Source organism: Uloborus diversus, chromosome 3, assembly GCF_026930045.1.
Source record: "Uloborus diversus isolate 005 chromosome 3, Udiv.v.3.1, whole genome shotgun sequence".
In the NCBI taxonomy this organism is placed as follows: domain Eukaryota; kingdom Metazoa; phylum Arthropoda; class Arachnida; order Araneae; family Uloboridae; genus Uloborus; species Uloborus diversus.
The window spans coordinates 186,133,165-186,277,343 of NC_072733.1; the positions used below are offsets into that span (position 1 = coordinate 186,133,165).

General features: G+C 31.9%; 2 protein-coding genes across 2 annotated transcripts; one reads left to right on the top strand and one right to left on the bottom strand.

Moving 5' to 3' along the window:
* Nucleotides 1–13,274: 13,274 nt before the first annotated feature.
* Nucleotides 13,275–73,593, bottom strand: LOC129219333 (uncharacterized). Its single transcript, XM_054853693.1, has 8 exons — nucleotides 73,388–73,593; nucleotides 39,120–39,276; nucleotides 31,430–31,497; nucleotides 30,661–30,833; nucleotides 28,360–28,531; nucleotides 25,038–25,129; nucleotides 17,738–17,992; nucleotides 13,275–14,635 (listed from the first exon to the last, which is right to left on the bottom strand). The coding sequence occupies exons 1-8, from the start codon at nucleotides 73,404–73,406 to the stop codon at nucleotides 14,144–14,146; spliced, it is 1,428 nt and encodes a 475-aa protein (XP_054709668.1). The 5' UTR covers nucleotides 73,407–73,593; the 3' UTR covers nucleotides 13,275–14,143.
* Nucleotides 73,594–96,793: 23,200 nt separating this feature from the next.
* Nucleotides 96,794–129,676, top strand: LOC129219086 (phosphatidylserine synthase 2-like). The gene is made up of 11 exons (XM_054853405.1): nucleotides 96,794–96,889; nucleotides 97,939–98,051; nucleotides 98,444–98,545; nucleotides 106,365–106,447; nucleotides 110,329–110,396; nucleotides 113,072–113,206; nucleotides 119,664–119,714; nucleotides 119,860–119,973; nucleotides 124,590–124,823; nucleotides 125,498–125,643; nucleotides 129,346–129,676. Exons 1-11 carry the CDS (start codon nucleotides 96,794–96,796, stop codon nucleotides 129,674–129,676), a joined length of 1,473 nt encoding a protein of 490 aa, XP_054709380.1.
* Nucleotides 129,677–144,179: the final 14,503 nt, after the last annotated feature.

The following is a 144,179-nucleotide window of genomic DNA, read 5'->3' on the forward strand; positions in this document are numbered from 1 at the left end:
TGCAGGAAAAATGATAGAGGGTGTGATATAATAGTTCCATTTGTCTTATATAGAAGCAAATGCGTCTTAAAAAGTTCTTATATTTGCCTGGAGACATCTTCTGACCCAAAGTTCAAAGAATTGTGCTTTGGTGAAGGATGCCTTGTTAAATGATGAGTACATAAAACAAAAATATTTTAAATTAAAGTCAGACAGAAAGTAAGCAGAAAAAATTTTCAAAAGTAAAGCAGCTAGAAGCAAAGGAGTGTAAGTGCCAAAACTATTTTTGTTTAAATGGTGGGGGAGAGACTCTCATCTGTTTTGGGATAAAATATGGTAATAGTAGGCCTGGAAGGTGCAAACTTTTCAATGAAAGCTTACCTTGAGTTTGAACTTTGCGCACGTTCAACTCAAAACTTAAAAAAGTTCACTTTTATCGTTTTGCTTCTATCTGCCTCAAATGTTATTCATCTTTTCGTTTCTTCTGTTAAAGTTATTCTGAACGAGAAATTTCTATTTCAGATGTGTCTAAATGTCAATAATGAACGTGGTGAAGAAGCGAAATCACATTATTTTTCTCTCAATTATACGAAATTGTATGTTTTAGTGGCACGATCCTTGAAACGTGCAGAATAAGCGAACTTTAAAATTAACCTCTTTGTCTTTTTCTAGATCTTTCTTCGATCAATTTGGTTTAAATTCCTTTTCGCTGTTGTTTGTCTTGAAAATACTATTTATATATGCTTTTTCTCAAAACACAACTTTTCTATCATTCCCTTGCACATTTTCATCATTTTGACAGTTAAAAATATTACCAATGTTTTGTAAAATCTTCTTCAAATCTAATATTTCGAAAGCACTGCTGCGCGTTTATTGATATCTCTCAGCTTCTGCAGTTTGCTATCTTCATGAAATGTGTACTTGGAAATACTGAATTTATTAAGCCGTCCTACTTTTTGCGTGGAGAGTGGCTTTTGCCTGAACACCTGTGATACACAACACATACATAATTTAGCGCTTAAAAGTTTTTCGCCAAAACAAAGAGAAGCGATTTCCTTGAAAAGAATTTTGGTTATTTATTTAATAAGAGTCTTGTATTTTCCACAACAATTTCAATAATTGTAAATTAGAAAAGTAATTTTGAATACCTTAATGGAATAATTGAGTTTTCGTAGATTAATAGTAACTTATAAAAGAAAACCAAACTTTTTCTATTAAAATACTTTTACATTAATTTGAATGTTCCAGTTACTTTAGTGCGGCCGTTAAAACTAGTTTTTTGAGTTCAATGCTTCCGTTTTTAATTAAAATACCATGCACGCGTTGAATGAAACTATTGACCGTTTACCTACTTACTTAAATTATTAAGTTTATCTTTTTGGTAAATGAGAAGAACAAATGAGGCAGTGAGAAGCAAAGGGATGTAAGTGGTAAAATTAAAAATTTGGAGATAACCCGTACAAATGGTAGATGAACTTCTCCTCTGTCTTGAGGCAAGAGATTGTAAAAGTAGCCCTGGTAGGTGCTGTTTTACTGCCACAAATGTTTCTTACATCTTTGAAAAGGGTCATTCCATGTCAAGTGTGTGATCCAAAATTAGAGAAATTTTTTTTCCTCACCGTTTTGTATTTATTTGAAATTTGGCTCATCGATTGTACCCCTCGAGGTAATCAAAATTGATAATTTTTAGATTTTTATCTTTATTTTTTTACTTATGAGACTTTGATTTTTAGAAAAACCCTCTATTTTCATTTATGCTTGAACATGAAATAGATGATAACTCAGTACAAAATTTAGATAGAAAAATTTGGTAAAAAGCATTTTAAAGTACATTACTTGCTGTTTAATATGATATGCAACATGACTAATTTCAGAAAAGTTTTCCTTTTCAAAAAATAAAATTTAAATTTAAAATTTAAATTTCTCAGAAAACGTATCATGATTTAAAAAAAAAAAAAAATTTGTGTGTGTTATATTTTTGTTTGTGCCAAACTTCAAATTGGGATCTCAATGGGATCATACTTTTATGAATTTTTGAATAAAATTTGACTTAAGAAATGATGACATTTTTCAGATTCTAATTAGTTAAATATGGGGTTCTCTTAATAGGGATGGTCTAGTGAGTTGTAAGTGGAACATGGTTATGCTTTAAATGAGCTAGCGCAAACTTGTAGATTGGTAAGCCTCCCCCCCCCCCCCCGCGTCACCACTTTTAATCTTTTTTTTTTCAAAACTGTTTTCAAAATGTAGAAAAACAAATAAATGAATAAAATAAAACAAAATGAATAGAAAACGTATTAAAAGTTCGTAAATGTTTTTCTTTAAAGCAAGACGAAGTAAATTATCCTTACCCCACCCAAACATACGATTAACACTATACTAGTATTACGCCTCACCTGATGCTTTTTTTTTTTCAAACCAAGTGTTTTCTTTTCAATCCGAACTTCACAAAGAGTACTTGATTAATTCAATATCTGATAAGGAAAGTTATGATTCATTTCATCCCCTACCCCCCTGCACCAACATTCAATTTTGGAGGGAGGAAAGAAATCGTTTGCCCCAAGATCATAGCAAAATAGTAGTGTTTCCCCCCGTGTTGTTTCAGTGTTTTTCCATTCTTTTCACATTAAACTAAAAATTATTCTAAGCATCAGATCATATGTCTGTCCACATAAAACTGTCTTTCTAAAACATCTGGAGTGCCTCTGTTTTTTTTCTTTTCTTTATTGCTAGTTATCTTTTTAATTTCAGTTGTAAAGGAAAGTATAATGCAACGAGATCCATTTGTACATATATTAAAAGCAGTTATAGATCAAACACATTTTGCTAATTTGAGCATAACCTTCCATGCTATTAAACTTCATTCCATATTGCCCCCCCCCCCTCCTCAACCTACCGTCCCACTTTCCGAAAGAAAAAAAAAAGCTGCAAATGAGTGTGGTTCAATTTGTCCGTTAAAAATTTTCTGACTTTTAGTTCCTATGACCCCCCCCCCCCATTTATAAGCCGAAGTCACTAATGATGTTTAGCAGCCTCGTAGTTTGTTATGATTATTACTCTTACGTGCCAGCTTTTTTTTTAAATACAGTTTTGAAAAAAAAAATACTTCCTAGACTATCCCTATTAAGAGAACCCCATATATAACTACTTAAATCTGAAAAATGTCATTATTTCAAAAGTCAAATTTTATTCAAAAATTCATAAAAATACGATCCCATTGAGTTCCCAACTTCAAACTTTGCCCAAACAAAGATAAGATACACACAAATTTTTGAGATATAAAAAAAAGTCATCATACGTTTTCTGAGAATTTTAAATTTAAATTTTATTGTTTAAAAATGAAAACTTTTCTGAAATTAGTCCTGTTGCATATCATATTAAACAGCAACTAATGTACGTTAAAATGCTTTTTACCAAATCTTTCTATCTATATTTGGTGCTGAGTTATCGTTCATTTTATGTTCAGCATCCGTGAAAAAAAAGAGGGTTTTCGAAAAATCAGTCTCATAAATAAAAAAATAAAAGAGATAAAAATCTAAAAATTTGGACTTTTTATTAACTTTAAAGGTACAACTGATGATCCAAATTTCAAAGAAATACAAATAGGTGAGGGAAAAAATGAGGGAAACCCAAAAGAGAAATTTCTGTGTTCTTTATGCGATGTGTTCTGTATCTTTTTGCGATGACAGTCTATATTAATGCACAATTGGGTTTTTCCACAAAAGTACGACTAGCCTTTTTTTGCAAGGAAAACGAATAATGGTAAACGATTAGAGGCATGGCTCGTAAAAGAAAAAAATATATATATTTCATTGAGTAAAAATTAATTAGATTTCTAATGGGAATAATTTTTAACGTTTGAAACTATTAATGGACAATGAATAGATATTGGTCAGACTGTTTTTAATCCTTATTTACATTCTATGTTTTTATGATTACCAAATTAAAAAATTTCGAAAAGTATCATCTTCTAAATAAAAATGACAATTTTTTTGCCTTCAAAAATCTCTGTATTTGCTAAAAAGCACATACTCAAATAGGCCGATTTCTACGATATGATCAATTGAGAAAAACTTTTAGTTGGCCTCGTTTCGGCCCTCATTTAAAAGGTTTTTACTCCTAAAGAAATTACTTAGTTTTTATGATCACCAAACCTTAGAGCTATAGAAGAGTATCATTTTTTAATTAAAAATATTTCTCTTCTTGCATTCGAGAGTCTCTCTATATGTTTAAAAGCACACATTCAAATGGGTCAATCTCCACTATACGATCAATTGAGCCCAATTTTAAATTGACCAGATTTTACCCTCGTTTTGGCCCTTATTTACAACGATTATACTCCTTACTAAATTTCTTTGCTTTTATGATCACCAAACTTCAAACATTTCGAAAAGTATCTTCTAAACAAAAACGTTTCTTTCCTTGCATTCAAGACTCTCTCTATTTGCTTAAAAGAGCACATTCAAATAGGCCAATCTCTACGATATGATCAATCGAGGCCGATTTTTAATTAAATCACGTCCATAAACATCGTGGAATCACGTGAGAGGTAAGTAAAGCTCTAGTGAAAGATGGCAAATACTGCTGTTTCTACACTATCGGAGTGATTGTCATTCTTCTCCTAGAAAATGTGTCCGCTTCTTATCTTAGTAGACACTTCTCAGCTTGTATTTAAACCAATGTTTGGTCTCAAGCGATAGGCAAAAATAATTTTATCGTAGTGTTGCAAAATCAAAACATGGAATTGTAGTTTGATTTATTATCACAGCTGTTTAATTGAATATTCTTTGAATAGAGAATAATAGCGAAAAAAATGTTATAAAGAGAGTGAGAGAGTGGTGAAGTTGGTTACTCTAATTCATCTTCCAAATTATTATTTACGCTCTTTAAATATTTTTTGTATTGTTGCCTTAATCTATTTTCAAATGCTTTAGTGTAAATAATTAGCGCATGTTGTGAAGCGCCCAATGATACTTCAATTCCTTTCCAGGATTCACTGAACTTCAGAAGAAAAACAAATCAAGGCCAAAATACTGATTTATTTGATTTGAAACTTTAAAAAATATAAAAATAGATAAAAATGAAGAAACAGCTGCTGTTGTTTAATTTCACAAGCTGAATTTGATTTAAATAATTAAACCCGTTGCTGCCCAATTTATAATTCCCTGTAGAAAAAATATTTATCCGCACAAGATGTAAAAAAATAAGGTATTTAACACACAGAAGAGTGGGGGGGGGGGGGTTAGAAAAAGTTTTATGTTTTCAAAACAGGTTTGTGACTCTGTAACTGAAATATTGCCTTGTTGTCAGAATCAATTATCTAAATGTAAAGCAGTCACACAGTGACCACTCAAGTCACACAGGTCAACAAAGAAATAACGCTCCTATAGGGATATATAATGATGGAATTTGATGTGATTTGTGACCTCGGAGTGACGGTGGGCCGTAGAAGGTTAATACAAGTATATTAACTCCATTTATGCATTAATACAGAAGATACGTAAAATCAATAAGTCCTCCAAAAATCTTTATGTATAAAATATTTTTGGAGATATAGTGATGGAATTTGATGTGACCTCGGTGTCACGGTGGGCAGTAGAGGGTTAATATATTAACTTGAATTATGCATTAATATAGAAGCCACGTTAAATGAACAAGTCCTCTGAAAAGCTTTTAATATATTTTTTCTTCGAATTTTAATGCATTAAAAATTGGTTTTTTAAAGGTATTTTTTGTATTCCTATATTTTATCAAATGTGCTTAAGTAAAAATGTTGTTCATGTATACATTTATTGTTTTGATACTTTTATATTTATTTATTCATTAAATATTTTTTTGAGGTCATTTCGTGTCATAAAGCCATACAAAACTTTTGTTTTTAATTTAATCTTACATCCACTTCCTTGCTGTTAAAAGCTTTTTTTTTTTACATGTTTCGAAAATATTTTACAAAATAACTATGTAGTTAATTTTTGTTAAATATCATACTGTGTATTTCATGCCAAAAAATCAGCCTTTAGAAAAACGCTCCGCTAGACTATGTCCAATTTTGATAAAATTTTGAGATGTTGTAGATATATTCTTGAAACTATGTTTGAAAAAAAATTTATCTTGAACAAACTAATAGTCTTTGAGCTTAGAAGACTCTGTGTCAAGACATTTAGGTGCAGTAGGAATGGTAATAGTTTAGTCAATATTCAATGCCCCTTCCAGATGTATTCGTAGCTTCTTAATATTTTAGAGTCTTGAAAACTCGGCACTCGATAACCTGGTCGATTTCTGAACTTGGTTACACACTTTCGCAGGGTGAAAAGAATCCCGCGAGCAATCCCGATAACCCATTCACAAACTCGGTCACTTTTCGGTCCCCAGTAGGCGAAGTTTTCGGCACTGTACTGCATTTTATGAGCCACAGTAGCTTAAAACATTGATATGCGAAAAAAGCTGTAATTTTAGTCAGCAGCAGTTTGTATTATATTCAATCCATATTTTAATCATTTGTTAATTCTACCATAAGATCTTTATTTCTCAACCCTTTTTACTTCCTTTTACAATAAAGGAAGTATTGTATTCGCGAAAAAAAATTCACTCAAAAATCGGCCTTAATTTCCATTTTGCTCACCCCCGAATGAATGTTGTGTTTATCTTTCGACCCGACCACACGTGGATATATGCCTAGAAACGTACAAACGCGTGAAATATCCATTTTGACGATCCCCGAGTTAATTACAACGAGTTTTCTCGTGACGTCTGTATGTACGTATGTATGTGCGTATGTGTGTATGTATGTCGCATAACTCAAGAACGGAATGTCCTAGAAAGTTGAAATTTGGTACTTAGACTCCTAGTGGGGTCTAGTTGTGCACCTCCCTTTTTGTTTGCATTCGAATGCTCCAAAGGGCGTCTTTTGCCCCTTTTTGGGGGGAAATCATTTTTTATTTCAGTGCTAACTCAAGTGGTGTTATAATTTGGCGGACACTTGGCGTTATATCGCCAGTCTTTTGGTCGCCAAGTTTTGTCGCCAACTTGACAAATTTGGCGATTTTTTTTTTAAATCTCATTTCAATTTGGCCACTGTTGTCCACCAAATTATAACACCACTTGAGTTTACATCGAAATTAACAATGATTCCCCCCCCCCAAAAGGGGCAAAAGACCCCTTTAAGAACATCCGAATGCAATCAAAAGAGAAGGTGCACAACTAGACCCTACTAGGAGTCCACGTACCAAATTTAAACTTTCTAGGACATACCGTTTTTGAGTTATGCGAGATACATACACACATACGCACATACAGACGTACATACAGACGTCACGAGAAAACTCGTTGTAATTAACTCGGGGATCGTCAAAATGGGTATTTTGGGTGTCTGTAGGTTCCTAGGCATATATCCACGTGTGGTCGAGTCGAAAAAAAAAACCCAACATTCATTCGGGGGTGAGCAAAATGGAAATTAAGGCTGACTTTTGAGTGAAAAATTTCGCGAATACAATACTTCCTTTTTTGCAAAAGGAAGTAAAAACGCTCGTTCACTCTTTGGGTGCATTTTACTTTCCGTGATGGAATCTTCAATGAACAATCTCATCACCAAACTGGTCATTCCCAACAGCCGTACCCTAAACAATCCACGGATAGGCTTCATTGTTCAAGATCTCAAACTTATCGTTGGCTTCTTTGTCAAAAATTCAAAGATTAGAGCCCACAGATAAATCAAACTTAAGAATGTGTCTGTGGTTCCCAAGCAATAAGCACATTCGAATACCAGTCGGATATTTGGAGCTTGATTAGTCATTCGTTGCCATGAATTTATCAAAACAAAGACCTCAATAAATTTGTATTGGTGTCTTGTGGATCTACGGTATGGCTCTGGTAAAATATGGTCTGATCTTGATTGTGATTATTTGTTCTTGGAGAGTTTACTGAAAAGGGGAAATCTAACTAGTACGAATTTCAAATGGATTACAGTCACAGTACTACAGTGGTCTGCGTGAAGTCAGTATTGACGCTCAACCCAATTCAACTCAGCGTCAATAACATTTTCCACTTTCAGTAAACTCGCTGAGAAGTAAACGTTTTACATGTATACAATAACACTTTTACGTGCACACAATTTTGTGTTTCTTTTATTACAACTAAGATACATTGTTTCGATTTTTCTAAGTAAAATGTGTCCCTTTAAAATTATCTCAAAAGCCCTTTAGTATTGCTAATGTAAAAATTAATTTCTTACTACAAAACAGTTAGTAGTGTTTTACGTGGTTTTTACCGAAAGGTTGAAATAAAATGCTTCGGACATAAACTAAAGGGAACCCGCGTTGTAATCAGCATTTTTACTTCCTTTTACAGAAAAGGAAGTATTGTATTCGCAAAAAAATTTTCACTCAAAATTCGGCCTTAATTTCCATTATGCTCACCCCCGAATTAATGTTGAGTTTTTTTTTTCAAACCGACCGCACGCGGATAAGTGCTTAAGAACGTATTAACACCCGAAATATCCATTTTGACATTCTCCGAGTTTATTACGACGACTTTTCTCGTGACGTCCGTATGTACGTATGTGCGTATGTATGTCACATAACTCAAGAACGGTATGTCCTAGAAAGTTGAAACTTGGTACGTAGACTCCTAGTGGGGTCTAGTTGTGCTCCTCTCCTTTTGGTTGCATTCAGGTGTTTCTAAAGGGATCTGTTGCCCCTTTTTGGGGGGAAATCATTGTTAATTTCGATGTATACTCAAGTGGTGTTATAATTTGGCGGACACTTGGCGATACATCGCTAGTCTTTTGGTCGCCAAGTTGGCGACAAATTTGGCGATTTTTTTAAATCTTTTTTCAGTTTGACCACTGGTGGTGATATTTAGAGAGTAAACTATTGAACCACATTGAAATTGCCAATAATGGGAAAATGACATTGAAATTGGAGTAAAAGGAAGTCATGTGATGCACACATCAGCTCGTTTATTCTGCTTTTAAAAACAAATTTTATATAAAAAAAATGTGTTTAAATATATCTTTAGAGCAGTTACGTTCAAAATCCATGTTCATATCGTTTTATTTATTGATTTATTTATTTATTGTACCGATGAATTAAATCTTCTACACTGCTTTGACTCCTGGGTTGCGAGTGGGATTTTTTTCAAAACCTGAGATTGGGCTTTAAAAAATTCCGAAATGCAGGTAAGAAAACCCCAAGATCATGTAACCTTATAATTCTTAAAATGTATTTCCTTTTTTGAAGTTCAACTATTTTATTTGGTCGATTAGTTGTGCTAAAAATGATAAAGGAAAAAAAATTGACAGTAACTTCTGAAATCTACGTTTGTATATTTATTTCTTACAAACAATTTCTTCAAAAATGTCACAAAAATAGTCTGCTGCAGCAAATAAGTAAATAAATAACACAAAATAAATCAATCTTAAAAAAAATAAAGTGAAATAAATATGTACTAGCTATCCCGTGCGAAACATTTGCGCTAGACAGAAAAAAAAATGCAAAAACCCGTTTTTTTTTTTTGTGTGTGTGTGTGTGTGTAAGCAATTTTATGAATAATAGCAAAAATGTGACTTGTGTGTTTGTTTAATTTTCGCTGATAGCAAAAATTTTTTTATCAGAATTCTGCTGAAGAAGTTAAGTGATTTAAACTATACTATTTGACCTCTTGGGTTTCGATCTCACAACTTTCATGTTAAAAGCACGACGCGCTAACCAACTGAGTCAATGAGTTTCCTATTGCGGACGCTAATCATTGAAGCAAAACGTAATGAAAAACAGAAAGAAGTTTTTTTTTCAACAAAACAACCACATGTTAATTAAGATAAATAAATACCTTTGTGCTGAACAGTAAAGTAAGACAAAACAACGTTAGAAGAAGCACAAATTTGTAAATTACAGCAGACACGTGTTTCGGCGTTACAGGGAACGCCTTTTTTAATGCAAAAAATAATGAGCTTATGGATGAAAAGACATCCGACAAAAGCGTTCCCTGTAACGCCGAAACACGTGTCTGCTGTAATTTACAAATTTGTGCTTCTTCTAACGTTGTTTTGTCTTACTTCACATGTTAATTGTCTCTTTATTTTGGGCTGACTACGATGTTTTTTTTTATGATGCCTTACTTTTGATGTTTGATAAAGTATTAAGCAGGATATGGTGTTGTCACAGAAAAACACCGTTGAGAAAATATATATAATGATAAAATGGAAATCGTACGAAACTACCCAATTCTCAACATAGAGAAATTACATCCAGAGGTAGAGCGGGGAAGATTTTTTTTTTTTGCAAAACGCTATCTTTATATAGTCACTGCATGTGCATAAAAGAAACCTCCATTCTAGATTGCTTAGCCCAAAAATATTTTAGTGAAAATATGTATCATCGTTAAAATATTTTTAATAACTGTATTTTTTCATCACCAAAACACAAAACACAATAAGTTTAAGCAAAGTCCCAAGAACTCTTGAGAAAAAACCCCAAGTTGTGGCAGCAATACCTTTTTACTATTGACTAGCCGTACCCGCACGGCGATGCCCGTGCTAAGAATTTAAAGGATTTCCTTTGAATGAATGAAAATACCCCCCCCCCCTTCGCACCATTAAAAAAAAAGTATAAGTTCTTTTTAAATTTAAACTATAGCTCCAAAGAAATAAAAAGCATACAATTACATTAACAGTTGCTTCAAAATGTCTAATTATCCACCATTGCAATTGCTTATTACCTATCTCGCCAAGTGACTAAGCTACCGAAACAGAGCCGGATGAGCGAGCGAAGCGAACTTTAATCAGTTAGCGATTCGATCTTCTTGACGAAAACGCAAAAACAAAAAACCTGCTATCTCCTCTTCCCTTCAATTATGAAGGTTACACTAATTTTAAACCTTCGTAGTACTTACCTACTACATAAACAAACGTTAAAAGAATCAAAACAATAGGGTAGACCGGGGCACGTTTACGCATGGGGTAAGTTTACGCAGTGCCCTTTTTTCAAAACGATATATAAATGGAGAGTCAACAGTCACACCAGATTCACTCTACTCCCTAGCAAATATTCTCACACGTTTTTAAGCATCAGTCGAGCTTCGGTTTAGCATGCGGTTAAAAAAATCTGTTTTCTACCGAGCCGAGTAAATTTTGTGTTGAATGTTTTGAAGCTTATTGTGAATAAATAATACTTTGTGAAAAACAAATAAATATATAAAAAATAGCAGAATTTTATCCTTTCTTTGAGAATTGTATATATTGACAGAAAAGTTATTACATTTTGTTGCAAGTTAAAAATAAATCTAAATCTGCCGACGGGGCACGTTTACGCATTTTTATCGGAGCACTTTTACGCACATTCTTGCCTGTGTCTTACTACTCTATCTTACATCTAAACGGGCTCCGAACGCTTTTTTCGCTTTGTACTGTCTCGAACCTTTAATATTTTCAGGTTATTTAGTTTTTAAAATCACCAATGATTTTTAGTTAAGTAACAGATTCGTATCTTATAGCTTAAAATCATATAGTGTTGTCTTCGTGCCTCTTCAGCAATATATATATATATATATATATATATATATATATATATATATATATATATATATATATATATATATATATATATATATATATATATATATATATATATATATATGTGTAAGAACCGCCGCTCGGTTCTTATTACGAATCTTGGTTTTCGCAAGTTGCAGTGTTGTGCCGTGATAATCCACCACGTAGGAAGAGGACAAGGCTACATTCACAAATCACATCTTTATTTTTATATAGAACATAACAGCAGGAACTTCTCTTAACTAACCAACTTGTTTAGTGGTGCCACGATTTTTATATGGGGAATATTATTAAAAGATTTCAGATAATTATCCCTCGATCATGTGATATCACGTGATCTACATAGGAGGAGCAGATTGCAATAACGAAATATTATTGGGCTTTGCACCGCAGACAGAGGCTGGCTTAAGTCTGGAGGGAAAAATAGTGTCTGCTAGGCACTTTAAGGGGAATCTCATCTGAGCCTAGAACCTAACCATATATGGTAAGAGAAGCATTTAAGTGTGTAATAAATAATGTCTGTGACTCATACGCGCTGACATATTAGCGAAGAGAACTTAATATGGAAAAGGCCTAGCAAAGGATTTTTCATATTATATATATATATATATATATATATATATATATATATATATATATATATATATATATATATATATATATATACCAGCATTTTTATTATGCGTAAACGTGCCCCACTTGATGCCTAAACTTGCCCCGTGTTCGGGGCAGGTTTAAGCTACCGACTTGGACTCAAAAAACATGTTTTTTATGGTTAAAGACACAAGCTGAGCAACCACTGAATATGCAAACTTTTACTTCATTAATTGCTTTATTAAATCACAAGGTCTAAAATTTCTTAGGTTGAAACATAAAAATTAGAAAATTCATTGAAAGAAATCCTCGTAAACGTGCCCCGGTCTACCCAATATAAAAATACTACGCAATTTAATTGTGTGTTTAGATAAGTACCTATGATAATAAAAACGTTATAACGCACAATCACAATAGAATAATACGAGAAATCAAGTTATTTACTTTAAATTCAACTATAAGAACAAAAACAAACGTTGAAGAAATAAGGAAAACAAAACCCAATAAAAAAAATCTTAAAAAATCAAATTATGTACCTGAATATCGAAAAACAACGAATTTATCCCGCCATACATTAGGAATTCATAGAACTAAAATTACCCCACCATCTATTGAGAATTCATAGAATTAAACAATTAATTAAACATTCAATTAGCAATTTCAAATATTTCGGTCAATCTGACTTTAAAAAAAAATAGCTATAGCCTCCCTCCGTAAATGGACAAAGACAACACAAAAAGAATTTTTCAATTCGAACCAGTAGTTCCTAAGATTAGCGCGTTCAAACAAATGAACTCTTCAGCTTTATATTATCAGTGAAGATGATAGATTTTTACGCACCTTAATTTGTCTTATTTCGGATACTTTGCTTAGGCAAAAGCTAGTTTAATATTTTCTGAAATTTTAAGACAGTGGTAAGGAATATTTACACACCCTAATCTGCCTTATTTGGGATACTTTGTTCTGGCGAAAGCTAGTTCAATACTTTCTGAAATTTTAAGACAATGACTGAGTTCTAAAGTGTAGTTTGACTTTATTTTAAATTTCTACAGTACAAGAGTCATTCGTGCAAGTAATGTAAGTAGTCCACCGCTAATCTATAAATAAATAACGAATCAACATTTAACAATGTTTATTAATAACTTACAAATGGTCACATAAAATTTAAAAAAAAAAAAATAATAAAAAAAAAGAAAGTCGGGTGTCTTTATCTGATACTCTTGAAAATAATAGCAAAAAATAATCATTAACATCACTGCTAATATTTTTTCCACAGTGATGCAAGCATTTCATACTTATTCATCAGAATAATCAAATTACTATATAAATAAATGGCACTAAGCTTTTGACGATGTTTCTACAAATAAACATGCAATGACATATGAGTTAATTAACATTAAAAAAAATATAGTAAGTTTGATCTAATAAAACTCTGAACTCTTTTCCTTTCTGTCAATTTACAGGATCTGATCTTCTGCCACTTTGCAGGTCTTTTTTCCAGCGAATTCCATGCTTCTCGAATAAACTTGCTTTCATTTGTATTTCATTAGAATGAATCCAGCACTATTTGTGATTGAAATATTGTAATGTACTAGTAATAATTCAATTTTTCAACTTGATCCGTTTCATTTAAATTAGTCCATAATTTTCAAAATAAAAATTAAAACTACGCTCAAATTTTGTGTTATTTTAGTATAAATTAAATACTATTTTACTTTTGATAAGTAAAACATTCTAGGTTTTTTTTAATATCTCAAATAGAGAGAAAAATTAGTTGATGACAGCATCAAGAACCTGAAACTATCATGATATATACAGTGAAAAATACTGGGACTGAAAAAATGCACTTAAAGTTCAAACCAATGAAATTGGAACGATGTAATGCAAATAAAGCAATTAAAAATGAAAGGTAATGTGATGATAATACGAAAAATGAGGTAAATAAAAAAAAATCAAACCAATAATAAGTTTGGGTTTTGAAAAACATAAACATTAAATAAAAACTTTGGGATGCTGCAAATGGCCTTATTTATCATCACTACTGCTTTTTTCGTTAGCTTCACTCCCTTCGTGATTGGATTGCGTAGTAGCTTCTTTCCCTACTCTTTCCTCTGCGTCTTTCACTACAACATCTATTTTTTCGATTGCAATTCTTTCGGCTTCTTTATCGGCATCAGACTTTATATCAACTTTATCTCCCTTCTTTTTTGATGACTCGGAGGATTCCATTGATGTTTTCTTTTCAGTCGTAGTGACTTGATCCTTCAAGTCCTTAGCCGCATCTTCATCATTCTTCAAGTCTTCAAGTAACTTACTCAGATTTGTATCAACTTCAACATTAGCGACATGCTTTTTGGTTCCATTTCCAAAATCAGTAGCAGCCTTCTTTTTTGGCTTTCCTCCATTTTTGACATCTTTGGGAGTAATTGTCATGGTTTCTACTCCATCAGACATTGTTTGGCACGTACTGTCACGTCTCAGGAATTTTCTTACTTCAGGTGCTGGTTTTCCATCAATCTGCGTAAAGAAATAACATATAAAAGTAATACACGACCATAATAAAATACGAAATTTTTCAATATTCAAAAAAGATTGTCAAACTTTCAAATAAAGTTAAAAGCTGAACCCGAAAGGAAAATTGAGATTTTGTGGAACATGTTCTCTTTTGATCAACAATAAAAAGAAGAACCGTGTTTTCTTTTTTTAGGCAACCCAAAATGATAAAAAGACGACAAATGAAAATAAAGGTGCTTTTTAATTACCAAAAAATAATTGTATGTGACCTTGTACAAGGCATACTCGTATTAAATCAAATTCATTTGGGGTGGGGGCATTGAAATCGATTTAATATCAATTTCTGTACACTTTAGGGTGAAAGCTCCAAATATGTGGCACTTTCTGTTTTGCCGCTTACATTTTCCATCATAAAGAATGAAATAATAATATTGAGCATAGAATGAAATTTTTGGTTCTTGGTTTAGGATAATGTGAGCTTAAACAGATATTTTTATTATAATTTTTTTCACAAAAAATCGGGAATAGGTTTGCTAATACAGGATAGCTCCTATTATGGGATGTTTGTATTTCTAAAATATTCGCATTTCTGAAATCAATTATTTGCACAGCAAACTAATATATATCCTATCTCTCTCTCTCTTTTTCTTTTTTTTTTTGGATTACCATCGCCCGAAGTCTGTGAGTATATTTGAGATATTTTTGACACCGAAGCCACTATTTACCCCCCCCCCCGCCCCCCTGATCATTTGAAAATGACCCTGTCCAATGCACGAGCTCAGTACTCCGTACTCCATATTCTGCGCCTCGCCAACTTAATTTTCATTCGTATACGGATGCTGCAAGTTAATGACCGTAGCACCGTAAAATTACCCAGAACAAGAAAAGAAGCAAACACTTAAAAACTGTGCAACTACAGCACAGATCACTGCGTCCTGTCAAAACATAAAGCATGACATCGTACATAATTAGTTCCAACATTCTCTGGTAAATCCGGATGCGTTCATAGAAAAACCGTTACCCCACATTAAGAAGTGTACTGTTAGTAAGAGACTTTATACACTACTGGTCAATTAAAAATAAATCATAAGCAAATTCGATAAATTGAATTTTAGTATATAGTATGTACACGTTCATTAATCACTTTTGCTTTTCATTGAGTCGGTACCCCCATTGTGTTGTGGAAAGTTTGCACTACTGCTCATTTAGGATTTGAAACGTGGATCATCTTCTGATCAGAAATTTCTGTTTTCACTTTTGCCATAACGAGAGAGAGAGAAAAGTCCGGAGTTGCACATTTTACGTACCTCAAAACCTCCAAAATGCTGTATTCCTTGTCTCACTTATCAGATGCAAATCGTAGTGTATAAATAATGTGACCAACACACCAAATCCAATCCCCGCCCCTCCCCCCCCCCCCCCAAAAAACTTCATTCATTCATCGTAAACGTCATCATTGCCGGGGGTATACTTTCCTCCTCTGTTGTCTTTAAAGCAAAGATAAAAAGTCGTCAGCAGAACTTTACGTTATATTCTCATCATAGTCATTCAATTTCACATGCTATGTCCCTGAACCTTTGCATGGACTAGAAAAACTGAACCCTCCAATGACATCCACTATAATATTAAAATCTGTTCGCGTCCGTCTGTCTGTCTGTCTGTGTGTCTGAAGATCGATCTCCTCGAGAACCGCTGTGAATCGAGAGTCGAACGAGATACCGATCAATTCGAAATTTTCCAAAGAAAACAATAGAACAAATCTCGTAATTATACGACTTTAATTAGCGGAGATATTAATTAAAACGTTAATTAACATAACGTTATTCAGGAATTTTTATTTCTTTCCTGTTGCCATTTTGCGTATGAGCAAATAAAATTCTAATAATTGTTTTAAAAGAGATTTTTTTGGCTGCTGTCCAAATCTTAAAACAACGTTTCCATCCAGAATTTCATTTCAAATTAGTTTAAAATTGGTTGCTCTATTCGGATATAGCCTTTATTTTATCGTCTGTCCTTTTTTTATTTTTTACATTCAACGTATAAAAGTCGTTTCTTTAGCTATGTTTATGGATTGTAGTGTAAGTTTATCATTCACCGGCCTCATATTTTGATACATTTAGGATGTGCGACTAATTATGTTTATTTTGTTGAACTTTTGCCCGTTACATGGGTGAGTTTTCGAATTGCAATAACTTTCTTTTTCTTTCCTGTTTTTATTTTTGAAATACAGTTTGTATCGTTAAAAGAACATGTTAAATTAAGATTGTTTGGATTTCTTTAAGTGAAACAGAGTTGAACAAAAAAATTGTTTTTAAGGATTTTAACTAAAGCTATCTTGGAATCTGATGACTTGGTATTTAATTAATGCTTATTGGTATTTATTTAGTCTTGGTGCTTTAGTTTCACATAATCAATCAAAATGTGTGTGTCATTTTATGTAAAAAGATGATCGTAATTGTACATAAATATTTCAGATATAGTCTATCAGATTTAATTCAGTTTAAAGTGACCAGAAATTATAGTTGATAATGCATATATTTTCATCTTTTGTGCTAATTGAAAATACTCATAACTTGTATCATTGATAACTATGATTAACGTTAAAGAGAATTTTGACAAAAATATGCTCTACTGGTGTTTTACAAACCTTGCATTACGCGTATTTATTTACTTCTTAGCGCTTTAGAAACTGATGTCAGAGTAATACAAAAACATCAATTGGACATCTCTTTCCTTTTTTAAGTAGCCCGTGCAACGCCGGGCACGCAGGCTAGTTATGATATATAAATCACCAGCTTTTTAAACATCTCGATATTGTTCTTAGCGAACTTCGTTACCTGGTGTTATAAATTTGGATTTTTAAGTACAAAGTAACAGCCAGAACATGATCTACAATAACTTATGCTGATGAAAGGTATTTAAAACAAATACATGTTAGACAAAGTGCACACAGACTAAACGTATTGATTTTGTCAGTCAGAATTTTGCAATTATGGCACTCATAAAAGAAATTAAATTAATAGTTTTAAAATATACGCCATAATTTGAGTATAAGCTTGTATATCACGTAAATATGTTTATGTGCTAAAAATCGTTACAACTTACCTGGCTCCCATTCTGAATCTGGGCCAAGGAAAGTTTTCTGATGTCTATTTTCGGTTCGTCAGCAAGTTCAGTCTCTTTTGTTGAGTGCGTCTCAATAATGATTTGCATGGAAAATTGCTCGGCTTCATGGTAAAAGGTGAAGAAGAAACAACAGAAAAAGAATACAAGTATCCATTCTGATAAAGCACTTTTTACATAAGTACCACTAGTGTCAATTGGCAACTTGAGACTAGCACCCATTGTAGGAGGATAAGGCTAGAAAAAAAAGAAATATTTTAATTCATGAAGTTATGGTTCATTCAGTTCAAAATGACGGGTTCTTCTATGAACCGAAAATTACGAAGCAAAGTATAGCACAAAAAAGTGGATATGTTGTTGAAGATAACTCACAGAGTGACAATGGTTTAATAAAATAACTTCTTAAATGTTCCACACGTAGTAATTCGATTGTAACTGTTTGCTTGTTTTTTGTCGTTGTTGTTCAAGTTACAGCCCTTCAGGGTAGATATCCTTGAGGCGGTTCGAATAACTTTGCACCATTTCATTTTTATAATGTAGAGTATTTTAAAATCATAAAAAAACGGAAATTTGAATTTAAGACTTTGCCAGCAAGAATACTTTTTTTTAAAAAGTTAAATCAACTAAAAGAAGAAAGATGGCGGAAAGTTATCCAGACTGGCTCAAAAATACTTTGAATATCTTTAATGTAACCCTGAACATTTGATGAAGAAATTCTTTAAAAAACCGCAGTTTTTATTATTCATGTCACTAGAAGAAAGATGAATTCTTGTTTAAAAGTACTGTAAAAACCATGCTTTTTACCTTCACCTGAGATATAGGAAAAAAAAAGTATGAAACTCAGAGCAATCAAAAATATATCTAGGATACATTGGCATGAACCAGTTTTGAAGACAAATTCAGCGTGAGAAATGACCTCAAACTTTCCTTATTGGGGTCATTCTCACAGAAAAGGTACAAATAGACCAAAAAAATTCTTTTAACAAAACTAAGTAAAAAAATAATAAAAATTGCATAAATGTTATCTTTTGTTTATAAATTATGTCCCTATAGTAGTGGTTAAGTTTTCTATTTTATTTTTAAAAAGATTTCAAATATTTTAAATCCCACCTCGTCCACGGAGGGGATACAATAGTCAACGGAGGATATTTTTTATGTAAGAAAGTGTCAATAAAGGTTGTTATGAAAGTAAACATGCGTTTTAAAGCTATATGAACTATTATATGACTCTTACTTAACATTAACAAATTAAAATGTGAAGGCTTTTGAAACAAAGATTCAGGACCTCGCTCTTTATGAATATCCTATTTTATTGAAAAAAAATCAACATTCTAGCATTTGTAACGAAATCAATAAAGTGCAACCTAATTTAGTTGGAAAAGAAAATATCGAAAGTATGTTCTTAGTTTCATTGATGAGTAAAAAAAAAACCTAATAAATCAAAAGATTTTTTTTTTAATTAAAAAAAAAAAAAAAATCATTTTCTTTTTTTTTGAAGAACTTGCCAAAGGCCGATTTAACAAGCTTCGCGGGCCGCTTCTGGCCCGCAGGTTATAGGTTGTGCATCCCTGCTGTACAACAACATAATCATTGATTTTTGGTTTGCTTCTTATCCTTTCTCGATGAATTAATCCTAAATGGTAATGTTTACATTGATCACCACAACTTAGACAGGTGAGGTATCTTGCTTCCATATTTATTTGGTCTTTTTTAAATACAAGTTCATGAATTTTCATTGTTCCTGGAAACGGTGAAATATGCTTTGGAATTTATCTACATCACTTATAAAACTTTCTTCAACTTTTTTTTTATTACATTCTTACAGTTTTTTTGAAGTACCGAAATTAAAGTTTCACAGTCTGGGATATCTGTTTTCTGGGCAACTAAATTGTCAGCTGTTCTTTTTATTGCTGCTCCAACTCCATCTGGAGCACCTTTTTCGTGAGAGCTTTCACTATAGTACCAGTGAATTTCCTCCACAGTAAACTGAGAGGATAACTATCCACCTATTAACTGAAACATTGTTTTGTTTTTGTACTGAGCACTGGGACCATCACTGAGAAAATGATTTTTTTTAAATCAGGTATAAGAGACTTTAAATTATCTTTGAGTGAAAGCAAATGATCAGTAACAGCTGATGCATCATGCCTATTACATGCACTGATTGTTCCATATGAAATAGGACTTTCTTTTATATCTTTATGACAAAATACAACACAATTATGTATAGTTACCTGTGGCTTTGAACCACCAAAGTGGGCTGATTGAATTTCTATGTGAAACTTACATACGTAATTTTCGGAAAAATCAATATGCATTAGGATTTTATTCCATTTCAAATTTGTTTTTATATCTGAAATCATTTGATATTGGTGTACAATGTTAGATGTATGATTAAAAAATTTGATGATATCAGAAAAAAAAATAATTTCACTAATTCTTTTTTTGTACTCTCAATATCCACTTTCATGGTTCTATGACAAATTTTTGTTTCACCTTTAATCTTCATAGTAACTTTTTTTGTTAACCCATTTTGGAAGTAGCACAGGTTCATCTAGAAAGTCATTTATTTTAATTTATTTTAATTTGCAGGTATCACATTTACGATTTAGGCAAAGTTCTCTCTGAGGATCACAACATGTTGCTTTAAGAACTTGAGATATATTTTTTTCATTTATAATAATATAGACTATGTAGTTTTACTATTAAAAGCTTTATGTTTTCGTGAACTTTGCATAAACATGTCTCCCGATCGGAAACTTTCGGAAATAAGATCCAAAAAGGTCGGAGACGACAAAAAGTTTGATAACTAAGAGTTTGATGTTGTGGGCATTCCTTTATAAACATTTTATGCAAATTATACATAGTATCATTTAAATAACGCTTTTTTTTTTCCTTTTCTTCTTGTAATTGTTTTTTTTTCCCTGGGCACAAACGACTTGCTTTGTCAGATTCTACAAATTTCTGAACATTTAGCTGTGTTTCTTCTGTGAAATCTTTTTTTGACACAGTTTTGTAAGTTTTAGTACCGTAATTGCTAAGCATTTTGATTGAGGTTATTTTTTTTTACCTTATTGAGTAGTCGATACTTTTTCATAATTTTACCAGACAAAACTTGTAGCATTGTCTTTTTCACTTTGTGAGATTTTTGGCTTTTAAAGTTAGTTTGTATTTGTCTGCCAATAGCTTCAGCAAACAATAATTTTCTAAACACATTGGATTTGCTTTTCTATCCCTACTATTCAATTCTCTTCGAACTTTTTCTCTTGGTGATTCATTTTTCTTTTCTTCACTTTTCTGAGATCTGCTGAATCTTTTTTTATATTTTTCAAGTCTGGTATTTAATTTTTTGTTTTTCTCTTCTAATTCCTCTATCTTCTTCTTTAGTTTATAACGGTTTTTTCTTATTGTTTTTTTTCCTCTCAAAATTCCAGAATTCTTGTTTTCCTTGGCACTGTTACTATTATCCAATTGAGAAGAGGTGTTTGGAGGTGTATCTATAATTAATTATTCAGTTCCTTCCAACTTTCTTTGTTTACGATATTTCCTTGCTTTTTCTTTGCAAAGTTTTCTTATTTTTCTTTTTTCACGTTCATTCATTTCTTGAACACATTTAATTTTTCCACTAGCCTTTCTTTGGTAGTAACGTTCTCTCTCTTTTTTCTTACTTTCTTCAAACATAAGAGGATTTTTTTTTTAATTTCTGTCCAGCTCGTCTCATGCTAAGTTTCTTTTGTTCCCTCCTCTTTTGGATTGGAACGTCTGACTTCTTTTTACTTTTTGGTTTTGCCATTTTTTTCTACTATCAAAATATATATATATATATATATATATATATATATATATATATATATATATATATATATATATATAGTATATATAAAACATTACAGAAATCATTTAACAGAAAAACTGACAAAATGAACTTCTTTAAGAGTCGAATTTAATTTCTTTTCTATAAAAAATACAAAACAAAATTGCCCTATATTTTGTTTAGCAAACTGAAATTTATCATGATTTTTTCTAAGGCTTTGTCTCTTCCGTGGACATGCCACGTCCACGGAGGGGAAGTCCACGGAGGAGACAAAAGTAAGCTTTAGAATTTTTCAGAGTTTTGATTTCAAAGTTAAAAAAATGGAATGCTTCTTTTTATCAAATATACTACTTTTGCTATCTAAAAATGATGTTTCAAATACAAAACAGTTTTATTTTACCTTTTGTATGATGACCACTGATAATACACTAAGAACTTTGCCAAACCAGATTTAGACACAACAATCCAACACGTGTACAAGAGAACTAAAGTTGATCACTAGAAAACAAAATGGCTAAGTATCCTACCTTTTACCTTATATGGACTTGACTTTTGCTGCTCTCTATTATGTATTTATTAAGTTATTTTAAGTGTCCACGGAGGGAGACTTCAATCTTAGGGACAAAGTTTATGAGTCATTTTCTTTATAAATACAATTTATTTATTTTTTAAATTTTATTTTAAAAACATCTTAGAACTCTTAGCTAGTTAATACAATCAAAGCTATTTAAAACCAATTTAAACTGTTTGAGACCAATTACAAATTGCTTTGTCTCACAGACTTAGGGACGTCCACGGAGGGGATTTTAAAGCAACATTTATTAAAAAATAAAACTGAAATATTAAATTTATTTAATTGTCATGCATAAAATTAATTAGTTCAAAACTTGACTAAAACACATGAAAAAAAATATTAAGGAATATACTGAAGTTTTTATGATTTATTACTAAGGGACTGTAAAAGTCACCTTTTTGACCCATTGCTGATTTTCTTACAGCGCTCGGTTACTTGCTCATACGCAACCAACCTTCATTTAGTTTACTTTTGCTTATTAGCAAATATTTGCTGATTGTTTTCTCTTCTTTTTGCTCTGAGGAAATGTAAAAAAGCCCTGTATCCTGAAACCTGATTTCATTTACGTCACCAACTACTTTTTTTACGCCTCACTATATTTTTTATACTAATCCCACGAAGGTTTTATCATTCCGCTCTACAATGCGTTTGGAAAATATTACTTTCAAGCCTAACTAAATATCGAAAGCCACAGAAGCGTCAAGAGACAAAGATTGGAGACAATTGAACAATAAATGAGCGCTATATTAGGCCCCTTTATGTTAGTCTTTTTTGGAACACTTACCTCATAAGCTAAATTTAAAAGTTTAAAGGATTTTTTTTACTCCGAATGAACCGCCCATTTGTTGCGATTACTTCAAAGGAGTACTCCTACTACATGGAGTCTAGTCCTCAAATGAATTTCCTAGGTCATACTCCCCCTCTCCCCTCCCCACACACACACACACACACTCAAAATTCTTGCTTTGAGACATTGTGAATTTAAGATATTGAATCGTGCTTACTTACCCATGAACTTCACGGACCCCCTCCCCTCCATCCCCCCCCCCCCGCGCATAGAAAAAAATGATTTGACACGGTTAAATCTTTTTTTTTTCTAATATATTTTAACGCTTTTTTGCCGTAATATTTATCTATTTATTGTTCTGTATATTTTTCAAAGCTCTTATATGGATTTCATTTCTTACATTATTATTTTGAGTTATGGAAGTAAAATTCTTTTTGAAATTCTATTAGGAATGAAATGTTATCACCAAATTTCTTCAACAAGTTTAGTAATAAAAATGAACTTTTGAAGTTAGTGAACAAAACACTGTTAGTCTAGTTTAAGTGTGTTAATTTCTCATATGACTTGTATTTTATGGCGCATTAGGATTTTAATTATTAAGTATGGTTTGGGCAAACCTACCCTGGCAGCGTCGTAATGCTGTGTAATGGATGAGTCTTGAAAATTTTGGAGCAAAATTTTTATTTGAAGTATAATATATCAGCTGTAAAAATGTGCCTCAATGTTTGCATTTTACTTAATCTAGTTTTATAACAATATAATCTTCGTCATGTACACAAAATAATTTAATGTGTAGTGTGTTTTCTTCCAAGAGTTTCGGAGGTTGGGGAGCGCTGCTGCGTCCTGCATGTACTTAAGCAAGAACTTTTTATTCCTCATAAATGCGCTGTCTTTTGAATTAAATTATCGTTACTCGTTCTTCAATTTCAATTATATTTTACGTTTTAGCTGGATAGCACCGCGGACCCCCTGTGGTCCGCGGTCCACAGTTTGGGAAACTCTGCCGGGCAGGGAGAGCAGATAAATGGCAGGGGACTGTGGGGCAAAGTGGTTAAGATGACTAAGCTTTTTCAAATTGAACAAATGGAAAATTTGCTTTTGAAAATTGCAGTACATAGAAGGAACATTGTATTTTAGAATAAAAATTGCATTGAAACATTCTTTTTTATTTTTGGTAATAAAATTGTGCCTTAAAAAAAAGTGGAAATTTTTCACTTTTTGAAAATGAAATATTTTTCGAATGAAAAATTTTCTATTCGATTGTGAAAAGTATTTTTGAATAAAATAATGAGCAAATAAAAGGATAATTTAATAAATGAAATGAGAATGAAACAATAAAATAACTAATTAATTAATTTATTAATTAATACATGAGAAAAAATAAATGAGTGAATAAAATAATGAATGAATACGAAAATAAGTAAAAGAATGAACTAATAGGTGAACTATTAAATGAAGGAATGGTAAATAAATTAGTTAATAGATAAATACGTAAGTGATTTAGTAAATGATTGAATGAGTAAACGAAATGAACTATTTCACTTGGCCCCATCCACTTTGCCCCGCATGCACTTGACTAAGTGTGAAAAATATTAAAAATACAAATAAGCTAAATATTGGCTAACTAAATACTGCATCGAATATTAGAAGGTCCCAATTAATTCTTAAAATGTTAATAACAAGAACTTTATCATTTGATCGTATCATAATAATTCTTGACTTAGTGCAAAATATTACAAGTTTGAGTATGAATTTTTGAAAATTACTTGTATTATCCTATGCTTTGACTTTCAGAGGTAATTTTATCTTGACTGGAATAGACGACATATGTTACTACATAGTTAAAATCTTTCTAGAGGAATGGCACTAAAGGCGGAGTAGAAATATTTCACTTCGCCCATATTCCCCTACTATCTACGGTAAGCAGAATAAACACTGAAATCATATTTTTTCTTATTCAAAACCATAATTCAGTATTAATTTCCTTTTTTTACATTGATTTTACGTTTGTAATATGTTGATTTCTTTATTTTACTACTGCACAGTGTAGTTTATTGCAACAACGTATAAATTTAATATAACCAAAATTATTGAAACAAATTCTTACCAGTAATGTGGTATCGTTAAGGACACTTTCAGTACTGTTGATGTAATACTTGTGCGAAATTCCTCCAAAATTTTCCGGTACCGTGATCATATCTTATTATTCTCGTCAAGAACATTTTAATACTATTCTTCGCACATAAATATTACAATTTAATTCATATTTAATGAGGAAAAACAGCATTTAGTAACATTTACAAATTTCAATTACGAAAAATTATTTTTTTAGAAAGTGAAATTATGAGTCAAATATAGCTTTTGACAGTTTTAAATTAGTTAAGGAACCTTATTGCATAAATCTTAACTATAAAAAGAAATTAAATTGATTTGAAAACAAGGCAACATTTGCAATCACTTAGCGTTTCAGTTGGCTGCAAATGAGGCAATGAGAAGCAAAGGGATGTAAGTGAACTTTTAAAAGTTTCGAGTAAAACACGTTTCAAGTTCAGACTTTAGATAGACTTTCATTAATTTTTTTTTTTTTATCATGCTATATAGTAGCACCAACCAGGGCTACTAGTACCATCTCTTGCCCCAAAACAGGGGAGAGGCTCCCCTACCATTCGTACTGATTATCTTCAAATTTTTAATTTTGGCACTTACATTTTACCTCTTTACTTTACCTCTGCTTCTCACTGCCTCAAAACGCTGAGCATTGTTCATCTAAGTCAAGTATTTAGGGAACTTCCAGTAAACTGGAATTTCTTCGTAAAAAATGCTGTGTCTATTCATTAATAGAAATAATGAAAGCTAAGCTATAATAATTATATTTTTTGTTTTAATAAGCACCATGTCAACGGGAATGATGATTTTTAAAAACAAACTAGGCTTTTTCTTTACTAATAATAAAGCTGAAATTCTCTCTGTCTGGATGTCTGTAGGATGTCTGGATGCCTGGATCTCTGCGATAGCGCACAGACCGTTCGGCCGATTATCATGAAATTTGGCACAAAGTTAGTTTATAGCAGGGGGTGTGCACCTCGAAGTGATTTTTCGAAAATTCGTTGTGGTTCTTTTTCTATTCCAACTTTAAGGACAAAATTATCATAAGATGGACGAGTATAAATTACGAAATTATTATAACGTGGAACTGTAACATGGGTACAAGCTAATGGGCGAGAAAATTCACCATACATTATTTGTAAATATACAGGCGAACCAAAAGACCTTTTAATTTTTCTATTACGGGCAAAGCCGTGCGGGTATTACTAGTCTGTAAATAAATGTGTACTATAAACTGAAACTACGTTAATTCTTTAAGCAGAATAATATAGATAATCCGTGTTGCCTAAGTGTTTGTAACCATGACTGGAGAATAGTTCCTCGATAGTTGTTTGATCACAATGACACAGAGAAATAAAACCGTGCTAGTAATGGGTCATTCTCGCGAAAATCGTGAAAAGCACGTCTGAGACTTTGGAACTGTTTTTATCAAATTAAATAATTGCCATTAATTAGTCATATTTTTAAAAGTGCTGAAATGAAACAAGAGTGTGAATGAGCAGTTGTGTTATGACTTATACATAAAGTTACAACACAGTTTGAGAAGAAAAAAAAAATGTCACAGAAAAAAAAATGATTTTTATTAATCTCAACTCGATTTTCTTCGATTTGATCGAATTCTATCAACAAATAGCGTAGCGAGAAATGTCTTTCTGGGAGGGACAAAAGAAATTTCTGACTGAGTGATTGTTAGATACAGTTGATCTTATTCGATTCTATCAAATTCTATTACAGTTGAATGAGCCATTAAGCTGTCTTCCCGAAAAGTAAGTATAAGGTTTCCTTAAATTTGGCTTCAAAGTGAAAACTTAATTTTGTATTACCTTTGTATTTTTTCTTGAACTGCTTTTTAAGTCAATATAGATCCTGAATATTGTCCGTCCTTTTTATTAAAACCATCCTAAATTATACAAATGTTCTCTGTTAGATGATATAAATTTAAACTTAAACGCTCATCTACAACAAGATTTATACAATACAGAGCTTTACATAACTGCATTTATCTGCCTTTGAACTTTTAGAATTTGATTTTTTTTTTTTTTTGGTACGTTTTTATTGAAGCAATAGTCAATTGCAGAACTTATTTTAAAAAAAAGTTGGGTGATGAGCAGTAGGATATTTAAAAATTTTCAATTCTGTACCTCAGAGCCAGACTACAGTAAGTAAAAAGCAGCTATTTTCAGGTTATTTCTTCATTGCATATAATTCTATTCCTCATTGGGCCATAACAACGTAATTCTATATATATATATATATATATATATATATATATATATATATATATATATATATATATATATATACAGTAAAACCTGTAAAGTTGACCACCCTTGTAAGTTGATCACCTATCTATCTTGACCACCAATATGCACCAAATTTGGCTGTGAATCATATAACAAACCCTTTGTAAGTTGACCACTTGTCTAAGTTGACCACTAAAGCAGTGCACCGCAAGTGGTCAACTTACACAGGTTTCACTGTATATATATATAAAGCTTCATAATTATTTACGAGTGTTATAAGAGCGCGAGTCCAAACCTTTGTATGGAATTCACTAACGCTTTTACGCTCTCGTGAAAAATAATAAAAGTGTGACTTACGTTAGTTAGGCTTTGACACAGACTTACGATAAGTCTAAAAAAAAAAAAAAAAGAAACGCAATTATACTCTGATTCTTTGCGCATTACGTCATTCATCATTATTTTCGTTGACATGTTACGATGTACTCATAAAGCGCAGAAAAAAAAATCTGTAAGGGGGAGGGAGAGTTTGTGTTGATTTTATTTAAAAAATTATTTCCACTAATTAAGTTACTTAACTGATTATCGCGTATCACATTTTGCACATAAATAATGCTTATAACTAATTTCGAATAATATTCATTTTACAAAAACTCAATTTTAAAACTAATCAAAACGAAATCATAACTTTTTTTTGTGAATTTGTGTAATTTATGCAATAATTCCTTTTAAGTTACGAAAAAAATCTAAGCAAAAAATATATTATGTCAAAATTTAGAACCATGAACACCAGCGCAGTAATATATACAAAAAATTTAAATACAGTCCGTCTTTGATAAGACTGATCCAATGTGCGAAGAATTCATCGATTCCAGTTGCAAAAATAAGAGTGAGAAAAACCGGTTTGCTTTGCTACTAATGATTACTGGCATTGTGCTGATATCAGAATTTCTCCTTTTTCAATCAAAATCTAAATGAACTTATCCAAGATCGAGCGCCTTGTTATCAGAGTCTTACTATGCACGAATTTCAATTAATACTTTTTAAAGAAATATAGACATAAGAACTACATTAAAAGGATACGATAAACAAATGCTGCCGTGCAGATGAAGAGGATTACAACTCGAATGAATAGTGTCGAATCTCCTTTTGTCCTGAGGAAAAGTGTAAGAACACATTGGAATGCTATATAAAGTAATCCCAACGCAAACAGCATAACTCCACCAATCATGTGCGGCAGTCCAACATCCATGAGCTGAAAAAAAAGAAACGCATTATGCACGTCCCTATAATTGAGTTAATGGATATTAATAATGCGAACATTGCCTGCAGCTTTCAGCATTAAGCAAGCATTTTAAAAACTTCCCTTCACCCATTGTTAATTGAGTGAAACACACACAAACACACACATTTGCATCACACACAAAAATAGAAAATTGCTCCTTTTTTTTCATCAAAATTTGTTTAATTGAATGAACATAAATATGCTTTAGAGTGTATGAATGTCCCGTGAAAACAATAAAACTGCAGTTTGCTTGCAAAAAATTTATAATTCTTTTAGTTTTGCTCAATCTGTTTCCACAAATGAGACATTTTTACTTTCATATTTGCATTTCAGTTTTGGAATTTTTAAAATATGGCAGTTAAAAGTTTTTGAAACGAAACTTTTTATCAGAGGGTTTTGAAATTCTGATCCGTAACCTTTTTATTTGACGGCAGTTTTTGTTTTTGTGTAACGAAAAGTCACACATGCTCCCTTTTCGCGTTCTTTCTTTCTCGTTGTCCGTGGTTGTGCGTACTGCGTTCAGATTGAGTACAGCTGTTGGTTATCAACAGAGTATCAATTGAAACACGTGTGTTTAACCAACGCATTTCGAGTATTTCTTAGTGTTCTCGTTGTTTATAATGGATTTTCTTCACTAAAATATACAATTTTGCTGGGAATATGCCAAAGTCAGTGACGGAGAGGATAAGAGCGTGGCTTGAGAGAAAACGTGCGGGTGAAGTAACAGTTCAAAATCCAAGAAACCACACTTCATGGAACAATTACTTATTTTACTTTCATAACCCGTAAGCATAATGTCTTCTTAAGAACTAAGAAGATGATGCACAGCGACTCATGTATGAAATTTTATGTAAATAAATGAATGATAAACAATCTATGTTACTCAAAAGTGATTGATTGATAATTAAAAACTGTTTCCTGTAATAATCCCCCAAAAGTTTCACTTCTATCGTGTGTCTTGACGACACGCACTATTTTTCTTTTCTCTAAAAAGAAAATTGTATCAGTAAAATATGTAAATGTTTATATATATATATATATATATATATATATATATATATATATATATATATATATATATATATATATATATATATATATATATATATATATATATATACTGCTGGCAATAAAAAATGCAACAATATAAAGGAGTAATTTAATCCGTATGAAGTTTGTACCATACATACAACAGGTTGAGACATGCAAATGATTCAATTTTAGCGCAATCATACATCATGTGGGACTGCAGCGCACTCCGCAAACAATATACAGACAGAAAAAATTGTCGTTTTGGCACACGTTTCGAATTTTGTGTGATTTGTATCGTGTGCAGCTTTAGTATGCTTAGGAGAAAGTTCGACCGAGGGAGAATCACTGCATACGAAAATTGTGGTTTTTTCCGCCCGAGAAATCAGTCATTGCGTGGGACGTAGCTAAGTCATTATAATCCGAATATGGGATCAGAGGGTGGAGGAAGAATCGACTGATCGTAATATGTGTGTATGTAAATGTATCGGCGCACCATTTTACGAGAAGAGACGCACATTGTGCGCATAGCGCTAAGGGACGTAGTGCCACGTCTACCACCATATCACAAAGTATACGAACTATAGCACAATAATCGGTGTCCGCACGAACAATTCGATATCGTTTCCAGAGTACACTAGACTGTCCAGTGCCCTTTACGTGTCAACTGTTTCGTTTGTCCTCGACCTTGAATCACAGGCTTTTGCTTTCGAATGTGGCACTGAAAGGCGGAGACTCTTATCTAATTTATTTTGGCACTCTTGACTTCTTTAGGAGGTTTTCCATCTCCAGTTTAGTCACTTTCCTATGCCGGGCTGATGAGTGCTAATAAGCACGAAACTGCAGTCTTGATGAAACAGAACTCGGCTGGAAATGACTGAGCTGGCCATGTATTTCTGCCTTAGCCCTGGCTAATGGGCGGTAATTTACTGAATGTAAGGTATAAATAGTTTTTAGCAGTTGTCTTAAAAATGCATGCTATTCTAAATATCTAAATAAGAAATAGTGAAGAAAAACGGTACTGAAATGCTCAAATACAACTTAGTGGATATACATCTTTAGCAGCTTACCCAGATATCTCTGTTACGGTAAAAGTTGACTGGATATCCGGTAACTAAGGTGATTCCAATCATAGAGAGGACACCAACTACAAGACTAAGCTTGTTCACTAAAGTCACTAGGCTACTTTTTTCACGATTAATTTCCAGAACAATCATATACCTCTGAACCATAAACGCTACACCTGTAAAGACAAAAATGTTAATTGACTTTTTTACAACTAGGTTGAACAATGAACAGTAACATTAGTCACTTGGAGTACCATTAGGAGAATTTACGTAATCTAATAAAATCAAGCAACTTAATCAACTGAACTTATGGCTATAATTTTACATAAGCCCTGGGTGTACGCTGGTGGACTTCCTAAGAACCTCTATTTCGTTACTATTTAGGCAACACATTAAGGGCCAAACTGAAAGTAGAAAATACTTTGTGGCTTATGCTCGCATTCAGATGATGTAAAAGTGTATGAGCGATGGACTTAAAGCAATAGTGAGCACTTGCATTTCTGTTTTGTCATTTTAACCCTTTTCTCTCACCAAATAAGTGTTCCTGATAAATGTTCTGAAAACAATGAATTTCGTTTAACAATAATGGTCGGGAGTAAAATTCTTCAGTACAGAGAAAACATTTCATTGTATTAACTACTTAAAATTAACAGACTATGTAAACCTTAAACTTATTTTAATTATATTTTTAATGGAGGATCTATAGATTTATGATAGTCAAAAGATGAATACCTTTATATAATAATACTTAGTAAACAATCTAAACACTCACCAAACATGCCTCCCAAGCAAACAAATGTCCCAAAAAGACCATTTTGAGGGGGAGAACCAGCAGCGTCACTAAAAAGAGAAGAGTTGAATAATGAAAAGATTAGTCAATGTTTTCAGCAAACAAGATTGATACTAATTCCAAATGTATGACCAAATCTTTAAAAGAGTAATATGAGAACCCTGATCCTGTAAATTAAAATGACAGCTACTAATTGATGGGTTAGTTGAAATGTGTGACGGATATTTTAAATAAAAGATCGGATCATTAAGAATAAAAGTGATCATATTAAACGATCCTGTTTGAATGAATGATGATTGGATCTTAAAGGCATTAAATGAATGGATAGATCAAAAAAAGCGAAACTAATATTGAATAAATAATTTACAAACCACTGCGCTGGAAAGACATGACACGCACATAACACGCTTTTGTCACATAATCATAGTGCTGCTCATAGCATAGTCATGCATAGACATAATCATATGCTCAACGCATAGTGCTGCTTACGTCAGTTGGCAACTATCACATAAATAGGAAGTTAATTTTTGCACGGAATGCAGAACGAGGGGTCATTGTTTCAAGCTATTCAAATCTCAGGCTAACCTGGAAATTAGGAAACACTTGGCACTTGGAACAGCTTACCGGAAGAGGTGGTAATGAGCAAGGAGGTGGATAACTTTAAGAGGGCCATTGATCTTCATTGAGGACCAATAAATTGACTAGGACCAGCCTAGCTGGGCCCAGAGCATGTTGCTGGTCGTCATATTTGTATTTGTATAAGTACGTGGCACATCGCATATTAATTATTGTGCCTTGTTCTGTCAAAAAAAAAAAAAAATTAAATGCCTCACGTTCTGTCAACAGGAAAAATTTAAAAAATGTAATTATTTATTACGGTTAAAAAGTTTCAAGTTTTGTCAAGCATTGAGAAAGAGAGCTTTGAAGTTATCTATAGACAAACGGGATTGGCAAGCGTAGATCCTAAGTCATACATAAAAATTGTTAGTCTTGGTTCCGTCTTCGATGGTAGCCGGTCAAAGACGCTCTGGGCTCACTAAGGGTGACTTGAGCACGTTTAATACGCCGTGGTCCACAAAGTCCTCCAACTTTCCATTCCAAATCAGTGCCTCTGAAGTGTTGAACCGGATGTTGTTCAGCCTCCGGTTTGGATTAAAATGATTGAAATGTTTATAGATAGTGCTTCCATCGATCGTGTGCTTTCAGAGCTAAATCGGACTTCCAGCTCAGTGGTGCTCTGCAAAACGGAAGTGGTACCTTTCTGTCTCATGCCGGGTAGCATTGCCAACTAGAGCTTTGACACTCGAGTGGTTTAAGCAATAACAACATACTTGGATTTCTGACTGAGATCAATAACGCAATATAAACTTCAATCTACAGGCCCATTTACTATGTATGGGCAATAATAGAACTCATAAAACCGATTTTTTCAGCAGAAGCACTGTTAACTTGAAGCGCAGACGTGATTTATCCGTTGTTTGTAAGTTATAATAATGTGGAAAAAATTAATATTAATATTGTTTCATATTACAAATGTGAATGAAAGAATTGATTAGATGAAAAAAAAAGAAGCACTGCTTTTAGAGCATAGGTTTTAAAATTTCAATTAAAACGAGATGCATTTTAAAATAAAATTTAGCTGTTTGCTGCCGATAACTTTTAAAATTGCTGAAAATCCTGAAATTTCAAAATAGTTGCATACGTTTTGTACAATTCCACGAAGATCTTGGTTTAATGGGTTCAAATGTAGAATATAAAATGAAAGAAAAGAAAAATAAATGTTAAGAACTTCAAATTTTCAGTGCGATGAAAAACATAACAAAATATTTAGCTAAGGTTCAGAAAAAGTTTTGCATATTTTTACATAAACTAGTATATGGAACCTAATTGTCAGAAAAATATTTTTTCTCTTCATGAAGTATACTGTTTTACTCTAAATTTGTATAAAAGTACTTTTTCTTGGAAATAACGATAATATACAACGTCGTATTCTCATTTCAACTCTAAATTTTAGGCATTTTAAAAAAAAGTTAATTGAACAAAACTATAAATGGTTAGTTTGAGAACAGTAATGATTTAAAAGTAAATATTAAAATAAAAATTTTCTATGAGTTTTCCCAAAATAAAGCATTTTATGTAAAAAATTGAATTTTGAAGTTGACAAGTTCACAATTGGTATTTTCAGAGAAAGGCATAAAAGGTTTGTGTATAAAGTACATAACTTACGCCAAGGAATTTCTACTATATTTAATAAGAACTGATACGTGTTTAAGAATCGTCTGAGCTATATATTAACTATAAAAATTTATTTGAAGTGCAAATTAATAATAGTAATAATAAACTTAATTAGTTAGAGTTTTAAGTTTTTGAATTCAAACTATGTTTTTCGCAATCACAAATCGCGATAGGGTCCTACTCGTTCGGTTTCTTGCTTCTACTAATAGCTTTTACCGCAACCATAATTTAAATTCAACATTTCTAAATTCAAATGAATGCCTGGGGCTGTATGTTATGTGTTGAATGCTGGATTTTATGTGCCGGTTGATGCATGTTGTGTGCGGGATACTATTTTCGCTTAAGAACTATTGTGTAAAGTCGAGAAGGTCGTGAAAAATAATTCGATTCCGAGGCACATGGCCGCCTGCATTATAAGCATAGAAAAATAAAATCGAAGGACGAACGTTATTCAACGGTCAACCGAAAACAATAAGCAATTCTTGATTGCTCAAAAATCTTACTGAGGTCAATTAAATGTAATGACATTTGATTTTTAAAAATGTATCCTCAAATAATAACCCTCGTATTTAATTTAAGTTTACTTTATTTTCAGTGATATTTGTATGAAAACCTATCTAATGCTTTGATTCTGACGTCTTAGTACGATCAAAAGTACTCAAATTATCTCAGCTTACCAAGCAGGAGACGAGTTTTCTTGCAAGTAACCCTACCCAAGTGTGAATCACCGATTAGAATAAAACTTTTCACATCGTTAGAACTGTTAAAAAAATTGAACCCGTGATGGTTTTTTTTTATTATTATTTTTTATAAGCAACAGACACTTTAATGGGGTGAAATTTACTCCTAAATATTGGATAATTGGAAATTAAGGGTAAAATATAGTTTTTTATTTTAAATTTTAATTACAAAAATTCAAATAATGATTAAAAATTTGAAAAAACTAAACAAACTAAAGTTGGCGTGTTTTACGATTTTTCTGAAAAATCTATAAATTGGGGTAAACCATCCTTCGTAATATTACCCCCGTCACGTAAATGACCCCAAAACTTTAAATCTATCATTAAAAGGTCATGTTTTATGTCAATAGAAAGTTCTATTTTTTAGCTTTATAATATTTTCTGAGCTTTCATTCTACTTTAACTAGGTCAGAAGTTACAGTCATTTGTAAGAACACACTTTTAATTTTTTCCGCACATTTTGAATTTTTTTACTTACTTATATTTCGAACAATTTTCAAAACAGAATATAAAAATTAGCCGAACTTTTTATCTTGTCCTATGTGTCCTTCATGCCAAATTTTATTGAAATCGGAAATGGTAAGATCAAGAAGGCGATTTTTCTGACATGGAATTGCTCATATGCATAGCCACACGACGGGGTAAGATTGCAACGGATAATTTGCTCCTATAAAAAGTATTTTCAGAAAAGTCCTGAAACTTGTCACCGTTAGTTTACTTAGTTTTTTCAAATTGTCAACCAATATTTGAATTTTTGTAGTTGAAATTTAAAATAAAAGAATATATTGTATATTTTCCAATCATCCAATATTAAAGGGTAAATTTCACTCCGTTAAAGGTGTTTGTTGCCGATATTTAAAAAAAAAATTGAATTTTTTCATCGTGAATTCAAATTATGATTTTCGCAATCACGAGTGTGTGTGTGTGTATTTAGGCGTGTTTGTTTGTGTGCGGGGGTATGTGTGTGTGTTTGTGTGTAAGGGGTATGTCTGCGTATGTGTAGGTGTCTGTATGTGTGCATGTGTTTGTGTGTGTATGTGTTTGTGTATGTGTGTGCATGTGCGTGTATAATATATATATATATATATATATATATATATATATATATAATCTATATATGTGTGTGTGTGTGTGCGTGTGTGTGTAGTTGTGTATGTATGAGCGTGTGCGAAGGATATGGATGCAATCTGGAGAAGGTTTTCGCTAGAGGAGCAGCATCGTGAGGAGCCGGTCGACGTTGATGCTGCAGAGGGCGCTGGCGGGAAAATAAAATGATAGGACATCAAAACAGTCAAATGAAAGGAATAAGCAATCGTGATTGCTCAAAAAAAAAAAAAAAAAAAACACTGGTTCTATATTTTTGAGGGTTCTATCGATGTGCCAAGTTTTATTCCAATCAGTGTAACTTGGATAGGTATTTGTTAGACATTTCCCTGTATTGGTTGAATTTCATTTGCGGCGATAATCTCTCTCGCTGCTCTGTTTTCACTTATTAATCCTCACTTGCGACTTAAAATTACTATTATTTTAGACTGTATTGACTTCAATGGCAATTATACTATTAATTTTAATTTTTAAGAACTATACTCTTCAATTACGTTGTAGGGAAGACCGGGGCACATTTACGAGGATTTTTTTCAATGAATTTTCCACATTTTATGTTTTAACTTAAGATATTTTAGACACTGCGGTTTTATGAAGCATTTCATGGAGTCAAAATTGGTATATTCAGTTGTTGCTCAGTTTGTGTTTTTAATCGTTAAAAAAAATTTTTTTGAGACCAAGTCGGCTGCGTAAACTTGCCCCGGACACGGGGCACGGTTACGCATATTTCTTTTGACGCCTGACGCAGTTCTGTTAGTGTTTTGAACATAATGTCTTACCATCGTTAAAATAAATCAAATTTATTACAGACTGAGTAGTGTATAAAGTAAAACCTGAAGGGGCATAAAGAGAGCACTACATGATTGTAAGCTATAAGAAACGAATTTGTAACTCAATTAAAAATTAAATGGAGATTTTCAAAACTAAATTGCCTGAAAATACTAAAAGGTTTGAAACAGTTCGGAGCGAAAAAAGCCTCATGGCACGTTTAGGATCAAAGGCACAGTAAGAACGTGCTTGAAGGTGCTCAGACGTCAACGCGTAAAATTGCCCCGTCACCAACTTTGGATTTATTTTTAACGTGCAAAAATATTTAATAACATTGCAGTTCATACAAATATAATTCTTAAAAAAAAAGATAAAATTTTGCTAATTTTTATATATTTGTTCCTTTTTAACTAAGTATTATTTATTTACAATAAACTTCAAACCGTTCAACTTCAAAATTTACTCGACTTGGTAAAAAACATATTATTCTTCCTGCATGCTAGACCGAAGCTCTACTGATGCCCAAAAATGTGTGAGCCTATTTGCTAGGGAGCAGCATCAATATGTTATGACTGTTGGCTCTCCAGTTATAATACATTTTGAAAAAAGGACACTGCGTAAACGTGCCCCATGTGTAAAGGTGCCCCGATCTACCCTATACTTTTACTTAAATATTACGAAGCAAAATTGTCAGAAGTTCAAAACCTTTTTGCACTATCGAAGAAACCTGTATAAAATTGATTTTTTCCTTACATTCATGATTGCATGACTTTAGAAAAAAATACTGCTATCGCCCATGTCAATCTAGGCAGGGGGGATACCTTTAAAGTCACACCAGTTTTTGTATTCAAGACATGTTGGGAATTCATAAAAAAGTAAGTTACTGGAATAGTTTTATTTTTCTTATAAAAACTCCTGGCCCGATATACAGTACTCCAAAGATAACAGCCTGAGCTCCATTTCTCATTTGCGATTTTCGAGAATTTTTTTTTAAACTACTTTATTTCCGGTACGGTGCAGAATATTTTGTTGTTCTTTTGTTTTCTTTCTTTTTTTGAAAAGTAATACATTTTTTCTTTAAACAATATGCCCTATTTGGAAATATGTTCATTTTTTTTTCTGTTAGGGCCTTCTGAAAAAAAAAAAACATTCAAATTATTTTTTAATCTTTTCTCAAAACCGCCAATTTCAAAATTTTTATTTATTTATTTTATTTTTGTTGTTGATTAGTACTATTGAGCACTACATTTACTGAAGAGGAGAGCTTTCACGTTTGAGTTAAACTTGTTTAAGACGCATTTAAAAAAATAAGGATTTTTCAGGATGTAAAGGTATACATGAAAATTCAAAATTTTGTTTTGTAGCAAATGGTCAGAAGACAGTTTTAATTTAATTATGTAGCTAAATTTTCATTTTAAGTCGCTATTTTATCCGGGATTTTAATTTTTTTGAAAACATTTTTTTGGCACTAAGCTAAAAGGTTGCGTACGGAGACAAATGTCGGCATTATGGTTTCAGCAGGCAAAGCGGCCAAAGACTACGTTCATGTTTTCATTTTTAAATAAAATTTAAATTTTTTTTAAATAATTTAAATTTCTGGATGAAGCTGCGAATTAAAAAGGAAACGATTGCTATATAACTAAATTAAAAATGTGTTCTGGTCACTTGCTACTAAATACAGTTTTGAATTTTAAAATCTACATTGTTATATACAGTGCCTGAAAAAACCATTCTTTTTCAAATGTATCTAAACCAATTAAACTCAAAAGAGGAAGCTCTCCTATTTCTGAGATTGTAGTACTCATTGATAATGATAAAAACATTTTTTTTTTTTTTTTGATTAGCTATTTCGGAAAAATAGCTAAATTCCTTAATATTCAAAACTTTATAGATTAAATTTCTTTTTAATTACAATAAAATTTGAGCTTATATTTCCAAATGGTGCATATTGCTTTGACGATAGAATCCTTGTTTTTTCAAGCAAAAAACCGCAAGTAAATATAGTGCACCGTTCCGGGTATAAAGCAGAAGTTTTGTTGAAAATCTCAAGAGAAATGTCACCCAACTCAGGTTGCCATCCTTGACGTGCTGTATCTCGGGCCAGGATTTTTTCTTTTTTTTTTGGGGGGGGGGGGCAAAAAAGAAAAATAGGTTTGTAAATTGGGTCTGTCTCACTAGTTTTTGAATATTAACATTTGTTAAATGCAAAAACTTCCATGATTATGAAGGCAAATGTTTTCTTCACCTGCTTTAATCGACATGGACTGTGTAATGGTGTTATGAGAGCATCTGTTAACAAAAGGACATGCACTTCATAAAGCAAAAATACAAATGCAACACGAGTTTATACAATGTCGAAAAGGAAAGCTTTGTTTGTTGACCTCATAACAGGTGAATGCTTTTGTGTATTTTATGTCTCAGAAATACCTTTTGGCCGTAAAAAAAGTAATGCAATTCTCACAATAAAAAAGACCCTTTCAATAAAAATTATAAGGAAAAAATTAATTTAAAAAGCATGCATTACCTGGTGTAAATAGACAAATACGTCATGATGTTTGCAGGATTTAGATTGACGTCAAGATTAGTCTTCTTGAAAACTTGAGGTATCCTTCATGCTTCGACTTTTCTAGTTTTATAGATACCGTTTTTATAGAACTTTCTTTTAAAGAATTGGTTTAGTAAGTTATGTGCAAACGATCATCAATATAATACAATATGACTAGTTGCTCGTCATTAAAAACAAAGGAAAATTTTGCAATCAGTTTTTCCAAGTCAAGTTTGTGAAATATGCTCCAGAAAAGTTCGTCGTAATATAGCAAACTTACCTAATTAAAGGAAGAAATGGATCAACATTTCCTCTGGATACAGCGATGATATAAGCTAAGGCGCATCCAAATAAAATAAATCCTCCAAATAAGAGGGAAAGGTATCCGCCATGATTTATCGTCCATTCTGTCACCTTCGTGGTCTTTATCAATGCATCTGAAAGAAAATGTTACTCTTTACTATCAATTGTCCAACATTTAGAAAATATATAAAATAGATGAAATACACCACCAGCTCAGTCATTTCCAGCCGAGGACTGCAGTTTCGTGCTTATTAACACTCATCAGCCCGGCATAGGAAAGTGACTGAGGGCCAAACAAACTGGTAGCTAATATAGAATTAGCACAGACCAGACGAGTGACCGAAGCAATGGTTCGGTTCAACTCGAAGGCAAGGCATGGTATATTCAGTAAATTATCGCCACTAGGCATGGTATATTTATTAAATTACCGCCCACTAGTAGTGGCGGTAATTTAATAAATATACCATGCTTAATCAGCTACCAGTTTGTTTGGCCCTCTTGGCTTACTTAAGAGGTTTTCCATCTCCAGCTCAGTCACTTTCCTATAGTATCGACCGCCGCACTCAGCCGTGCGGGGGGCCCGCTACGCGGACCCCCCGGGCGGTGGAACCTAAGGCCTACGGCTAAGAGGTGGGGTGCGTGCGGAGAAAAGTCACTTTCCTATGCCGGGCTGATGAGTGCTAATAAGCACGAAATTGCAGTCCTCGGCTGGAAATGACTGAGCTGGCGGTGTATTTCATGTATTTCTGCTTTAGCCCTGGCTAGTGGGCGGTAATTTACTGAATATATAAAATAGAGTTGTAAAATACTGCTTGCTTGACTAGTAACCCAGTGAATACGTATTTGGCTCGCACCCAAAAGGTCCTGGGCTCTAATCCCGGTGCTAAAGCTGCTGTTTTAACAATTTCTATTCGCATCGTGAGTTACTTCTCTAGGTTCCAGATTGGAGAGAAAATGTTGTGTACCCAAAACCGAGTCAAGGAAACATCTCGTTTTATTGAACGGCACTAAGAGTGGGGAGTTATTCTTGAATGATCCATGAGTGGAATTGAGATTTACCCACGAAGTAATCTCAAGCCAACCCAAGTTTGTGAAAAACAGTGTGAGAAACTGGTACTGAAGTGAATGTTGTTGCCCCCGGTATAGAGCGTTAGCTTTTCCTCCACTGCACTAGCTACCTCAAACATCACGCAGTGAACTTCGTCAGAATATTTGAAACTGTTGAAACATTTAACAAAGCAAGGGGGAGAAATCAAATAAGATCAAAGTGCTACTTAATAGACTAATTAAGTAGAGTTGGCTCTCTATTTAACGACTTTCAAGCGACCACAAAAAATCGTTCTTACGTAGAATGCGTCCTTAAATAGAATGCTTTTAAAACTACAGTGGAGCATCCGGGACGGTAAAAAAGTCGTCTTTAAATAGAAAAGGTCGTTAAATAGAGCGTCGTTAAGCAGAGATCCAATTGTATTATCGAAATTTTTGGTTACTAAAGGAAAAGATAATTTTAAAATTGAAACAACGAAATTAAAGATTTTTTTTTATTTAGCAAATTGCAAACGATTTTTTCCTTGTTTATGTCACAAATTTTAAAGTTATGAAAACAAAATAATTAGTGTATGAATCTATATATTCAGACTATGTCTCGTCATAAAGTTTTCTTTGGAAATTGTAAGGAAAAAAAGCTATCACATGCGATAGGAAATAATTAAATGTGTTTAAAAGAAAATCTTCCTGATTAAAAATTAAACAAACTCTCACAAAAATATTTTCCATAAAAACAGTGACGTTTTTCAAATACGTAACTTCCCACTATTTTTACCACAAGAAGCTGCAAAAAGCGACTTCTTGACGTAAAAAACGACGCGTGAAAAACGGCGATCCATCTGATCGCCGAAATCAGCTATTTGTCAATAATAGAATCATGACGAATAAAACGAAACTCATTTAATTGGTTTAAAGCGTTTAACTGAGTGGCAAAAAATATCAAAATTAAATGTTCCTTTAAAAAAATAAATAACTAAGTAATAGGAAAAAAGAAATTGTATAATGTCTTTTTCCTTCAATGAGAGCTGATGTTGTGTCGAGCTATCAGTGCAATGTTTAACCGTTTTCCTGGAGTCAGGAAACTGAAATCTGAAAAACAGAGTCTCATTTGTGCTCTTCTTTCTTGTCAGCAGTAAATCACAGTCCACTTCTCAACGCAGTAGCGTAGACCGGGGCACGTTTACGCAGTGTCTTTTTTTCAAAACGAATTATAACTAGAGAGCCAATAGTCATAATCGATTGATGTAATCCCTTGCAAATATTCTCACAAGTTTTTGAGCATTAGTCTAGCTTCGGTCCAGCATGCAGGAAGAATAATCTGTTTTCTGCAAAGTTGAGTAAATTTTGTGTTAAACGTTTTGAAGCTTATTGTGAATAAATAACACTTAGTTAAGAAAAAACAAATATGTAAAAATTAGCAGAATTATTTCCTTTTTTGAGAATTGTATTTGTGTGAACTGAAATGTTATTAAATTTTTTTGCACGTTAAAAATAAATCCAAACTTAGTGACGGAGAGAGTTTACGCATTGAACGTCGGAACACCTTTACGATCGTTTTTACTGTGTCTTACTTAAACGTGCCCTTGACATTTTTTTCGCTCCAAACTGTCTCAAACATTTTTAGTATTTTCCAGCTATTTAGTTTTGAAAATTACCATTTAATTTTGAGTTAAGTTACACATTCGTATCTTATAGCTTACAATCATATAGTGCTGTCTTCATGTCCCTTCAGCTTTAACTTTATACACTATTCAGTCTGTAATAAATTTGCTTTATTTTAGCGATGGTAGTACATTATGTTCAAAACACTAACAGAACCACGTTAAGTGTCAAAATAAATATGCGTAAACATGCCCCGTGAGCGGGGCAAGTTTACGCAACCGACTTGGACTCAAAAATATTTTTTTTAGTGGTTAAAAACACAAGCTGCGCAACAACTGAATATACCAATTTTAACTCCATTAACTGCTTCATAAAACCGCAATGTCTAAAATTTCCTAAGTTAAAACATAAAAATTAGAAAATTCACTGAAAAACATCCGCGTAAACGTGCCCCGGTCAACCCTAAACATGTCTAACTATATTGCAGAGTTATCATCACAAACTTGCAGATCACCGTATATACTACAGTTTTCTAACTTATTACCGCATCCCTCTAAGCACGATTCTGTATAATGGCATTGCTAAACGAAATGAAAATGTTAGAAAAGTTCAACTTGATTAAAAAACAAATTATTAATTACATTTAGATATCGCATTATTTATTATTTTTATTCTTTATAACACGTTTAAAAATGCTGCATAGCTAACAAAAAACGTGAATAAAACGATGTTTTCGAGGTCATAAGACATTGACTCATTTTTAAATGTTACGCTTAGCTTTTAACATTTGCACGGCGTGTTAAATAATTGCGTTCAATATGTCATCTGATTTGAACCCAATGGAAAATCTGCGGTTATTGCAGATATTGTTTTGTTTTTGTGATTTTAATGCACTTCTAAGTTCTGTCTTTTTTGGAAACATTTTAAGCCCTTTGACATGCTAATTAAATGATTTTCAGTTATGATAATTTTGCGTTAACTTTAATCCGTGGAATACAATAACGTCAGGAAGTGTTATTCATTTCAGTTAACATTATAGGTTCTTTGACGCATCTGAGACGTAATTCTACTTTAAGAAAAAGGATATTATTACAATAATCTTCATTATTGTATGCCACAAATATTGCAAGCTGTCCCAGTTCCTAAAAATTATTCTTTTAGTTAATTTTATAAACAGAGTGCTGGAATGTTGAATATATGTAGCCATATCGCTGTTGCGCCTCAAAATCCTGCTATGTGTATGTGTGTTGGGGATGTGTCGTTCATGAACGAACGGGTCAAAAAGAACGAATCCTTTAAATGAACGAATCCGTTCGTTCACCTAAAATATGAACGACTGTTCTTTTGAACGGTGAGCAGTTTGGAGCACTGAATTGATACACTTGTGACAATAATCGCTTTTTATTTTTGAACTACATTCAGCTTCAATTTTTAAACTCTTAATCATCCTCAAGTTTCCTTTTTCTCAGTGCATTACAATATAATTATTCATGTCAAACTTTTTTACTTTCTGCTTTATTTATAATTTTTCTTTAACCGTTGCAGTTCATTAGCAATTTTTCAATGTATACACTAGAAATGTTTTTTTGTTTGGGTTACTAACAAAATGTTTGAAATTTCCACTTTCTGTCCACAAACCTGCTAAAATCCTACCCACGCTTTCTGTCGCCAAAATTGTTTCTAAAGATACCTTTAATCACTTTTCTAGCGATCCTTTTGTCTTCTATAACATCCCTGCTATCAATTACCATCCATATTGGTCTAGGTTTGACCTACCCTCATCGAGTTTCCTAAAATTGTGACCATATATGAAGAGTAAAAGTTGTAAATAAAACTTGAAAGTAAGAATTTCTACCTCTTTCAAGTGAACTAATCGGGGTTGGCAGGGGTTGAAATGTGCCTAAAAATGAGTAATTTACCCTCATCGAGTTTCCGAAAATCATTATCATAAAAAAAGAGTAAAAGATGGAAATAAAACGCTAAACTAAGGTTGCCTACCTTTTTTTTTTGGCTCCCTAATCAGGGTTGTCAGGGGATAAAAGGTTTTCAATGAGGGAGATAATCTGCCCCTCATCGAGTTTCCGGAAATTGTTGTCATAAATGAAGAGTAAAAGCTATAAATAAAACGTAAAGTATGGTTGTCTACCTGTTGCGTCTGAACTAATCAATGTTGCCAGAGGCTGAAAAGTGCCCAAAAATGAGTAATTTACCCTCATCGAGTTTGCAAAAATTGCTGTCATAAATGAAGAGTAAACGCTGTAAAGAAAACGTTGAAGTAAGGTAGCCTACCTTTTTCCGGTCCCTAACCAGGGTTGTAAGGGGCTAAAAGATGCCCAAAAAATCAGTAATTTACCCTCAACGAGTTTCTACATAAGTATTATAAAAAAATGTTGGTAAAAATGTTACAAAATCGATTTGTATAGGGTTGCCTAAGTAAAAATGCTCCGATCATAGGGTTGCCGTTATTCAAAGTTTCAATATTGAAACTTCGAACAACTTCCGTCTTTTACTCTTCGTTTATGATAACGATTTTCGGAAACTCGATGAGGGTAAATTACTCGTTTTTAGGCACCTTTCAACCCCTGGAAACCCCGATTAGTTCAGGTGAAAGAGGTTGAAATTCCTACTTTCACGTTTTAGTAACAACTATTACTCTTCATCTATGGTAACAATTTTAGGAAACTCGACGAGGGTAGGTCAAGCCTAGTGGGATCTCGCCCTATATTGGTTTGGCTTTATTTTTAACTTGACGATTTCCAAGTTGCTTATTTTACATTTAATATCCAGAGATTTTTAATAGGATTAATACTGTCTCATTTTTCTACCATTTAAAAAAGTGTTGCGGTTTTTTTTTCTTCTGTTCTGGTTGGTGCTGTGAAATAATAATTTTAGAATTCCCTAATATTTAGGTGAGTCTCTCTTTTTTTTAAATAAAATTGGTTACCAATATATGTGTTGTTACTTTTTTCGCTATTGGTAATACTACATGTACGTATACAGTGCTGTAGCTGGAAAAAAATATTTGAAGGAACGTACCTCTTTTTTTTGGGGTAGATGTCATGGTTGACAATGTTTTTTTTTGGGGGGAAGGTCAGTTTCAACAACTTACGCTAGTTTTCATTTAAAAAGCAGACGTTTTATGAAACAATATTTTTGTTAAGTTTATGTATATTTAACGTACGTAGTTTTAATAAACATTTCTCTATTCTCGTGTTTTATACTACAGTCTGTTTCTTTTTTTTTCTTTTTTTGCAGTTCTCTTTTATTTATTTCGTGAATTATATTTTTAAAAATGTAACTGAATGTATACATTCAAAATTAGTTTTTGTTTTATTTTCGCCTGTGACCACTTGGAGATATATTTCTATTTAGAATTAGTGCACTATTTCACGTAAGTTCAATTTTGCAAATTTTGTGACATCACAAAGAGTTTGTTTATTTTTCATATAGTAGTAAAATTTAATAACTTAATTTTGTTACTTGCTGAAATGGAACCTGTGATTTTTGGAATGGGAAACCTATCTTAGCATTCGGTAACTGAGAAATGAACTATAATTGCTTTATACCTCTAAACCTGAATAAAGTTTTTTTCATTCATTTTTCTTAGGCATATTTTCTTACTTTTAGATGTGATTTTACTAATTTTTCCTTCAAAGAATATTACTGATCTAATGAAACATTTCATATGTACGTGAGTATGTCGTGCAAAGAGATCTCCTGCAACAACTTTTTTAAAAATGAACGAAGTCGTTCAAATGAACGAGTTAAATGAACGGATCAAAAGAATGAACGAACCTCTGATGAACAAATCATTAAAAAGAACGACATTGCCCGCCTCTAATGTGTGTACAAATTTTTCCGGAAGAAAAAAATGCTATAATGTTAAATATTCTTAATTTGAAACTTCGGTTTCAATTTTAATTTTCGCACATACTATGAAGTTAAAATTTTAATTTCAATTAATGTAGAGAACTTAAAAATTTATTTTCACACAATATTTCATACATTTGTTTTCACTTAAATGGTTTAGAAACATACTTTTTTTATTTTTTGTAAACACATTGCGGAATTTGAATTTTTTGGTTATAGTATCAATGTACTATACACGTAGAAGGGTTTTCGGGATCAATAAGCTATGTAAAGTTGCTCCTGAATCAATAAAATAAGTTAAAATTTTGATTTACTGCATAAAGTGGGTTTTAGAGGCAGTGACAGTATTTTTCTTTTTGTAATATTCTATCTGTTTAACGAAAGTAAAAAGTTTCAACAAAACCGATGTCTTTCTTTAGAAGTTATTGAAAACTTGCTAATATTTCTGCGAGTAATATCTGTTTACTTCCTTTAAAAACATCTTAATGTTCGTTTCCATTGCATAATAAACCTTGACCTTTACTGCTGCTCGTCTCTAACTTTCGAAAACTTTTTCTGTTCTAATGGTCAGAATGTAATCAATAAATATTGTATTAAGACATACTTTAGCATATTAAATTCAACTATATTGATAAAAATTGGCTATTCTAATTGTAAGTTTCAAAGTACTTTTTATTTTGTTGCTAATACGACAGCTCATAAAAATTTATTTCAATAATTGCTAAAAAGATTTTAACTTGATTACGATTGATGTTTAGATTTTTGAACTGGCTCGTATGAAGGCTGAATCACTTGGAACCTTTTACTTTTGCATCCAAGATTGCATTAATTAAAGCGTAGCTTAATCACCCATTCATTTCGATTGTTTTTTAGCCCTATGTATCCCATTTACCCCCCCCCCCCCCATGTATCCCATTAATTTGAATTGAGGCAGTGAGAAGCAAAGGTATGTCAGTAGACTTTTTCGAGCAAAACGTGTTTAAGGTTCAGATCCTATATAGGATTTCATTGACTTTTTTTTCTACGCGATTCTGTACAGCAGCACCTACCAGGATTGCTATTACCATCTTTTTCCCTATACAGAGTAGAGATTCTCCTGCTAGTTGCACTGATTATCTCCAAATTTTTAATTTTGTCACTTACATCCCTCTGCTTTTCACTGCCTCAATTAGAAAAATCGGAAAATAAACTTAAAAATAGTTGTTAACGATACAGTTTTAAAGACATCAAGAAAGCACTCTTCCACTACACATTTTTCTAATTGAGGCAGTGAAAAGCAAAGGGATGTAAGTGGATCTTTTGAAGTTTTGAGTCAAACGCGTTCAAAGATAAAGGTCCTACATAAGCTTTCATTGAAAAGTTCTTCTAAATTATGTTGCATAAAAGCAACTACCAGGGCTATATCTCTCGTTTCAAGACAGAGGAGAGGTTCACCCACCATTTCCTCTGGTTACCTCCAAATTTTTAATTTTGCCACTTACATACCTTTGCTTCTCACTGCCTCAATTGGGAATGGACTACGAAGCAATCTTGTAAGTTTAAGGGTTCCACTAGCCGACAAAGTATTAAAACTACTGAATTTGAGCATCGGCAGCGGTGTATTGCTTTTCTCGGGATAATTGCTAAAGGTTTTCGCTCAAAATACGACTTCTGTGACTCCTCAAAATGTTTTATAAAAGTGCACTAAAGTGCTTATGAAATTGAATAAAAATGACTGATTAGAAAATCTCGTTTTAAACAAAATTCTTTCTTGAAAATATTTCTTCAATATCTAGATTTTAAGGGTTCCACGAGTTGACAAAGTATTAAAACTACTGAACTACTACTATCGGCAGCAGTGTATTGCTTTGTTGCAGCCTGACCGCTACAAGTTAAATAAATGTCACTCAAAATATGAATCCTAAGTGTTTCATAAAGTTCTTAAGTTTTTAAAAAATTGATTAAAAGTGATTAAGTAACACATATCGTTTTTAAGAAAATATTTCTAAAAAATATTTCTCAATATCGAGATTTATGTGTAAAGAAATAAATACCTTCACTGTAAAGGCTTCAATAAGTAAAATTTCTCAAGGATGGAACTTTAAAAAAAATAATAAGTTTGACGATATCTTGAATGTATTTCACTTTTTGTTGTACATTATCTGTCATTGTCATATTAGTCCCATTCTTAACTTCTTTGTCGTGGAGTCCTTATTTTAAACATGAATTCCAGACATAAAAGTTGTTATTATAACCCATATATCATCTTATCTTTAAAATAAAAGAGATTGCGGTATTGATGTCGTTTTAAACTCATTTCCTATATTAGTGACTTTTACATTGATAGACGCAGGAACACAGTTGAAACAATATGAAGGTATCGTGTCCAAACTAATTCTCCCTCCCCTCTCCCCCCTCCGCTGAATAAAAAGTACTTTATTTTTGAATAAAACAAACAATTTTCTTTCTTTCTTAAGAAAAAAAAAAAACTCGCTCGAAATTATTTTGGAAAATTTTTTAATGCTTTAAATATTTGTTTTATTTAAAAAAGACAGCCGAAACTTTTTTGGGTGTCGGTGGTAGTAGGCTTGAAATTACACAAATGTATCAAAGAAGATAAAAATGAACTATACAAATAAATCTAAGAGGGATACAGTATCAAAATCCTACTTGAAAGATTTTGGCAATCTCAAATGTTTTCATCAGAAAAATTTTTCAAATATTTCTCCTGGTTTGATAATATTTTTTCTAAGGAAAACTTTAATTATATTATTGGTTCCGAACCACAACTAGGAAATTACAAATCTGAAAAAAAAATAGAAGGTGTCACTTTAGTTGAAAAATGTTTTTCGAAGGAAGTCGTAAGTACTTCCAATCAAATTTGAAATTAGAAATGTTAGTTTAATAATCTTTAAATCAAGTCTTCACATTACCCCAAAATCGTGAAAAATATGTTAATTTCTTGAGTTTTCCCTGAAGCAGTATGAAAAAAACTTATTTATAGCTACATACTAGTAGTATTCACCCCACGATATGTAAAAATGAAGTTTGTCAATCAAAAAATCGGTATACTTAAAACACACATTATGAGCATGAAATTCTCTAGTTTAATGGAATTTGTTCCTCTACTGTTTAAAACCATTTATCAAACATACAAACAGAGGCGTATTGAAAGGGGAAGGGGGGTAAAACACCACTCAAAGGTGGGTTTTACATTTGGTGGGTTTACCACTGGTTTTTACATTTTTGCTAATCCAAATACTGTAATTCATGCACATGCAATAGAGCATATCGTCGGCACCATCAAATGTGAAAATTGGCACTTTTCAGGAGAGCAAAACAATATTTTTTTCCACCTGACGCATTTAGTTATTTTCAAAGTTTTAATTTTTATAGATAACTTTAAGTGTAAAACTTATAACCAGCAGGTAGCCCTTTTTGAATATTATGGCAAAACATCGAATTTGAAAAACGCTATTCGGATATTTCACATTCTGTAGTTTAGCATGGTACCAACGATATAAATATTAACAAAATTTTATGTAAAAATTAACTTTATATGAAAAAAAACCTGCATAAAATTCAGGGGGTGGGGTAGGGTTTTCAGTGTCAAAAAAAAAAAAAAAAAATCAATTTTTTCATGATTTTTTTTTAGGAAACCGGTTTGATTTAATTTATTAAAATCTTTTATGTATGGTTTTAAGAATATTCTATAAATTTTTGATCAAAAAATATCCACAGACAAGCCGGTGACAGAGCTTTTCCCAGAGCACCTTCGGAGAATAATGGTTTGCGGTGCTCATTATATCTCAGCTGACACTTATCTGAAATCAAATTCTAGTTGAATTTAGTCAAAGTATTAATTAATCCTCCCCCCCCCCCTACGTTCCCAAATCTTTGGCTTTAAAATTTTTGGCGGCCATTTGAAGTTAAAAGTGTTATTTTTCACGAAAAATTCCGCTATTTTGTTAGTAAAGAGCCCATTTAAAAAAAAAAACCCTCAAATAACTTAGGGGGAGGTTTTCTACACGCAGAATGTGTGCACTAAATTTGAAATTAATAGGTCAATAGGTTTTAAAATGGGAGTGAGCACAGACTTTGAAAAAGTGGTTTTGAGAAAAATGCGTTAAAAGTTTTAGAAGCTAAAAAGCATCAATTCCAGCTCCATAGAGTATAGTCCCTGCAGCAGCTTCGACCTCCTCAGCCTATTCGTTTTTCATTGTTAAGTTATATCATATTTAACTAACCGTAAGCAAACAGCACTGACATTCTGAACATCCGCAGCTGTCGAAACTGCTGCGTTCTTCGGCAGCTGTCGGAGCTACAGTTCAAAGGAGCGGAGACTGAATACTTGATAACTTTGAGAATTTTGCTCGAAACGACTTGAAATTTTGGAAGTATATTTTTGAAATGTTTGACTACCAGACGAAACAAAAAGGAAAAAAATCACTTTTTTGACACTGCAGAACCCTACCCCCCCCCCCCCCTATATATATATATATTTCAGATGATAGCATAGAAGTTACAAAATTTCACAGGGTTATTCTTGGTCTCTATATAGACAATGCAAAACAGTTATAGTCTCATTTAGAAACGAAAAAAAAAATCCTGTTTTATAAAGTCTAATCGTTTGTTCTTCTCAAAACTTAAATCGATCTTCTCGACCTCCGGTACATGTATATTATATTTGCAAATGCTTCCTTTAAGGAAATGTTTCAAATCATAAACTTTCCCAGAGTCCTCGAAGAGCAGACAATGACAAACAAATATGTCCTCTCTTTCCCTGTCATGCTTGTGTCACTGAAGTAATAATAACGAGCCTTGGAGGAAGCTCAGTTTTGCAAGGACAAGTATGAACTGACCAATGAAATTTTCATATTTCAGTTATATTTTTCCCCTTTTGTTTTACACACACACAAGATTAGTAGTATACACGATGGCAAGACGTGTTATGATGTTTACTTCAGTGATGATTTTATAATTTACGCTCTGGCTTGTGAAATCTGTTTGCACTGGTGTTGGAAAGCTTAGTGAATTCACATTAATATAAATATTACGTATTTTTAAGTCTAGAAACATGCAACTGCAAGGAGATTTTCTATGTTAAATAGTTATAACAAACAGAGCAGTGTCTGAGTCAAAACAGATAGTAATGTTGATGAAATTCGTTTGAAGTTCGTTCAGTATTTTTCTTAACGCCAATCATTTTCTTTTATTTTTATAAAAGAAATAAATCTTATACTACTGCCTGAATTAAGATTTGAAGAAAGAAAAATACAAATATGTCTTAAATAAACAGTTACTCAAATGATTATTTGCCATTCTCATTTGATTGCCGCAGCAGAAGAAGATATCTGTTGTAAACATTAACTTAAAAATTAGCGATTTTATCAGTAATAAATCAAAATTATTTAAACAATAATAGGAAGTATCAAATTACAGTATGGCCCCTTTATTGCGGACACTAACGGGACAATTTTTTTTGTCCACAATAGAGGGGTGTCCGCAAGACAGGGGTTTAATAATGTTATTTGCCTTGGAATCGGAGAATTAAAAATTGTCCACAAAAGAGGGGTGGCCGCATTTGAGGGATGTCCGTTAAGAGGGATTTCACTGTATTTGGCTTTTTCCAGTTGTAGTTAGAAAATTGGACAAAATCCATTTTTTGCTAATCTATTTTTCATTAAAAAATATAAACATTTCTCATTGTCAGTGTTTGAAAGAAAGTCTGCATTTTAAAGATACGCAATAAAACTTGAAGAGCAACACTCTAAAAATAATTTTGCTTATTGTCACCAAGTTTTACTGTATTTCTATTTGATAACAGAGGAATATATCAATTGCATTTCAGTTGACGTGCTTTAGGAGCGCACGCTTAAATTAGCACTTACGAGTTTAGAGTAATAAAACGAGTATCCCAGGGGTTGCGACGATTTTGAAGTTATTGACACGACTACAAGGCGACAAATAGACTGCATATCTCGTCTGGAAAATAATTGCTCCATCTGCATAACTGTAACGTGAACCTATTATACATGCATAATTAACTTATTTTTCGGCTTCTCCTTTTTGCTAAAAATTGTCTGCATAAATTTCTTTTTTGTACTCGATTCAAAAAATCTTCCCGTAAAAAATAACCAAAACGCAAAAGCTCTTGACGAATTCAAAAATGCGCAATTACCTATTAGGTGTCTCATCCTTATTAAATAGCGTGACTCTAATAAGTGGAGGCTTCACCTTGACAATGCTTACGCTTTTGGGGGGAGTTCAGTGAAAAAGGAAGTTGCTATTGACACGGATATGAGTTGGAATTATTTCACAAAACTAGTACAGAAGTTACCCAACTCAATTCAGTACAAATCACCTTACTCCAAAAAGAAGTAGACATTGTCAAGGTCAAGTCTCAATTTTGCTAGACCATACAGGGTTACAAACGTAAATGTTTCATATTGGTCATAGAAAATGTTTGTTGTCAACTTGAGTCAGCGATATCTTTTGTTCTCATTTACGTAATGTAAAATAAACAAAAAAAAAAAAAAAAATCAGCCTGACAATCTCAGATTTTCATGAAACTTTCAGAAATCTGACTAAATTTAGATATTTATATTTTTAAAATCTATCATTCATAATAGATGAGTATTTTTTTTTCCTTTTTTTTAACTTGCCGGCGGTGCTTTAAAATGTTATAACTCAAGTTTTATGGGAGCTAGCTCTTTTTAAAGACAATTACATTCACTTTAATTTTAAATGTAACTTGAATGATTTCGTGAAGAAACTTTTTTTCAAAGGTTAAAATTTTCAAAAATTTTAAAGATAGACCCTTAAAAATTTTTGAAAGAAACATATGATTTTTAATGTATCTTAATGAATGCATAAAACATTTCAGAGAGGGAACATGGATGGATCAACAGTTGCAGCTAATAATATGGGAAAAGTTTTGCTATATTTTAAACTTTTGTTTAAAATTTTGTTTTTTAATTATTAATCCCAATAATTTTATTGGAGATAGACTTGTGTAATTGCTCATTTCATAGAGCATTACATGCAATTTACTGTGATGTGTAACGAATTATTTTGGTGAAAACAATCTTTTCACAAAATTTTGAAGTTTAAAAATGTAAATATTTTTGACATACTGTCCATTGAAAATTTGATATGTTTTAATAATTAATATGTTTTTAATGAATACATCCAACAATTTTTAGTGATACCTCGATGGGTTCAGAAGTTACAGCAGTAACTAAAAATGTTTAGCAAAAGTTTTCCAACATTACTAACTGTACTGCTATTCACGGTCCCACTCTGAAAACTTTAGGATGCATTCATCCAACTACATTAAAAATCATATTTAAAGGACACTATGTTAAAAATTTTTGAGTTTTTAAAAATGCAAATTTTGTGAAAAAAGTTTGCCGAAAATTATTCAAGTTATGCATCAAATTAAAGTGTACATAATTGTCTTTAAAATTAACGATTATACACAAATCTATCTCTCATAGAACTAATAACATTTTAAAGCACTACCGACAAGGTTGAGTGCCTTGTTGAAAACAGCGCGGGGGGAGGGGGTGACCGAGCTTTTGATCGCCTTTAACGCATTTCAATTATTTAAGATCGCAAGGATAAAATTATTTGCCAGTAAACACATTCAAACGGCTACGCCAGAAACGACTATCCACCGAATATCTTCTGCTGTCAAACTCCGGGAACTCATCAATTCACGTGTTAAAAACAGAAAATGTATGTTGAATTGAAATGTATTAAATGCTTTGTCAACCTTTAGCTTGGAAGGCTGTACATTCAAGGTGAAGGTTGTAAAAAGTTATGAGGTCAATTTTAACCGAATATTTACGTGATTGTATTTACGATATCACAAAATTATTCCGCCCTGGGAAGGTAAACAGCAGTATCTAATTTATCTTTTTTTTTTTTTTTTTGCATTTATTTTATAATAATTTTTTAAACATACTTACTTATTTGGTTACCGTTGAAAATAAAGCGCGAAAAGAGCGTAATATTCCAACATTTTACTGTTTGTGGAGAATTCCAAACACGTTTCCTAAAATATCTCAAGACCTCATTTTTGTAAATACTGCTGTTTACCTGCTCACGGGGCCTGATTACTGAATAGGCCAGCTAGGCCGTGGCTTAGAGCCCAAACTCTTTTAGGGGCCCCCAATGGCTAAAACTGTTTTAGCTGATGGCTTAAATGGTTTTATTTCATGAATAAAACCGTAATGTTTGAATACAGGGGAGGAGGCCCTTGGAAAAGGGTTTTGTATAGGGCTCCTCGATATCTTAATCGGGACCTGCTTGCTCACGTCAGCATTGGTGTATAATGTTTTTAATACATTTTTTATCAAAGGTTTCCATATTTTGCGGTTAAAATTTTATAATGTCTTGGTCTTTAGACGATTTGTGCAGCTTGCAGTTTGTGTGTATAGATGCAGCTCGTACAATGGCGTCGCATTAAAAAACGTATTAATACGTTTAACGATATTTTTAAATAAATCTCAGGAGTAAGAAAATTACATGTCAATATGAGTTGAATTGACTGTCATTCACTTTATTTTCACATATTTATTGATATGATGTGTTATATAGACTGTACTCTTATTGTTATGAACCCCAATATCAGGTAGTCTGACTAGCAAATAAACACAAACGCACAATTTCATTTTCAAAAATTTACAATACAATTTAAGCAATAACTTTTGGTGCATGATATTAAAATCATTTTATTGTTATGTGTATTTATTAAAAGATTTTTTAAAAAATGCGAAAACATTTTCTTTAAATTCTAATGTATATTTTATAGGGTTTAAATGAAAAGTGTTTCTGCACCCAGTAATTGAACCCGAATCACTTGCGTTTTCACCAAAAATGGTTTAATCGTTTCCTTTTCAGAATAGTGAACAAGAAAGTTACTGATGTCGATTCAAAGAAAGAACTTTTTTAAAAGAAAGACAAACTTTACTGGGGTGAGTTCATTCACTAGTCAGATTATCCTACCTTTTTTCGCAATATGACAACATCTTCATGAAAAGGTTCTGATTAACGAAGAATTTTTATGTAATAGAATATTATATGTAATCACGATTCTATTTAAGATTTCGAAACATATGACTTCATAATGGTAATTACATTAAATTTTACGTCATCAATGATTTAATTGCTTATGGGTATTCATTTACCTGCCATGCTTAAGTGTACTTTTAGCGCAGTTTTGTAACAAAATTAATCTTCAATATGAAGCGTATAGCTGTAAAAGTAAATGTCTCCATCTCCACCTTTTTCGCTTTTTTTTTTTTTTTTTGAGTTCTTTGATTGTAATACTTTGGTATGCCAACAACCTGAAGCAGTCAAAGAGTTTAAAATTGGAACCCAAAATGGTTGAAACTACACTCATGTCCAAAATTAAGGCCCCAAACAAAAAAATCTGCAAAAACTGAAAAACTCTTCGCTGTGTTTCTACGAGATTTGGCACAGAGGTATATTACGATGACATAACATCATGGACACAGACATAACAACATGGAAAAGATTTTAATTAGGTCTTTAGAAACAGGGTATATCAAAAAGTGTTAAATTATGAATCAAAGGTAAAGCATTTACCTCGGGAAAAGCCTGTCCAATATGGAGTGTGACCACTGTGTGTACTGCTATACAACCTTCACAACGAGCTTTCACACTAATAAGAGTCAATAAATTCTTGGGGCAACAATGCCCACTCTTCCAAAACTCTTGGAGGGTATTAGGGGGGGGGAGGTCATGCTCTGGAATTGCTTTTCATAGTCCATCCCAAACATGCTCAATAGGATTGAGATCCGAAGACCTCGAGGGCTAGTCCATACGTCGAATATTCTCTTCCTAAAAACTTTTGTGACCTTAATTTTGGTTATGAGTGTGAATAGGAAAAGTTATTGTAACATACCTTTTTGTTGCGACAGATATGATTTTTCCCCTTATTTTTAGATACATACCAATTTTTGCAGCCATATGCTTCATATAACGACTAAGCATCAATGTCTTTATAAATACAGAACAGTAAAATAACTTATTTGATGGAATTACCAACTTTATATGTGTCTAAAATTACCCCCAGAACATCGTGTTTCATTGCAAGTTGACGGCGTGTATAATGCATGTTTTATGTACTTCCTATCTATCCACATATCCACATTAGTATGTCGCCTTCGTTTACAAATTTCAAGAAACGTATAGTTTGTTGTAGTTTACTAAAATAAGATATTGTAACTAAATTTTAAATTAATAAATAAAATGGAAGAAATAATTTAAGCGAACCTGTACACTGAACGTAAAGAAAAATGTTAAACAACATATTAAATCTTATTAAAGACTACACAAGAGCCTTTTCATCAGTCAATCTGCTAAGCAAAACACTTTTAAATTTTGTGTGAAAGTGACGCGGAATAAAAATTTGAATTGGCACTATTTCTGTATAAGGTCTCAAGAGTGCAGAAATGCAAAAATAAGGCCTGAGCTAAATGTGTATTTACTAGCTTGATATCATAAAAAATGTCTCCTATTTAAAAGGAATTAAGATTCAAAAAACTCTAGTGGAAGTTAAGGGAAAGTGGATTTCCTTTAACGCAAAGAAGATGTCCTTAGTAATTTTTAAACAAGAGTGAAATTACAAATGATAAAAAAGAACAATTTAGAAAGAGAGAAACTCCGTTTATATACGTGAAAAAATCTGAAACTGATAAACCTTCAATAGTTTAATTGCAGCATTTAAATCGAAATCAACTACTCTCTAGTTAGAGGAAAAAGTTTTCATTACAGATAAGAGCATAAGAATTTCAATGTTTCCTAACATGAAAAAAAAAAAAATCAAAAGTTGCGAAGAATAATAAATTACATACATGTTTTCCTTGTATTAAATTCATTTAGATGCACCTTGCGTTTATTCTTCACGAGGCTCATATAAAAGAGAAAAAAAAAAGAACCTTCAATGTAATGACAGGTAGCGGTAATGTGATATGTTTTCGTGTGTTTTTTCTTGAAGCTAAATGGTTATCGAAACTGCATGAAAAAGATATTTTGTTCTATATCATAAGTAGAGATATTCAGCGATGCAGTTTTTATAATTACTTTCGTGTCCTGAATTGAAAAAAAAAACATTGTTGGTGAAATCTTTTTTGTTTTGGATGAAGCAATCAAAACATATATGAGGCGCTGAGAAGCAAAGGGATGTAAGTGGCAAAATAAAAAATTTTGTACGTAACCAGTACAACTAGTAGGGGATTCTCTCCTCTGTCTTGGGGGCAAGAGAGAGTACTAGTAGCCCTGGTAGGTGCTGCTTGGTAAAATCATTCATTCTTGTAAATCATGCTGCTGTACAGTATGATTTAGAAAAAAAATTCAAGGAAGCCTACCTAGCACGATATCTTTAAACGCTTTTTACTCAAAACTTGAAAATGTCTACTTACATCACTTTGTTTCTCACAGCTTCATATGAGTTAAACCTGAGATAATATTGAATTTCAAGAACATTTGACTCATGGCAGTGTGCTATGCTAGTTTAATTAAATCAAATATCGTTATACACTCGCTCAGCAAAGTTTGTTTTCTTTCGTGCTTCGTGAAAAGTGTAAGTGTTTTAACCTTATAGGCATAAATGGTATGATCGTTTTAGTTTCGTAGCAGGTTTATTTTATAGAATTACATTTTAAAAATTCCCGAAGACAATATAAGTCTTCTCGTTTCAGAAACAAATCGGACGTTTTAGCGCATTAGTAATATGTTTCTTACAACTTCTAATTCGATTTAAGGGAGTCCAGGACACATTTTGAAAAAGGAAATATTAAACAGAATTTTCAAAATTTTCAAATGTTTTGCACTGATTCACCATCTATTCAATAAGCAAAATTATAGCATAAACATTTTTAAAAAAATTATAACATAAATATTTAAAAAATATATAACATAAATATTTTAAAAAAAATTATAACATAAATATTTTAAAAAAAAATTATAACATAAATATTTAAAAAAAAATTATAAATATTTTTTTAAACAATTTTAATTTAAATTTAATATGTTTTTTTTTAATGGGGTTGCTTTTAAATCGCTATAACTCAAAATACTCTTGGTCAATTTTCAAATTTTTTTTCATAAAAATATTCACAAATATCTAAGCTTTAATTTTTATTCGAAGATTTAAAAAATATTAATTCGATAAAAAATAGAAAATAATTGAAAAGTTTCAAAAAATTCGAAAGTACTTTTTTTTTTTATTTTTTTAAATATCGTATTTTTTCAAATTCGCCGAATAAAAATTAAAGTAAACTGTTTGAAAAAGATTGCTCCAAATTTCATTACTTTATCTTTAGCAGTTCTTGACTTATAAGAGTTTGAATACAAAAAATCGGGAAAAATTGCATCATGGAGATAAACGCGTTTAAAGTTTTAAAATTAAATATAGTATAAGTAAAATGCATGCAACAAAAATAATTATATCTTTCGTTCTAATTAAGTTAGAAACAAGATTCAAAACGTCCTTTCATGCAGAAAAAAAACGGAAAGGTTTTTGAAATAATAAAAAATAATTGCAAAATTTGACGATTTTTGTGTCCCGGACCCCCTTAAATTAAAATGTTTTCTTTTGGTAGATATGAATTGGGATGCATAATAATCGTGCTGCGGTTGGGGGGGGGGGGTATGTTGCAGCCAAAAAAAAAGTAATGATAGTAATAATTATCGTGTGAGTACTTTTTTGAGACGGCATTTTGTGCTTTCATGTACCTCTTAACTTGATACAATATCCTCCAATGGATTTTGCTAAATTTTATTCTCTTAGTATTAAGCAAAAAGACTTTTTCTTTAAAAAATACATGAAACACAGTATATACAGCCAACTCTCGATAACTCGAAATCTCAAAGGACCGGCTAAAGCCTTTGAGTAATCAGTTCCTTTCCTACCCTTCTCAAGAATAATTTTTATTTTCTTTTTCAGAAATAGTGCATAATGGATAGAAATATTTAAAAATTAATTTTATCCACTTGTAGGTTTTGATAAAATTAATTATTAGTACTACATAAAAATATCATTACAGAGAATTATTTTTGTTAAAGTACTTCGAAAAAGGAAGTAATTTTTGACTGTTTACATTTTTTATCGCATCTTAAAACTTGATTAAGTTTGCATGTCGTAGGCCCAATTTCTTTTCTTTTGATTTCAACTTGTAATGCTTCTAAACGACTTTTTGTCCTAAAAGGAGATTATTTAAGTCATCCAGAACAAAAAGTCTTCTTTTTCTGTTTTTGGCGTAATTTTAAGTCTCTCGACGATTAGCAAGTAATAAAATTTGAGGTCGTCAACCACGGTTAAAAATTTGCCCAATCGGCTACTGCTCACGTAATCTTGCAACAGTGTGCATAAGGTAGCACTATTGTAAATAAATTATGCTCATAACACAAGCTAATAAGACAAAGCGATATGTTTAAGGGGGAAAGAAAACTTTTTTCTTATTTTGGCTACATTTTTATGCATAAACTAGTAACAAAACTTTCGTAAAAACTTTGACTTAAAAGGAGTACACTCGAGATATAGAGACAACTTCCTGTTGAAACCACTAAAATGTTTTGGGGACCGAACTAAAACTTCGAGATAAAGGAATATTCGAGGTATAAAGCTTCGAGTTATCTACAGTCGACATATTTTCTTTTTCTACTTGAAGAGACATAGGATGGGATGGTGTGAATTATGTCATGGTGAATAATGTTGAAGCGTCCATAATTAACTCAATGCAATTTGCTAAAATTGCCCTCGATTTGATCGTAGCAGTTTTTTATTCAAAAACCATTATTTTTGAAATTGTCGGAGCAAAAGAAAATGTCCTACAAACATTTGATACTGGTGAATAAAATGCATGATTTTCTAACTCCGGGGAGTCATTTGTGTTTAAAATGGGAGCAATGTTTGTAAATTACTTCAAATGTAATGTCAAATTAAAAAAATTACTGTTAGAAATTTAGTATTAATCTTATCGATTATATTTTATTTTCAACCTCCACAACTCTTTGACTAGTAAAATTAAATTCCATTAAAGTTGCAGTAACTACAAGTTAATTAAATACCTTTGTGCTGAAAAGTAAAATAAGTAATAACAACGTCAAAAAGCATAAATTGCAGATTACTACATATTGCAGTAATATATATTATACTATATATACTGCATATTTGCAGTAATCTGCAATTTGGGCTTTTTGACGTTATTTCTTATTTTACTTCAGTAACTAGTTCCAAAAATAAGCAAAAACAAAATCTAATGCTCAAATTAGGAAGGGAAAAGAAAAAAAGGGAAGAGAAACGAAAAAGCGGGAAAGGGTTTGAAAAGATAAATTTCAATATCAGTATTTTATAAGATGCCGTTTTACCTTGTCATTTCATGAAACTCGAAACTTTTGCGTAAAATACATGATTTATGTTTAAGAATTTATATCTAAATGGAATATATATATGTATCATTACTATTTATACTAAGTTGCTATGTAGGATTACTGTAAATTTTCACATTTTATGCTTTATTTCAAGTAAGGATGTGCCACCCGGTTCTCCACTGAAAGTTCTTATCCCCTCTCTCTTTTTCTCTTTGTGTGCTTCCCCGTTCGTCAATCTTCCTTCGGTTAAGAGCAATGGAAAATGTAAATAATTGGTCATTGAAAAGTTTACTTTTTGAGTTAAGTATTATATCTAAAGGTTAACTTCATTAACAAAATACATATAAGAAATCTGGTACACACAGGAAGGTCAACTGATTCCGCCCATATAGGTAAACATTGCTAATGGTTGATTAAACGAGCTCTTCTTAACTAGAACCATAGCTAGTACAGTACGTCACAACAAACTATTTCATTTTAACTACCCTAAGGTTGTTATGAACCTCTCAAGTGCTACTTTTTCTACTAAACTTAATTTTACTTTTATCTAAATTTTAATAATCTACTTTTGAAAACCATGCGTAACAGTATGGACGACATTTAAGAAATTTGAATCTTTAATTAGGGTGTAAATTGCACTGTTTGTACTAAATGTAGATTTGTTTCTTCTTGTCTTAGTTTTCTCAAGACGTAAATGGAATGCTTTCTATGTATAGATTTTTTGTAAAGGTTCTTCCGAGCTGCGTTCCTCAATTGGGGCTTTAAACTCATTCAATTATCCTCCTATATATAATTGCGAATTCAGTGATCGAGTAACGCTCCTGACGTCACCAACAATGAAACTCGCGCCACGACAAGATAATTTGATAATATTTTTTGCTAATGTTTGACATGCAGGAAAATGCTTTATTTTGACAAGACTGAATTGGAGCCGGCAACTTAACTGTTTTACTGGTAAGACTCATTTTAGGAGGATGAGGAAACGAAAAAGTGGTCAACCATGAACGCTATCTACTGGAGTTTAGGGTTAATCAACTGGTGTTAGGGTTTACAATTTCAACTATCAAAATATCACCAAACAGGAATTTGCTTCATTCAAATACGAGCGATTTTCTAGTTCCTCTATACAGGGTGTCTCAAAAGGTCGTTTACAAACTTAACATGCTGGTCTGTCATATCATGATGAACAAGATTTACATAGGAACATGTGTTCGCAAACGCAAAGCTGGCGCACTCCATGCACACAAAGTCAGACACTAACGGATGCACAACATGTCACATATCTATTATACAAAGACGGTTTTATACAACATTTTAGTCCTTTAGGAAAGCTTAAAGCAGTTGCTAAAATTTGAGTCCTGCCAGCTCTCATAATCACGTTGCAACGACAACGCAGCGATCAGAGAAATCTTGTCAGAATGGATCGTTATTACGACGGTCGGTACTTCGTTCGTTGCGACGGTGTCTGACAGTTAAAGGCAGCAAATTTCAACAACAGCTATAAGCCTTCCTTGAAAACTAAAATGTTGTGTAAAATCGTCTTTGTGTAATAAATATGCGACATGTTCTGCATCCGTTAGGGCCTGACTTGGTGTGCGTAGTGCGCCAGCATTGGGCTTGCGAACGTATGTTACTATGTAAATCTTGTTCATCATGATATGGCAGACCAGCATGTTAAGTTTGTAAACGACCTTTTGGGACACCCTGTATTTTGATTTGAGTTATAAACTAATAAATAAATATTAGGAATTACTATAAAAAGCACTTGAGCCTAATGTATTCTTATCAGCATTATTCATTAACATAAAAAAAGAAAAGAAAAACATTTATTTGTGTGTAACTCTTTGGTCATTGTAAGGTTAATTTTATAGTGTAATAAAACATTAAAGTTTCTACTGCTTTTAGTTAATACAGGATTTTCTTGACAGAAATGATGCTCAAGGTGATAGTTGTTTACCCTATTCAAAATAACAAATGATATTGCTTAGCGAAAGTTCAGTTTATCATTCCCCCCCCCCTTTTTTTTTCAAGTTAAAATAATTAAATTAAATAATAATATAAATAAGTTAGTAAAGTCAGTAAAGTCAGTAAAATGGTACTAAGATAAATAGAATGTATGCTGTTACATTAACCACAGAAATCAGCACCAGTAATACACTGAATATAAATAACCACAGAAATACACTGTATAGCCAAAAATAAGCGGGCACTTTCAAAACTTGAAAAATGTTTCAACTTGTAGAGAAATACTCGTCGAATTTTTCTGTAACTTTTGTCAAATAAAGGGTGGTATTTCAGCTCGCAATTCCCAGTTAAAGTTCAATAGTGCATGTATTTACGAAAGTAACAAAAAATTGAATTTGTTTTTTCCATCCTGCATCATAACATTTGGAGAAAAGCTGTGAATTTCAAATCAGTTTTTCTTTCTACGTAGGCGAATGTGGGACAAAGTGAAATGATGAAATATTTACCTTGTTTTTAGCACCACTTAGCTAATAATAATTTAACTATATATTAACACATGTAGGCTACTCCAGCCAAGAAAATAATTATCTCTGAAGATCAAAGCATACGATAATACAAGCAATTTTCAAAAAAATGATACTCATGTTGTAATTTTTTGTTGTAAATTAAAAATTATTTTGTTATCATCTCTACTAATAATAAAGCTGAAACTCTCTCTGTGGATTTCTGTCTGGATTTCTGTTTGGGATTTCTGTCTGGATCTCTAAACGCGCATAGCGCCTAGACCGTTCGGCCGATTTTCATGAAATTTGGTACAAAGTTAGTTTGTAGCATGGGGGTGTGCATCTCGAAGCGATTATTCGATTTCGTTTCTTTTTCTATTTCAATTTTTTAGAACATTTTCCGGTGAAAAAATTATCATAAGATGGACGAGTAAGTTACGAAATTATCATGACGTGGAACCGTTACATGGGAAGAGCGAATGAACATAGCCAATTGGCGCGAAATTCATCATCCATTATTTGTAAATATACAGGCTAATCAAATGACCTTTTAATTTTCTACTACGGGCAAAGCCGTGCGGATACCGCTCGTAAAATAATAAAGTTCTTGTTATTAACGTTATTAGTATTTATTGATACTTACTAATATTCAGTGCAGTGCTTATTTAATTGAAATTAAGCTTATTTTTATTTTAAATGTCAATTAGTCAAGTGCATGCGGGGCAAAGTGAAATAGTTCATTCCGTTTACTTATTCAATATCATTTATGTATTTATTTGGCAGTTAATTCAGTTAGATTCCTTCATTTAAAAAGTCGTTTCTTTATTCATTCATTCGCCTATTTTTGTTTATTAATACCCTATTATATTCACTTCTTTTCTTATTCTCACATTCATATATTAATTAGTTAGTTTACTTATTTGTTCTTTAGTTGTTCTAAACGGTCTAACGATTTCTATTCATTTACTCATTTATTATTTTAGTTATTCATTCATTTGATCACATTTTTTTTTTACCAGAATTTTTTTTTCCCACTTTGTCTCATGAAGAAAAAAATGCAATTTTTCTACCATTTCTTTTAATGTACAAATTTACCACCAAAAATTAAAAAGAATGTTTCGATGCAAGTTTTATTACAAAATACATTGCTTTCTCTTTGTGTACTGCAATTTTCAAAACCAATTTTCAATTTATTCATTTTGAAAAAGATTAGTTATCTTAACTACTTCAGTTTGCCCCACATTCCCCTACAAAATTTATAGACTTTCGTAAAAAGTTTCGTCTAAATACGTGAGGTATAAGCAATTCTTTCAAAAAAAAAAAAAAAACCGTGTCCTTTGTCACGTTTTGGTTTATGACCGGTACATATTCCCAGAAATGTATCCACACTTTCATAAAACTTGATACAAAAGAAATATAAACTGAAATTTGAAATAAATGTATTGAAAATTTGATAAAATATGAGCATTAAAAGGAATTAAGTTTTCACTGCCCAATGCGTGAAATATAGTTAGTTATACTGCCGTGTGCAGGTAAACGGCAGTAACTGCAGAAATGAGTTTTCGAGATATTTGAAGATATGTGTGGCGGATTCAATACCAACAATAGGAAAATGTTGGAATTAGACGCTTTTTTTCGCGACTTTTTTTCAGCGGAACCCAAATAAGCAAGCTTGTACAATAAAGATAAAGTACAATAGATGACAAAAAATGCAAAAAAATTAAAAATGAAAAATTTGCAGTTACTGCCCTTTACCTGCACACGGCAGTATAAGTTTCACAACTTCATAGCCAGATATGTGAGGCGACTTATTAAAAGAATACAATTGAATGGCGTAAAAATTTAGGAAGACATTGGCAGTCCAATGAGCAGTATTTTAAGGATTCTCGAAGAGGCGACAAAGTGTGAGGAATTGTCCCGAAATCAGTCATTCTTGTCTGTAATTCTTAAGTGATGTTCTGCTGGAAAAGCGTGATGCAAACAGATTGTTATGGGTACCATTTACTTTCTGAGAATCTTTAAAATACAGTTCCTAAGATGGCCGATGTTCGTCTAAATTTTTACGGTATTCAATTGAATTTTTTCATAAGTTGCCACATACGAGCACCCACTCTACAAAGTTGTGATCGTTATAAATTGTCGTCTTTCACCCAAGCGCAGTGAAAAATAATTTCTATAAATGTTGAGATTTCATCAAAATTTTCATTATTTTTATTTCAAATTTCAGCATAACGTTTCTCTTATATGTAGTCAGCTGGTCTGAAAGTCTGGTAGTTTCTTGGAAAACTCTGCCTGTTATAAGCTAAAAACTTGCGAGAGAGATTGGTATTTTTGAGAGAAATGCTTATATCTTTATAAATATAAGTGATACTCTTATGAAAATCCATAGCATATTGTGTTCAGGGTGGCATCACCTCAGAGCAACGGGTAGGGTATCTTGCGTTATTCTATTATTATGCAATTCGGTTATTCTGAAGCTCAGATAGCTTGCTGGTGCTCAGAAGCGGCTATTTATGTTTCATTTTAGCATTGAAGTAGTAAGTTAATAACTAAATATAATTTAAATACAATTTTGAAATGTTTAAATGATTAAAATGTCAATACCTGGTAGTAAAAAATAAAGAACGCGCTATTACTAATGTTAGATATCATGGTTAATTTTATAACAAAGCGTGAAAACATAATCAAAACGAAACCTTAAAACGTGAAAGCTTTTTAAAACATCTGCTTATCTTTATTTTGTGACGAACAAGAAGATTAAGAATTATGTTCCTCAATTTCAATTTATTAAAAAATAAATACTATTATAACATATGATATAAAATACTCATAATTTCAAAAATGTTATGTACAAGTATGAAACATTTCTCTAGTTGCAATAGAAAAGAAAATTCATAAGCTTGTTTTTTTTACAAATAATAGACACTTATGCTCATTTTTGAACAGTTACAAATGAAGTACAAACACTAAATATAATTAATGCATATACCAAGAATTATTTATGCTTTTAATTTTTACTACATTATAAAAAGTAAAATGATAATTTTTTCTAATTTATTAACTTTATATAATAATTAGCTGTACCAGCACGGCTATGCTCGTGCTATAAGGTTAAATAAAGATTTTCTTTAAACGTATGAAATTTTCCTCCAAATTTCGTTTTGCAGTATGACTGTTTTACATTTAGGTTGTTGGAACTGACACGCAACTTAATATTTCAGCCACCGAGTCACAAAACAAGTTTCAAAATATAAAACATCCACCTTATACAACTGTGCTAAGTGCAAAACTCGTATCTGCAGACAGGTTCAGAATGAGAAATTGCCTCTTAAAATATTGCTCATCCATGTATTTGATTCATACGCAACTTTTTCAAAGTTTTTTTTTTTTTTAAATATTTCTTCCCAACTTACCACAAAACATTGTATTTAGGTGAAATATGTGATAAAGGGCCACCTGATGACCGGTAACTCAATTTTGATTTTTAAAAAAAGTGCAGATACGACTTTTGGGATTAGCGCCACAAAATATATGCGTTATAAATACTTTATTCTCTCTTCTTTATTACATTTACACTCTATGCTTACAAATATTTTTTATACGAGAAATAATAATTTAGGCATTCGAGTGTTTATCAATGCAATTTTTAAAAAAAGGGGTCCAAACCAGGGACATGACAACTATCAAGGGGCACAGAAATTCGTATACCACTAATCTAAAAGAAATTAACAGCTGTCTTCCTGCGGCTGTTAAACGTTTTTTAAATAATTCATACGTTTTTCCTTGTACTAAAAGACACCCTGCGGTATCCTGTGAGATATTGAAACATGCTGAAGAGCAAGGCCGAAATGTCAACACTTTAATTTATGCTCTATTTGAAGTGAACGCGTGCAGGTAAGCGACACGATTGTTCACGAACAATGCAGTGAGGTTTACGAGCAATTGAGTTTGCAAAAGGATGTAATCTTGCCAACACGTATGTCGGATTGCGGTTTCATGACAAGCATTATAAGTTCCTTAAAGACGTGTCCGAATGAAACTTAAGTTAAAAACTTTTACCACTAGTTCGCAATGAAAATTTTCAAGCATTGAAAATGGGATAGCTATGTGACAGCTTTGTAGAAAAATAATACTTTTCAACCTCATCACTCCTTGTGCTCCAGAACAAATTTGTTTTTCATCAAAGCTTCTGAAATTTTCCCAGTAATGGTTATGAATCGTCATTTCAGATTTCTGATTCGTAGTTAAAGCACAAGCGAATTTTCTCTTAATAAAATAATTTATTCTTTTAACCTCAAGAAATGAGGCACTGAGAAGCAAAGGGATGTAAGTGACAAAACTAAAAATTTCGAGATTACTAGTGCAAAGGTTAAGAGAAGCCCTTCTCTGTTGTAGGGCAAGAGATGGTGCTAGTAGCTCTTGTAAGTGCTGTTACACAGTATTATTTAGAAGAACAAAAACTCAATGAAAGTCTACCAAGGATTCTAACTTTAAACGCGTTTTACTCAAAACTTAAGTCCACTTACATCCCTTTGCATCTCACTGCCTCAAATTTACTTTGTTACTGGAATACAAAAAGGGAGGGGGGAGGGGAGCTTAAAAAGACATTTTGCAATTACAAGCTTTCAAATTTAAAAATATCTATGAGTACAGTAAGCTTCCCATTATCCGCAAGTCAATCAACAATCAGGAACACTCATCTTCGCAGCAAAAGGCTAATACCGATGGATGTTTTTTTTTTTTTTTCAAAAAATTGTAAATTTAAACTCGGTTGCTTTTATTTTATTTATTTTTTGCTTATACGTATATTTATTTATTTATTTATTGTGCTTTCTTTGTCGTACATACACTTGTTTTGCTGTTACGTTCTGTAGTGAAAAAATACAAACATTTTTACTGTACTATTTTTACTGTTTTGCAGAAAGTATTATGCATCAGTGCACCAAATTCTTGAAGAAGAACAAGTTTCACCTTATTTGTCCCTCATTTTAGCCTTTTTGCGGTTTATCCGCGGCGTTCCCCCTCCCCATTCCGCGGATAACTGGGAGTTTACTGTAATCGCTATAAAAAAAAACACATTTATGAAATATTGCAAATAAAAGTTTCAATTTGATTTACGTTATCTTATTGAGCAATACATTGTTTCATCAAATACAGTTTTATACCCGTTAAGTAAGTCTGTAAAATACTTTTTGAAATCCTGAACAATTTGAATTTCTTGAATAAGGATGAAAAAATACTTTATGTTAAATAATGAATAAAAATGAAATTCAAAGAAAATGTAGAGGAGGTGATACCAAACAGGAGTGAAATACCAAAGATATTCTTTTAATTTTGCTAATTAGTAGAGCCTTGAGTATGTGCATATGCAATGGCATATTTTTGCTCCTTTTGACGTTAAGGCATATAAATGCATATAAGCGACACAATTTACAAATGAGTATAGCCCCGATTTAACGATTGTCAAGGGACTGGAAAAGGTTACCGTTAAATCACTTTCATTCGTTGAATCGAGAAGCTGAGACATTCAATGCAGTCAAATCCAGACCAGCAAAATGTATCATTAAATTGAAGAAATCGTTAAATTGGGTGTCGTTAAATCGAAGTTATACTCTAATTGCGTTTTTAATTAATGCGTTTTTCAATAATTTAAAATTTTTCAACTGCAAAAAAATTAGAAATAAACATTTTGTTCTTTACAAAGAAGAAAAAACAGATACCAATGGAAACATTTATGCAAATAAAGGCTGACCCCTGATTTCCAATAAGAAAATTAAAAATATTTATTGAAAATTAAAATTATTTATTACATTAAATGACAAGAGGTAAGGACTAAATGTAGAAAACATTGAACAACAAATTGTGATTTATTGTAGTCAAATACATTAATGAGCATATCATTTTTTGTATGAATAATTGTTTTATATATATTTCCGCCTTATTAACAGAATCCAGATATAGAATGGGACGTTATTTTTCATTTGACTTTTGGAAAAAATTTCAATATTTAGGTGAAAGAATTATAAGTGCACATTGTAAATATTTTATTGCATATTTGCATGCATATTTTACTGCTTTTTCAGTGAATACAATCCGAATTCTACGAAGAAGTAAACAATTATAACCTACTTAAACATATATAAAGAAATCAGCAGTGAAATATCAAAATTCTTCTTTTATTTTAGTTTGTTTAAACTTCCCTAACATTTTTACGCACATTAGCAAATTCTTTAATTAGTGTTTTGAGCAAAAATTTACAATTTTATAAAATCAAGAATAGAAGAAACTGAAAGTAATTAAAATCTTTATGAAATTTTCAAATTTTTCAGACCTTTCCTCCTACCAAGTACTTAATTTACTGACGCTATTACATATTTTCCAAAATATTTTCGAAAAGTGCGTTCTTACCTTATATTTTTAAGTTTAAAATTGATATACTATTTTCAATCCGAAATTAATAAATTTATCTCCTAATGTACTATTAAATATACTTATAGCTATAAAAAAATCACTCTAAAGATACTTTAAAAATGATTTCATTACCTATATTTTATTGAAAAGAAACGTAGCTAAACTATTGATCCGAAATTTAAAATTTCTATTCTACTTGAATTATTTCCGGTGAAACAGTAAAATTAAAGTATACCTAAGAAATTATGTCATCAAATAGGTATATTAGAAAATATTATTTTTATCGCAATAAAATGTCCAGAAGAGAAAAAAATTTGCGTGACTAATCAAAAAATGTTTTCATTGAAATTATTTACGATGTAAATCAATAGATATTCAGTATAAACTGTTTCATTTATCGCTTAAAAATTCATTATTGAACTTGTTACTAACGCGAGTTTTCCATTGATAATTTTATTTTTTCGTATATTGAAAAAATTAAAATACAAAGCAATAACAGTGATAGATAGGCTTCCTGCTACTAGAAAGTGCACAATATATTGATCAATAATGAATGGCTTAAAAATGTATAAGTGTAATTTATTACCTTTGCACCCGCTATATTTGATAACAGATTCAACGGTGTCAGGTACAAATATGTAATAGAAATTGCATACATGGGTTTTGGAGTTTTAAATTTCAGAGTTTCTTCAGTTCAAGAAAATGGAGCTATGCAAGAAAAATGTTTCCTCATGTAAGCCTATTTTTCTGGCGTAGCTTCTTGCATTGAATAAAGAATTTCTTTTAGGTCTAAAACATGTGTAATTTAATTTTCATTCTAAAATTTGTGCAAAACCAGAGACTAAGAAGTGAAGGTGTCCTCGTCACAAACAGCAAACACATAGAAAGTTGGTTTCAAAACGTTAGATTGGTTAATGTGTACGGTCGGTTCAAAAGTTATCATTTACAACTTATTTAGCTACAAAGGGTCTAATTTTAATCTTTAATTGCATATAATATTTTAGTTACTTTTTATAATCACGAGCAACTAAACGATTTTTGATGACTGACATTAAGAAAATGAAAAAAACAAATCAGTAAAAGCATTGAATTTACAAAATGAATTGGTTTAACAAAAGAGAGTGAGGGAGAGGGAGAACCCCCCCCCCTCCCACACACACAGGTATAAGCTACAAAGTCCCAGCTACAGGTAAATGTGCTCAACAGTGCCAGTATAAAATGCTTTCCTATTTTTTTAATGTGAAACAAAAAGTATAAATTAACTTTTTTTTTCTTACAGAATTTCACCTAGCTATTTCAAATTAAAGCAATTATTTGTAGGATGTTAAAACAATGAGATACGAGAAAAGGATAGCAAATGGTGTTGAAAATACGTTATTTAGTTTAAATTCCAAAAAACGAATACTAGAGGACTAAAAAAAAATGTTTTATCATTACGGGCATGCCATACAGGAAAAGCACATTTGCGTCATTTCTAGCGTTAAAAAAAAAGTAGTGAAGTTACAAAATATTTCTTTGACAAATGTTAATCAGTATACGGCTCATACTTGGGTGCATGGTTTTTAATTTTTGGCTGTAAATTTGCAACTTCAAAAAAAAAAAAAAAAAAAAGTGGAAATGTTTCACGTTTCTTTTTCTTGGAGCAAAGTGAAAAATAGAATACTTTTCTAATGAAATAGATTCTACTTGATTATTAAACATATTTATTGTCATCGAATGAATAAATAAAAAAGTGAATAAATGAACAGATAATGAAAACGAATAAATTAAATTAACGAATTAATTTTTGTATGAAAAAAAAATAAATGAGTGAAAAAATTAGTGAATGAATTTGAAAATAAGTAAATGAATGAATAAATACGTGACTTATTAAATGATGGGACGAAAATGAATTAATCAACAAATCGATACGTAAGTGATTTAATAAATGAGGGACTAAGTAAAATTGAACTATTTTACTTTGCCTCCTTCCACTTTGCTCCTAGTGCCCTTGACTAATTGTATAGAACATTTAAAATAAAAATAAGCTTAATATTAAATAGATTAATACGGTATCAAATATTAGTAGGACTCAATCGATTTTTAAAATATTAACTGCATGAACTTTATCATTTTACAATAACAAAAATAAAATTCATCGCCAGCTCAGTTATTCCATCCGAGGACTGCAGTTTCGTGCTTTTTAGCACTCATCAGAATATGAAGTAACGGAGCTGAAGGCGGAAAACTTCTTAAAGGAGCCAAGAGAGCCAAAAAACATAACTTATTGCAAAATAACAAAAATAGTTTTTGACTTAGAACAGAATATTACAATATGAGTAACAACCATCAAAAATTGTTTGAATAGGGAAATGCCTTGATCTTCAGAAGTAATTTTTTCCTAACTAGAATAGCCTACATGTGTTACTACATAGTTAAAATATTAGAGAATATGTTGCGCTAAGCACAGAAACAATATTTCACCATTTCAGTTTTCCCTACATTTCCCTACTTCACTCAAATATTCTTCTGAAAGTGCAACTTTTCTTACGCATGTTTCTATTTGAACATTACAGTTTATTAACTTTTATCGTTTACAAACATGCTTAAAATTGTTAATAAACATTTGAAAATAACTATTACAGTAAAATTCACAACAGTTTATTGACCGGATATGAAAAATTATTGCTGCAATGCAAAGTTCTGTAAAGGTCAAAGCAGAAAATAATGAATTAAACCAATTGAACTAATCAAAATCCGTTCACACACGCATAAATTAAAATGTCGATCCATATAGCTGAAATGTCAAAACCTCCCTCCACTTTTCTGTCTCACACCCTCTTATAACTTCTGTTTTCGTAAAGTCGAACAAAAAAATTCTGTTTTATTTTTCTAAATTTAAGAATCATCCTTAAACCTCAAGTAAATTTTTTAAGCATTAAAAAAATCATCATCTGTAAAAGAACTGTCGTTATTGAAACTAGAGCATGAAATGTGTGTCACATAGAAAGCGTCACCAAAAAATTATGTTTATTATTTTTATTTATTTTTCATTTCTGCACTTATGTTGAAACTCTTGTAAAACAGCATTTTTTTCACGTCGAAATTTTGTCATTTGTGTGAGGCTATACAAAAAAAAATTATGTTTATGTGTAAACATATATATATTATTCTGTTAGATATTCCTAAAAAGAAGAAAAACAGAGAAATCTTAAATAAAAAAGCATTACTTATATCTCAGTAAAGATTTTCTATTTAATTGAGAATTAATGATTGTTGCATATAAATTTGACAGAAATTTTGTCACACTTTCGTATCAATTAAAAAAATTACTTAAAGCAAATTAAAATTACTTTATTTTTGTGTATAAAAGTTATGTTAAAAATAGTTGTATAACTTATATTTTTAAAAATCCATTACTAAAACTCGACCATCTGAAGCAAATACACGTGTTACGCATTTTAAAACAATCTTTGAAAGCACCGGTAGCTTGATGGAAAATCAGATGCAAATATATTAGTTGCAACAAGTGAAGCGTTTAGTTTAAAAGTGGGGCAAGTCCATTAAAAAAAGAAGATAATGGTAATTATAGATAGAACTTAATGCGAACTTTGAATGTGTAAAAAAATAATAAGGTCTAAAAAAAATTCGGAACTTAATATTTGGGAGAGATAAATTTTAGCTCTTCATTAACAAAACTGATTATAGAAATGCTGATCTGTAAATGCCTAGCAAAAGCAAAAAAAGGACTGCCTCAATTTAAAAAAAAAAAGCTCCTGTGATTAATAAAAACCGTTTCGTACTGATCTACTAGTAAGAATAAAGCATATTTTATTTTTTTAAAAACATTACATAAATTTATTATTCGATACAAACACTTTAAAATCATCTATATTTACCTCCAAAAATCATAAGCATTTTGTGTGATTTTATGGGGATTTTTGAGTTATTAAGAAAGAGCACAAACATAAATTACTATTTATAGTTAATATAACGGTACATTACGTTACATTACTCTATAATAAATTATATAATCGACAAAAAATTTACAAGTCTCCTTCTGATTTTTGTTTTTATTGTTAAGAAATTGAATTTCGTTATTAAAAATATTAGTTGTTACACAGAACTCATAGCCGTCGATTTAACTGAAGAGTTTTATAAATATGATCAATACGTACTATGGAAGGCTGAATTTCCGACAAAAAAAAGTTTGGGAGCTCTATAGTGTTCAGAACTTATTTTTATATGTAAAAAGTCTAAAATCCCATCTAATTTGCAAAAAAACAAAAAGCCATAAAAACTAAAGATGTGCAATAGCTGAGCTCACGTGAGCTCCCATGCAAATTGAACCCTAGTACTATCAAAAACAGAAAAGCATATCTTTATGTCACGAAAGGTTTCGGTCGCGTGAAAATAGTAGTTATAATGCCTTTTAGAAAGTTATCGTATCGATTAATATGCATATTAATCAAGAAAGACTTACCGTTTCCTTTGCTATCCATGGTTGCGTCAATTGTGGTACTGAATCCGTGGTGACCAGTGAAAGGGTTGTTCTAGCACTGAAGAAGGAAAAAATGAAGATCGGTCACAAGGCCATTGGTACCTACCAGATAGAGAGGGAAACCTGTTTTCCGTTCCTTAGGCAAGGCCGGAGAAAGCGACTGGCGTCAATAGGCAAAGTAGAGTGCTTGACTTTCCGAATTCGTTTTCTCCACTTTCTGACTTCACGCGCACCTTTGTGTGGGCAAGGTCGGGATAATATCATCGCGATGTTTGTTGTGCTAGCCGACAGAGCGCGGACTTTTTGAAGCTTCCTTGTGTTTCAGAGGACAGACGCGCGTTTTTTTCCTATCGGTTAGGTCTGATTTTTTTTTCTTTTTTTTTTATGCTTTTGGCAGAAAGTAATTCTTCTCAGGGGTTGGTTTTTGTAGCAGATTCTCTTAACTTGCATATTTTGCGTTCGTGAGGAATGCTTTATGAAAGTATAAAGAAATTTGCGAATTTTAAACGGTATATACGGTTATATTTGTAAACAGATTTCTTTCCTTGGGTCGAACTATTTCAATGGTATGTCAATAATATGTGTATCTTTTGGTTGATCGTATAGTTACACATATAATTAAAGGAATACTGTGAATTAGAAGAAGAATTATTTACACACACACAAACATGTCTGACACTATAAGTTAAATAAAGATATAATATAAAAAGCCACAAGAGATTCGTTTCCCACTCAGCAACAAGAATTCTTTCTTTATACGTAAATTGACAATAGATCTTCAACCTCTCTCTATCTGTTATTTTTGAATACCGACCACTTTTTTTTCTCTTTCCATAAGTCAGTGGATGCTTCAACACGTATTTTATCGCTCCTGATAACATGGTAATCTTCCAACATTTCTGAAATCCGCAATTTGGTCTATATTTTGTTCTAAGAAAGTTAAACCTCAGGGCGTTTCGTGAATTTTAATGCATGAAACACAATATTTAATGACTTGACAAAATAAATGACATGCATGCAAAATTAAAAGGAGTCATTTTTTGCATAAAATCAGTCAATTAAAAAAAATCGTGCTTAATCTAGAGAATTTCAACTGTGGAAAAATGTTAACAATGAACAGCAGCTTGTTACTTTTTTTTTCCCTTTGTTATTATTTTTATTACTTCTTATTTTATAGTTCGATACATATTTAAAGAAAATCAAACAAGAATAGCTAATGACAAGATTAGTTTTTTCTTACTATTCTTTCAAAACAGAGTTCATGAAGAAAAAACCTAAAATTCAGTGTTTCATAAGAATTATTATTTTTAATTCATATTTTATCGTCTGTCATTAATATTGCGAAATAAGGGTACTAAAAGCAACTAATGGCAACATTGGTTCTAACATTACATAATCTTTTTCGAACAAATATTTACCGCAGTTTTGAATTTTGTACCTTTGAGTTTTATATTTTTCTCCAGGTTTCACATAATGATAGGATATTAAAGTTGCAAATTTTTATTACATTTATTGTTTTACTTAATTAATGATTCATGCAGAATTTAGGACTATATTTTTCAATTATTAATCTTGATTTTAAGAAAGTAAAGCTTCACGAAGTTAAACTATGACTGAAACACAATAAAAAATTTAGTTAATAATTTCGTCTAACATTGTATGTAATGATATAATTACAGAAGAAAAATATCATTTTCACTTATAAAACAGATACATTTCATTCAATAAATCACTACTATCATTCTATGGATGCAATGAGACGCACAAGTTATTGAAAATAATAGTTTCTCATTCTCCTATATTTATTAGATGAAATTGAAGTAGCTTAATTAACGTTCACGTGCGTAGGAGAATAGTATACGTTTCAAAATAATCTGTTACCATGTGTTTTTGCGAATTGAACTTGAAAAATTACAAGGAAACTCATTGACTCCATAAAATAATTTTAATGCAGTTTCAAAGCTTGAGATTATGTTAAGTGGTGACTTCAGGCGCTATTCATTTGCAGCATTTTAAGAAATAGGTCCTATTGAGAAAATTTTGAATGTAGAATGCGGGGCAAAGTGAAATAGTTAAGATTACTGAGCTTTGTCAAATTGAACAGATTGGTAATTTGTTCTGAAAATTACAGTCCATAAAGAAAGAACATTTTAAATGCAAGTGTTATTTTATAATTACACATTTGCGTTTAAAAAGTTTTTTTTTTTTTTTTTAATTTTTGGCAGTAAATTTGCGCCTTTAAAAAAAGTGGAAAATTTTTCACTTTTTTTTCATGGGGCAAAGTGCAAAATAAAATATTTTTCTAATGAAATAATTTCTATTCGATAAAAATTCAATTTTCTTTTCAAATGAATCAGTAAATAAAAGACTGAATGAATAAATGAAAAGATGCTGAAACAATAAATGAATAATTAAATAATTAGATATTAATAGTTAGTATATGAAGAAAAATAAAAGAATGAATGTATGAGAAAACAAGTGAATTAATGAATAAATAAGTGAATTACTAAATGATGGAATTTTAACGAATTAATTAATTACTGAATACGGAAGTGATTTAGTAAATGATTGAGTGAGTAACCAAAAAGAAAAAAACTCTGTCACTTTGCCCCATCCACTTTGCCCTACATGAACTTGACTAATTTTACAAAATATTTTAAATACAAATAAACGTAATATTAACACTGAACTAAATACTAGAAGGTCTCAATTAATATTTCAAATGTCAATTACAAGAACTTTATGATTTAATAATACCAAAAATTATTTTCGACTTACAAAAAAAAAAAAAAAAAAAATACAATATGAGTGTCAATTTTTGAAAATTGCAGGAATTATCATACTTTATGATTTTCACAGATAATTTTTTCTTGACTAGAGTAGACTACATGTGCTACAACCTAATTAAAATATTACCAGAGAGGTGGCGCTAAAAGCAGAGTAAATATTTCACCATTTCACTTTGTCCCGCTATTTCACTTTGCCCCACATTCCCGTATACATGGTCAAAACTCCCGTTACTGAAGTTTAAAAAAAAGTCTCACTGAATAAGTCGTTTTATGGATATGAACTCTAAAGTTAACTAATTCAATTTTTGTGTGTAATGTGTTTTGTAAAATAGGAACTAGAAAACTAAGTAAATAGTTGATCACAAACTAAGCAAACCTAACTTCTCCTACATCAACATCGATTTTGCATCAGGCTAATATCTCACAGACACTAAATACTTTGATTTTTCTTTAAAATTTGCTAAATATTTAGTGGTGTGTTTTCATCTTAGAAGTCAGTTTTCATTCACAGTTAAAAAATCTATTCAATTTGTTAAAAAGGTACGTAATTTCGAACCAAATAACTATTTTATGCTTCTTTTAATGCCAATTCCTTATTTACGAATATTGCGAACGAGGGTTCATTGCTATGCCTTAGAAGTAAACTTTCTGAATTTCATTTTACTTTTAGGAAAATTGAGAGTTTAATTTTCCTATCTCGCACCTATCTAAAACAAATGTTCTTTTGTTTTTAGTGGAACATTTTTTTCTATGTCAGGTGATTTGCAAATGAGAAACCCACTTAACCCCGTTCTTAGGGATATTTACTCTCATTATTTTGAAGTTAAGTTATTCCGAAAACTACAGTTTAAATTTTATGTTTGCTATGCTGATGACTGTTTTGTTCTTATGAACTAAACTCAGGTCAGCATTAAAGAGGAGTTATCGATTTTAAATTTCATTGATCCTCTCATTCAATTTTCTAGTGAGAAAAAACAAGATAAATGCCATCTCTTTCTCATTATTATTTCTCATTCTGAGTTCGAGTTTGAGACTATGGTTTATAGCAAACGTTTTGCTGTTTCCTTACCTACACATGTATTATCGTCTCACCCACCTTAATAAAAATATTCAGCTTTCAACACATTTGTTTATCGTGCTATAAATATTTGTTCATCATCACCTGAACTTCCTAATGATTTTATACGTTTTTAAAATTGATTTTATCGCATTTTGGGTTTCTTTCGCAATTTTCACTTTTTTAAAACTTTTCCTGGCTTTCTTCTAATCCACTTTTTGTGCAATTTTTCCTGATTTCATTTTAACTTTCACATTCACGGCCATTTTGGCTCACATTTCTTATTCATTTGAGTTATACAATTTGGCACAAAATTGGTTGAGACCACGGGGGTTTCTCTCGTGGCACCTCACTCCCGTGGTCATCCACTCAAACCCGCATTTTCTTTTTCTTTTATTTCATTTCTGTGTGAAACTTTCACTGAAATTCCCTATTTTTGACTTTGGGAGAAAAAAACTCTTTTCACCCTTTAAAACTGTATATTAATCGAACTACAGCACCCACATTTATGTCTACAAGTAATCAAAAATCATATTTGTGTTATGCCTCCGAGAATAATGGTACTAGATTAAAACGGAAAGAGATATAAGAAGATACACTATACATAGGCTTTCAGGTTCCGGTAAAACATAAATTTGATTAGAGATGACCAAAAAAATCTTAAAATAATTAACTGTGAAGGATTATTTAGAATCATAACTTTGTCTTTGCTGTACCTCAGAGCCAGAATGACGTAAGCACAATTCTGATTTTCTGTTTATTACTGCATTGTATGCAGAATCCTAGTACACATCGAGTCATGCAAACGTAATTCTAAAAATAAATTTAAAAAATCCTCTGTAATTGTTTACCAGTGTTAAAAGAGTGCGCATCTTATCCTTCGCATGTGCCAGACAAGTGTTTCCCTATCTCCTGTAAATTAGCGATTATGTGACTTACGTTAGTCAGGCTCTAAGGTACAGATTTGTAACATTGACCTGTAAAAAACCATATCGGATTAGCTTGGGAGGATTTTCACTAAAAGATTAAAAACAAAAAAGTCTTTCTAAAAAAGTCCTGACCAATGCAAAGAACATGTAAATATTGATTAAATTTTTATTCCTCATTCAAAGTTTCTCTTCTTACTAAAGTAACTTAAAAATATTAACATGTAGGAAATAAAATGTTGAATATATCTGCTTGTTTTATTTATTACCCTTAGTTTAGGCTCATAATTAGTAACCATTTATTCATAGCGTTGAGAATGAACTAACCTCTAAAACACTCTAAAAAAGAACCAGGGGTGAACCCAACCCCTTTTGAATACTCGCTAAGATGGCGGGGGGGGGGGGGGGCATTCCGGTGTCCCGGTTGAACATTTTAGAAATCTTACAAGCCTAACTATACACAATTTGTCAAATTTTAACCACAAGCAATGCTAAAATTAATTAATATACGTCGTTTTCTTAATTGCTTATCTAAAGTACAGAAAATAGTAAATTAAAAACGCTGAGCAAAAATAGCACACTAAATTTCACTAAATGCTCGAATTTTGTTTATAAAAATTGATGGTTTCTTTGAGCACTCGCTACCGAAGTTAAAAATATTTGGGGGTTACGGGGACACTAGAGGAAGGATTGAAGCAAATAAAATATTTGCACTCGAAATAAAAAGGAAGTGAGAACAATTCTAAGATGTTTCTTCTTTTCTTTCTTTTATGAGGTTAAAATGTTTGCTGTATTAATTACTTTAAAAAATTCCGAAGCATAACAAATCAAAGGTTTGGAAGCAGAATTTTTATTTAGGTATTTATTTATTGAAAATATTCCAAGGAGAAAAAAGTGGATCGTATTTGAAAAACCGTAAAAACTTTGTTAGAAGATCATCATAAACAATATTCTAATGATATTATTAACTCTTTCTGATGGTGCATTGATTTTTCGTTTCTGGGCCTCAGGAGAGGTCATGCAAAGAAGAGCAAAAAATCTGTAAAACATGGAGAAAACATGAAATATTTTTATATACCAAGTTCAAATTTGTTTGTTTTGTATTGTCAATATCAAGTTTGTGATCAATGTTTCAGGAACACCATCAGCCGATTCTCAAAATAGCGTCTTCCAAGAGCATCCCCCCTCCGCCTCCCTACATTTTTTTCAAACATAAGTTTCATCTATGTTTAGAAAAAATACAATTTTCTTTGCATTTAAGTTTTTGAAGGGTTTCCTTTTCAAGGATCCTGACATTGTTGTTGTTTTTTTTTATCAAATATCATATTTTACTCTTAACTTAAACTTCATACAGAATATGAAAATGAATTTTAAAACTATTTTAAACTTCAATTTTTAATTAAATAAAAATACTATAACCTTTTTATTAGTAATACATAACGCTAAAATAAGAAGAAGAAAAATAAATAAATAAATAAATGTTTAATAACAATAATAATAATAACAATTAACAATAAATTCACAAATTTATTGTAGCAAAATTATACTTATAAATGTTTACACATTTTAAATACCATACATTGATATTAATATTACGGAGGGGATATGGGAACTGTTCACATGTGCCTTTTTGATGTGTTCATAAGTGCCCCATCATCTACTTTAGAACAAAAATAAGAAATTCTTAAGTAAATAATTAAATAAAAAAAACATTGTCATCAATTTACTTGAAACGTTCATACAATGGTTTGCAATAATTAAGTTTAGCTTATAATTTGCTTAAAATGTGTTTTTACTTGAAGAAGACAGCGCTAAAATTACATCAGCATCTGCTAAAACAAAGAAGCTGTCGCCAAGAGAAGATAAACAACTGGCTCCAAACTCTAAAAGTTTGGCCAAGAAGTAGGACTGGTACTGACATTACTTGAGAATTTTTCAAGTTTTTTGCTTGACGTTATCCTAGTAAACTTTACCACGTTTACATGTGCCTTCCTTTCCCTTATATATACACTGGTGTGCAAAAATTAAGGACGAGACGGTTTTTTCAATATAACTTTGTACAAAAGCTTTCCAAATCAAAACATTTAACACCGTAAGATCCCCAATACGTAAGGACATGTGTAATGTAAGCAACAATTACTAAAAGAGAAATCAGAGGGATAAAAAGAAGCTTTATTGAAAAAGTAGCATGGAGCGCAATGCGACTGAAGGCCGAAACATCCCTGTGATGGGTGTCCAGCAAGAAATATCCGGTCTTTAGTAGGGGATATGATCTCCCCCGACTGCTAGGCAGGTTTCACAGCGTCTGCCCATGCTGAGAATGAGGGTGTCAATGAGTTGTTGAGACATTGCTGCCCATTCGTCTTGCAGCGCCAATCGAAGCTCCCGAATCGTTACTGGTGGTAAGATACGAGCTGCCAAGCGTCTGCCTAGAAAATCCCATACATGCTCGATGGGATTGAGATCCGGAGATCGTGCCGGCCAATCCATACGTTCAATATCCTCACTCTCTAAGAGCTTTTCGGCAACTACTGTGCGATGACATGGTGCATTGTCGTCCATGAAAAGGAACTGCGGACCCATAGCGCCTCTAAAAAGACGCACATATGGAAGAAAAATCTCGTTACAAGAACGGGTCCCGTTGACTGAACCTGCGTCGAAGATGTGAAGGTCTGTACGACTACCAAGCATGATGCCTCCCCAAACGAGAACACCGAGACCTCCATACCTGTCCCTTTCAATGATGTTCGAGGGATGATTGCGGTTTCCCCGCTCTCTCCAGATGAGTATGCGATGAGAATCGCTACTCAGGCTGAATCTGCTCTCATCTTTAAAGAGTACTCGTCCCCATTCATTGTCTCTCCAAATCCGGTGTTCCCGGCACCACAGAGAACGCCTTCTCCGATGGGCAGGCGTTAGAGGTACACACCGTATAGGGCGTCGTGCAAACAGACCACTACCGTGCAGTCTTATGGCCAAGGTAAAACGCGATATCTGTCGTCCAGCCGCCTGTGTCGTGTGTCTAGCGATTTCTCCCGCTGTCTGCCGCCTGTTTCTTCTGGCCTGTAAGACAATATACCGGTCATCTGCGGGTGTGGTTCCTCGTGGACGACCACTATACTGAACCCCCGGATAGCTGTTCCTGTAGTTTGAAATTGTCTCCAAAGTCGTGAAACGATGCTGTGAGCAATTCCGAACTCTGCATCCACACTTGTCACACTGCGGCCTTCCTCCAACTTCCCAATGATTCGACCTCGGGTAAAAGCATCCAGATGTCGTCTAACAGATTAATTATTCGCCATTTCTCGCTGAGGCAGCAACTCGGTGTGATTTTAACTGCTATATGGCGTGCAATCTCTTTGCCAGAAATATTGATCTTACACCGACAACATGCTTTATACTACTCAGACACTCCCCCATTACGTCTGCCATCGTCTTACCATCTGCGCATGTGCTACCGTACATCACCTTACTTAATCTCCTGATTGGTCTTTCTGTCCGCTCTGCCTCTTCGTTCAGCTGATATGCTAATTTTTCGACTTCGTCCTTAATTTTTGCACACCAGTATATATATATATATCTATATATATATATATATGTATATATATATATATATATGTATATATATATATATATATGTATATATATATATATATATATATATATATATATATATATATATATATATATATATATATATATATATATACACAGTAGGCTCTCTGTTTAACGACTTTCAAGGGACCACAAAAAATCGTCCTTAATTAGAATGCTTTTAAAACTAAAGCGGGCCATCTGGGACCGTGAAAAACCGTCGTTAAATAGAGCGTCGTTAAACAAAGAGCCAATTGACACACACACACACACACATATATATATATATATATATATATATATATATATATATATATATTTATATATATAGCCGACCGATGCACCGACGTCGATGGTTCAACAATTGAGCCATCGGCATCGGTGGCCGATGCTAACTTGCAGGAAACATCGGCCCATCGGCCTTAAAATGGCTCCTATTATTCGAAAAATAAATCAATTCAAAACAGAAAAGGAAAGCATTTTACAGTCAGTGATCTACAATATTTTGCAGAAAGAGTGAGGGATGATAGTAGAAGAAAGTTTGAGGTGAAATTCTTGAAAAAAGCACTTGTTTAATAATATGAGTGGCTACGATATGCAGAGGAAATAGAAATAGTTTACTTTTTATAACTCGATAATTTTAGAAGGATGTGATCTATTTTAAAATACTGAAAAAAAAAGAACAGATTTTCAAATCCTCTAGTAATTAAAAATAAAAAAAACTATGAGGGGGAAAAGAGGTTATCGATAGAAAAAATTGAATCTTATTTGTTGCTTTTACTTTGTGTAATTTTATTTGCAAATTTTAAGGCTGTTAGACATTCGGTCTTATAGATGCTGCAGAAAAATACTATCGTAGGAAGTGCTGCAGAGTTGCAAGCGTCAAAAGTTTTTGTTATTTCATGTACCACAGCTAGGATACACTGAAGGTGTAAACTACTTGAACAAAAAACTAGGTAGCACAAAACTGTTATTTTGATGCTTAAAATCAATCTTTATGTGCGTTTTTGTATTTCCCTTGCTTTTAAACATCATAATTAGCATATTAAAACTAAATTTTGTAGTAATTTTATATATGGTCTATTATTTTGGGGATCCTCATAGGCTGAGGTGTCCCTGGTCTATCCCTAATGGCGAAGAAAGCTCTGCATTTGTGTACACGTATTTGTATGTTTTACTGAATAATTCTGTTTTTTTTTTAAGGATAGACAGGAAATTTAGAAATGTCAGTTAGTTTAGCTCACCAAGCTGTTCTAATTACTCTAATTTTATTATTTTAGTAATATTTTTGAAATCAAATGCCATATGCCGAAAGGTTTTTCATTATTCCTTTATCCCAATTTAAATTTATGAATACTTCCTTTCGCTTTCATCAAATTTACCTAGTTGAAATAAGACGTAGACACCCAAAGTATCTCTTATGTAACTTATAAATGAAATAATAGTGCGAATCAGGGATGAATTTGTAAAAGGTTTTCCCTGCAGAAGCGTCAGTGAGAACTAATTAAACATTGAGTCGTGGCTAATTCACCCGGTTTAAATCTAAGGGTAAAACTTAGTGATTTTGGGGTTTGTAAAAGAGATTTAAATTTTAAAGAGAAACAATTTTTTTTTTCAGTTTTGATGTATAAATTATTTTCTTTAGTGTGACATGAAATTACTCCATTATTTAAAAATTTTGGCTACAGATTTTGGGCCCCTGAACTTTTGATGCCCAGGGTCCGTATCCCATGTGCCCATGTCTTAATCTGACACTGTTTTCAGGACTTGGATTTCGAAATAATTCAGGAGTTCCCCCGAACATCTCCTTCCCCTAATATCGTCAAAAATAGTCAAAAGTTTCGTTTCTAGGGCTTTAATTACAAAAAATTCTCGGGGAGAGGACTCAAACTCCTCCCCGTAACATAGCCGAGGGTCGACTAAATTCAAGTTTTAAAACTTCGAAAAATTACCGGTTCCCAAACTTTACCAAGCGCGGCCTATACCTACAAGCACGCTTTCAAAACTTCCAGTTTGGAAAATTTCCGGGGGAGAATTCTAAAATTTCTCCTCTCCCGAACAAAATCGAAGATAAGCTATGCGTTAGTGGAGTTTTCATTTCAAAAAATTGCTGAGAAGAGCATTCGAATCGCTCCTCCCATTAGCATCACCAAAAATTATCTAAACTGCGTTTTCAAAATTGCACTTTCGGAAATTTTCAGTGGGAAAAGTTCCCGAACCTCCTCTTTCTAAATAAATATATTTAGGATTAAGGTCATATTAGGAATTCTAGGATCTAGTATAGAGTTGCAGTAGGTAGAAGAAACTCAAAATGTGCCTGAGAACAACTTGTAAGACAAAAACGGTTAAGTCATATGCTGCTCTGTGTTAAGTTATTAAAAACACCTTCGACGAAATCCTCAATAAAAAAAAAAAAAATTACATTGCATGCGCGGATGTGTGATGTGCCGATTGATAATATAAATCCGCAGATATGGATCATTCGTGTCTAGATCCGCGGATACGGATACGGAGCTGAATATTTTACCCAATTTATTCCCGGTATAAGTGTAAAATTTTGATGGAAGGTATTCTCGTAAGGTTAAAGCACAACTTCCTTAAAAACGATCCATATAAAGTGAAAACATCAGGAATATGATTTATTCGTAAAAAAAGTTCAAAGAAGAGTAGGAGACAGTTTTTTTAAAAAACTTTTCCAGCAGATGTAGTAGATTAGAATCAATCAAAAGTCCAAAGCTGGAAAGCAAGCATCAACTGGAAAAGCAAGAAATTAATTTTCGCATTTTATGTCGGCATAAATGCTGAGCTGAACCATTCCTACCGACGAAATTACTCAACTGGTAACATCTTTTCAAACGGTAAACGGATAATTTAGTCTCATTTTTTGTGAAGAATGCCCAGAAAGTCAAAATGGGGAATAATACAATACCCAAATAAATAAAATTTGAGTGTTTATAATTGTTGAAATGATATCTTAATAGCTAATTTAAATGTAATTTAGAACTTTTTTTTATAGTTATACCCATAAGCAGAATTTCAAATGTGTAATAAAATTTAAGACTAAAAGATCTGTTTAAGATCCGCCAAATGTAAAAGGGATACGGGTACAGGTCTTCCCTCGAATATGCGCAGTTACGGATACGGATATCCGGCAGATCACTTATATTTATATCACATTCAGTGTCGGACCTATGATTTTGCTGAATCGGGGCAAAAACTTGAAACTGCCTCCCTTACCCATCTTCCTTAAAGGTTTTTTTTTTTTTAAATCTAGATTTAACGGGTAAAAAAAGCTCGCTAGAAGTTTCCACCCGGGCAAACCCTTGGCTTTTGCTCTGCTCTAGATCCGATGCTGATCAAATATGCGCTGTCAAGGAGAAATATAATAAAATTAATTTAACTTCCTTCTTTCTGTTCGAATGCGTTAACCCAAATGTTTCAATTTTAAAATTACGTATTAAATGTTTTTGTTCACTCATTTTTATTTAAATATACAATATATGTATCTATATATATATATATATATATATATATATATATATATATATATATATAGGGTATTCCGATTTAACTTGTAAGACCTCTATTTTCGTAACCGTTAGTCCTAGATGTATACTTGCAATTGCAAAAATGTTCGAAATTAGATGCAGATTTAAGATATTGAAAGTTTGAAGCGAAGATTAAAATGAGTCAAAAAAAGAACTTAACGTTTTATACGGGCCCTAGGTCCCCTAACTTATATTAAGGAAATACTCTCCATTGAAAAATAATTCCAACACAAAAAGTTTAACATTTGTACGACCAATATTCACCAAGATATGAAACGCAGCTTTGTGAATAACACCTAGAGATGCAAAAGCCCAGTTTTTGCCAGCCGGGATAAAATCCGGGAATTTTGGGGAATAAACCCGGAATTTTGGGGAACAATGCGAAATTTGAATGTAAACAATCACAATAATTTTTCGTGTATTTGTTATGTAGGTCCGTAAATTAGACAATTAGGGGAAGGTATTTTTCCTTTTATTTTGATGCTTTTTTCCTTACTGCATTGAAATCATACCTTTTCTACTCCCTCCGCCTCCTCTCCGGAAAACTTTGAGATGACGGGTCTATTGCTATGCATATGCGTAAAGAAAGACTGGTTATTATTTGAGCTAAAAATACAATTTTCGAAACAGCATTATTATAAAGTGTCATTATCTTTGGAGCTCTTAAAAAACAAAAATAAGTGACGCTAAAATAAATAATTTTATTTAATTTTATTACTTTGTAATAAAGTGCTTTTAGATACAACAAGCAACAATTAAGGTGAAATTGCAACCAGTAGGAGGGAATTTGTGATATAAATTGCTGTTATTAATTTTCAGACTTGCTACAAATTACCTTGGTTTCGATACTTATCCGTCTTTTATCATAAATTCTAGAACAAATAACTTTTCGTACATTATTAAAATATTTTAAGAAATAGTAAAGAGGAGATGAGATTCACTGAACTTTTCTGGTAGAGCTGTACTACGATAGCCTCTGGTAGAAAAAAATCTAATTGTTAAAAAGAATGTCGAAATCAAATTGCTTAAAACTTTGAAATTCTCAAAACTCCAGGGAATTTTCAAAATTTCCTTCCCAAAAATCCCGATATTTTCCCGGGAATAAACAGGGTTTTTTCCATCCGTTGCAGCTCTACTCATACCACTTTACACTCGCCGTCAATATCACTTTTTTTTGCAGGGGGGGATATAGTGGTTAACAAGGGTTTAAAATTATATTTGTGCATAGAGTGTGGTTTTTCAATTTGTTCGAGGTTTTGTAGTGTTTTTTTCGTATCATGGCATAACATTTGCATTTATATTTGAACAGCAATGAAAAATGGAAACGTTTTCTGGAATGTATGCTTATTTTCGCAAGCATCAACCGGTCGACCTCGGTTAACCGGTGACTAACCAGATGTATTCTAATAGAGCTACCAGTGGATTAAAACTAATTAAAAACATCCCATGGACACTCACCGAGAGCTTGACGTCATCAAACCAACCAACCAGTGCAATCTGGAAACCGTATAATAGAGTCCCTTATGAAAACGGTTGTGAAAACCACTATGCGAACACAAGCTACAATGTTGTCGTTTAGCAGGATGCACTGAATGAAACTAGCAGCATAAGACGAAAATCATGTTCTAAAAAAGTAATTTAACAAAAAGGGCACTGCTCCTTAAAATTTGCAGCATTATTAGTTCAATATTTTTATTTTTGATATCAGCCAAACTGACTTTCGTACTACAACATTTCCACTCCATGGTAATAAAAAAACGAGCCAAAATGAGAGAATTTTATTTGGCAACACCCTTCAGAAGCGATGCGATCGTAAACATTGTCATCGGAAACCGCTGATCTCTCGGATCAGAGTAGAAAATGTCTGGAAAGATTTAATTTTAGCTCATTTTATCTATTCAGCAAGGATAAGGAGAATTGCTGAAAAATCAGAAATGATGACTTGTTAGTATTAAAAGCTGTTGAGCAGTTATATGAGCATTTATTAATCAGGCAAGGGAACACAAGAGAAAACAAGGTATCTTTTTCTGTGTCGGGCCGGTTTTTTTTCGCTTTTGAGACGTTTCTTGTTTTAATTGAACAAACGAAAGGCAAAAAAAAAAAAAAAAAATCTACATTATTTGTCATTTACTAAAAAATAAATACAATTGGGATGTTTGTTAAAATTAAAATTGGTTAATTTTGAAATTAATTCTCATCTCATTTTTGGTAACTTTCTCAAAACCAATTGTTTGTTAAATGGTTGTTTTTCAATAAAGTAAAAAATTGCTTCATTTGCATCAGTATGCCCGATTCAATTCTATTCGAGACATAAGTTGCCAAACCATTAAAGTCATAAGGCCTTCTTAAACATAAGTTGTCAAGCAAACTGGTGTAAAGAAAGTCATTTTTTTTTAATTGATGGAGAAAACTTGCTTCTTCTACTTGCTATCTGTTAGCCAGCATAAGCCTTTATTATTATTATTACTAGCCGCCTGCGGCGACCAGCTGGTCCGCCTTTTTACGCCATTTGCCTTTTTGCGCCAGAGTTGCCGCCTTCGGCGGCTGCTTAGACAATTTAGCGACGGTATTAATCAATGTTTTTCTCTTTTTTTCTCAATATTATCATTCGCCTTTTTACACCGATGTTGCCGCCTTCGGCGACTGCTTAAACAAATTTCGTGGCGGTATCAATCAATCTATATCTATGTATATCATTAGTAGTTTGAAAAAAATATTTTCTAGATCTATCTCCAGTTCCGTCGTTTGGAATATTTTTAAAGGAGGGGGAGACACAAACGACGTACTCTTCATGCAAATTTTGTCGAAAAATAACAAAAAGCACTTCCACTTTTATGTGAAAGCATTGTTTTTTCAAAGTCATGGTGTGTGTGGGGGGGGGGGGGCTCTGGCACCCCGTTGAAATTCCTTAAATGACGGGCATGCCTCTTTCTTGCTATCCATCTGCTATATCAAACTCTATATTTGTCTATCTATCAATCTATACGATCTACGCATATCTACCTCCTGACAGTACAATCTTTTTTTATTTATATTAGTATTAATTCGAAAACAAAAATATTTTTTGTCCACTCAACCTCTATCTCTGTATCTACCTAACCTAACCGCCAATTCGTAACAGAAACGAAGATCATGCAAAAAATCGCGGGCTTTATTTATTTAATCAAAATAGCCCTCGAAAATAAAGGCTCTATGTTCCCCGTAGTGTTCAAAAAGTAGCGCTTGCAAAAAAAAAAAAAAAAAGGTGAAGAGAAGGCAAACGATTTCAGTTGGATCACGTGATGAGGTAAGCTGGGAATTCAGCCGGCAAGCGAACAGCTCGCGTTGTGTTCTGCCATTAAAAAAATTGTAAAAAAAAAAAAAACTATTGAGTTTTTTCAAAACTTTTTTCTTCTGAAGGGGGCGGAATATTTTTACTATTACCAACTAAAATTTTAGAACTGAGGGTTTAATACTTGTCGCAGGATGGGTTTCGAAAAAAACTAAACCCAGAAAAAAATGTTAAATAAAGGTTTTTTCAAAAATCTGTAAAAAATACAAAAATTTCTCTATTTTCAAAATTTTTTCATTCATCATATTTAAAATTAAATTTCCTACACAATAGTATAAAAAATATCCGTCTGGCGTGATTGGTTCAGGATCTGTGAGGTCAAAAGTACTAAAAAGTGCTAAAAATAACATAAAACATTAAATAACTTTTTTTCTAATTAAAATATCAAAAATCGGAGCCCGAGGTGCACAACTTCAGCAAAAACTACACCTGTATACCAAATTTCATCTTTCTAGGCCTTACCGTTTTCCCGTGATGCGCGCCACAAACACACACACACAAACATCTTATTTTATTATATGTATAGATTATTTACTTTGAAAGATGTATTAAAGTTGTAAATGTTACGAATTTCCCGAAATAAGTTTTTTTATTTACTAAAGTATATGTAAAGAATGCATTGAGTAGAACATTTTCTACCAATTGGCAAGTTTAATCGACTGCTTAGGATGGTAGATTGTTCTGGGTCAAAAACCAAAATAATAATAATAATATTATTATTATGCACTGTTCAATAATACATACATTGGAAATAATATGGATAAAAATATTGCAATTAATATAATGTAATGAATCATGCCAATGATTTTCATGATCAAAATATGATTTCATTCATTAAATATTGATATTCATGTTCACCACAGGTGCCCACGAGATACCTAACCAAATGAAATTATCAGGGACTAGTAAATTTTAGTCTCATTTGGTGGAGGGACCTTTTGTCTTGGTTGGGTCTAGAATTTCAGGGGATAGGTCAATCATTCTTAGCGAGGATGGATGCCCCTGTAATTTGGTTTTTATTTTATAGTGGTTGAACTATAAGAGATATAACTAATAAGAGTCAGTGATGGAAAAATCTATTGTTGCTAGTTTAAATTATTTCATTTAATTGAAGTACATAGGTTTGCTTTGCTCTACACTTTTATCTAAATGTATAAAGTATAGAAATTTAGCTAAGGAGGTCCCCAAACTTACTCCTCTTCTTTTCTGTTGAAAGAGGTATATTGCATTTTAGAACTTCAATTTCATAATTTCAAGAGAATATTTATTTCTGACATTGCACTTAAAAAATTATGTATTTTCAGATCAAATGTCAATAACTAGCTACGGTGGCTGATATCACCATGAAGACGAACGGTATTTCTAGGTCACCCGATTCTAATGAACCTGTTATAACGGTGCATGATTGGGAAAGTTACAAAATCAAAGATGTTTTTGATGATGGAACAATGACTTTCTTTTGGTAACACCATTTTTGCTTTGTTCTAGTTGTAGTACAAAATGTGGAATTCAGTATGTTTTTTCAAATAAATGTTTTCTTGCAGATACTCAAAATAACGTATACGTAGTCCTTCTGATTTTGCAGATGAATTTCCACAGTAATTTGGTGTATTGTTCAACAGTAATTGGTATTTTATTCCATATTAATTTCACTGTATAATTCTGGTTAACCAGACTAAAGTAGAAGTTGTTTTGTATGAGGATTTGCTCTGTTAAGCCATGAAATTTCCAGTCATACAAACGAAAGTCGGATGTATGCAAAGCTCTTGTTATAGGCTACACATATTATTCTAAGTGTTTGTCCCAGGAATTTTTGGGGCAGCAGTTCCTTCTTTCTCTTAAAACAACCTTCAATACGCTTTACCTCCTTTTTCTGCATCTCTTATTACATCCTCCATGCCCCCTATGAAGTTTCAAACACACAATCATGAAACCAAATCTTCTGTTTTGAAATGTAAAATTTCACTCCAGCCTCACTATTAGACATATAACTTCCCCATTTCTCGTGTCCACATAAATGGCATGGAAAGATCCTCCCCCCCCCCCCCAGTGTCTTTCTCAGAAACAAAAAGGTTGCTAATCAGAAATCCTCCTGTAGGAAGACCTATTTGCTAAGAAAGTTAGAAACATTTTGGGGCAAATGTTTGAAATAGACAGTTTTTAAGGAAGAAACACTTTTTTGTACCTTAAATGTGAAATGAACATACTTAAAGTTATAAATAATCAATTTTCATGTTTGTATGCAAATAGGCTTCATTTTTGCGCTTATGATCTTCCAAATGGTGCATTTTGAGATAGCAAATTTTGTAAATGGTTTGTTTTTGCGATTACAATTTTTGCTAATCATTAATTTTATTCTGAATTGCCAACAATGTAATTTTGCTTTCTAATCTTTTTGTAACCTTATAATCATTAAAATAACCATTCAATAAAAAGTGAGCTCATATTTTCCCTCATTTGGATACGTAAGCTTTCCTGTGCCAAAACATCATGTGTATAAAATTAAAAATTTCACCTGTTTTCTGATAGACCAGTGTTTATTGTCGTGGAAGAACGAGAGAGAGAGAGAAAAAAATCTGCAATTGCTTTCTATTTGCTTCCTGAGCCTATTTGCAGCCGAGATTACATCTAAATTGTGTTTTTAAAGCATGGAGACCTATGTTTTAAAACTTTATTAATTTTCTTTTTCCGTTAAAGTTAGTTAGATGTTAATATATTTTTCTAACTTTTCTGTGAAGACTAGAAAAGTAACTGTGTCTGTCTTCCTAGAACAAGTATAAAAATAATTAGGTCGTATTTTTGTGTAAAAAACATGCACAAATTATTCTTGTAAAGTGGTAGACAGAAAAAAGAAAATTTTAAAAAAAATTTCTCAACCAATAGCAGAAACCTCAGATCCTACATTGTTTTCGATTACGTTGTATCAACAAACACTTTCAATGTTTTAGAAAGTTATTTTGCTTCCAATCATGGAGAAAGCAGAATGCTGCTAGCCTATAGTTAACAGCATTAATGATGACTATCTCACATCAAAAACAAAAAGGTAGTTGATCTTTTGGTAAATAATTCTTTCAAAATGTAAATTTAATCTAATTATGATGATGGTGCCTATTTAAAAATTGCGTTGAGAGAAAATTATATTGATGAAATTTAAATTAATTTAATTTGTAAATCTGAATGTGAAGGTGCTTGGAAATATAAGAAAAGGATCAATTAATTGATTTTGAGTTTAATTTTAGTTAATCAAATTCAGTGTCTATTTTGGTAAGTATACAGTGGTGGACGTAATTATAAGACATCTATCTAATGTGACAGATAGTTAAAGAAAAGAGTCAAAACTTTAAAATGTTTTATCAAATACATCAAAAACATCAGTTTATTCTGTTAGCAAATATATATATTTTATAAATATGATATTTTCCTACAATTTAATGAAAAAACTGAAAAAACATAATGGATAAAATTATAAGGCACCAACCGTTTTTTTTCCAAATACAGTGGTCAATATAGCTAGCAGGCACTAATGATCTAAAAGGAAATCCTCTAATATAGTTATTCAATATTTTGTGGAGTCGCCATTGTTTTTAAAACATGAAAGATGCGATTTGGCATTGAATCTATCAATTCTAACAAAGTATTGCAAGAAAGTTCTTCCCAAGCATGTTTCATAGCATTCTTTAGGTCTACAACACATATAAACTGACTCCCATTTTGGTAAATTGCACGAGCTAAGATCCACCATGGGAGAACATAAGTTACTTTGCTCTGAAATCCACTTTTTTGTTTCGTGTGATGCATGAATCGGAGCGTTTTCATGGTGGAAAGTAGTTTTCGCCACAAGAAGTTCACCGTATATGGCTAGTTGATCTTCAAGAAAATTCTTATACTTTTCGGAATTCATTCCTGAATGTACAAAAAAAAAAAAAAAAATATCCATTTTCCCTTGAGCCGAAAAACCTGCTCAAACCTATATTGAGCCTACACCCATTTGATGGCTCATTTGTACATTAGGAGACTTCCTTAAATCATGCTAATAGTATTGAAACCTGTCAGAACCATCCAGGTTTTCAGACTCTCCTTGCAATTTTTAAAAAGCTGACTACCAATTAGTTTGATTACATGTATAAAGGCCTACTAATAAGAAAATAACTCATTGTGGAAACCAGCTGGCTTGATTGTTTATTGAACTTTTTTCAACAGCTACTTACGCCGTCACCAAGTTTACTTGTTTTTTATCTTAATTTAACTGGATAGTAACTGTCAACAGTTTTGTTGCATTAAATTTTCTAAGTAATCACTTTAAAAAAAATGTATTTTTTACCTCAATATCAGTTATAGAATAGTAAAAAGAATATATGAATTGCTGGAGCAAGTCGGGAAACTTCTGAGGGTGCTTGGTAAATTCAAATAAGTGTTGGTACGAAAGCGCGAATCCAAAAAATCCGATAAAACATTGATGTTTTTTTTCAATCTGAAGACTATATCTATTAGCTTGGTTCTCATTAAAAAGTACAAAATAGAATCAGTATATGATTAATTGGTTGCAACACTCAAAAATTGCAGTTAATCTTAAAATTTTCATATTTTAAGATCAATTCTATAGCTATCAATAAAACTAAAATTAAAAATTGAGCCAAGAAATTAAGGTATACGTAGTAAAAGCTACAGGGTTCATTATGAAAGTAATGAGCATTTACTGGCAAAATATATTTATTGATCTTAATTTGTACAAATGTTCAATATTCTTCAAAATACATTTCTCCTGCATCAATACACTTGCGGAGAGGTGTTTGCTACGCCTGAAAGGCACCCTGAAACTCTTCCAAGGGAATGCCTCTCAGGAACGTTGCAACATGGTGTTGGATGTTTCCTAAGGTTCCCCAATGTTTTCCTTTCTTCTCTCTCTCTCTTGAGTCGCGGAAACAAAAAGAAGTCACATGAAGCTAAGTAGGGACTGTAAGGTGGTGAGGGATCACCGGGGGGGGGGGGGGACATCCATAACGGGGTTGGTCGGCGACCTCCTTCCTGGCTCTCTTTGAATGCCTTGTGCCATTTCCCAGACTGTAATCTTGAAATGCAGTCGTCCTTGAAGGCTTCTTGCAGCATCTGGAATGTTTTGGTTGCATTTTTTCCAAACCTCACGCAAAACTTTATGGCGTATCATTGTTCAAGCGAACGCCCCATTGCGTTATGTTACAAAAGTTGAAAACATACTTCAAGCGGAGGCACTTATGTCCGCTCACACTGCTCGAAAGCAACTGACGACTAGATGCATTGAAAGGGCATATCCCGCACCACATTTCCCAGCCGGTTTTACCGTGCTGCCATCTATCGTCGCGTCACAATAACATTATGCTCATTACTTTCATAATGGACCCTGTATATACCGCCGCATTTTGTGTAAAATTTGCTCCAGATGTACATGTAACTGACCTCTACCTGCAATATAGTGCAGTACTTTCGTTGAAATTTTTGAGATGAAATTTAAGATTTATTATTCAGGAAATTTTTTTAGAATTAAAGTATTTATATTTTTATAAACTCTGAAAATAATTTGAGGTGTCGTTTTTTTTTCTTCTTACAAGTACAGCTCTAAAAAATTGAAAGCACAGGATTAGATCAACATCAATTTGTTAAACATTTAAGGGGAGCAAATTAATTCTTTTAATTTTTTTTAAAATTAGTTTTTAAGTAATCTCACTTTTAAAATTGCAACTATTGGATAATTTGATTTTCAAATTGAATTTCTAACTTGTATGCATGTTAGTATTCAACTATTATTAAATATCTGTTTAGGGGTTTTTCCCCCTTCCCATGAGGGGAAGGGATTGGAATAAATAAATAATTAAAATTGCCGGAGTCAAAGTCGTATGTTTCAAAATCCAAGAGTCAGAGTCAATTTTTCTTCTGACTCTTCAGCCCTGGTTCTGACGTTATAACCAGGGCTGTGGAGTCGGAGTCAGAGTCGGACTGATTTTGGAATAAAGGAGTCGGAGTCGGAGTCGTTGGAAAACATGCCGACTCCGACTCCGGGCTTCTTTTTTTCTTTCCTTTTCACTGACTCTCCTTACATTTTTTAAAAATTGATTACCAATTAGTTCGATTACATGTATAAAAAGATACTAATGAGAAAATAACTGCCATTATGGCAATCAGCTAGCTTGAATGCTTACCGAACTTTCTGTAGCCGTCCCCTAGTTTGCTTGCTTTTTAACTTAACTAATAGCAACTGTCAGCAAACGGTTTTGTTGAATAACATTTTCAAGTAATCACTTTCAAATAAAAATAGAAATATAGTGTTTTGTTCTATCTCAGTTTAAAATAGTAAAAGAAACGTAACAAATTAGTAAGTCGACGCCTGTAGCTAAGGTTGAAACGTTTAAGTGTGATCGGCAAATTCAAAGAAGTTCTGGCTCGAAAGCACGAATCCAAAAGATTCGATAAAATAATCTAATGTTTTTTTCTTTATTAAGACTATTTCTGTAAGCTTGGTTCTCACTAAAAAGTATGTAACAAAATAAGTGTAAAAAGTTTCTTGATTACAACACTCAAGAATTGCAGTTAATCTTAAAATCTTCATATTTAGGTTAATTCTAAAGCAGCCAATAAAATTTAAATTAAAAATTTAGCGAAGAAGAAATATAGGTATAGTAAAAGCTATTCGTACAAATTTGTATACCGCCGCGTTTTGTGTAAAATTAGCTCCTGACGCATATGTGCCCTATTTTCGTTGAAATTTTATTGATGAAATATAATTTAAAATATATTCGTGAAAATTTTCAGAATAAAAGTATTTATATTTTTTATAAACTCTGAAATTAACTTTGGGTGTCATCTACTAGATGGATGTCACCAGGGGCAAACCACTCCCTCTCAAGAACTTGGATTTAGAAAAAAAGTTTTTTTTCTCTCAAGTTACAGCTTTCAAAAATTGAAAGCACACGATTTGATCAATATATATTTGTTAAACATTAAAGGGGGGCAAATTACAGATAATCATTTTCAAAATTTTTAAAAGGGATTTTTAAGTCATCTCACTTTTTAACTCGTAACTATTGGAAAGTTTGATTTTTAAATTGAATTTCTAACGTTGTATGACGTCTTGGGTTTACAATAAAAAACAAAATGCTAAATTTTCATAAAAAGGAATTAATATTTCAATCTCTGTTAAGAGGTTTTCCCCCTTCCCTTGAATGGAGAGAGGGAGTTTAAAAAATACAATTAAAAAAATTAAAAAAAATCCGGAGTTGGAGTCGGAGTCGGGCGTTTCAAAATCCAGGAGTCGGGGTCGGAGTCGGCCATTTTCATTCCGACTCCGCAGCCCTGGTTATAACAGTGTGCAGAAGATTTGCATATTGCACATTATTTTCAAAAAAAGTTAGGTGTTTTAATTAAAATGTTAGGGTGTCTTATAATTTTGTCCATGGTATTTATATATTTTTTATTAATCCCTATTAAAATATCATTTCTGTAAAACAATTACCTGTGGCAACAGAATAACTTTGTTTTTGACTTATTTGATAAAACATTTTTAAGCTCTGAATCTTTTCTGTCACTAATTGTCAAATTAGATATGTCTTATAAATATATCCACCACTGTAGTCGAACCTTAAATGAATCAAATTTCCACATATTGAAAGTTTTCAATGTATCAAACTTTTAGCAAATCTCCATGTTCCTTGCTGCTTGGTTGGTTGGTTTGTTTATTTTTAATGGTGCAAGAGCGCTTGAGGGCTATACTGCGCCAAATGATTTTTTAGTTTAAATTATTTACATAAATATAATGTCAGAATATGATAAAAGTAAACGTGTTTTGAGGAAAAAGGTATAGACATCAGTAGTTTAAAATAAGTAATAAAAAACATGTAAACATTAAAAACATTTAAACAACTTATGGAACAATATGTTGCCAAAAAACGTTAAAAAACAAGAAAAGGACAAAATCAGATTTTGACGACACAAATACTAAATTAAGAAGTATAAGCCAATCTCCTGGAGGAAGGAGTACAAACTGCAAGGGGGTAGGTCCCACTGCAACTCTTTTAAAAGTGGATTAAAATCTTTAAAATATTTAAAACTTATTTGATTAAAAATTGGGCAGTTACTTGACATATGCAACACTGTTTGATTTACATTACACGTAATGCATGCTGGAGCTGGATTGTGGCATAAAACGTATTTGTGGATGAACCTGGTATGCCCAATGCGAAGACGAGCTTATAAAACTTGTTCTCTCCTGGTAAGTTGTAATGATTTGAAACCTGTTGTTGAGGGCTGGATTGAATGCAATTTATTTTGTGTCTCAAAAATTCCAGGTTCGCTGCCAATGCGTGTTAAGACGTTCAGATATTGCGTTTTTAATGTCATCAAAAGGGACACTATCATCAGCCAGGCTATTTGTGACTTTGGCAGCTGAATTGGCGGCTTCATTGCCGGCAATGCCCACGTGACCAGGGATCCTACAAAAGAGTATATGAAAATTATTTTGTATAAGATTTTCGTATAAATGATATGACTGAGCGACTGTGGGGTGGTTGTTATTATTGCAGTGAGTGATGGCTTCCACTGAACTCTTTGAGTCAGTGTGTATCACTCACTTTTGTGAACGGATTGGGCTATTGATTGTAGAGATAAAAATATAGCTTTTATTTCAGAAGTAAATACCAAGCAAGATGTGTTTAATTTTTCTGCCTTAACTTGACTATCAACTGTTATGGAAAAGCCAACGTGATCGTTTGCTTTTGATCCGTCAGTGAAAATGTCTTTGTAATCAGAATACTTGCTTTCGATATCATGAAAGATTTGCTGATGAACTGTATCGGCGGTAGTTTGTTTGGGGAATTTAGAGATGTCATTGATTATAGAAGGTATTACTTCGCACCATGGTGCAATTAGTTTTATTGTGTTGACAGTTTGGAAATCTGATAGCTGCAGGTCTGAGAGTACCTGATGCATTCGGATCCCGAATGTTGAGGTCATCGAAGGACGATGTAGAAACAAAACAACATTAGATGGTTTAAAAATATGCAGATGTAATGGGTGATTGGTGCAGGGTTTTGTTTTGAAGTAAAAATTTGAAGAAAGTTTAAGACGTCTATTGTTTAGAGATTGTTCAAGTGCAGGAATATACAGAATCATGTTCAGAAGGTTCCTGTGCAGATGCGCAGTGTCTGATTATGTATTGGATCCAGGGCTTTCAGATAACTTCTCGCCGCAGAGCCATGTTCCTTGCATAGAAAAACTTAACATTACAAAAATCTCTTCATATCAAATTTTTGTTCGACTTAGTGGCACATTTTATTTGGCTTTAGAACATTTGCTGCCATAAAAATTCAAGTCTGGAGAAGAAGAGAGCTTAATGATTGCCACTATGATTCTTTCATGTCAACTGAGGTTAAGAAGTGAAGGAACAAATGGAGAAACTTATGAATTTTAGAGTGAAACAACCAAGTTATTTTCTATTTTATGTTGCGACTTGTCTTGTAAAACCAATTTCTAGCTATTCTTCTTTTTCTGATAGTTGTTGTTCATCCAGTCTTTACCAAACTGTTTATATGACGTTTCATGGTAAGCAAGTGCTTAATTTTTCTCAGGTGTTTACAGTATTATTATTATTAAAAAGTGAATTAAAATGCACTTAAAAATTGTAAATCTGTTTTATAGAATAAACAACTGAACAATGTTCAGGGACCACAGGTTGAGAAATAAAAATTTAGAAAAATCACAATTTTGTCTTTATTAGTTTTGTTACATGATTGATTTTGTGAGCTTCAGTTTTCTTTCTTTTTTCCAGGAAAACTCACACTCTGAGCGTTTTGTTTTTCCTTATTTGTGCTCTTGTTTATGTGGCATTTTTTGAAGAAATTTCAGATGATTCTGAGTATAATATCAAAAGGTAATTCTTTGTTCTGATATTTGTTATTCCTGTTAATTATTACAACTAAAGATGGATTGAAGTTTCGACCATTCATCAAAACATTGACCTGACCAAATCATGAGCTATGATTTTTCCGCTTCAGCCTGAAACAATTTATGTTGTGAATTTTCTTTTGCAATTATTATTATACGATAATCCAAAATTGTACCTCATGATAAATCATAATAGAAATATGTATTTAGTTTAAAGCCAGATTTATTTATTTTTAGCCAGAGTTAATTTAAGAATCAGTAAAACATTTATTAGCAATGTATTCTAATGAACATTATATTACGTTACATTTAGCTTATAGTTTTAATTAAAAACTTAAGTTTTAAAATGAAGCTATATAAATGTATTGCATTAAATATTCTTCAAATATTTATAGCTTTGAAACTTATAACAGTGGTGATGTTATTTACAAACACAAGGGCGGATATGCGACTAATGGTCAGCATTAAGTATTTTGTTTTAAAATTATATTTTATTTAATAGTTATTGGTACCATATTTTAGTTTTTTAAATAGATGCATTAATCTGTCAACATATTTTAACTTGTGACATTGTTAAATCCTTCTCAAAAAATAAATACTAAATGATAGACAAGTAGGAAGAATGCATGATATTACTTTTACAAAGTCATCAGAAATGTAAACATTTTGCATAAAGAATGTTTCAATATTTACACTAATATTAACACATAATCTAAATAGTAGGTACTTTATTATTGAATAATTCTGTGATTTAATAAATTGATCGTATCAGTTGGTTATTTTAAGCATTAATTTAATTGTAGAGCATTCTTTTAATATTCCAAATAATGCTTTATGTTACTATTCTACCAGTGCAAACAAAAGTAAAATCTTAACTGGTGATATGTATTAATTAAAAAAAAACACACTATAAGCTGAAAATGTTGAAAAAAACAAAGAGTAGTAAAGTACTGTGGACTCTATTCCAAGCACTCATGTTCAGATTATGGGGGTGTTCATTATAATGGAGACTGGATAATGTACACTGGTGTGCAAAAATTAAGGACGAGACGGTTTTTTCAATATAACTTTGTACAAAAGCTTTCCAAATCAACACATTTAATACCGTAAGGCAGGGCGCACACCTAGAGGATATTTGTCTGAAACATGCCCGCGACGTTTGTCTTACCTGCTTCACGTCGGCGACAAAACATTTTTCAGCTCACATTTGACAGACAACCAGCGGGGAACACGGTATCAAGCGCGCATGCGCAGTGCTACATTTATCAGTTGTCAACAAGCATGGCGACGTTTCGCGGGTGAGATAACGATTCATCTGATGATTAAGCTTTGTTTTTATTGTTACTTGCAGTCGAAGAAGAAATTAATATAAATTTCAGACTGAGTTTTTGTTTATTGATGTTTTCATTTTAAGTTTTTTAGTGTTAAGTACCTAAATTAAACTTAATCAAAACCTCTTGTAATATCCTATGCATTTTTAAGAACTAATCAATTGTGTGTGGAATATGGGTCAAAGTGAAATAGTTGAGAAAACTTTCAAGATGAACAAATTGGAAATTTGTCCTGAAAATGGCGATACATAAAGAACGAACAATAAATTTTACCATGAAACTTTCACGGAAACATATTTTTTTTAAAATTATTCTTGGCAGTAAATTTGTACCTCCAAAAAAAAAAAAAAAAAAAAGGTGGAAAATATATATATTTTTTTCTGATGGGCAAAGAGAAAAATTTAATATTTTTCTCAGGAAATGTTTTTTTATTTGATTATTAAAGTTATTAAAGATATCTTTTATTAAACAACTATGGACATAAAAGAATGCATCAATAAATGAAAAGAAAATGAAACAGATGAATAAATAAATGAGTGAATAAAATAGTGAATGAATGAATAAATAAGGGAATTATTAAATAAAGGAATGTAAATGAAATAATAAATAAATACGCAAGTCTAACTGTACGACGTATTTAAAGTACAAATTAACTTAATATTAAACAAATAAATTCGGCACCGAATATTAAATATTTGAAACGTATTTGATAACAAGAACTTTATCATTTGATAATAATAATAAAAATGTTTGACTTACAAACAGCGCAATACATTACAATTTGAGTATCAAATTTCGAAAATTGCTTTTACTTTACTGAATTTTCAACACTAATCACGCAATTCATTAAAAGATATGGAGGTGCTAAAACGTTTAATTTTAAAAACATTTAGGACAGTGTTATTAACATTTAATTGTTATCCATGTAAAACCATATCAGTTATCTATTTAAAAAATATTATTATTCAATAATACAATGATTTTAGTGGAAAAAAAAATAAAAAACATAACACTTCTATTATATCATCATAATTTTTTTTTCTAAAAAATTGAACTCGGTGCATTCTCATTTAGCACGTTTTGACCAATTTCTTCAAGCGCCTCAGACTTTTTTCAACAACTGAACTAAGTTTCAACTTTGAATGTTCATAGTTTAGTAGTTAAATTGAATACCTCTTAAAATAATTCATTTCATTACAGAAATCATTGAACTTACTCATTTATAAGTGAACTACAACATGCAAAATGGTTCCAAAAGGCGTCAAATGCATAAATTTTTGTATAAATTTTACATTATCACAGACCTCATGTAAAGCTTAGAATAAATATATCATAAATCCAAAAGTAATGCAAAAACATTAACAATATTATCATAGTTCTTAGTTTTTGAAATGTAATTTTCCAGTAGAATTTAGCTTTCTTCCGACATTATTCCACTCTATCTCCATTTATATTTTGTTCAAACAATCCAACGATAGGTAATCAAATAATTTTTCTTTTTGTTTTCAACATTTTTGATAAAAGAGATACTAAATTAAGCGCTTTCTAGCAACACAACACTCATCGTGCTGTTTTGTCGTTTATGACGCGGAAGCGACAGAAACAAATATCCCTCCTGCTACACTTCGAGAGAAGAGGGTAAGACGGAGACAAATGTCGTACCCCCGCCCTGTCGCTTAGGTGTGCACGCTCACTACAGAATAAACTGGTTTTTCGGACCGATTGTCTGAAACCTGTCTGCGAGATGTTCGTGTCTGCTAGATGTGCGCCGCGCCTAAGATCCCCAATACGTAAGGACGTGTGTAATATAAGCAACATTTACTAAAAGAGAAATCAGAGGGATAAAAAGAAGCTTTATTGAAAAAGTAGCATGGAGCGCAATGCGACTGAAAGCCGAAACATCCCTGTGACGGGTGTCCAGCAAGAAACATCCAGTCTTTTGTAGGGGATATGATCTCCCCTCGACTGCTAGGCAGGTTTTACAGCGTTTGCCCATGCTGCGAATGAGGGTGTCAATGAGGTGTTGAGGCTTTGTTGCCCATTCGTCTTGTCGAATTCGTCGTCAATCGAAGCTCCCGAATCGTTACTGGTGGTAAGATACGAGCTGCTAAGTGTCGGCCTAGAAATTCCCATACATGCTTGATGGGATTGAGATCTGAAGATCGTGCCGGCCAATCCATACGTTCAATATCCTCACTCTCTTAAGAGCTGTTCGGCAGCTACTGTGCGATGACATGGTGCATTGTCGTCCATGAAAAGGAACTGCGGACCCATAGCGCCTCTAAAAAGACGCACATATGGAAAAAGAATCTCGTTACAATAACGGGTCCCGTTGACTGAACCTGCGTCGAAGATGTGAAGGTCTGTACGACTACCAAGCATGATGCCTCCCCAAACGAGAACACCGCAACCTCCATACCTGTCCATTTCAATGATGTTCGAGGGATGATTGCGGCTTCCTCGCTCTCTCCAGATGAGTATGCGATGAGAATCGCTACTCAGACTGAATCTGTTCTCATCTGTAAAGAGTACTCGTCCCCTTTCATTGTCTCTCCAATTCAGATGTTCCCGGCACCACAGAGAACGCCTTCTCCGATGGGCAGGTGTTAGAGGTACACACCGTATAGGGCGTCGTGCAAACAGACCACCACCGTGCAGTCTTCTGGCCACGGTAAAACGCGATATCGGTCGTCCAGTCGCCTGTGTCGTGTGTCTAGCGATTTCTCCCGCTGTCTGCCGCCTGTTTCTTCTGGCCTGTAAGACAATATACCAGTCATCTGCGGGTGTGGTTCCTCGTGGACGACCACTACTGAACCCCCGAATAGCTGTTCCTGTAGTTTGAAATTGTCTCCAAAGTCGTGAAACGATGCTGTGAGCAATTCCAAACTCTGCAGCCACACTTGTCACACTACGGCCTTCCTCCAACTTTCCAATGATTCGACCTCGGGTAAAAGCATCCAGATGTCGTCTAACAGATTGATTATTCACCATTTCTCGCTGAGGCAGCAACTCGGTGTGATTTTAACTGCTATATGTCGTTTTGCCAGAAATACTGATCTTACACCGACAACATGCCGACTCCCCCATTACGTCTGCCTGCATATCTGCGCATGTGCTACCGTACATCCCCTTACTTAATCTCCTGATTGGTCTTTCTGTCCGCTCTGCCTCTTTGTTCAGCTGATATGCTAATTTTTCGACTTCGTCCTTAATTTTTGCATACCAGTGTATTTATATGTATTCTATTGTGTTATTGGACTATGTTCAGTACTTTGCCCAGTGAGCTTTTCCAGTAACTGAAGTAGAGGGGTTGAATCTTGGATTAGTGGATAGTGCAATGTCTAATTCAACTCAGTAGGATCTAAGCTCTTGCATTTATTTATTTATTTTTTAGTTTAAAAAGTTTAACATAACCTTCAATAGTAAAACATTACAATACAGCTCTCGGTACTACACCTGAAAAAGTAAAAATGGTATTTTTAATCTTTTTACATTGTGTATCCTCATGAAAATGTTTCCAGGTGGTTCTCAGCCACTGCTTAAAGGTAATCATACTTTAAAGGTCTTGAAAACAACTTGATACAATGGTTGAATTCTTGAAATATAGTTCAGTGGCAGAAACTTCAGGCTCATAGTGCTGGGCTGAATAATTTCGTGTGATGCAATAATATCCAGGAAAATAATTTTTCTTCTTCCTCTATCCATTTTCTCTTCAGCCATTCAATCAGTGATAAAATCGTGAATGTATTTTAGGCTTTCCAATTTGATTCATAGGAATTCCCGATTACTGATTGTGAATATTTTCAGTATACAGAGAGGTGATGATTAATGATGATTGAAAATAGCGTTCAAAAATACTGGGGTGTTCATATTATACTGTATTCAGAGAGGTCAGCCTATGTTAAGTCTATTGAGTTTCGCTGGGACCATCAAAATGTGTTCAGAATGGGTGTTCTCGTTAGAGAGTGTTCAGATAGAGGGAGTCCACTGTATATGGAGAACTACAGGATGTTGTATGCATCCCTTGTTAATTTAAATGCTAAAACTCAACATAAAGAGTAGCTGAAGCTTTGGCCACCGGTTGGCTGAAGCTTCGGTAATTGGTGCTTTGGCCAAATTGTGCCTCATACCACCTCTAATTACAACGTAATGCATCTTTTCTGTAATTCTTAACTTATCATTTATGTGTTTTTATTAATATTTTAACTGTAACGGTAAATAAAGTTTGTAAGAAATAAGTTCTTACTTATTCAAGTTTTAAATTTACTTCCTTCCAGGCAAGAATAAAAACATAGTTTTATTTTTTTGTGTCTTAAAATACCAATTAAAAATAGAAACCAAGTTTAAGAATTCATGAAACAGCTGTTTATTTTTTATGTTTTCATTTAAATATTTGTATGAAAAAAGCACTGTGATTGGCACTTATTTTTTTCCATGTTAATGTTTAAATTTGTTTTATTTTGTAAATACTCAGTTGTTCAAGTCATAGGCATATATAGAAAGATGTTTTCGGTAGGGAAAAAATTAGTTGACCAGTGTGAAGTATTTAAGCACCAGTGTAGGTGCCATGTTTTTTATTTTTTTGTGGTAGAGCAAACACCTGGTCTGAAACTGCTGCCCTTACCCATCTTCCGTTAAGTTTTTATATCACGTTTTAGTTAAAAAACAAAGAAATAAATAATATGAAATTTATAAAATTCAAGATAAGTTTATGCTGATAAATTCTTTAAGTGCAATTTAATGTTTTAAAAGATAGGTACCAATAGTTATTATTCCTTATTATGCAATTTAGGCTTCCTTTAATAATGTCAGAGACAGTAAGGAAGTGTAGGATCGGAGGATCTTCCCCGAAAATTTTAAAGGCAGACCTGTCATTTCAAATTTTTTTTGCCAATGGATATGTACTTAAATTTAATTATTTTAAGAAACAGCAAAATCATTATGTCAATTTGTATGTAAATACATAAATTTTCTCAAAGCTGGGAGGCATTGCCCCTTCTGACCCCTTAAATGACATGCCTGCCTGAAAGCACAGCTTTAACACATCAACTGCTAGGGACAAGATAATTCATCCTCCAGAATTATGCTGTATGCGCTAGGGACGAGATAACTCATCCTCCAGCCAACACGTTGCTATATTTTTTCAGTGGGTTCCATTGGCTTTCCTGGCTGTTCTGCCGCACATAGACTAACATTTAGACAAGGTTCAAAAGAAAACACAAAATGGCACCACTACTGCGTTTGCTGTGAAAACATTTTCTGATGCAAGCAGGCGTGCGCGCGATCAAATGAGATACCATATGTATTGTCCTTTGCTTTGAAAAATATCACAGTGTAGAAAATTTTTAGAAAAAAATGTATAGGATTTGTTTTGGACTCTGGAAGCTGTTCGACTCGCTATGACGAGGGTTCTAGAAGCTTTACGGGTTGCTGACTTCCAGGGGGCGTTCAGGGACTGGAAAATCCGGTACCAAAGGGTTATCGACTTCCATGGGGACTACTTCAAAGATTTCTGGAGAAAAAGTCGGAATTTTGCCAATAAATATGTTTTCTAAGCTCAGTCCAGTTACTTTTAATACAAACCCTTTAGTCCCCTAGCCTCCCCCCTTTATATGCACCCTTGATTCAAGTACAGTAAATAGCCGAATATCCGCGAAATCGGGTGGCACAAGTGTCACGAATGAAAAAAGTCGCAGATAAACTGCAAAAAGGCTAAAATGATGGACAAATAAGGTAAAAATTGTCCTTCCTCAAAAACTTGTATTGATTCGTAATAGTTTCCTGAAACAATGAATATATATATACAGTACAATAAAATGTTTTGTATTTTTGCACAACAGAGCTTAAAATCAATAAGGTACAAGTGTATTTACGATGAAGAAAACACAAAAAATAAACAAGTAAATAAAACAAAAGCAACAGAGTTAAAATTCACAATTTTTCGACAAAAAAAAACCAGCCATTGGTATTTGCTTTTTACTGTGGAAATACTGACCCGCGAATAACCAGGAGTTTACTGTATTTTATTATGAGGAAATTTACTGACAGAGAAACGTTCAAGGCATTATGAATTTCATCAGAACTAAAATTTAGAAACAAGAGTCTAACGATTTTCTTTTACTCCAGCATGCTCTGTTTTTTTTACTTATACGTCTTATCTGTATACTTTTCTCATGAGTTCTTAAAAACTTTGGTTGATCATTTTTTTAAATTTCTTTAATTTAAAAATTGATGTTTTCTGTTTAAAAAAAATTTTGGCTATGCAAAAGTTTGCTCTTGGCAAATGAAAAAAAAAACTTCTTCAGGTTTTTGTTTTCTTTTGGCAAAAAATACGGTTTTTTAAAAACATGTTTGGTATTAATAAGGATTTTTTTGAATTTAGACTTACGCATATGTAAAATGATTATAATGAATCTCCTGGCTATAAAATGAATGCTGCTTTTGTATACTCATGTTCTCATTTAAACTTTTTAGGGGAATAGTTGCATGCGTTGTTGTTTTTTTACTCCTTGGTGTCACTCAAATTCCTGATGGACCGTTTTTTAGACCACATCCTGGTAAGAATATGCTCTTTTAGCTACTCTTTTACAATTTTTTATTTATATATATCTTCAAAATATTAGAAAGACTAGCCACCTAGTCTAGCGTTGTGATCATGAACATTGCACTATCCTTAACAAAAGAAAAAGCAGTGAAGTTACCTGATACGTACCCTAAAGTGATTCAAAAAAAAATTTTTTTTTTTAGCTAGAGTCCAGGACACCCTCTATTTTTATAGGCTTACTAATAGTATTCTGCTGTAAAAGTTTTAGCTTCTTACTCAACTTTTAAGAGGGAACTCAATGCTCCCTTAATTTAACATTAGCCGTAGCATAGAAAATGCCACAAATTTAGATACCTTTAATTTCCTAAGCTGTATTTTTTTTTTTTTGTAAATAATTATTTTATTGCAATGTGTATGCATATTACGAGTGTATATTATAATACGTAGCATTGTTTTTTCAGTTCAATGTATTTTTTTAACCCCCCATGGGTATGAAGTTTGGGGGAGGGGGTTGAGCACCCTCTTTCAGTTGAAAAAGAAAGCTAAAATTCTTCCAGTATATTACTATCCACAAGTCTAAAAATATTATGGGGTGTCCTGTTATGTAGGAGAAACTTTTTTTATGTGTATTTTTGAACCACCCTAATATACCCATCATTCTTTCCTAAAAAAATACAGACATTTCATCAATAAAATCCCTGACAGAATGAAGACAATCCCTTAAAATTCTCCATAAGATCTATTGACAAAGGTTTCTTAGAGTTCCCATTCAGGTAATGACAACATTCTTAAAAAACCCATATAAAATATTATCAAGTGTTCCAAAAAATCAAAATAAAATAGATCTTGCAAATCAGACATTTTTCACTTAACATACTGATTTTTTAAAAAAATTACATACAAAGAAAATTTGTTTTTATACAAAATGTTGCAGATTTTGTTATTGATTATACATACATATCATTACTAAAAAAAAAAAAAAAAAACTTGTCATAAAAAGGTATTTTTTCTCCCCTTCAATTCTTTCTTCCTTTGTTCTACAGCTCACACAAAGTGAAATGTTTTCTACATTTTTAGAAGGTCAAATTTTCTCTGTTACAGTTTTTAACAGTATGTTAAGTTAACGCATGTTTATTTTTTTCTCATATTATTTTATTTCAACATTATTTCTTCAGTTATATTTTTCATGTATGGAAACAAATCACAAAAAATGTAATTTATACTCATACATCTGTGTGTGATACTTAGATATATAATTACTTTTTGTTTTCTCTAAGTAAAAAAGGGTTCAAAACACAGACATCCAGAAATTCAAATCATAAGATCAAAGTCTGCTGACCACTTTTAAACTAATTTCTTTCTTAAAAAAAAAAAATGGAGGAAGATGAAATTGCATTTAAACAAAAGGTTTACTCATAAAATAGAGGTTTGTGAAATTGTCTCTCAACTAATTGCCAGAAATGTGAATGAAGTGGGTAAAAAAAGGACATCGAATGGCGACTTTTGCATTGTGATAAGGTCTAAAAAAACTGAAACAGACTAATAATATTGCCACTTATTTACAAGACCTCTCAATACACACATGAAGCTTAGAGCTAGCTTCCTCTAAAGAAATTGAATTTCACCTCCTTTAAGTATTTTACAATTTTTCAGTTTCACTTTTATTGGTTAAATACATTATTTTTTATGCATATTTGTATAAAAATTAAATTTTTAACTAAGGCAGTTGCTCTGCATAAATAAAATTTAGAAACCATGATTATACATGTAAAAGATAATGTCTAGATCACTTTTCTAATGTTTTGAAGTATATTAATACACAACCATAAAAAAAGCATTCTAAATTAAAACTGAAAAGCTGTCAAAAGCTATAATGTTGTTAAACTGCGTTGAGGTCTTTTATAATATATGATCCTAACCTGTTATTTAGTTTTTTTTCTCTGCAACATCAAATACTACAACCCTAGTAAATCAGCAAAGACAACACCTTGAGCAATGTTACCAATGGTAAAAGAGCTAGAGCCCTTTTAATATAAGCACTGATGAATCAATATACCTACCACAGTTTGTAAAAGTTCAAAAATAAAAGAAAAATGTTTTCCCCCTTTTTTGCTATTTGAATTCAACATTTTTTTTTTTTTTTTTTCAATTTAAATAGTTAATGTCATTGGATATTATATCATTAAATTTGAAAATTTTCATATTTGAAATTTTTTTGTCTTAAAATATGTTGCTGAAATTTTGGATGAATGAAAGAACCCTCTTCAAAAATGGTTTGTCGTAATGAATTAGTGTCAGATACTGGATGTGTACGCTCTTTATAAAAGTTATTTTCAAAAGCCCTTTAAACGTCTTCTCTTTAGTTTTTTACTTCTTAAAACACCTCAATTTTTTAAAAAAGCTTTGTTGATGGCCATAGCTTTCCTTGCTACTCATTTAAAAAATACTACCCCAAACTTGACTTAAGTGCTCAAAAGCTTGGTAGAGCTAAATACTGCTGAATATCCAAGAGCTTCTTATTAGTTGGGTTAATTGCAGTTATCCCTCTTAAGGCATAAAACATTATTTAAAAAAAAGAAAAAGGAAGAATTATTGAGAAAAAAAAAAAATTATTTTTGGAGAAGAAAGCATTAATTTAGATAGTTTTATTGTTACTATTGTTTTACTATTACTATTGTTTTTAATCTTGTTTTAAATTTTTATTTTGAGAAAGTACACACCTCATTGTCATTGTGTGTAAGAGTGCAGATTTACTAAATGAATAAAAATTATCCATTGATTCATTACTGCTTGTTAACTGAATGGTAGAACAATAAAAACTTATTCTTTTTATAAATTAATATATTAACTCAAATTTTTTGCCATATTTTCATTTAAAAAAAAAAAAAAAAAAGCCAGATATGTGCTTGTGGTTCACACCAAGAGCTATTGTCTGTACAGTGAATTTCAACCATATCAAGAGTACTTGCCATGTTATCTTAAGTACTTATTATAACAAATTTGTATATCAAAATGTTGATTTTGAATCAGTTATACTTTTGTTTTATATCTCTTTTCCAAGGGAAATTTTCCAATTCTATAATGCTTGTCTCAATGCTGTTGCTATCACTCAATGTGATCTATCTAGTGTCCTAAAAATTCGTCTGTGGAGCAGATATGGGACATCATTGGATGACATGTCCTGTTTCATCCTCAACCAGAATTGACTGTTGGTGCTGATTTGAATGGCCAGGTGCAACATTCGGGTCACACAAAATGTCATAACGCTGTCCTAGTTCAAAACTAAGGCATGCTGAAAATTGCTATTTCAAAAAAACACATTTCAGCATTTATCATTTAGTTTCTATTCTTTAATTCAAGAAATGTTCCAAGGAAGACACACTTAGAGAATGTACAAATTAGAATTCAATGTTTCTCAGTACAGAACTAGATAATTGTTTGATGTTTAAATTTACACATGTGTATATGAAGATTTCATGATCAAACTTTAAAAAAAAATCTTAGTATTGAGCTGGAGTAGGCAATATAACACAAGGGTAGTACAAGTCATTCAAGTTTACCCACTTGCATTCAAAATCACTGCAACTGCAGAGGCTATTAATATGCTATTTTTTTTATATAATTTCAAATGGTTCTACTGAAACATACTTTAACCTATGACTTAAAAAACAGCCAAATATGTTACCTAAAAAACTTTGCCTAAAATTAGTTCCTCTAAACTAGGATTTCATCTTGGTGTTGGGATTTTGTTTTCTTTGGGTGTAGTTACTACTTTGTATTTTTATTAGTATTTTCTTGCATTCTGTTCGTAATGTCTTAAATATGCTGCTGCTTTCTTTTTTTTTCTTTCAATTATTTAAAATTTTTCTCTTAAATTACTTAATTTTTCTGTAGCTCTTTGGCGGTTTGTGTTTTGCTTCAGCATTGTCTATGCACTCTGCCTCATATTTATACTTTTTCAGGTAAACATTTTTATTCACTTCATATTTCACTCATGAAATTGCAATACTTCTTCTATATTTCTGGTTGAGTTTTGATAATTTGTGATTCTATTAACTTTGTTTGAAAAAGGTGTAGTTTTCATCAAAAGTGGCAAATTTTCACTTTTTACAGAAAAGAAATTTATTTTACATGAGTTTTAAAAGCATTTTCAAAGTCAAACGTACGTCTATTTTCTTTACACGAATGACTTATTTTCATAATCTGGCTTCAGTAGAGTTTAATTAATATACAGTGTAACCCTGGGAAAAAATTAATATTGAATCGGGGATATCCTTAAATCGAGGAGCATAAACATTCAATGCAGTCAAATCCGGAACAGTGAAATGCATCATTAAATTGAGGAAAGTGTTAAATCAAAGTTATACTGTATTCGTTTTTTTTTTTCCCCCATTGTTTATCAAATACAGATCCATGGGAGTCATTGCCCTTAACACCACCAGTGCCTAAAACCGCTTTGGGGGCTTAAATACCAAAAAATTAACAGGGGAGTGCCCCCACCCCCATCAATGCTTAAATATTACACTTATGATCTCCTCATTTGTGCTATAATGTTATAAAAATAACTCCCCCCAAAACCAGTAGCTGGATTGTTTCTTGTTATTGGACCTAGAAGTTTTTCTTCTGGTGAAATAATACTTACTTTAAACTGTGCTTACTAGTCAAAATTATGTTAAATTCATCCAGTATTATCATTTTATGCACATTCGAGGCAATCATTGCCATTGTCAGTCATTGTCGTCAACCAATGATTTGGTTGCATTTTATAGCAGGCTACAAATGTTTTAATTATTTGTCACATCATGAATATTGTTTGGCTCTCTTGGCTCCCTTAAGAAGTTTTCCGCCTCCAGCTCAGTTACTTCCTATTCCAGGCTGATGAGTGCTAAAAAACACGAAACTGCAGTCCTCAGATGGAATGACTGAGCTGGTGGTGTATTTTATGTATCATAAATGTGTTTTAATCTTTTATTTTTTTATGTGTACAATTCATACAAAATAAGCTGACAACTTTCAATTTACCAACAAGCCATTCCCTAATAAGTATTCAGTTCGGTTAAAATCAATGAGAAAATATTTATATTATTTCAAATTGTAATTGCCTCTAAAAGGAAGAGATTTAAATTAAAGAAATTAGTCGTGTAAAATAAAGCATTTGACTGGGAATACATTTAATAAATAATTAAATCCGTTAAGAGAGATTTGGTAAAATAGCAGATTTTTACTCTTTTTAAAAAAATTGTCTAGCTGTTTCAGGATAAAATTATGCCCTAACTTTTTCAGAAGTTAAGAAAACAGTTCTTCGGCCATTGTGCTTGATTTGTATTTCAACCTGTTCTGTGACGACACCTCACAGCTCAATTCGTTTAATTTCATTTTACTGCTAACCTTGGTTATATTCTCAAGCCAGCAGCCCATACATTATTTTGCAATAGTTCAGGCATGTTTCTTTACTACAGTCAAAAAAAGAAAAGAAAAGAAACCAAAAACTTTTCTCAGTTTTCACAGAATTATACAGTATTTTTAATTTCTTCATGCAACTGCAAATCAGTAGCTGCAAGTACGTGAAAAACTATTTGCTCAGTTACAATAAGATTATACCACTCAGAAGTGGCTTTTAAATATGATTTTACCATAAAAAACCAAATGCCTGTGATTGATAAAGCACTCTTTTTTCCTTCGTTTTACTGGAATCCCTTTGAGGTGAAAATGCGGAACAATCACTAACCCTCCCCCCCCCCCCATCATGAATTATCATTGCCAATCAAGACAAAATGGGAAAAAATCACAATCACTAAAATGAATTCAATAGACTGTCAGAAAGGAATTAATTACAAGAAAGAATCTTAAGTTAAAAGTACTTTTGTATCCAATTCAAGCATTTATATGCAATTTAACAAGAAACGTCTGATATTCAGAACTTTGTATTTAGTGTAATCAAGAAAATGTTTGCCATTTTTTCTGTCATTTATATATTGGGGATGCAAAATAATGAATTTAAAATGAAATTCTTATAACATGAATGCAAAGTAGATAAGCTTTTACTGTACAATTGTCTTTTACTAATCCTGAATTGTGTACTGAAACCACTCGTTTACTTTTACCCTTTATTGGTGTTTTCAGGAGTTTCCTAGACATAAAAGTTGACGGAGAGCTTATTATACAGTACAATGAACTATTATTGAACTTGCAATACTTCGCTCCCCCCCCCCCCCCCCCAAGCTCCGCATGTGGTCCTCGTAATTTCTGTCCCATCCCTAAAACTAGATTGACTAGTTAACAATAGGGTGTATTTGAATAGCTGATAAGAAGATAGGGTCCTTTTTATTCTGTTCTGTTGATCCTCTTGGTAATGAAAGTGTAAAAGCATAGTTGCAATTAGTCCCTTTTTTTTTTTTTTTTTTTTAATGCTCTGCATGTAAATCAAGTTATATTGTTATACAGGGGTATTTTTCTTCCAAATTCTCTGAAAATATATAAAAGCCATTGAGGAGACATAAAATGCAAATCATCAACTCTAACAAAAATTGAAGCAATAGTAAGAATGTTGCCCCCCCCCCCCCTTTTTTTTCTAGCATTAAAGTCATTAGTTTCAAATCAAGGAATTCATAAAATCTTTATATATGTATATTTGCAGACACCTGATGATGCAAGACGATTGTTAAAGCATGTTGATCCAAAATTAGGTACACCTTTGTATGAAAAGAAATATGGTGGAAATTGCCTTTTATATGACTCTTCTCATCCTTCAGATCCATTTCATAATATATGGGTGAGTAATTAGTGATATGTTTCATGCAAAAAAAAATAATTACATTAAAATCTATTATCACTTACTAGTATAATAATTGCTTTTTGACTGAAAGAATTACAGTAGAATCTTTGTTGAACTTGAATGAATGAGAAAATTGAAATGTCAGCTGTTAAGTCCTAAATCATCATGTGTATGAAACTGAAGAAGTAGGTACACACACATGTAGTATTTAAAAATGTTATCAGCTATGCATTTTATCACTATTTGTTTTAAAAATATTATCATTGATATATTTTACTACTATTTAAATTGAAACAGTGCACTCATAGGCTTTGACTTCTTCCATAGCTTTTCAACAAATTATGCTATATAGATTTATACAGATTAATTTTATCACACAAATGCTGTTTTCCTTAGTGTCCTCAATATTCATGAAATGTTTTCAGAAAAACCAGCTTGAATAATTTTATATTCCACTTGAGTGTAAGGTCATCTTCTACTGTGAAGTGCTCAGTCCTCATAACAAATTATCATTGTCATTAAATATCTGGCTAGATTCAGTATCCATACTGTTGTGTACCACTTGTTGTAGCCGGGAAAAATGCACTCAATACTCCAGAAAAAATTCGAAATCAGTCCTTATTGTTGGTGGAGCAACAAGGACGGATCCAGAAAGTGTTTAAGGAGGGAGCGGTTGATTTTTTTTAACTGACCTCTTACTATTTATCCGATTTATACATGCTGGGGGGGGAGGGGCATTTATATATAAAACTACTAGAATATAGAAATTTAGCCAAGGAAGTCCTCATAATTTTTTTCTTCCTTTCCCGTTAAAAGAGATATTCTGAAATTGTGTTTTCAAACTTCAGTTTCCTAATATTTTTGGGAGAATTTTTTGGAACCATTTCCCCTTAACTTTATCAAAAGTCTTCTACTGCTTTTTGAAACTTCAATAAAAAAACTACCAAAGGATAGTCCCTGAACCCATTCTTTATCCTAACATTCTATTCCTTTTCTTTACATTATCTTCATAGATCCAAAACTGTTATCTCTCCAATATGTTCTCCGTGCAGCTCTAGAGAGTTGATAGACTTGGCACATCTTTCTTCAATGCCCTACTCTGTGCAATACTTCTCACTGATTGTTACAGTGAGGCAAGAGATATGTTAGATTAATGAACTCTGTTTCAGCTTTCTTTTTTGTTTAGAGTCAGGTGGGGTAAAATGGGTAGTCAAAATATATGGTTTAAAAAACAAATTATTTTAAATTAAATTTGCATTTTTTTGAGTTGGACATCATAGTTGGCTGCTCTGAATTCTATTTCACAAAATATAATTTTTAGTAGAGTGTTTTTTAGTGAGTGGTAACACTTTAAATTGAAGTAGATAAATTCAAGCCGCATGTTGTCTGCTTAAACTTCTATCTGCTGCTCCTGATTTTTGAGGAATTTTTATTACTGTGTCATAATATCTTGAGTTGGACATTTTTGTTGCTGCTTTATTTTACAGGGAAGAACAAAAATAACTTTTTCTATTTTTAATCTCAAATTTTGAAATGGGGCAAAATGGGTATATGGTTAGGTTTATCATTCCAGCAAGTTGTTTAAATAGATAGCATATTTTTCTTTAAATGAATATTAAATTCATTTGTGGTAAATTCAAAATGATTGAAACATAAAAATATGCAATGGCATGATTTTATAAAATAAACTTCACTCCATCATAATAAATAAAAATAAGCCAGAGGTATACTTATTCTATTGTTTGTGTGCCCTTGTACGCAAAATAACAATTTCCTCAGAATATACTGGACCAGACTAGCTGAACCCAGTCTGTTGCTGGTCGTCACATTTGTATTTGATTGCAATTTAGATGCTACCAATTTCTCTAATGTACCTTAAAAATTCTCAGAACGCATACTCGTTTCAATCCGAAAAGTATAGGTCACAAAGTGTAATTTCTTCACCTTATAAAAATTTCAAATGTGCAATATTGTTGACAATTTCAACAAGAACTTTAGATTTGACCTGCATGGAATTATTTAAAACAAAAACTTAAACGTGTGCAGGCAAATACAGGAAGTATTGACAAAGATGTTTTAGAAAGGCTAAAAGTTGAAAGTGAAAAACATAATGAATTAAAACACAAGAAAATAAAAAAATAAAGGAAAAAGAAAGTTTCCATTCAGAGAAAGTATCTGGAATAGAAACTGCTGAAATATTGCTTATGAAGCAAAGTTTAACCACAGGTGCTTGGGTATAAGTATTATACTTAGAGGAAACAAGAAAGAAAAAATTTATTGGCAAATATATGGCTGCGGAGGGAATCACTTACGAGGTGAAATATTTTTAAAAAATCCAAGATGGGAGATTTTTTAAAAATTTTTTTGATGTAGACGACACATACTTCATTGATGTACATCATATAATAAATTTTAACAATAGAAGACATTACCTTTTTTAAAGAATGACAAGTATGGATATCATACCTTGAAAGAAACCTTATTAATATTTTGTCAAATTTACTGTTTGCACTATTTTTTTAAATTAAATAGTTAAACTTTGTGAACTGACTCTTAAGTCTATACTATCACACTGCATTGAACAAATAGTATTCTTTTTTTATCACTTCTTAGACTTTCATACCCATTTTACCCCACAGGCTACCCATTTTCACCTGCATGGGGTAAAATGGGTGTACAAAATATATAGTCATAAACACTCCTCTCAAAAATAAATTTCTATCAAATTATATGTGAAAATCATTTAATTTTACTCTCAACATGTGTAATGTATACATAAAACAAAAAGAAAAAAGAAATAGAAGCAAAATATTTTGACAAAAATACTTGAGTGAAAATCCAAAAAGTAGGCTACATTCCCATTTTACCCCACCTGACCCTATTCTATGTTCTTTATACTTGTTTTTCACTGTAACTATTCAGAATCTGCCATTAGAAATTAAAAAAAAAAAAACTTCTGCAAAAACTCAATAATTTCTCATCTATATTTTCTTATTTGCCTACTCATGGCTATATGCCGGAAGTTTTACATATTTTTCTTAAAATCCTGATTTTGTTTTTTTCTGCTTTAGTGCCATATTTTGTATTACAACTTTGTTTAGTTGAAAACTTTATTAACCTTCCAGCATTTCCAGATTCTTGGAAATTGCTAGCAGCACATTATGCTTGTGAGGGTTTTATTGCAGCATATTTAAAAGTTCTGAGACATTTATAAGTGAATTCTTAATATCTTTCTCCTGAATCTGCTTGAATAATCTGGACAGTCCAGAATACATTTTAACTGTTGAAGTTATTTATTTACTAACAGCTTTTTCTTACTTGGGAGCTAAGTGTTTATTGTGTTACAATGTAGGTGGGGTCATTCATGTCTTTCCTTTTACTTAAATATGAAATATCAGAAACGAAACCTATAAATTTTAGACTAAATTTGGCTATTGTTTGTCTCACTCTTTATTCTGTATTAGTCTTTTTGTGACTAGACAACCTCTTTTGCAAACAAGCAAAGTACAGTTAAGTATTTTCAATATTGATTGATGATTTTATAAATGATCTTCCACCGTTGCTTTGTTTTGGTGTTACCTTTTATCTTACAACTAGCTGTACCCGAGGCGCGTTGCTACGCCAACAAAAAAAAACATCATTATACTGATTTTCATGACAATCGGTTGAACGGGGCAGAAGTTGCTACTCTGCAGTGCCACCTGGTGGCGAGTGGCTTCAATGAGCATATTATGCACCTTCTCCGTGGAAAAATACATATATATAGCAATTTTCATAATAATCGTTCCAGGTATCAAGTGAAGCCGTGACTATACTCAAATTTTGTACTCACGCAGTTTGCAAGATCAATCAATCGCTAAAAATATCAAATAGAAAAAGTTTTAAATCCCCCCGTTGCATGAAAAGCCATAAAACAATAAAGAAAGAATTTATTTGTTCAAACTCAAGAAAAATGGCAGCAGCTAACTTCTTATCACTGAGATCTTTCACACGAATTAATTTCTGCAGCCGATAGTTTTATTCGTATTTATCCAATGGATTGTGACTTAAATTGGAATAAAAAAGGAACTATCAATCGGATTTTTTTCGAACTGGTCTATAAACATTCCCAGTACCAAAAATAATAAACAGTGAAAGTTTCAGCCAAATCTGCCGGGTAGTTTTTGAGTTCATGGATGACATACAGACAAACATTCATTTATATATATATAGATATATTTTTTACAAAAATTAGTGATTTTTTAACAATTTTTGTTTAATTTCAGATGAGTTTTTAAGAAATAGTCCCTTATAAAATCCTTTATATATATATATATATATATATATATATAAAATTAAGCAAACAGAATTTCAAATATTAAACAAATTATATATAATTAATGATGATAAAAAGGAAAATTGCAAACAGCTATTAAACAGGAAAAGATAAAGTATGAATCCAGAGCTCATCAGCCGTGGAGGATTCATAAATTTTTGGTCTTTTGACCATAATTAAACTATGAACTAAAAGAGAATGTTTAAGCTCCAGTACATGCAATATAGAGTAACAATGGGCAAAAGCACCACTTGCTAAACTAAAAACAATAAACTAGAGCTCAAACCTAAAACTGAAAGCAGGGGGTTTCGCCTCGACTATTTAGGAAAACAAGTTCCGATAATTAGCCATCCACGGGACAGTACCTGCCTATAACAAAATTATCTTACCTTGAAATCCATGTAAACAGAGCCAATTCCATTGTTCAACCTGATAAAAATCCTTTCCAGTTGTCAACGTAAAAATAAAATAAAAATAAAATCATATGCAGGAGATAAATCCATAGACATACCAGTCGCCTGTTTCCCACGTGTAAAAATTCATCCATCCTGGTGATTCATAAAAAATGGTTTGTCACAGTTGTATCATACATTTACACAGTTAAACAGTCTCAAAAGAAGGGAAATGCTCATCGAAGGCTATACTTAAGCAAATGTTTTCAACTAGATTTTTTGGGAAGTTATTATTAAAAAGTAAGTTTTTGAGTACTGAAATTTCTTGATTAAATGCAGAAATGGTATTGCAAATTCTTTTTATTCTGATAGCTTGCGAAGCAATGATGCCAATAAAAACCTTTTTACTTAAGCAGGAGGAAAAATCTTGTAAGCTGTTAACTGTGAAATTAAATTCGCGCCTTTTATCATAAATTGTAGTGGAACAATTTGAGTCAATTTGTATGTTGATATCCAGGAAATTAAAGCTATTTTGATTAGAACTAGTATTTTTGAGCGTTAATGAACTATGATAAATAGTTTTACTAAGTTCAGAAAAATTTGGAAAATTTATACACAAAAGGTCATCGATGTACCTGCAACAAAGAGGTGTAGAGGAAGGATTGTCAATTAAATATTTTCTCTCATAATATAAAAGAAAAAGGTTGGCTAATGTAGAGCTAAAATTAGCTCCCATTGCAATGCATGAATTTGTAGAAAACATGAATTGCCATTTTTGAAAAAATTATTGAAGATACAAAATTTAAAAAGACCAAGAAAAAACAATTCATTAAAATCAAGGGAATCCTTGACCGAATTAAAAATTTCTGACACAGAGGAAAAAAGTTCAATGAGTGGGATATTGGTGAAGAGGTTTTCAAAATCAAAAGTTTCTAAGTTATTTATATCAGGCATATTAAGTAAATTGATCACTTCAACACTATTATTAACAATCCAAAACCAATTCTTTTGTTGAAGTTTAAGTTGTTCTAGAATTTTTTTGAGAAACTGTTCAAGTTTTACACTCAGATTTTTTCCGATGGTGTTGGTGGCAGAGCATATAAAACGAAATCCAATAGGTGTTTTATGAAATTTTGGAATTGCATATAAGTAAGGTAAGTTAACAGAATCAGGACGTGGCAATTTAAGAAGTTTGTAAGCAGCAGCAAATTTTTTGATGATGGAGGATTCATTAAGTTTGGACAAATATAAGTGGTGGTTTTTTCTAGTTCATTTTTCAAAATATTAGCATACAATTTTTTGCAGCAGATTGCGTAATTAGAACTGGCTTTATCAACAACTGTAAAGACAAAGGCTTTTTTAAACTCATGAATGGCATTATTTTCATCAGCAATTGAAATCACGTTTATGTGATATTGTCAACGCAGAATCTTTATACTTCCATCTCTCTGCTGATGAAAATAATGCCATTAATGAGTTTACATATATTCATACTTTATCTTTTCCTATTCATACTTTATCTTTTACTATTTAATAGCTGTTTGCAATTTTCCTTTTTATCATCATTAATTATATATAATTTGTTTAATATTTGAAATTCTGTTTGCTTAATTTTATATTTACTTGGCTTTTTAGTTTTGCTGCGTTGCGCATCTATGGGCTTTTGGTGTGGTCTTTTCAATATTTTTCACTTTTATTATTATATATATATATATATTGTCCAATCAAAACATACTTTCTTTTACAGGACAAAATGGACATTTTTGTTCCTACACATTTTTTTGGATGGTGGATTAAAGTAATTATCATTATTGTTATTATTTTTGCTGTTATTATTATTAAATTAATGCTTGTTATAATGGCTAACTATTTCTTACATTTATTTTTTCATGCTATTGAATCAATAGTTATATCTGATGGCAATCATTAATTTTATGTTGTAGACATTGATGCTACGAGATTGGTGGATCTGTACTGTGATGAGTATCATCTTTGAAATTCTTGAATATACATTAGAGCATCAGTTGCCAAATTTCAGTGAATGTTGGTGGGATCATGTAAGACTACTTTTGTGCTATAGCTTTTAATGGTTGAGAAAATGTGGATATTTAATGTTCTGAATTTTAAAACTGAATTTATGAAAGAATTACTTAAAAATATTTATCTGTTATGAAATAGTTGAAGAATGTCTTCAAGTGAGCTGTTCTTTTTATCTTCCTTTCCTAAACAAATTAAGGATAGTCTGTATTAAAATCATTTTTCTAACTCTGGCACATAAATTACTTTAGCCATTTTTGTATTAATATTTTTTTTCTGAAAATGTTTGCTAAGATGGTTCCTTAAAAATATGCATTTTCTCGTAGTTGACATCACTTTTTTACCTTTTTCCTATATCATTTGTACAAACTTTTGTATTCCTACTGGCCCTCAAAAGCCCCTATTAAGGCGTTATTTTCAAATATGTTTGTAGGGGACCCTCTAAAAAACCATATGTAGTCATCAAAAACCCTAAAAGTAGATCAAAGGTCCTATTTTTTAGGATTTGACAAACCCTTCGACCTTTAATAAACGGCAAAAACATTTGCTAAAAAGCTATAATCTAACTTACTGATAATTTGGAGCATAGTAGACTTAACAAAGAATTTTACTATTTATTTACATGCCCATTGTTAAAAGAGCATATGATTTGAGGACACAGGTCATTTTCACGAAGTTTCAAAGAGCAAGGGAGCTTACAGCAAGGTCCGACAGTATGCCTGTATGTTTCTATGTACATGTTTATAAGCAAAACTCTTTTTACCTTGAAAAGTTTCTTGTTGCAACACTGGCGTGAACTGGTACTGTGCTGTTAAAATTGTGCCTTAAAAAAGGCCATATGAAGACCTTATTTTTAATCTGCTGGAAGGGTGGGAACCCTGTATATACAGTATTCAAATTTTGTTCCTTAGTATGATGGCCATGTTGGTATTAAATTTGTTTTATAGCATAATTTTGCTAAAAAATTCATACATTACCCACTACATGAAAGCATAGTTTCAGATAAAGAACAAAACAATTGGAACTCCTATGAAAAAATGAAAATATTTTACTAATAAGCGTTTGAGCCACCTTTTGTCCGAATGAGAGCTTGTATTGGTAGTGGATTGACAAATAAGGGTTTGGAATCTAGTTCATTAGAATTCAAACCCATTCCTCATGCAAGACTGCCTTGAGTTCATATAGAGTGCGAGGAGGAGGAAACAGCACACAGACTTTATTCTCTAAAAAACTCCACAAAGACTCAATGATGTTCAGATCAGGGGACTGGGGACACCACATTAGATGTTCCACTTCATCGTTATGCTCATGTAACCTTGTTTAAATTCAATCCAAAAGAAGTTTACTGGTTCATTTATGTTATTTTTCAGTTGAATACACATTAAATATGTTGCTATCATTTTCATAACTAAAAAATTAATTGAAACAAAAGTGCATTCCGGGTCATTCATAAATGCAGACTGCATGTGGCCTTCAGGTTGAGTATCAGTGTTTTATATTGCTTACAGCAAATTTGTAATTGTATGAACTGCCTTTAGGAAAATCAAGTTTCTGCCCCCCCCCCCCCCCCAACCTCTCTGCACAAGTTTCGAGGTTGGCAATGTCCAAATTAGTTTTCCTTGTGTCATTGTCTTTCAGAAAAATTAACTCCCATTATTGTATCACAAAAACTGCACAGAAGTTAACATTTGACCATTTGCTCCTCCATTAAGAAGGAAAAGGCTACAAAATTTAAATCCCAAGAAATATACTTTCCTTAAGAAGTCATTCACAACTAGGAAAACTGAAGTATTTTTGCTCTTTGTTACGTATGACATGAAAGAACAATGCATCATTGTAATAAACTCTAGGAAGATGTGAAAAGTTTTACTAATGAAGGAGTGTCTAAAATGGATTGCTAAATTGAAACTAAATGTCCATATTTATTTCAGTACTTGTTTTCTGTTTATATGATTTCTATTTTCATCAATGTTTCTGCTCTTATGTCATACAAAAGCGAGGTTATCCAGACATCAGCAAAATGCTCAAAAATGTATGTAAAACTGAATTTGAAAATGCGATTTTCAATTTAAAAATATTTATTTGTATTTTAGAATTTATTAGCATTTTCTTGATCTTCAGTGATCATTGGCAAGAATTTTTCTTATTTATTATATAAATTAGTTTTTTTTTTGATAATATCCGCATTACAACCATATATACTGCCCTACATACTTGACTACAAAATTATGAAAGGTTAAAATTGCTAAATTTTGCAGATTTGTACTGAAAATTAATTATCAGTGATGATTTATATGAAAAAAGCATGGATATATATATTTCTGGAAATATAAAGAAGTCTTTAAACTCAAAAATTGTTTCTTAGTTTTGTCTTCATAACATTCAGATTCTTCCGTCGTAATGCAATGTCATTTTCTGAAAACTAGACAAACTACAGTAAGAATAATAACAGTGCAATCAGAATATAAAAATAATTAACGTTTGATGAAATACAAATATTTTTACCAAATGATGTTTACTTTCACAAAGATATTGGTCTATCAAATAAGTTTAATGTTATTTACTTTAAATAAAAAGACAAATCAGTAAAGGGTTTCTTCATACAGTTAGGGTCTATCAGTAATAGCAATATAATGTATTTTATCTCAAAAGAGCATTGGTTTTCACAACAATTTTGTCAATTGTTGTTATTTTAAATCAATAACTATGCAATTTTACTGTTTAGTTTCTTGCAACAATATGGCATTCATTATACTTAAATGAGCCCAAATTTTCAGGAGACCTCATATCCGGAAAATTCGCAGATTCAGAATTTGATGTTCTTGTGCTTTCTAGAATATCAATAGACTTTTTGATTGATTAATTGTCTACAAGAAATTTTGCTGATGCTTCACTTTGTTAAACAACATTTAGTAAAGATGTTCAAATTTCGTCAAATATTAACACTATAATTATGGAAGGGGTCATTTTGACCACAAGCAAATTTTTTTGCTAATTGCTCTTCTATATTTTTACTGATATCTTAATCCTTTCTTGACTTTTCCTTAATCATTGTGCTGTGTGCTACTATATAGATTTAAAGAAAAAAAATTTTTTTTTTAACCCTCAATTGGGAGGTTATACCTAGAATTACGGGAAGTGTCATTTTGACCCCTTTGAGAAAAAAGAAATGCTAATGCATTTCATCGCAATATATATTTTTTTCTGTAAGCTATATTTGTTTTTTCCAACTATGCAACAAACAAAAAATAATATCAAAAGGTGTCTGCATAACATCACACCTGCCTGTCACGTGATTCGCAATGCTCCAATTTTACTTTCTAATTCAAAGAGAACAGTGAAAAGATATTATAGGCATAGATGAATGATTGTAGGTTCTGCTAGATGATTTGTTTTCCTATTCATTTTTGACAAAATAGTTTTATTTACATGACTTTTTGTTCTTGAAAAAGCATATTATTGTTTCATAAAAGAGGGCTAAGGCAAGAAGAAATTGTAAAAATGCTGCAAGAACTAGACTCTCTAGATCAAATGGGAAGGAAGTACTCCCTAAAATTTCCTCACGCCTCTGGCCAGTATATTATATATCTTCTACAATATTTTGGATTGAGCAGCTATAAGTGGCTGAATTTTGTTCAGGACAGGTACAAAAAATAAAAGTATCAGAGGAAGGAATTTTTAATTATGTTTAGCAGAAGGAGAACTTATATACCAAGTGTAAACAAACTTGTTCTAGCTGTGAGTAAATTTATGTAGGTGCAAGATTCAGTGGAGTGAAAAAAAAAAGAAATAAATGTCAAACAAAGAAATGTAAGGGTAAAAAAAATGCAACTTTGTGCCATTGTAAGATATCTGTATGTTGATTTTGTGCATAGAAGATGAAAGATTAGCTCGCGCGAAAAAAGCTGCACAGACGAAAATCCTTGTAAGTACTATTATTTGTTATTTTCAAGTTTAGAAAAAAAATAAATAAATAAATAAAATACCATTAATCTACTTAAATATTTGGGTTCAAAACTGTTTTCTCCAAAATTTTATAAAATATTCACTTAATTTATTGTAGATTTCTAAAATGCTCTTAATGAAACCGGAACACAACGCTAGATATTTCAATATCATTAAAAAAATATTTTTAAATACTTCATTATATAGATTTAAAACTTCTCTACCCTCAAAACAAATAGAATTCTTGTAAATTGGTTTATTTTAACTTCATTAAAGAAATATATATATGACTTTATGTAGGAAACTACACCGATTTCTTTAGCGGGGGGGGGGGGGGGGGGGCAAAATGACCCCCGCAGTATTTCTAGGTATAAAAAAACTGCCGTAATTCTAGTGTTAAATCTTTTTACAATATGATTGCAGGATATTGTTTCTACTGTTGTTTGTCAAGTTTTTAAAAATGGAGTTGCATTGCTGAAAACTTGAATATTACGTGCAAATAACTTATAAACATTTTGAAGATTTTAAATGAAACCTTTTCATCTCTATGAATATTCATACTAGTCTCACATCAATAAACACTAAATTGGTATGCACTATCTATTGGGATGAACTATTATTATATTGACTTAGCAGGTACTTGCTCTTTAAAAGTTGCAATTTCTTAAAAAATATATTTTTGAATTTATAGTGGATAATGGATGCTTTGATTTGCAATTCTCTTGGGATATACTTAGGAACAGTTACGTTAAAATATCTTTCTATGAAACCATATCATTGGAGAGGGCTTTGGAATATTCCAACTTACAAAGGAAAACTACAAAGAATTGCTGCTCAGTTTGGGCCATATAGTTGGATCGAATTTGATTGGAAACCTACATCATCGTTCACTAGATGGTTTTGTGTCCTTGGGATCATAATAATGGTGAGTGATGAATATCAAAGACATTCATACATTGCTTTTAGCATTCAAATTTAAACTTTCATTTAAGCTGCCGATCTTTTTCTCTCCTCAATTTAAAATTCTTTCCAATTATTTGTGCTCAATGAAATGAACTTGTGCTTTAACCAAATTGATCCACTAATGAAAACCATTCAACATTTTGTTTCATTTTACAATTAAATCCCCCCTCCCGCCTCCCCCCCCCCCCTGAAAAAAGAGTGAAATGGAGAGAAACTACATTGTACTTGCTGAAATTCTAAATTTTATGATATGTTGGCATTTGTTTCAGATGTTTTTGTTTTTCTAAAAAGTGCTAAAATTCTACTACAAAAGAAAGGGATTTTACTGTTTTGATCTACTATATGAAATATTGATTTTGTGATTCTATTGCTTTAAATTCGTGCATATCACCTATGAATGTTAAATCTTATAGATTGGGGTATAAAAGCTTCTTGTATCAATAATCTGCCTTGCTTTGGTTGCATAAATCTGGAATGACTAATCATAGTAGTTTGGAGTTCAGCTCTGTAACTCAAATAAAAGCAGTAATAGATGAACTTTTGGTGTTGCTTTATTATTACTATTAAAAATCTAGCCATTTTGTTTTCTTGATGTATAAATTATTTATTGTTTGATGCATATACATTTATTTTCAGTCGTTGCTCTTGGAATTGAACACATTTTACTTGAAATTTGTGCTGTGGTTGGAACCTCCCCATTTTCTTAATGTTTTGCGTTTGATATTAATGGTGTTTGCTGGAGCAGTTTCAGCCAGAGAATATTTTCAATTTTTGGATGACCCGTAAGTAATTAAAAAATCTTTTAAAAAGTTTAATAGGACTCTATATTGTGAAAAAAATAGAAAGTTTCTTTGTTTACTACAAAAGTTCTTTGATCTGTACATTTTGAGTGACTAATAAATGAAATTCTTGGAAACAATATCATATTTTTAATTTTTTGTTCCTATTTATCTATTTTGTTCAAGCAATTCAAAGTAATATTGCATTAACTCATTTTTTGATGGTAAAATCTAAGGAAAGATTCCACAATATTTGACTTTATTTTAGAAATGTATTTAAATTTCAAGTATTCATTCTATTATGTTATGCATTATATTTTTGCTCAGTATATAACTTGTAGAAGTCAAAAATTCAAAATGAAAAAGCTTTCTTAAGTTTTCTTGCATTAAAGTTTAGCTCGACTCTTTCAATTAAGTTGAACCAAAGTTTTCAGTTTATTCTGCTGTGTAAAGTTGTATCAAAAGTAAAGTTAAATAAAAGCAAGAAAAAAGTATTTTAAAAAAATTAAATCCAGAGTCTTTTGTTTAAAAATATTACTTTGACTATTAACTGTGTAGATTTGCTTCTTAAATTAAATTGTGAATACATATATGAAGTGTAATGGTAAAAGGAAAGTACAATCTTTGTGGTCTATTTCATTTCCTTTTTTGAAGAAGCCAATTGAAATGTTAATTAAAGACAAAAAAAAAAAAAAAAACCTTAGGAGATGTATGGTTATTTAATGTTTTTTAATAATCAGTTAAAAATGGAGATCTTGAATGAAAAGCATTAATTCTTCAAATGCTGCATTTATATCATTGTGTGAAAACATTTGAAAGCAAGAGTCAACAACTTTCGTTCATCAACGATTTTGTTGAAACTAGCTGCCAGGGCAGCTAGATTGACCGCCTCGACCTCACATCTATGGTGGCTCGTGCAACTCGCCTGTTGCAGGTTGGTGTACTGTGCGAAAAACGGTGTAGTAGCAAGAAAGTACGAAGGCTTCGACCTTTGTTGCCAAATGTCGCAGTACATTAATTAGTGAGCATTACGCTAACTTTTGACCCGACTTACCTCTAGAAGCATTCCATTTTCCAATTAACTCGAATTCTTCAATCATTTCTACTTTAAACAGAAAAAGAGAGAGAAAATATAAGCCGTAAGAAAAGACATTAGCAGCACCGTTCTAGCAGCTTGTTCTAGCTGCACTGTGCACCTCTAAAACCATTCCGTTGCCAGTCCTCCACACCTCTTAACCATTAACTCGAACTATTCAAAGATCAAAACAGTTTCACTTTAAGTAAAAAATGAGAGAGGAGTAAGGACCACACACACACACAGGATAAAGAGGCCATAATTTTGTTGAAGGGAAAGGTGGCCTTGGGAAGGAAAATCTCAGTAATAGAAAACTGTCACGCTGCCAACAAGACTTTAGAAACATCTTTGAGAATTGATGTTTTAATTCATTTCTCCGCTAATTAAAGTCGTAGAAAAACTAAAGTTTCGTAAACATGATGTCTGAGAAATTACAAATCTATCAATTCCTGGTTTGATCATCAATTCTCTGGTATTTAGAAGAAATTAGAGTGACATAGATATATACACGGACTCATACACTCACTTATTAATAAGTAAGAATGCACTTGCAATGGTACCTCTAGTTCACTCTTATGTGACACTAGCAGTACCTGCATGGCGATGCCCGTGCTATGAAGTTAAAGGAAGTCCATTGCACAAAAAAATTCCATTCCCCCGCCCCCCTTCTGATGTTAAATGATCATTTTTCTTCAACTAAAATGCGTACACACCTTTTCAAACAACCTATTAAAGTATCTCTGGTATTTAAAACTATTCGCCAAAACCCATAAAAAGATTAACTGTAGCTTTAAAACTCAAAATAATCCTTCAACTACATTGCTCATCACTTAAGGCGCCAAGCAACCAAGCTACCATAACCCTGCCCTTTAACAAGTCAAATGGTTTTTCCCCCTGCAGTTTAAAGTGTTTCTTCAAATAAACTATGCTATAATAAAAACGTTATAAAGAACAATCACAGTTGAATAATATGACAAATCAAATTATTTACTTAGATTTGTAACTGTCTTCAACTATAAGTACAAAAACAAACGTTGAATAAATAAGGAAAACAAAACGCAATAGAAAAATCCTACAAAACAAATTATGTTCCTGAACCTCGAAAAAAAAAAAAAACACATTCAAAATTCTGTTCGCTGATCACAACTGCACAGCATGGGCATGGTTCCTTGCAGCAATCGACACTGTTGGCCAGCGCCCTCTCGAATAGTTAACTTACCATACCATTTATTAGGAATTCATACAACTAAACTTACCCCGCCATCTATTAGGAATTCATAGAACTAAACAATTGATTAAACATTTAATTTACAGTAACAAATATTTCGGTCAATCTTGTTTAAAAAAATAACCTATAATAGCCTTCCTCAATAAATGGACTATTCAACACAAAATGGATTTTTCAATTGGTACCAGTAGTTCCCAAGATGAGCGCATTCAAACAGACAAACCGTTCAGCCTTTTTAATTAAATAATAAGAAAAATAAGACCCTGTTACGTCATTTTTTTACAAATCATTTTTAGCATTTTTTAGGATGTTCTCTAAAAAATACCTTCAAGATTTGCCTCATGGCTGACTTGAACTTTGTAATCTAGTGAGTGTAAACTCACTAGATTACAAAGTCCGCACTTTCAGGTTGAGCCACGGTTGCTACGCATGTTTTGCATTCCAAGTATTTTATATTATAATATAAATTTTCCCATTTTCATATTATTTTTTCTTGATGCTCCACTCCTTTTAGTCATAGCCTGATGTTATATAGCCTATAGTCTTCCTCAATGAATAGATGATTCAACACAAATAGAATTTTTCAATTCCAACCAGTAGTTCCTGAGATTAGCGCGTTCAAACAAACAAACTCTACTGCTTTATATTATTATGTGACATTTTGCTGAGGTTGATCTTGTTTTTTGTTCCTTGCTTTGTGCCGTAAGAAAGCTTTGTGCATTTTATTGATTGAAAAAGTAGGACACTTTCATGGGCAATCAAAAATATTATTAGCTAACTTTCTAAGAAATGTTCTATTGAACGAATTTCTGTGCCTATTTTAATCTAATCTTGGCATCAAGAATCACTATGCAAAGTATGTCTTTGTCAGAATTTTAAATTCACAGTTTGTAACTACATTTTTCCAAATTTTCAAGGTTTTGTATCACTTATAAGCTAAATGCATTTTTTCAAGAATTTTTCCTTTTTCAGGAATAAATCATACAATTTTTCAAATTCTGGAGCCCCCAGCAAAGCGGGAGCCCTAAGCTATAGCTTGTTTTTTTTTTATAGTAAATCTAGCCCTGGTTATGAAGTATAGCATATAAAATCATTCTTATAAATAGTGAAAAAATCCACTACTTTTTCTTGCAGAAATAATCTTATAAAAATCTTAGTGGATGAATTTTTGATAGCTTTATGTAGGTATATAATGGAAATACTCATTTAATGTAAACATGAAAATGGGTGCATTAAACTAATTAATGAAGACTCATTGGTTGTAATAATGATGTTATGGTAGTAAGTAGTTGTTTAATGTCATTATTTTTTTAGTGAGATAATCTTTAGTTTTTAAAATATCAGTTTCTATGTACCTAGTTATCTTTAAAACTTTTAAAATTATTTTTGTTTTCTATTATAGGAATTGTAAGACATTTGGAAGGCAATCTTGGGTTATGATCGCAATCATTTTTACAGAATTTCTAGTCATAGCTAAGTTTGATTACGAGACTATTACAAAGCCTCTTCCTACACATGTTGCCTATTTTTGGGTGTTAGCATTTTTTGCTGTAGGTATTTGGACATTTTGGAAGTTTTTTTTAAGTTCTAAGCTTTTGAGTCAGCTAAAGAAAAAAGAAAGCTACAAAAATGTAAGTGACAATACTTCTTCCACTATAAATCCATCAAGTGATCAGAGTGCAGAAGATAATACTGTTGATGATTTATGCTTAAAGACATTAAAACAAGAATAATCATTTGATATAAATGAAAAATGTAATGCCAACTATATTATATTCTTGTGTGTGAAGTTTGAGAAACACTAATTTGAAATTATATCTCTAACAAATTTTGACTTGGATATGCTTAAAATTTATTTGTTTACATTTGTCGTTTTTTTCTTTGATGTACTTGAAAAATGTACTTTTTCTTTGTATATTCAGGTTCATGTCATTACTGTAATGTCCCATATGCATAAGTGTTGAATTTTGCCTTTCAATATTTTGAAAGCCACAAAACTTGAAAATTTTCAAAGTATAGTTTATGTTAGTACTTCATGATTAAAATGTGAGCAACTGTTCAATTTCATTTTTTCTAAAAAAGTTGAGAACCATGTATGCATTACATTGTTTTAGATGTGTTTTCACTAAATAGAGGGATCATATAAAATTAAGTTTGCCATTCTGATGAGTTACTTAGATTTACATTTTTGATAATTTTTATTGAAACATGAAGCAGCACTTTCTAAAGTTGAATAGTTTGTTTAATATATCAGCAATAATTAAATCAAAGGAATTTTTCACAAATAATCATCAACAATGCTCAGAAACAGAAAGAGGCAGAAAACAATCTGTCCGCTAAGCATTAACTTCTTTAACTGAGCTTTTATTTTATGAATACTTCATGTTAAAGTTTCTCTATTTCTGATAAAAGACAACTTTCTATTTCTTTACACATATTTTTATTCTATGGAGTTTTTTACATAGAATTTCAAAAATACATATCTTTGCTGACACATGAGAGAGTTTTAGAGTTTTATCTTGAAAAAAATCCATGAAAAAGTTAAAAATTTCAGTGTTCATTGTACTGTCATTGCTATAGGCATTAAATATATCATAGGAGTTTCATTTCTTAAACAACTTTGTTTTGGAGAACAAGTAGTTTATAAAAGTAATAAATAAACTGATGAGCTTGGATAACTTTCATTGCAACTGAAATACTTCAACCTTAATATTATTACTGGTTTAAATAACTGTTTTCTCATTTTATTAAGTGAGTACACATAATCAATTTGAATGATTGTGATAATAAGTAGTGAGAAGCAAAGGGATGCAAGTGGCAAAATTTAAAATTTAGAGATAACCAGTACAAATGGTAGGTGACCCCTCCTCTGTCTTAGGGCAAGAGACTAGTAACCTGGTAGGTGCTGCTGTACAGCATGTTTTAGAAAAAAAAATCAATGAAAACCTACCTAGGACATAATCTTTATATGCATTTTTACTCAAAACTTGAAAATGTCCACTTACATCCCTTTGCTTCTCACTGCCTCATATGAAATTGTAACATTTGATTTTGTAGCTGAAAAAAAAGGTACAATAGTACTCTTGCTTTAAAGTGAAAGAAGTGTCTCTGTCTGTTCTTCTTTCTGGTTTGAGGGGTAGTGAAAATTTTTTTTCTTTTTCTCTGGCATTTAAGAATAGAGTTTTAAAGAGATCTATTTATAAAGGAGTGTTATCTCTTACATAAAATTTATACATGCTTTTAAAATCTTCTCAGATATGAATATTTTGTCTTGAGAAAATTTATCTTTTACTGTTTTTTTTTTTTTTTATAAGAGATGAGTAAAATTTCTTTTTTTTTTTACACAAAAGAAATTTGTAGTAGGAAAAATTAAAAAATATTTATATATACATGTGTACAAATATTTGTTATAAATAATCGTGCTAATTTAATATATATTTTACTTTTCAAAGATAAGTTGCAATATTTTAATTAATTTATTGTATGAATGTTTCTTTTATTAAGTACAAATATTATACCTAATTTATTGTATTCGCTATCAATCTAATACATTGTCACAGTTTATGAAGGCAATGTGATATTTTTCTGAATGTGATAACACTTCATGTTTCTTGAAGTATGAATGTATGTGAATAGTGATTTCATATATTAGTGCACTCGAACTAATTTTTTTGCTGTCTCTTTAATGAATTTTGCATTTAATTAATAATTTTTCAAATTTTCATTACTTTCTCTGTAAGTTTATCGTAAGATACTTGTTCATTATATATGATTAGTTAAAAAATATTATTACTGAAATGAAGTCACTGAGAAACATTTATATTTTCATGTAAATATTTTGTATGTTCTTGTTTTCCTACATAAGTTCCTATTAACCACTTAACTTTTTTTGATAAACAATTTTGTATTCAAATCAATAACTTGAACTGAAATATGTAGTAAAACATTGTATTTATTAACAATGTATTTTTAGATAGTTTCAAACAACTGCATGATTTGGAATTAATACTTTACAGGAGTAGATGTAACATACATTCGTTTTTTAATATTTATATTTTTATCACACTTCAAAACTTGACTTTTGAACATCTACAAACAATTTCATTTTTTTTTACATAAGTGAAAAGCAGTAAAATTCTAACCTCAAAACTGATTTACTCCATTGCTAAACTGTAGCCATTAATTAAAAATACTGTAAACTATTTTAAAAAAAAAACTCTTGCAACCCCTGAATGGTGTTCCACAAAACTGTTAAGTGGTTAAATTTGTCCATGCATGTGTTCAAATCTTCATTGCGTTAATGCACTTTATTTATTTTCACAAAATGTATTTGTTTTTTTCATCTAATATGTTTACCTGAGTTATTCTGGTTGTCTTTTGTAATGCTAATTCCCTGTTTTCACTTTTTCATAAGATGTGCCCTAAATAGTGCAATGTTTTGATGATGATCACATTCTTTTCTAGTCAAATATTGATTTTTATAACTCATATAAATATTTATCAATAACATTCAAAGAAAGTTTGATAGAATTTTACATTAAAAAAAAAAAGCCCACGTTTTGAGGAATGAAAGACTGGCCACTCCAAGCAATCAATGTGCCAAATTATCTGTCCTGTTTTGTCAATAAATTGACAATATTAAAATATTTGGAGGAAAAACAGTCAAATGAAGTTTTGAAAAAAGTTTGAGGTATTTTATCAGTTTCAGCTGTTTTTTTTCTTTTAAAGAATTATGAAAGAAATATGGAGATGAAGCAGTAACAATATAGGTCATATACATACACACACACACAAAATGTTTAGAAAAGATTTTATGTAAGTAATGCTGAATAAATGTTAAAATTCACATTTTACATAGTGTTTTAACATTAAATAACCAAGAACGTAAAATAATAATCAAATTACTTCATAAATGCAACTTTCTGAATGTCAATATTTGTTTTGAAAGACTTGACTCACTGTTTGCTACTATACTTATTCAGAGTTTTTAGTATAAAATTTCAAAAAATAATTATTTTCTGACAAACTTGAGGAGGACCAAAATAAAGTACCTTTTCCTGAAGCAACAATAAATTACCTAAAATATAATAAAATATTTTTCTAACCATAATTTGTGTACGTCACTTAGAAATGGTTTTCAGTTTTTATATTAAAAAATAATTACAAGCATACTATACATTCAGATTATGCTTCAAAATACTAAAAAAAAACGAACTTTTAATACATTTGTATTCATGTACCTTATTCATCAATGAGTCTAAAACTTGTATAAACTTTGAAAAAAAAAAAAAAAAAAAAAAAAAGATATTCAAGTACAAACTTAATTCTTCCTGATTGAAAATTTTTAGAAAAACAATTTCCTTGTAAAGGAGATCCCAATTGTTTAGTTCTAATCAAAACATTTAAATAATCCTAAATTTATTTCCTGTTGTAACTGTTCCAATTTACGTTTTGAAAATGCACTTTCAGCATTTGAAGAGAAATATACTGTGTATAAACCAAACCCTGTGGTACGACAGCCCGTGAGGGCCAAGGCCTACTGTGCCCAACTCAGTTTTCTTGACCAGGGACATTGGGGTGCAAGGCAGATATTCCAGTTTGGTGGTCAGCCTAACACGGAACCTCCAGTGTTTGGTTCCTAAGCATGCTTGCCACTCGTTTTATCAACCCACTGAAGAGATGAATGGCTCAGTCAACCATGCCCAACCCAGGAATAGAATCCAGGCCTGTGATGTGGCGGCAGAAAGCGCTACCACTGAGCCACTGGGCTTCATACTGTATATAAATTGCTCAAATTTCAGTATGTTGCATTTTTTTATTTTGCTAACAGCCGATTGCTTTTGAGTTTGCTGAACCATCCTTCAATATACTTTCATGAATAATGTTCTTCAAAGGATTCGGCAGTGAATTAGTGCAAGCAAAGAGTGGGTATTTTAACCATAAAAAATTAAGCTTCCCCCCTCCCTTTTGTTTTATTTGGTCAATTTACACTAACTGTATCACGTATGAAGAAAACATATGTAAAAACTTTTTTATTGAAAATGGGGCATTGATTTAACCTTCTCTTGTATCTCTGCATAAATAACATCTTGCATTTTTCGATATTGTGTAAAATACTTGGAAACATTTAGAAATATATACCTTTTTTTTGACCAACATATCAAAAAAAAAAAAAAAGGTTAAATCCAACAACCATAAAATGAGAAATTTGCTGTAGCTTCTAACTATATAATTTATAGCTTCAAGTAGAGCTTCACCTCCAGTGCCAAATTGGGCATCCATCTGCCATGCTTCAACTTTCTTATATTCTACATGAGAATAAAGGTCCGATATAGTATCTTGCTAATGTCATTCCTTTGTTGTAACTGTAGATATTCCTTGGTAGATTATATATATTGCTTATGTTTTTAAAAATGAAAAATATCTTTTTCCGAAGGCAAAAGCTTTTGGTTTAACTACAGTAAGCTCCTGTTTATCCACATTCGGCTTATCCACGGCCTTTCACACTAAAAAAAAGGCAACTAAAAGTAGATAAATGCTCACATTTTAACTTAATAAGTGCAAAATCTATTTTCAGACATTCCCTATTTCTTTTTTCTTCTTCCCTATTAATGACAACAAACCTTCAAATGTCACTGAAATTCGACATGTTTGAACCTGGATTTTACATCTACTCTACTTTACTGAAATCTACACTACTTACGCAAGTCAACAAGTGACCAGACTAGTCTTGAAAAAATTCTTCTCCTGTTCCCTTTCATTTTGGTCTAACTTAGTTTGATGTGTTGCAAATAATCTGTTTGTGTATGCTTTGCTCACATATGTGTGTAATCCATTTGCAATAATGAACAACACATACACAATTTTTTACAAACATTTTTGTCATTTTAGCTATAGTTTAAATGTATGCGAGTGCTATTGATCTTTTAAAGCCATTTCATCCACTAGCAATTCTTTTAATAACATGCCTGTTTTCCATGTGTTATATGTTATGTACAATGCAATAATTTTTACCCCTCAAATCTTTTTTTTGGTGGGGGGGGGGGGGGTATCCACATTTTCCGTGATCTGTGGTACCTGTGACTCCCGGTTCGGTGGATAGTCGGGAGCATACTGTATTCATTTGTTTTCGTTTTTTAGGGTTGCTATGTCACTTGTTGAGCTTGTGAAAAGAAATTCAGAATACAGTCAATTCGCGATAACTCATATATTACTATAACTCAAAATTTTTTATCAAGTCTTGATCCCTTTGCCTTTAATTCCATGCTAATTATTCTCAACTTAACTCAAAAAATTTTCCAAGATGACTCGAAATTTATTTCGAAAGAACGAAAAAAAAAAAAAGAAAGAAACATGTGACTATAAGAGAGAAATTAATTTACCTTCACTTGCAATTCCTGCACTCTAAAGCAAGAAGAGAACCTGTTGAGCCAATGGGCAATAAAGGCACATGCGGAAATGAGTTAGCTTGTTTTCTTTTGTTGTACTGTACTACTGTTTACACTTTAAGATGTTGCTGGACTATGAATTTCTTTTAAGCTGTCAAGTTGTCAAGTCAGCTGATTGTACCTTAAGTCAAAGGCTGATCTCAGTTAAGATGTGTTCCCCTTCAATCTGTAGTTCAATTATTTGCTGATAAGTTTCTGAGAGAGTTTTCTTTACTATTAAAGACGTCTAAGCAAGTACTCTGTCACTATTATTAAAAGAAAAATAGAAACTTCTAAAGTGGTAGAATCCATGAATCCAAATTTCAAACGAATGAAGATCTGCACCTTTCCTGAAGTAGAATCAGCCCTTTTCAAGTGGTTCCAGCAGTATCGAAATCAAAACCATGCTTTTGATTTTTTTTCTCTCAATATTTTTGATTATACTTTGCATATTGAACTTAAAAACTTTTAAGTTCTGTTATTTTGTGTGTTATATGTACATATTAGTTAAAATATTCAATAGTTTTTAATATTAAAAGGTCAAAAACGGAAACTAGCGGTAAGTCAAACTTCCAATAAGTCGAAGTTTTTCGTCAGTCCCTTTAGATTTGAGTTATTGCAAATTGACTGTGTATTGTTGTGATATTAAAACTAAAGAAGCTCGTTCATTTGAGTTTGTAAAAGCACTTGACTTTTTATGTAGTGGTAGGGGAGAGTTGTACCTTGGAACATTGCTAATTTCTAAGAATCTATTTTTAGCAGTCATTTTTTTGTAATCTGTAATAGTAACCTTCACCTCTAAATGGTGCCATAGTAAAACTCAGCATCAAATGAGTAAAATTGAGGATGTTGTGAAAGAAAGAAAATTTCATGACTCCATAGTGAATATTTTCTTCATTTTTATTTCAGTTTCTGTCCTTTTATTTGTAAAACTAAACAACTGAATTTTATTTTGTTATAAACAAGAAGTACTTTAAATATTTTGGTTAGGATAAAATAATGATAGTGCATTAATATTGACTGCCATTTAGGTTTTCTTAAATCAAGTGGTAATTGTACCTTGGGGCAGCCAAACATATTGTACCTTAGGACATGTTCCAAGGTATAACATATGCATGGTTCTTAATAATTAAGATATGTTTGGGAACCTGGAACAAAGTTCTAATCTTATGTAGTCTTTTAAACACATTTAATGTTAGATAATAATTCATTTTCATAGTTCATTATTCATGATTTAATTACCATGAAAAAAATATTGTTTTTTGGTGCAAGATTGGTTTAAGTATATGGCTGTTTCCTGAATGATGACTTTCCCAAAGTACAACAGGACGTGTCCCAAAGTACAATAGCATGTTGTACCTTGGGAGAACTTGGAACTCTTACTTTAAATGGCGGGCAATATTTTATTTTCAAACTATCTGAATTAAAAAAATTATATATATTGCATAGGAATAGATTGGGGTATTTTAATGTGACTTTTAGATTTTAAATTTGATTCAAATAATTGACATTAAAAATTAAAATATGAAAAGTGTTCCCAAGGTACAACACTCTCCACTACATATTACTGCCTAGTTCAATTCTGAAATATGCTAAAAATTGCTGTTTTATGAAAAACTCATTTAAACATGTACTTTTCTCTACTGTATTTCAAGAATTGTGAGAAGGAAAATGAAATTTAGTGCTGTACATAGGGGGGAACAAGCCGGGGCCCTTGCCCTTAGCAGCAACCTTCTGGAGAAAAAAAAGGGTGGCATTTTCAAGACTTGCCTTGACTCAGGAAATTTGAAGGTCTGCCACGAATGAAATTAGAGCATGAGAACTAGAATTCAGCATATCTCAGTATCAAAACAGAAAAAGCATTAATTGCTACTTATATTGATATGGAAATAAAAATTACTATCTTTAAAGATGTCTTAGTTTTTAAGTGCTAATTTGAGAAGCTTCAAAAAGTATGGTAAGAAACCCATGCAGCCTAAAAATTTATTCAATAGTTACAAAAATATACACAATGCAAAGGTTCAGGTATTTCTCTACCTAGCAACTATTCTTATCTACACTTTTCTTCCAGCGGTACACCAAACCATTAAAAACGGCATGGAAGAAATCATTGTTAAAGTTGTGAAACTCAAGACAGCTTGCTAAACTACAGTATCAGTTCTGAAATGCCAACTTCCCAAATGTTTCTTCATAGATCCAAAAAGATGGAAATGACTTGGTGCAAGGGCAGGATAGGAGGCGGGTCCAATACCTCACACCGGAAATGCTGTAGCAAATCATTCATAAGGGTGGCTACATATAGTCAGGCATTGTCATGTAATAACAAAACTTCAATTATGGAAGTTCATGTTAGTTACAGCAAATTGCCCTATTGACTCAGTATGGTACAGTAATTAGCAGCATTTATGGTGACCATGATTCTGTCAATGCTGCCATCTTCTAACTGGCATTTTGTCCTGTTAATGAACATCCAGTTCTAATTATTACTGGAGGAGTTGAAACTCTCTGATCATCCTGGTAAGCTTCAGTGGGATTTTAATTCATAGAGAGAATCTGTACATCTGTCAAAGCTCTTGTTACCTTACTTTCTGAAACACCTTCGTATTTTTTTTCTTTTAAATTAAAATATTGATGCCAATACATCACTTTTTGTTTGATTTGCTGTTGTTTTCTGAAACATGCTTTCTTCAATCATGAGCAACATTATCCATGTGCAAAAACTTCACTAACATTTTTATACTGTTACATAAATTTGAATGCACTTTTCTTGTGAAGCTATACTATCATACTTTGTCTATACTATTAATTTCTTAGTTTTGCTTCACTATTACAAAGCAATGAATTCAACCTGGAGGCTAATTACAAAGAAACACCAATTAAATCAGAAAAATGTGCTATCTAGTCAATTATCTTTTTGCTCAAACCCTTTTTAAGTGGAATGTATATTATAGCATTTTTTTACTAAAAGAAAAATCTTTTGTGTTTTCTTTTCTCCTTATTGTGCAATCACAAAATCTTAGACATGAATGGTTTGTATGTTTAAATTTTATTTTGTTTTATTGTTGTAATATTTTTTCAACATTATAGATTTTAATTAATGATGTTTTTGAGCTGTACTTTCATACGTAGCAGTCAGATAGGTGCCATGTATTCCTCCCCCCCTTTTTTTTGTACAAGCATTGTAGTTAGAGCTATTTATATAAATTTACAAGAATGTTAATATATTGAATTCTGCATCAATTATAATGGATCAATCAAATGGATTACTGCTTGTCAGGAGTGAAAGTTGTCAGTCTCTTGACAGATTTCAACCTTTAAAAAAAATGAAGCGGAAGGAGATAAAAGTTAAAAACTAATAAATAATAAGTCTATGAGAAAGTCCATGAGTTTGCTTTTTCATTAAATTTGTGCTATAAGATTGTAATGCAAAGAAAACTTCTACTCCGTATCTGATGATGTAAAATCAAGTATTCTTGAGCAAAAGAGGTAATGTTATAGTTTTATTTCTCCATAAATCATTCTAATTCTTCAGTGTGCTTATTTGCAGTTTCTATTTTGGAACACTTCTTATGGAAAATAGGTTTTTATGTGTAGTATCGAGTTCCGCATTCAGCAGTTTTACTTCCCAAAAGCTAAATTTGGGACACGCCTTCTTTTTCTTTTGAAAATTTCCATTTTGAGAGTTTTTGCAACTTTCACCCCTGCTCCTTGTATTAAGTGTGATAAATGCTATATTCATTAGATTGCTCATTAATGTAAATATGAGCTATCTGTACCAGAGCTTTTGTTTCCGCGGATTGTTGTACTTTTCATTAAGACCCATTTGGTTTGTGATATGTGTTATTGACAATGTCAATAAATTATAAGATCTGATTGTCTTTTTTGTGTGTGTTTTACTTAGTTTTTGAAACTAGCACTTTTCAATGACAAACCTTCAAAGGTATACAACTAAATTTCATTATTTCTCTTTCACCCCTTTACCTTTCCTTTTCACATGCATTCCAAAACAACTTTTATGTGTTAGTTATTTCTTTGGCAACTGTTATTTAATTAGTGAGTTAGTATTTGTGTTAATTGAGGGTGGTAGAAAGAAAGCGATAGTTGTGGGGGAAAAACCCGATACAAGGACATTAAACCAATTTTATTAAAATATAGATATGAATAACATTTAATGAACAAGATGTTTGAAATGCCTACTGTCCCGACTATAGTCCTCATTTCAGTGTCATGTCACCACTGCATGCACGAAGTGTACTACAACGTTGTGGTGTGCAATGTTTTCGAAGTGGATAATTGGTCTGATATTCTTTGAAGGTATTATCACAAAAGTGAAGTATCAAGAGCTGCTAGAGCGTCACTTTGGCCCTAAAATGGGCTATATCAACGTGCCGATGCTGGTTCATGCAGAGTGGAGTTCGTTACTATAGAGCCGCTGTCATCTTCATGTGGCTTGAAACTATGGTGAAAGCTTAATTCCACTGGGCGTAGGGAAGTTCACCGGTTGGAGGGGAGACCCCCTGATAGAGTGACGCTCATACATTCTGGACCTAAAACTTTACAACTTCTTTTAATGTTACATCAAGGATAGGAATCCCCTTGATTGACTGGAGGACCTGAAATCAGTCTTTAGTTTTGGTTTCGACACACTCCAGCGTGTTATGAGAGTTTCTGAAGCAGCTTTATAAACACTAGTCTGGGAGGGTAGACACTTCGAGCATCTTGTATATGAAATGTCATACATATCTCTATTAAGTAAAAGGATTTTCATGTTCTTGCATGTTGTCCTTTTCCTACAACGATCGCTAACTTCTATCTTGTTTTTCTTTTTTTTTTTTGGAGTACCGGCTGCTTCAATGAACAATTACCACATCATGTTTGCTGCTGTAATTAATCAAAGTGTTACTTATAAAATGTTCACAAAAAGTAGCAAATAACGTTCAAGTTCACAAATGGCAATTATAATTTCAATACATGGTTGCAAGGAACCTTTTTTTCAGTGCTAAAAATACCTTTATTAATGAAAAATCATCCAACAGAAGCGATAATTCTCTAATTTCCATTTGTCTCCTACCTAAAGCATTAGTCGTGGTCATAATTGTATAGTTAGTAGGAGATAAGACTACTGACTTATAGTTTTTTCATAGATATATCAATAATCTGAACTGCGCAAAAGAAATATTCCTACGTTTTACTTATTTATTGAGCTCAAACACTATTGTTTTTAAAAATATTTGAATTTTTTTTTAAATGTTTGGGTCAAAAAAGATATGTATTCACCATGAATGTATTATCGAGGATTTTAGAGATAGTAAAATCAAATTATTTATACTTGAACCTTTTGAGGCATGGTGGTTTCATTTGAAGCTGAGATTTTACTCAGTCAATTGTGGAAGTCACTGTGTCAGTTGGCAGAAAAAATAAAGGGTGCCTTGCCTCAAAGGGTTAGTACAATGAAGATACCTTACCTGAATGATGTTATGCAAGCAAGTTTTTCGTACAAACTTTGTGAAATGAAATGTACTTTGTAACAGTAGAGAGAAAAAGTTGCCCCATGAACTCATGAAGATATATTTTCTCCATATTGTAAAACCAAATCTTAAAGTTCCCATCCACTCTTAAAGAGTTACACGTATCAGAATTATTTTCAAGAAGTGGTAAATCGTTTTTCTCTGGCATCTGGTAAACTTTCGACAAGACCTCAAAAAAGGGAAAAAACCTTCGATTAATTTTCAAAGTTTAATTTCTGTTGTATATTTTATTTAATGTTATTTTCAATGGATATTTGAAGTATTTCCATATAAAATTTCTTATGAAAATGTATTGAGTAATATTGAGTTCCTCAGACCTATTTATCTATTTTTTTGTATGTCCATGGGTACAAAGGCACCTGTCCGCGGGATGAACGGGGTGCTGTACCCACGGACCAAAAAGATGGTTTTTAAGAAAATTTTTATGAAGTTGAAAGCTTTGAGATTTTTCATTGACAAAAATTGCCAAATTAGATAAGTTGTCGATTCTGCCGGAAAATTTTTCCGATCAATTATTCATTCCCAGAGACCAGCAAAAATTGAAAAGTAAATTTTATCCTTACTTTCTTTTTTAGTTTTTTTGGATTATCAGAATATTTATTTGCATCACTAATTTCATAGCACTACTTATTTTGTGATTGACCTCAGAGTCCTTATTACTTCAGTATTTTTCCGAATGTCGCCTACAGTTTCACGTGCATCCATATTTTCCTAAACCATTAAATTTCAAACTTGAGACTTCTTGAGACTTGGGAAGCGGACTGGCAGAACATATTCATAGCTAACTCCAATTATTTTACTACTGGTGCGACGCGGGTAACTTTTCTAGAGCACGGCTAACCTTTTTTTTTTTTTTAATTTAAGCTCTTAGAATTTCATTTGAAAAACTACAAAATCAAAATGGTAATAGCAAAACGGGAGGAGGCTTATTGTCAGTTTTGATGGGCGATCTCCAGATCCAGCTATTTATTCAAGTAATTACTGATATTTCGCCCTAAATGTCATAAAAAAAAAACTACGATCACATCTATGTACGCATAGGATGCCGCTCCATCATCCAAAAGTTGCCCCAAAAACGCCCCTACGTCTATTTAAAATCAATAGTTTTAAGAACAACGGATAGATGGCAACACCAACAGAAAAATCAGGTTCGTTTCTGTGTCATGGAGAAAATTATTTGTGTATAATTTTGAATGCGATCATCAGCGCAAAAAAAATTGCGACAAGAACACATTTTTGAGTTCTGATGAGAAAGAATTTAGATTTTATGCTTCGGGTAAACATGCCGAAAAGGGAAGGGGGGGGGGGGTTAAGGTTACTTAATTTGTTAATTTTTAAAGCTGTCACCGTAACGAATCTAATATCAGTTTATGAGGCAAAAAGCGTAAAAATACTTTGATAAAATGCGAGGGACAAAAAGACAACTTTATAGTGGCTTGGTGTTAGCACCGTTATAGTGCCTCGTTTATTCGCTTTATGATTGGCACACAGCCGTCTCATAATATAATAATCTGTTGCTTCGTGCGATCATTTGCATTGGCGTCGTCAGCTGAAATTTATTGGGGGGGGACCATTCTGACTCTGTCATTTTCAAGTTGCATTAAGAAAAATTCGTATATATATATATATATATATATATATATATATATATATATATATATATATATATATATACTAGTGTTCGCCCAGTGGTCGAAATTCGACCATATTCATAAATGAATATTTGTAAAAATTTGTATGAGTTTAACTATTCCAACTTTTTTATTTTCCCGTTACTTATGTGACATGCTTAAACACATGGGTTTTAACCATTTTTTAAATAATTTGGAAAAAAAATCATATTTTTTGACAATGGGGTCGTTTCGAAAATTTTAAAAGTATTTTTTTTTCTAAAAGAGCATGCTTAAAACATAGAATCTGACCATTTTTTAAATAATTTGTGTAAGTTTAATATTTTTAAAAACATACTTAAATCGGTGAGCTTTTGTTCTTTATGCTTCAGCCGATGACATCACAAATGATGAAATGTCATTCAGAGTTGCCATTCACAGAAGAAATATTTAATTCGCATCTTTACTCACGTGCATTAGCAGCGATATGGTTGATAGCCAGCGTAGAGTGCAATATTTAAGACGTTTCTTGATTATCCTGACGTGGAAACCTGGTAAAAAGATGCGCCAAATTGTATCGTTTGTGACGTCATAAGACCACGACTTGTTTTCAAGATCAGAAATTTAAACAAAATGATTTCAAAATGATTGTTGGGAAAGTGAAAGTATTTTCTGGGTCCATGCTATTTTTTTTACTCAATTTATCAATTTCAGTGACTAAAAGTAGTACTTTTGACTGAAGGAAACAACCCCATTATTTTAATCGGTGCGCAGATTGGAATTAATTTTTTACGCTTCTGCACATGGCATCAAAAGCTATGAAATGCCACTCACTGATGCCTTTAGCTCACAGTTCAAACTATCAACACCTGGAAACGCGGTTGACAACAAAGCGTAAGCATTATAGCGGCAATGGAGTAGCGCGCCAAAGTACATCACTTGTAAAGTTATGAAGAGCATGCCGAATTTCCAAATTTGGACAGTTAAGAAAATTAATAAAAAAAATAACTGTAGGGAAAATAAAAGTTCTTTTCTGGCTCCACGTTTTATTACTTTTTTTTTCGCTTATTCTATAAATTTTAGTAACGAAAAGTAGTACTTTTGACTGAGGGAAATAACCCCGTAGAGAAACTGGTGTTTTTACAAATTATTGGCTTGAAATATATTATTTTGGATACCATGTTGCTTTGTGCTAACCTTATGCAAACAGATTTTTCTCTACTCTTTGTTTACGTATCCAAAGGAAAAAAATCTTTCGCATTGGCATTGAAAACAAAAAAATTGACGCCGATGAATAAAAATCCACAATTATCCAATTTTTGAAATCTTCCTGTGCGAAAAGAAGCATCAAAACGCAGTTCTGTGCCTCAGAGTCAGAGGAACGTAAGTCACATTATGATAATTTTACAGAAGATAGGAAAAACTTCTCTCTGGCCTATGCAAAGGATGGGACGCGCGCATTTTCAAACCTGGTAAAAAATCGAAAAGGATACTTTTTCAAGAATTACGCTTGCATGTTTCAATGCGGAATAGGCTTCTAAATAGAATGTACTAATAAATAGAAAAATCAATTTCTGGAATTACGTCAGTCTGGCTCTGAGGTACAGAGTTTATACGTAAAACTTCTGTGTTAACAGTATTGCTTACAAAACGTCTACTATTGTTGAGCAA

What these genes read in the sequence shown, in the direction of transcription:
- LOC129219333 (XM_054853693.1), bottom strand. An exon ending in ACCGTAACAGAGATATCTGG is followed by an intron (nt 28,532 to 30,660) that starts GTAAGCTGCTAA and finishes CTTTTTTTTCAG; the next exon opens with CTCATGGATGTTGGACTGCC. An exon ending in TTAACGATACCACATTACTG is followed by an intron (nt 17,993 to 25,037) that starts GTAAGAATTTGT and finishes TTTTTTTTCTAG; the next exon opens with CCTTATCCTCCTACAATGGG.
- LOC129219086 (XM_054853405.1), top strand. Translation starts at nt 96,794, where the DNA reads ATGCATGCTGGAGCTGGATTGTGGCATAAAACGTATTTGTGGATGAAC. An exon ending in TTTTTGGATGGTGGATTAAA is followed by an intron (nt 119,715 to 119,859) that starts GTAATTATCATT and finishes TTTATGTTGTAG; the next exon opens with ACATTGATGCTACGAGATTG. An exon ending in TCCTTGGGATCATAATAATG is followed by an intron (nt 124,824 to 125,497) that starts GTGAGTGATGAA and finishes ATTTATTTTCAG; the next exon opens with TCGTTGCTCTTGGAATTGAA.